Below are 121,896 nucleotides of genomic sequence, written 5' to 3'. Positions count from 1 at the left end.
GTATACGTACAACATATTTCAAGTTAAACCTAAGACACATCGAATAAATTGACAATGCATGTATTATCCATCACTAGGAAGTGTTCACGGTGTTTTGCGTGTTGCTAGGCAGTATATATATATTTCTGCACTAACTTGCAGATGCCCATGGTTATACCCTACCCGTTAAGCCTGGGGGTCGCATTCTTGGAAGATGATTCCTGGAAGAGGGTGAGAAGCATCATTTGCCCGACTTTCAGTGGTGGCAAACTGAGACGGGTGAGTGACTTTCAAAGTCTCCTAACGATAAATGTATCATACCACACTGATCATAGGTATCAATGGCTACCACTGGCTACCACAAGAAAGCAGAGGTAACCAATGGTTGCCAGGAAGTTTTCAACTGACATTGGTAGCAATTGATATGCAAATAATCTCTGCCTCAATATATCCAATTATTATCCTCTGACAGAGGGGAGAAAACAATTACTACATTACAAGTTGTGAAGTCCTCTCTCTCCTTAGAGGTGCCTAAGCAAAGCTTTTAAAACGACTTTATAGTAGACATGTGGAGGAAATTTCCATATTTGACGCATCAGTGACCCTAAAAGATGTGCGATGCAATTCTCTATTTGACTTGTACCATATGTTCACGTCTCTGTTCAAGTGAACACTTGACTTGCATTGGCAAGTGTTTGCGACGGTGCACCGGTGGGGCAGGATATGCTCACCTTTTCGCAAACACCTTGTATTATCCCCATTTGATAGTGATTCATTAGCACATACCTTTGTCAAAGTGGGAATCGTTCTCTTGATGATCATGTACAGGGTTTTATCCCTTTACATTTTTTACAAGTTTTAGACAGAAAATATCAGTTCCTCTTCTGATGTTTAATCGACGGATTTTTGTTAGAAATAGAATATGTCTTCGGTCATTGCTTCAGTACATCCAATTATTATCCTTTGAAAGGAGGAAGACTCACAATAGCTTTTTTGCATCACATTTTGTCGGGACTTTCACTATATCAAGCGAACAGTATTATTTGTTGTAAAACAGTATAATATTTGTTGAGCAGTTTGGAACCAAAAGTAATAAAAACATAATACAAGGTCACATCCCAAACACAAAATGTCAGGACGTTAGTTTATTGTGCACAAACGGTACTATGTTTCCAGATGTGTAACCCTATCAACGACTGTGCTCGGGCGCTTGCAAATAATTTCTCAAAAGCCATCGGAAAAAAAGAAGGGGTGCCTATGAAACAGTATGTGCGTTACACATTACAATCTTTCAAATATAGTCAGAAACTGTTGGACAACCTTTTTTGTGATCACCAGTGTCAGTGTTCCATTGCACGTCGTTGAAAACACTTTGTGATGTTATTCATATATTGTTCAACACTATTGGCCCTTTTTCCCCAATGGAATCAGTCTGGTCAGAAAATCGAGACTAATGATTGTCTGGCGCTGATAGTGTATATTTACATGAATGTAGTTGTTCAAACAAACTAATACGTTAGTCATTCCAAGCCCATCATTACCACGGTGTATTTAGGAATACCATACATGTATATAGTGAAACGCCTTTAATCTGGACGCTATAGTTCCTGCTCTCTCGAAGAGGGCGGTCGGGTAGCCTAGTGGTTAAAGCGTTTGCTCGTCACGCCGAAGACCAGGGTTCGATTCCCGACATGGGTACAATGTGTGAAGCCTATTTCTGGTGTTCCCCGCCGTGATATTGCTGGAATATTGCTAAAAGCGGCGTAAAACCATACTCACTCACTCTCTCGAAGAAGGTGGGGTTTCCGGATTAAAGGGGTCCACAGTTATGAGGTTCAACAGCATACTTTGAGATGTCAGCAGAAGCTGGATTGGAATTAAGTACTGCCCACATAAGTCTTCATCAAATATATCTCTTTCAGATACTTTGGAGCTTACGCCATGGACGCGATTTCACGAACTGTCTTCGGTATAAAATTAGATTCCCAGAATGATTTCAACCACCCCTTTGTTGTTAATGCTAAACAGATGTTTAGCCCCACGAAATTGAGATCCTTTTTGGGATTACTGGGAGGTAAGTTGAATTATAACAGTTTGCTATTGTAGGCTTCAAATCAGCGAAGACCAGGCCTTGTTGGTGTTCAAGGGTTCATTCTGTTTCCTGTAGACACGTACAACCATGGTCCCGTGAAAAGTTTCGGGTTAGAATTGGTCTTCAGCAACCCATGCTTGTAGTAAGAGGCGACTAACCTGATCGGGTGTTCAGGCTCGTTGAAGTGATTGATGCAGGTCATTGTATCTAAATTGTGTAGATCGATGCGTGTGATGTCAATCACTTGATTTGTCTGGTCCAGATTCTATTATTTACAGACCACTGTCATATAGATGCAGGTTGGATTTGGTCACCATTAGGGGCAACTTAACAGAGGCTCAGTACATAGAGGGTGTTTTGAGGCCCTGTGCACCTGTGGGAAGAAATTCAAAGACGGTTGAATGAATGACTAAGGCCCACAACTGCAGCTGAACTGCGTCAGGCGTTCCTCACAGTGTTGGCTCAAGTGCCTATGGCCTTCATCAACCGCCTCATACATTCCATGTATCGACGTTGCACGGCAGTCATCAATGCACATGGCGGACACACGAGATATTGATTTGTGATGCCATTTTCTCAGAGACGTGTTGTGTTTCACTTAAAGAACATTTGACACTTTAACTTCAACCTTGATGATCAGTTTTGGCATGTTTCATCTTTTTAATATGTCTCAAAGTATGTTTACAGTGTTTGGACAAAAAAGGTTTCTCCTATATCTATCCATGGTGACGTTTCTTTAGCGGTTCAGTATATTATACAAGGCACATCCATCCCATGTTATCCTCATTCTGCCATGAATTTGGAAATTACCTGATTCTGATTGGTCAATCATTGGTATCAAATTACAATAACCACCTCTGAAAATCCTTCTTAATCATTGTCGAAAGGCATTTTAATTATCAGTTACGCAGATATGCAGACATGCAGTAAATACAATGATCATAGGATCTGGTAATACATATGAGCAGAAAATACGATATAAGATAGTGTATCTGAAGTCTAAGGGACCATAGAGCGATTAACATTCGGCGCTTTGCAAGAGCCGACTGTGAGGTCATAGTGACAATAGTGACAATGAGTGGTGTCACGTCATAATAGAGCGTGTGGCGCAAAACATCCTCGCAGGGCTTGGTTAAGTTTCGTCAAGGGTGCTCATTTCACATTGGCTCACGTCGTTGCTGTGCGATAAGTAAAGTATGATCATGTGAAGATAAAGCAATGTTTGAGCATGCACACAAACCTCGTTGAATGTCTGTTATATGTTGTTTCTTTAATTGTGACAACTCACTCATAACATTGGACCGCTTCACTCAATGTCTTCTTATGGCAGAATATAGATAAATATACTCTCCTTGCAATGTAATGGCTTTTCCATCAAAGCTTTCCACTGTTCAGTTCAAAATTCTATTTAGTGTGTTAGTTTAATCCACTGGTATCTTACCTTACACGGTATGTTTATCTCCTAATATAAGTGTAATATGAAGCACGGTTATTTAAACAAACCATGTTTGTGTACGTGTTTGTGTCATACATGACCTGTGAAGATTCCGGGATAGAATAGGTCTTCAGCAACCCATGTTTGCCGTAAAAGGCGACTACGCTTGTCGTCAGAGGCGACTAACGGGATCGGGTGGCCATGCTCGCTGACTTGGTTGAAGCATGTCATCGATCCCAATTGCGTGGATCAATGCTCATAATATCAACCACTGGATTGTCTGGTCCAGACTCGATTATTAACAGACCGCCGTCATATAGCTGGAATATTGCTGAGTGCGGCGTTAAACAACAAACCAACCAACCAACCTCATGTACATCGAACACTGCTCAATGTACGAAAACCAGGTCGCAGAAAAATGACATTATTCAGAGCGGCCTCAACCCAGTGCTCCCCTATACATATCTACCTGTCCATCTGTCGTGGGACGCACTGCACACGGTGGCCTACTTGGAGTATGTCGGATATCAATAGGTTTGCAAGAAGAGGTGTGTTGCAATGTTCATACTGGGTCAGAAGGTATCGAGGCGGGTTCAATTTTCGGGACAGTTCAAACTGCGACCTTGTGGGTGTGAATCTGTTACTAAGTATATAATATACAGGGAGAAACAGACCGAGATTGGAAACAAACACGTAAAATAGGAGAAAGGGAGTTATCGCTAGCTAGTGTTTGCGAATCGTGTCACTTGAGGCTTTCACATCATATTCAAACACTGTTTTCGGTATTGGGAACTTATTTCTCCATGTCATAGATAAACCAACTTTAAAATGTTGATAACTCAGAATGACTACTATTGCGGCCTGATTCAATAGTAGATGAGTGTATAATAAAAGCGACTAAAACCTTTTCAATATTCATATACATCTCTGCCAGGTTGTACAACTACGACTATATCATGAGTTTGTGCTGATAATCACTGTCAAACAGTGGTGACACCATAAGGTTGAGCGTACCCTGTGTACCCTGCTCCATCGGTGTCATGCATATCATTTTGGGAGTACACGTATGTAAATTCACTTGTGAAGTTGTTTATGTTTATGTATATTCTGCTTGGCTTATCTTATAACACCGTATAACTGCACCGTGTACATACGGAGTAATTAAGACAGATAGGGTTTCTACCATATATTTGTTCTGGTTCTTTCTACAGTTTATTCTCTGTTCACATCTAATTTTGCCCTTGTAGTCCAGTAAATGTACTAGAAATCATTATTAAGTGCATTCCGACAAGAGAAGCTAGGTTTGTGTAAATGTCTCGATACAAATGGATGGGGTAAATAAAGCTCCAGCATCAGTTATTAAACATTCATCGATTAAAAATGATATAAAATACTGACTTAAGAAGCATCCCTGGCAAACACTAACATCAGAGTCAAGGGTCTTCATAACCCTTACAAATCTTCTATCCTGCTCCACCGGTGGCATCAGTCACAAACACATGCAAAGCCCAGCCAATTGTTGTACAAATCTGTGTGAAAAGATGTACAGAAATCTTTTAAATTGTTTATAACATCCCTTTTCGTATCATTTCACAGCTTCCCAGAAAGAAATATATTAGGTGTTAATGACTTTAATACATTGAAACCTCCAGACGACACCAATTCAAAAAACTTAACAAATTAACAGAAACGTTAGTCCGGATCTATATTGATGCCGATTATTTCACTGTGCAGTTTAGTGTCCAGCTTAACGAGGTTTCACTATATACAGTGGACTTGGAAATGGTTGAGGTATTAGTTCGTTTGACCAACTACATTGACATATAAAACATCAACGCCAGAGAGCAATCAGTCTCGGTTATTAACGAAAACAGATTTTATTTGGCGTAAAAGGCAAAATGAGGATAGAAGTTATATGAATGGATCACTGAAAATCAGTGATTACGCCAGGTGTTCTCGAAAATGGTTAGCATGTACAGCTCTACAGGTAGCACCCGCTGCTTAGATACCTGTAACATGGCATCTTTAATAATCTGTGCCACTATTTTATAAATTTAACTTGTGCATATACACATACCAGAAGCCTACCTTATTGACCACAGACACTGCATTTGAGAAATTCGTCTTAACGTCAACATTCTCCTACGCATATGAATGTACGCTCTCGATGAATTCTAACTGATGAAAACCCAATAGATCAGCCACATGGGTACAACGCATGAATCCAATTTCTGTTGCCCCCTGCTGTGATATTGCAAATGTCCGACACAAAACGTCTTGAAGGCTTTACTTTGCTTGATAAATAACTCACTAGGTACAACTGTAGAGATACATTAAAGGAAACATAGGCATGTACGCACGTACTCTTAGGCACAAACGTAAACTAAAAGAGACACACAGACACTCAGAGGCTATAAGACCCAGTCATACACACAAACAACCACAGACAAAGACACAAGCACATACACAGACACATAAACGCACACACATTGCAACAAACGTTCGCAAGCGCACAGACACACACACATATAGGCTAAATAAACATGCATATGAACACAGCCACACAGAAACATACATACAAAGATACGCAAACACGCATATGCAGACACAAACACACATACACATACACAAACACAACAAAACGCCTACACAGATACACACACAGAGAGACACATGATAAGCGCCAACAAGCACACATGCACAGACACACAAACACATATATACAGACACAAACACACATACACAGACACAAAAAAACGCCTACACAGATACACACACAGAGAAACACATGATAAGCACCAACAAGCACACATGCACAGACACACAAACACAGACACACAAACACAGACACACTAACACAGGCACTCAGATGCACAAACACAGACAACAAACACATATATACAGATACATAAATACAGACTCAAACACAAACAAACATAAGCAATTACATATACACAAAATTCAACCACAACACAAGCAAGCACAACCTAGTTTCATGTAACCTTGAAACATTTACAATCTGAGTGGGCAACGCAGTACAAAAATAACTCGATATTTAGGTCATGAGAGCTATGTGTTTGGTGAGTTTTTAACAGTAACTCGTCACTTCAACATGGAGATCTTGGGGCTCGTTGACGTCCCGCTAAATATCATTCTGGCTCTGACGGCGATTGTGCTGATTTATATGTAAGTAGACAGTTGAAATATGTGAAAACGGCTTATTAAAGACATCTAAAGTACCTTATGTTGTATGATTGCGTAAAAGCTAGAAAATTTGTGGTGATCATTTGTCGAAATTAAGCAGTGTCAGCATGATCTATATTGACAGCTGATGTCAAATCGTGACTGTTTGGCAAAATGTTATAGTGAGTTTGCGCAACGGACGCAGCGTGTTAATATCGGGAGCGTTGACCCCCTTTCACGAGATGTACACTGGAAGCCTTTCCCTACTTGACAAGATGCACCGGGAACGTAATTTCAACGATGATAGAGACACTGAAATCGTAGTTCCCACTTTATAAAACATACACATGAAGGTCGATTAATTACGAGTGTTATTCGCCTTTAAGGCTAGAGACATTGGGATCGTTGTTCTCACCTATGATCATTTCATCGGGAGCGTTGTTCCCACTTGTTGACATACACACAGAATTTGATGGCTTGTGGGTGTTTGCTGGTAGTCGGGGGGGGGGGGGGATCTGATTTGCTCTCTGTTTCGTTTGTTGAAGTCTTATGCTCTTTGACGCGGGTATCTACTTAGACGGGATGGAGTGGCTCTCTTGGTAAGTATGGAGATGATGCCAGACTTAGTCTTAGAAGGGTGGTTAGAGTTCAAGTGAATGTACTGATCAGAATGGGTATGTAGGTTTCCTTTAGACGGTGGTTCTTGTTACTGGGGTCTATATATACACGAACGTCTAAGAAGGGGAAATAAGGACATAGGTAGCGTTGTTCCTTCTCTTAACAATAGAGGCAAATAAAGCGTGTGACGAGGACCAGATTGGCGAACATAGCTTATGCTGTATTTCCTCAGGGATAAATTCCCGAACATCGTCCAACTGGAGTCGCTGTCCAACTGTCATGACAGAAGCTGGTTACGTAACAGTTGGTTTGATCCGATGTCCTTTGATCTATTTAGACTGAACTCGTGGCAACTTTTACCTGTGTAGATTTCATAAACCCTCTATGTATTTAGACCGTGTCATCTGTTTATTAGAACTAGTTTACTATCAGTGTTGCCTGTATATTAGCCTGATAACTTTATTTTATTCTATCTTTCTCAATGCGCCTTAATGCAATCCATGTGTCTTCATATTCATTTGGGGCGGTCGGGTAGCCTAGTGGTTAAAGCGTTCGCTCGTCACGCCGAAGACCCGGGTTCGATTCCCGACATGGGTACAATGTGTGAAGCCCATTTCTGGTGTCCCCCGCCGTGATATTGCTGGAATATTGCTAAAAGCGGCGTAAAACCATACTCACTCACTCACTCACTCATATTCATTTGGGGGCACGGGTGGCCCTGTCGTCGGAGTTGAGTCCCTTGGGCACGCCAGAAACCTATGATTGTGGGTTCGAATCCCGGTTTGCTCCGATTAGGTTTCTAGGTTTGTCAGCACCATAACCGTGCTCGTGGGTTTCACCGGAGTGGTAAACGCCTGAGATCTGCATCACTTCGGTCTTTCCTCCCACATCAAGCTCACATGCCTTGATATAACTGGAATACTGTTAAAAGCAGCGTTACGCACAACTCACTCACTCACTCATATTCATATTTCAACGTGAGTGTTTACGCATGTTCTCTTGTACTACATACCTTTTGATAATTCCTCGTGAGGCATTACTCTAGCTTACACTCGAGCGGCGTAATTGTTATTTTAAAAGCACCGTGACAGTGCACAGTTCCTTCTCTTGACAATATAAAGCTTTCAGAATATCACCCAAACTTGAAGAAACGTATCTATTTTTATCATTGTTATTTTGCAGATTAACTGTAGACATCTTGTGGTTAACTGACAGAAACTGTTTCAAAATTTGTTTATTTTTAAGTACAATAATCATTTATCGTTTTGAGAAATAGTGAGTGAGTGAGTTAATATTTAACGTCACATCAGCAGTATTTCAGCCATATCGTGACGATTTTGAGAAATAATAGCAATATTGAAATGACCTGGAGTTAATAACGTTGGTGTCAAGACTGGTAGAAGGAATAGGATTAGAACCTCCGACTTAGTCCGCTTTGTTGTCGTTATTGCTCCAAAGGGAGCAACTGAAATGAAAGTCGGAAGTACAAAAAAACAATAATGCATTTATTAAATTAATGTTCATATATATTCCTCTTCATTTTTCTTTACATTTTCCTGACAAGGATAATCCATTGGAAAATATAACGTCAACACAAGAGAATAATCAATTTCGATTATCTGCCAATGGGCGTAAAAGCACAATAATGGTAGTCATTATATGACAATATCAATGCATCGTTTTGAACAATTGGGGTTCTAAGTTTATAAATATCAATACAAGGTGGTTACTTTATTTGATACAGTTGCCATAAAGTTACAATTCTGACATTATATGGGCCTTTATACACTAATTCTTCCGTGACTGGGATAAAATGTTTTCAAATATAGTTCTTCAGTTTGTCCACCAGAAGATGTGTACAAGTTCCAAGTGTCTCTTACTCTTCGTACCTGAACATTTCATCATGGTCTTTGTCTTACAGATATGGAACATGGAACTTCAATTACTTCAACAAGCAGGGCATTCCTGGGCCAGCACCATACCCTTTTATTGGGAACAGCGCTGGATTTGTAGGTCCAAATATAATATTTACAACTTTTTGGTATAATCATTCTTCTACAATGGCATGCAAATAGTCCATTCCATAATGTGACCAAGCTTATCAACGGTTTCACAAAAAGACAACATGATAGAAAGTCGTGTAGTGCAACAATATAATCATGCCAAATCGTGTCCATGTGATTTATGCGATCTTTCAGCAATAACTCCAATGGTAAGCTAGGCTTTCTTCTTGCCACAATTTGAAAACAAAATTAGATTGAGATGCGAAGCGTTTCTTTATCGACAAATTGCCAAACAACTATTTGTTTATGATCAACCTCTGTGAATCACGTTCATCTAAAGTGAATGTTAAGACACATTACGCGTTTCGCTGTAAGTAGCTCGAATTACCACGATTACAGAGGCAAGACATAAACCGACAACTGTCTGTTGCCTTGACAGCGATCGAGGTATGTATCTTTTCAGTTATACACAGTTGTAGCTTTTATCAAAACGTCATTGACCAATACCATTGAAGTATTTTACATGGAAATAATTCTGTTCTACCCCATATATATTTGCATCCCTTGTGAGTTGTGAATCAGTGGTGGTGCTCAGATATTTATACTTGCCCACAGCTTCTATTACCTCATTATCATGAACAACTGGAATAGAACTTGAGTCATCTTTCCTATAAGGTATGACCATTCTTGACATTTTAAAACACATAATTATCCTTACACCAAGATATACAATTAGATATTACTTTTCTGTACTCTAGTTCTGAATCCTATATAATACCTGCCAATGCAGCGTCAAATGCAATTTTTACAGAAAACCAGTTAACAAAACGGCTCACAGAGTCAATGGTGTACAGAAATAAAATGGGCGAGACGACACAACGTTGAGCGGCCCCTGTAGAAGTGCAAACAATAGATTAACTGTGACGACCTGTTAAAATGATGTGACCCATTGGCATTGTTTTGAGGTAGCACCAATGTTATTAAGCTTCACATATGTATCAGTAAAACACAGCAGACAGCTTTCCCTAAATTCATACAATAACTTCATACCGGCTTCTACTTCTAAGAGAACGTACATTTGATAATATCATCGTAAGTAATTCGGCTTATTATTCCGTGCTCTGACCTTGCTCTTTAGTCCGTCCGTTATGATGCGTGTCGCCACTGAGCAGCGCCCCCTACCGATTCTAAAATGCACTCTGAAAATCCTGAATCCAATATGGCCGCCACTTGTAAAGCTCCTCTTGAAATGCAAACAAGAGCAAAAAAATGTGAAACATGTGGCGTCAAAACTTGATGCAAAGTTTCAAGATTTTACAAGTAAAATTCATAAGAAAACATCGATCAGAAGTAAAATCTAAAATGGCCGAAACCTAAAATGTCACAGAAATCGGTAACCATAATTTGATTATTAGATATGGAAACAATTCTTAGAAGAAAGAGTGGAAGTATTTCCACCAATAGGTTCAGAGGAGTTGGGTCTTGAAGACAATGTACCAAAAATAAAGTAAATTGCACTCTGAAAATCTTGAATCCAATATAGCTGCCGAACCACTTGACCACTGACTATAAAAAGAACAGAACATGTCACGCATTTGGCGCTGCAGTACATATTAAGTTGACAACTATGGGATGAAAGGTTGCGGCGCAACAGGGTACAATATGCCTAAAAAAATAATTATCGCAGCAAGGTAAGGTCCACGGGCCTGTGTGTCAAGGATGAGGGCACTAAGTCTTAAAGTTTCATGTATGTCTGAAAATATTGTCAGATAGCCGAGAGGCAGGTATGCAATCCTTTTCCCTTTTTCTTACAGGGTATCTTCTATGATTTACCCACCCTGGGACAACGCTACGGACGTACATTTGGGTACGTTCATGCTTAAGATACCTTCTAAATAGTAGGTGTGATGGACAAATACCGTCACAGAGACATGAGTCGGAAGTCGCCACGTGTTCCTTGATATAGTTTATGTACCGACGTGATAAGCAGATATTGCATATGTTATGGTCTTGATATTATTACAATGAAGCCAAAATATAATTGCTATGTTCTAATTATATCATCATCTCAGTTCATATGAGATGTTGTATCAATGTGTGTGTTCTGTGCTAAAGGATCTTCACGGGGAGACGTCCATGCTTTGTTATATCCGATCTGGACATCTTGAAGGAGGTCCTCGTCAAAAGTTTCAACAATTTTCGAAACCGAGCAGTAAGTAAATCTGTGAATTATTTACATTATTCGTGCAACAATTTCCGGTATGTGAATGTATCATAATTACTGTTAAGGTAACAGCTAAAAAAATGACGGATAGGTTGTGATTGATTTCATGGTATTTTCTTTCAATGTAGACTTTGATCGTAAATTGCTCACAAATGTGTGGTGCCATATCCAGGCACCCCAGACGTCTCGCACACCGCTTAACTAGAAACATACAATACCAACTCTCTTTTCTTGGCAAAATATTATCACTAGTGATTAAAGAGTCTGAAAATAAATGTAATATCTTATAAAAAAGAATCCACGTATACGACATATTTCAAGTTCAACCACAGACATTGAATAAACTGACAACGCATGTATTGTCCATTACTAGGAATTTTCACATACAAATTGCAATTTGAAACAGCTTGTCGTGAGGACGTTTTTGTTGATTGACGTGTTCACGGTGTTCTGTGTGTTGCGAGGCAGAATATATAATTGTTTTCACTAACTTCCAGTTCCCCATGGTTATACCCTACCCGTTCAGTTTGGCGTTGGCATTCTTGGAAGATGCCTCCTGGAAGAGGGTGAGAAGCATCCTGAGCCCGACTTTCAGTGGTGGCAAACTGAGACGGGTGAGTGACTTTCAAAGCCTTCCTTCTATAAATGTATGCGCATAATCGGCGTTAGTACCATGGATACCACACTTATCATAGGTACCAATGGCAACCAATGGTTGCCACAAGAAAGTAGAGGTAATCAATTGTGACAGGAAAACATATTCATAGGACATTGGTAACAATTGATATGGGAAATGTGAGAATCATTTTAGACATTGCTACATTATAAGTTATGAAGTCTTCTCTCTGTATAGAGGCCCTAATCAAACTTTCAAAACGTCTTATTATGGCAGACATGTGGAGGAAAGTTCCAAATTTGACGCATCAGTGACCAAAATGATGGCCGATACAATGTCTGTATTATGATCAATATGTTTCTATGTGTGTTCAAGTAAGCACTCTACTTGCCTTGGCAAGTGTTTTTGTGACGGTGCCACCAGTGGGGCAGGATATGCCAATCTTTTTGCGAACACCTGGTATCATCACTAGTTGATAGTGATTCATGTGCACATACTTATTATATGGTCGGAATCGTCCAATAGATGGTTATATATAGGGGTTTGTCCCTTTTATGATGTTTTTATGAGTTCCTGACAAAACATATCAGTTTGACAACTAACCCTAAAGTGAAGGATTTTTGTTCGGTCTCTGCTTCAATACATCCAGTTATTATCCCCTGAAAGGAGGGAGACAAATTATCGCTTTTTCGCAGCACAGTTTGTCAGAACATTCAGGTTACAAAGCGAACTGCATATGTTTTTGTTAAACCCGAATAAAGTATTGTTCAGCATTGCCCGGAACAAACAAAACAATAATTCAAGCCCAGAACCAGTAAGTCAGTACGCTAGCATATCGTGCATATACAATACTCTCTTCCTAGATGTGCATCCCTATCAACGACTGTGCTCGGGCGCTTGCAAATAATTTCTCAAAAGCCATAAGAAAAGATGAAGGGGTGCCAATGAAACAGTAAGTGCGTTACGTTGGAAACGGTTGGATAACCTTTTATGATCACCAGTTTGAGTATTCCATTACAACACTTTATGGTGTTTTAGTGACAATACATATAGTTTTCATGATAATTTTACCTTTAACGCCCAAAAGAATCTGTTTCAGTAGATGATCGAGACAAATGATTATTTGGCGCTGATATTTTATTTTACATAAACAAACAAACTAATACCACAGTCAGTCCAAGCCCATCATTACCACAATGTATTTTGGAATGCCATACCTGTATAAAGTGAAACCCAATTAATCTGGACGCTATAGTTCCCGCATGCTCTCTCCAAGAAGGTGTTGTTTCTGGATTAAAGGGGTTCACAGTTATTAGGTTCAACTGCATACATTGAGTTGTCAGCAGAAGCTGGATTGGAATTATGTACTGCCCACATAAGTTTTCATCAAATATATCTCTTTCAGATACTTTGGAGCTTACACCATGGACGTGATTTCACGAACTGCCTTCGGTATAAAAGTGGATTCCCAGAATGATTTCAACCACCCCTTTGTTGTTAATGCTAAACAGATGTTTAGCCCCACGAAACTGAGATCCTTTTTTGCATTACTCGGAGGTAAGTTGATTCATAACAGATACTTTGCTATTGTAGGCTTCAAAGCAGGGGTGGGTGTGGGGATAAGACTTGTTGGTGTTCAAGTGTTCATTCTGTTTCCTGTGGGCACGTACAACCAGGTAACATGATAACACACTGTGGGGAAACACGGGTGGCATATCGCTTGCATGAAATTTGATCGCCTGATATGCGAACTGTTTAGAAACGTAATCAAGAATGGATACCATATAATGTAGGTCTACTCACTGTAACAGAATTGTGTACGTGATGCATGCACATACACAACTTAACGTATCATCAGTTACATACACGTGTCGTTTGAATATATATGTTCTGGGTCGAGAAAGATGTAAAGTCAAGTACATTAAGGATCGCCTTCTGTCTGATCTCCTGGAGAATAATGGACGAACAGAGGGAATCAACCAATCAGGCCTATGGAAATCCTGGAATCGTCACTAAGTCATGTGAACGAAATTCATCTGGACGAATATTGATCTATTGATCTATGTGTATTCCCTGTAGTCGTAGAATAATTGAGCAGATGTGAGGAGATTTTACAATTTGAAAATGTAACACATTTGTAAATAACAGCTGTATTTAAGGAAACTTGACGATGCTGATAAGGTTGAAATACCTACTGAATAATATGATAGGACTGACTAACCCATTTGAATCTCACGCTTTCAATTGGGCTTGTCGAAGGTTGTTTCTGGTTGATCAACAGCGATGAAGTTCGTTACTGTAATGGCGACTTAAAACCGACGATAATCATCCACGATCATGACTTTGTCTTGAATTTGCTTGTAATACTTAGTTGTCTGACAGCTCCTCGTTATCATGATGAGAATACAATTATATGCTCTATAAACACAATCCTGTGTTGTAAATAAATGTGCCACTTTTTTGTATTTAATAAATTATAAACAAAGCTATTTTCTTTTCCCATGTTTAAAATGGAACATCTTGAAAGCCATGATCCCTTTGACATAATAATTATTATTAGTTGCCAATACATGTACTGTGACCATTTGTGGTCTCTCTGTTGTATTTTCAGTTATGATTCCAGTTCTTGCCCCCTTCCTGCAAAAGCTTGGTATGGGATTCTTTCCACAGACAGTCATTAAGTTCTTCCACAGAAGCATTAGGGAAATGATAAAACAGAGACAGCATGACTCAAAGGAACAGCGAGAGGTTGGATATTGGAGTTGTTGCTTTTAGGCTTAGGGATTTAAATATCACCATTACAACGCCTAACCTGTCTGGGAGATGTTGAGGATGATATTTGTTGACAACCCAAGTCAAATTTAATAGGCAGGAACATACTTGTCAATATCAATAACAAGTAGGTTTTATTTTATTTTAACGTTCATATATCATGCATGCATTAGTAATGCTAAAAGGTAACAAAAGTGGCTGTTTCCTTTAATATTTGTTGGTTCAAAGATTTGAAATGTTACTGTAACAACAACCAATTCTATATTCGTAGCAGAGGAATGACTTCTTGCAACACATGATAGACGCTGAAGGGCAGGATCAACAAGAAGAGAAAGGTGGCGTGGCCAATGGAGGAACTACTGACAATCATTCGGTCAAGCGTGAGTACAACCATATATGAAGCAAAGTAGGGATAGTCACTTTGAAAAGAAGTTGAGGTGTTGATTTAAACGTAAAACACTATGCTCCATGAATCATATCAGTCACAGACATGTTTTGAACCCATGACTAAGTTAACCCTTATTCTACTATGACATTAATGAATCTATTTTGTCTCGTTGGTCTGTCAGTTATATATAATTTACATTAGACTATGGTGTACCTGATGAATATATCAGAAAAAAACAATGATCATTTGAAAACAGTTCTTTTAGGCGTGTGGGAGATTTTGAATACTCAAATTCTCAAAGCATTTTGAAATTCTGTGTTTCCATAGTATAAAAAGCAAGTGTGGCAATACATTTAAGACAGAACACCCTACAAACTACGTCTACGAGAGTGCAATGACAGATTCAGTGACATCAAATACTCAGCTTGGCATTTGGCGCTTCTCACATATCCTGATGCCCTGCCTGTTTTGTGACAGTTCTTGTCTGTTGAACGTTATAACGCTTGTATTATCTCATATATGAGAGTATTGTCGTGAAGGTTGTGTTACAAATGATGGTATTAAAGCAAACGAATACTAGTCGTCCCTGAAATCGACCAATTAACCTGTTGAATATATCAGACAAATTTGAGTTATTAGATTAATGCAACACCCATCTCGCACCAATAAGGTCGAGTACATCATTTACTATGTTAGTTGTGATGAACGAAATGTGTTGCCTAGGCAGAAATTTACCAAAATCTTATATTGATTAATAGCAGTTATATTGTTGATATAATTAAAAAAAATAGAATTCGAAACCACACGCACATCGTTACGTTTAGCACAGCAATGTCTACAGGTAACATAGCTCTTCACTGAAACACATTTTGTTTATGTCTTCATTCTATCAGGACAAAATTTATCGCGAATATTTTGGCATGGGTTGGGTCCAGGTTTTGAGTGTTTTATAGATCTGAATTAAGAAACAGTTACTGCAACACGACAAGGAAGAAAATACAATTTGTTTCCCTTACAGGTCTATCCGCAGATGAAATTGTTGCCCAGGGGATACTGTTCTTTATTGCTGGATACGAAACAACGGCTTCAACACTGCAATTTGTGTCATACTGTCTGGCCACTCACCCGGATATACAGAAAAAGGCATACAACGAAATTAAAGAAAAGTTGGGGGATGTCAGTATAACATACATGTTGTCCTACCGTACACCCCGTCAATATCAGGGTGGGAACTGGTCTTCAGCAACCCATGCTTGTCGTGAGAGACGTCTAACTTATCCCAGTTGTGTTGATTGATACTCAAGTGGCAATCACTGGAACCTGGTCCAGACTCGATTATTACAGACCACCGTCATATAACTGAAATATTGATGACTGCGGCGTTAAACAACACACTAACATGGGTAGATCGCTGTAACAGATGGTTAAACGATGTGAATGCTCTTGTTTCAAAACTGTTATTGTATTGCCAGGAGTAAGTAAGTAACTATTCCAGCCTCATCAGGGAGATACCAATAATGGGACTGCATATGTTCACCGCATTGCACACAGAACACACTTAGTGTGGAAAATGCGTTATATAAGGACCATAATTGTTACTATTATTGTTGATATTATGATAACACCACGGAAGAACTACATCAGAGATAGGGGCGCCGCGATTCGCTGTGCAGAGTTGCGTCCCTTGGGCACGAAAGAAACCTATGATTGTAGGTTCGAATCCCGGTTCGCCCCGATTATGTTTCTAAGTTTGTCAGCACCATACCCGTGCTCGAGGGTTTCACCGAAGTGGTAAACGTCCGAGACCTGCATCACTTCGGGCTTTCCTCCCACAATAAGCTGACACGCCGTGATATAACTAGAATACTGTTAAAAGCGGCGTTAAATCCAACTCACTCACTACATCAGAGATAGCAAGAGTTAATTCATCCTTCTGTACCCCTCTCCCCCTCTGTAAGAAGCAACCCAGGTGATATGATATCAAGGCGCTTACAGTCTGGTTGTTTTGTCTCCAGGAGGATCCTGACTACGACAACATTGGGAAGCTGAAGTATCTGGACAACGTCATCACCGAGACGCTCCGACTCTACCCAGCGGCTGTCATGTGCGTGTACAAGAGATGGCTGGTTACAATGTGTGACCTGACTGATGAACACAATAGTCCTTCCAGTAAATCAAATAGTGGTATCGTCGTGTGACTAAATGATATAATAAACCCAGTGCTATATACAAATCTAATGCCAATAGTTCTGTGCCTTGGCCAGCCATTAAAATGACACCAATGATATCACAGGCAAGGCTGAAGTGAAACCAATAGGAGACAAGTTAAATTGTATAACAGGTTTAGGTAAAATATTCGTGAAAAGTACGTTGGGTGTGTCAGATAAAAGCTTTTAAGAGCAATAACTAGTAAACATGAAGTTTTTTTGAGTTGTTTCAACGTCCGTCAGTATATATTTGCTGCTTCCTTACCACCTGGGAAAGATATTGTATGGGATAACATCACTTGTCATTTATGTTCATACTTGATCCTCGTGTATTAGGCTAAATCGGAACGTTTCTGAGACTATCAAGATCCGGGACATAACAATCTCGGTGGGTCAAACCGTCTTTACTCCTGTGATGGCGATGCAGAGAGACGCTCAGCTCTACAAGGATCCAGATTCCTTCAAGCCAGAGAGGTAATGAGTTAGTGAGTGAGTGTGTGAGTATGGTTGTACGCCGCTGTTAGGAATATAAAAACAATATCACGGCCGGGGGACACCAGGAATCGGCTTCACACATTGTACCCATGTGGGGAATCGAACACGGGCCTTTGGAGTGACGAGCGAACGCTTTAAGCACTAGGCTACCCCGCCGCCCCAGTGAAGCAAGGTTATCCTTGGAGCATGCTTGTAAACATTATTATACATAAAAATCCTTTTCTTTCTTTCTACCCCGCAAACGTATATTACTTTAATTCCTCATCACATCGTCGTGGAAAGTCCTAGAAGAAGACTGAATCCGGGACCCATTCGAAGGATATGTCTAGACGTTGTCCTCAGTGCTTGGCCGGAGACTAGGGCATTGTATAAGTGTAATTAGGCTTATCATTACCTGTCAAAATGATATAATATGCATGATTAGCTTTACGACAACGTTTTTACTTTCATGTAAATATGCTATTGAAATATGAAGTATGATTGATTCTGAGATAACATTTACTTATTTCTTTGTAGACACGATGAAAAGTCCAATCCGCTGTCCTTCCTTGCCTTCGGGTACGGTCCTCGAGCCTGTATTGGGATGCGTCTTGCTCTGGTTGAGGCTAAGATTGCCTTGGTTCATGTTATGAGGATTGTCACGTTTGAGCGTGCGCCAGACACACCGGTAGGAATACGTTATATAATATTTAATATGATGAAACCAATACCATTCTTGCCAGAAGTTGCGCTGGGAGATTGCAAATGGTAGTCAAACAAGTGGTTTTCTCATCCAAAACTAGCTTCCACAGGAGATATGAATGAAGCTCGATTTGCTGTGCAGAGTTGCGTCCCTTGGGCACGAAAGAAACCTATGATTGTAGGTTCGAATCCCGGTTCGCCCCGATTATGTTTCTAGGTTTGTCAGCACCATACCCGTGCTCGTGGGTTTCACCGAAGTTGTAAACGTCTGAGACCTGTATCACTTCGGGCGTTCCTCCAACATTAAGCTGACACGCCGTCATATAACTAGAATAGTGTTAAAAGCGGCGTTAAACCCAACTCTCTCACACTCACACACTTGCAAGAAAGACTCCCACATTTGATTTTCCATGAAAGTGTTTCAGAACATACTGGAAAACGTTGTCGGAGGTGTTACAAAATGTTAACCTGTAAAGATCGCGACATTGGCAAACTTCTGGTGACGCTGATCGTTAGTAGTTGTGTACAGTGTCTGTTTGCCAAAGACTAAGTGTTTGAACATGTTCACCAGCATGTGTAATTGTATGGAATGAATTCCCAAGTCGTTATATACCGCTTTTCGGTGTATGTTTTTGCTATATCTGAGAATCAATGTTCGGGGTAGAACACATTATGCTGTTCCCTGACTTCTAAATAACAGCGACGAAATCATTACCATAATGTGAAGAAGTCTCACACTTGCAGCAAGCATTTGGCACACATTATGTCATTGGTGGGGGCCATTTAATTGTCTGTGCTTACCCCCTACTAAAAGTTCAGGAGAACCATGAAGAAATAGTTTTATTCGGACATGAGGTGAGGTGAAATGGGGTTTAACGTCGCGTCCAAGATTATTGCACTTATATATTATTGCATGTACGTATGTGTGTTTGTGTGTGTGTGTGTGTGTGTGTGGCTGCTTGGACTAGTCCGGACTGATGCCGATTTATAGTGCTAGCTCACTGAGATACCATGCTGCAGTTTAACATGAATACCCCACTCAGACACAGTATACTGACTCCGAGCCGACCAGTCCTTGTTTTAGCCCCTTAATGCCGAGCGCCAGACAGGGTAACAACAAGTACCATCTTTTAACGTCTTTTGGTATGACGCGGTCGGGGATCGAACCCCGGACCTTCCGCTCTCCGGGCGGACGCTCTACCACAAGACCACTGGTATTTCTAGTTCGGTCAATGATTATTATTCGATAATAACCGATTTTCGTCGCGTGATAGTATGTTTAATGAAACCAAATATGAAAAACCGGATGCCACAATGATGGCTGACGGACTATAATGCATTCCCACAATGGTCAATTCTTCATCATTGATGTCAGATGTAAATGGAATACAGTATGATGCATGTAGTGAGTCGAGCTTGGAGCTCGAGCTCGAGCTTGGCTGTAGGGAAATCCAACTTGCATTGATTTGTTGCCGTGTTCACAGGATGTACTGACGTTTAAAAGGAACAGTCAGCTTCTGCAGCCATCAAAAGACATAATACTGAAAGTGTCGCCAAGATGGTGAAGATGGCGACAAAACCAACAGAACACAGATATGGTTGTTCGATCAGGCTATGACATAACATAGTAGTGAAGTGTACTTTGCCACCATCATAATGTACAGTATGATGAGAGCCATTACTAACTCACGGGATTCGCACCCTTTTGGATATGAGGAAAACCCTTACCAATCATTCTGAAAGCCATCAGCTGTGTTGATAAGAAATAGAAATAAGCGTTTTTGATTTCTTCAATTCGTAAAAAATGTTGGTTTATACTAGACAATGACCTTAACAGCTCAATACCATGTTTCAGGGTTTAAGATTTGACATTTCCTGTGGGTAAAACAAGGTTCGCGTCCTTTCAATCTTTCCTACAAGTTTCCTGTGCTTCAAGTTGCTATACCAGAAGGGCCTTGAACTCAAACCAAACTATGATATCTTTCTGTCGGAAGACAGTAGGGATGTTGGCATGTCCAGTCATCTAAGGTGCATGAAACCGACATTGTTTGGTTCGAAAGCCCCAATTTACCGTTATTATGTTTCGTGATTTTTCAGCATCATACACATGCTCGTGGGTTTCACCAAAGTGGTCCCACATCCCAACACTCTTGGGCGTCCTTCGCACATTAATCTGATACGCCCCGATATAACCGAAACACTATCCAACGTGGTTTTAAACCCAACTAACTCACTTACTGACGACGTGGCTGCGTAAATGGGAAAGTAATGAGTAATGGAAACAATACTTTTCCTTCAGATTTGAACAAAACCCCAAAACAAGTTGAGTTAATGCATGTAAACATTATTGGGGAAGTCATTTTGTAGTAGTATTCTAATTTATGTTGATGAAATATATCCACAAATAATTGGGAATTTCCATTATTTTCTGCAGGCCACACATTATGCACGTCTTGTACGATTTGTAGTGGTGGTTGTGACGCTGAGGATAAGGGCGACTTGTATATTTGCGCCCAACACATCAAATGATGTTCACTGTTAAACTGCTAAATGTTGTATCTAAAACCTCATGCAAATCATGTCAGCATCTACGCATGCACTATTTGTTTGAATTAGTAATACAATACTTAATACATGTACAATGATTGTGGTTCATCTGTGACAGTTTTACACTATTAAAACAACTACAAAGTATATATTGCTATGATTTACATTCATATGACACATTCACACAGACAGTTAGGCACAAACACAGACATACACATGCACACAGACACACACGCGCAGACATAGACTGACAGACACACATACATGAATTGCATTTTTGTCTAAGCTTGAGGTTGTATTATGTTAAATTTGCATTGGCTTGAATAAACTTAGTTACCTTGGCGTAATTAGTCTGTGTTGGACATTGAAATGTTGGTGTGGCACATGGTGAGGATTCTTTGATATGCAATATCCTTTACGAATTGCAAATGGTAGACAAACAAGTGGTTTTGTCATCCAAAACTAGCTTCCACAGGAGATATGAATGAACTTGCTTTGCAGCTCTGCTGACCAAGGTAACGTCATCGGTTATCATTACGTAAAAATCAAATTATTGTCTCTCTCTCTAAGCTCTCTTAGCTTTCACATACAAGACACTCGTTATTACTGTTTACACCTTGAACAAGTTGGAAGGGTTGTTCTTGATGATAAATAACATCTCATAATCATGCCTTTTGATGTATAATGGGGGCACGGGTGGCCCAGTCGTCCTAACCGCCGCAATTCGCTGTGCAGAGTTGCGTCCCTTGGACACTCCAGAAACCTATAGTTTGTGAGTTCGAATCCCGGTTCGCCCCGATTTTGTTTCTCGGTTTGTAAGGACCATACCCGTGCTCGTGGGTGTCACCGAAGTGGTAAACGTCGGAGACCTGCATGACTTCGGGCTTTCCTCCCACATTAAGCTGACATGCCATGATATAACTGGAATACTGTTGAAAGCGGCGTTAAACCAACTCACTCTCTCACTTTAATGTCAAATATATCAAAACTCGTCTTTTAAAGTTTATTACTCCTCGGCAAGCGTCGTGTGACGTTGCGATTTTCTATGTGTCTAGCAGCAGAAGTGAGGAGATATTGTAGGTAACATTTTGTCACATGTACAATGTCAGGCAATGGAGAAAAGTGGCAGTCTGACAGGTGGTGGTTTACAGGAGCATGAACTGCAGTAAACAATCTGAACAGGGAGAACATGGGGACTTTGCATCAGGACCATATCAACTACTGAGAATTGGGGATCTTAGGCTTTGAGGTCAGTGTGCTCTTTGTTGATTTCATTTCTTGAGAAATTTTCATGTTGTTCTCAGCGATGGGTTTGGCTACTTGGGGTTGTCAAGAAGGGTCTGAAGATGATCTGCAGTTCTGCCTAGAGAGGGCTTGGGAAGAAGGGCAACATAAGTAGGGAGATGCATCTCTCTGCCAAAGAGGAGATAGAAGGAGGTGTTGCCACTGGAGGAACATGGCCCCCGCGCATCATGAAACATGGAATGAAGTCTGCCCAATTGGACTGATCAGAGTCAAAATAAGCTCTGAGTGTCTGCTCAATGGTTCTATTGTGTCTTTCACACATGCCATTGGTTACAGTCGCGTATCGCGAGAATATCGATTCAAAATTGACCCAAACAGATTACGAAAACGCAGATATATATGAGATTAAAAAAGTCTCTAATGTTCCTATTTGTTCGAGGAATCTACAATTGATCTTAATTTTTTAAAATACACATATATGAAGTATGTAATATCAATATAAAAACAAATATACTCTGACGTTCCATACATATTTATTGTGAGGAAGTAAAGGTAGAGTGTATGTAACCTGTCCTTGGTATATGTTCAAACATCGTCCATGTATAGATCGCTTAACTAACACACCAGCAATCCACATGCTTATTTATCATGATCGTTTTTTTGTTTGTTTGATGTGGTGATAGGTTAACAGCACACAAAACTTGTGTCATATTGAGTGTCGAAATGAGACAGCAAGGTCACCTTGACTGCGGAAAGTTCTTTAGTTGTCACGGCGGCGATTGTTCATGCAGCCGTTGTTTGTTCAGACTTGTGTAGCGTGTAGTGTGTGAGCGGTCTCTGTGGGCAAGCAGTGCATATTTATACATCGTATTAGTGGACAAGCCTGTCTCTGTTTGTGGAGTGCCATTTTAACTTTATGAAAAAGAGAGTGATGTATGTGCCATGAGGAGGTTTTGTGCGTGTCTGTGTCATTAGAGATTGATGTGTGTGCCATGAGGAGGTTTTGTGCGTGTCTGTGTCATTAGAGATTGATGTGTGTGCCATTAGGTGAGTGTGTGAGTGTCTGTGTCATTAGAGATTGATTTGTGTGCCATGAGGAGGTTTTGTGCGTGTCTGTGTCATTAGAGATTGATGTGTGTGCCATTAGGTGAGTGTGTGAGTGTCTGTGTCATTAGAGATTGATGTGTGTGCCATGAGGAGGTTTTGTGCGTGTCTGTGTCATTAGAGATTGATGTGTGTGCCATTAGGTGAGTGTGTGAGTGTCTGTGTCATTAGAGATTGATGTGTGTGCCATTAGGTGAGTGTGTGAGTGTCTGTGTCATTAGAGATTGATGTGTGTGCCATGAGGAGGCCTTGTGCGTGTCTGTGTCATTAGAGATTGATGTGTGTGCCATTAGGTGAGTGTGTGAGTGTCTGTGTCATTAGAGATTGATGTGTGTGCCATTAGGTGAGTGTGTGAGTGTCTGTGTCATTAGAGATTGATGTGTGTGCCATTAGGTGAGTGTGTGAGTGTCTGTGTCATTAGAGATTGATGTGTGTGCCATTAGGTGAGTGTGTGAGTGTCTGTGTCATTAGAGATTGATGTGTGTGCCATTAGGTGAGTGTGTGAGTGTCTGTGTCATTAGAGATTGATGTGTGTGCCATTAGGTGAGTGTGTGAGTGTCTGTGTCATTAGAGATTGATGTGTGTGCCATTAGGTGAGTGTGTGAGTGAGTGAGTTACATTTTAAAGAATCAGAACGACCTTACCACTGACCTTGACTTTCGATGAAGGTACTCTAAAAGGTTACCACCTCAAACTTACACCCTAAGGATGAGTGGCACGAAACTTAATGTTACTGAAGTAGACACTTCTTATGTTATCATGACCATAATGCGTTTTAAGTGTATGACTTTGAGACGGAATTTTACCTTCACTATCAGTAGTAAGTATTTCAATAATCAGTGTAAGTATTTCATTATCAGTTGTAAGTATTTCATTAATCAGTGTAAGTATTTCACTATCAGTAGTAAGTATTTCATTAATCAGTGTAAGTATTTCATTATCAGTTGTAAGTATTTCATTTATCAGTGTAAGTATTTCATTATCAGTTGTAAGTATTTCATTATCAGTTGTAAGTATTTCATTATCAGTTGTAAGTATTTCATTATCAGTGTAAGTATTTCATTATTTCATATACAGTAGAAAGCACTATCTATACATGCATAACACTTAACCCATATTTGCCGGGGAAGGCTTTATAGCGAAAATGGCAACAAACTTTATAAATGACTTTCACATTGACCATGACCTTAAGAGTACATTCACGACGTATTCTAATTTTAGAGTGAGTGAGTTGGCCTTAACGCCGCGTATTTCAGTCATATCACGGCATGTCAGATTAATGTGGAAGGAAAGCCCGAAGTGATGCAGGCCCCAGACGCTTACCTCTTCGGTTAAACCCACGAGCACGGGTATGGTGCTGACAAACCTAGAAACATAATCGGGGCGAACCAAGATTCGAACCAACAATCATAGGTTTCTGGTGTGCCCAAGGGACGCAGCTCTGCAAAGCGAATCGCAGCGCCTTAGATGACTGAGCCACCATGCCCCCTTTAATCTCAGAAGGACATGTTCCAAGTATCACTAGGCTACAATAATTCCTTCTCGAGTTAGACAGTGAACAGGCTATGACATGGAGGATGTCCTTGACCCTTGACCCTTGACTTTGCTGAACGGTGGGTCAAACATAGATCCCAGGGCTTGGAAGGAGAAATATTCAAGAGGCGAGCTAGTTTCAAAAACCAAATTCTGACGAAACCTGAAAGCATTCCCGTTGTTGGGACTGTTGTGTGCCATCTTGGGATACCAAACAGAGATGTCAAACTACGTGCCTTCGTTTCAGGCTGATCAGACCACAGCTAACCCAGGCATGCTATGATGCTGACACACGTATAACTACATTGTAACATGGAACACCATGCGGAGTATACAAGGGCAAGGCTCGCTCGTAAGATCAAAATGACATCTAATTACAGTCCTTGCGTACCGATTTTATTGTGTCCTTGTTGTGTGCTTGGTTCTGCTAAGAAGGCTGATCTCATCCGCATTTCACATGACACACAACTCGCAGGTTTCTCGCTTGAGGCACAACATGAACACCTCGCTGGGGATCATGGACTCAGCTTCCTGCACGATGCGGGGGCGGTCGGGTAGCCCAGTGGTTAAAGCGTTCGCTCGTCACGCCGAAGACCCGGGTTCGATTCCCTACATGGGTACAATGTGTGAAGTTCATTTCTGGTGTCCCCCGCCTTGATATTGCTGGAATATTGCTAATAGCGGCGTAAAACCATACTCACTCACTCCTGCACGATGCTGAACATTATAGGGAATAGATCCCTGAACAAGGATACATGCAATGTAGGTTTCTCATGTCATTGGGATTCTTCTCAAATATGTCAGTTCAGATCAGAAAAAAATGGAGATAATACGGTTATTTCTGAAATAGTTATCACATGTTCAAATATTCATTACAGTAGTGAGTGAGTAAGTTTGGTTTTATGCCGCTTTTTGCAATATTCCCGCTATATCACAGCGGGGGACACCAGATATGGGCTTCACTCATTGCACCCATGTCGGGAATCGGACCCGGGTCTTCGGCGTGACGAGCGAACGCTTTCATCTCATTGCGACACACTGATCTGCGCATGCTTCTGCCCTCTCATGCTGTGTGAACATGTTTCTGTTCCGCCCAAATTTAGTGAGGTGAGGTGAGGTGAGGTGAGGTGAGGTGAAATTGTGTTTAACGTCGCGTCCAAGATTATTGCACTTATATAGCGACGTGCATGTACGTATGTGTGTTTGTGTGGCTGCTTGTACTAGTCCGGACTGACGCCGATTTATAGTGCTAGCCCACTGAGATACCATGCCGCAGTTTAACACGAATACCCCACTCAGACACAGTATACTGACTCCGAGCCGACCAGTCCTTGTTTTAGCCCCTTAATGCCGAGCGCCAGACAGGGTAACAACAAGTACCATCTTTTAACGTCTTTTGGTATGACGCGGCCGGGGATCGAACCCCGGACCTTCCGCTCTCCGGGCGGACGCTCTACCACTAGACCACGGAGGCGGTTCAGACCCGGATAAAACATCAGGAATAGCATACATTTGCAGTGGAAATGTTCCGACCCTGTAGGGAAAACTTCCGGTTGACATGAAACAAAAGTTTAGATATTTTTTATGAGCGATGTTCCTGTATATTGTTAATGAGCAACATAAAAAAACAGGGAAAATAAGACATACAATTGCAATAAAAATAAACATAACCTAAAAGAAAAGAATCTAAAATTCATGACTCCTCACTACCCCACACCCACCCACCCGACATAAAAAAACCAACAACGGCAACAAAATATCCAAGCCCCATTTTTTTAATATGGCCCGTCGAAAATCCCTCTTTTAGACACTTGACAGTTTCACGAGGTAACGTGAAAGTTCCTGAATGACAGGAACAGATTTCAGTGTGATAGGAACCAAGACTTGACTAGACATGCACCTCCAAAGGAACAAATGTTCGTTGTAAAAGTTCTTCACAGCAGTGCTGGGGGTTACAAAATGCGTTCACAGGTGAGCTGCGTTAACAACCCAGTTTCAGACCTTTGCGCGACACCTGTGACGTAAGACACGCTCTCGCCTAAAGTAGGGCACCCTTTGCATCGAACACTGTCTTGAACCTGGCCTGCTCACGTGATGTGCTAGAAGGGATGTGTTCTGGTAGTTTGAGGATAAAGAAAAAGCTCGCAGGGTATTGCTCGTCACATCAACATGGAGATCTTGGGGCTAGTGGACGTCCCGCTGTATCTGCTTCTGGCAGTGGCGGCGGCTGTGCTGCTCTATATGTAAGTAGACAGCTGGTTTACATGTATTACGCTTTAGGTGGACCACTTATCTCGTGGTCAATCTGACAGGCTGCATGGTGAGGTCGTCATGTATGCTCCATGTTGCTCAGTCTAGTCAACGTCGCATCAGTAAAGATCCCATGTTCGTGATTCGAGTTCTTAACACATTTTAGTTAAGAAATGAATTGACTAGTGTTTGTCTGTTTCTTGTTTAACGCCGCACTAAGCAATATTCCGGGGATATGACGGCGGTCTGTAAATAACTGAATCTGGACCTCACAATTCATTGATTGCCATCAATCTACGCATCAACAACTCAGCGAGCTTGACAATCCGATCCCGTTAGTCGCCTCTGACGACAAGCACAGGTTGTTGAATACCTATTCTAACCTGGATGTTTCACGGACCTGACAAATGTTCGCGTTATTGGAGGTATTAAAGCAAACACCGGTGTGCACACTGTGTAAACCATCGTAGATTGGGGATGTTTCACCACATTGAACAGCATTTCAGTTATATCACGGCGTATCACCTATGACGCGGGAAAACGACCAAAAACACTTTGAGCACCTTGATGAAATGCAGGAGCACGGTGTTGTGCTGACGGGCTTAAAAACGCAACAGAGGGTACCCTGGTGAGCTCCATATGACCTGGCTACAGAAACAACATCGGGCAAAACAAAGGCTCCCTGGTGAGCCCCATATGACCAAGCTACAGAAACAACATGGGGCAAGAACAAAGGCTCCCTCGTGAGCTTCATATGACCTAGCTACAGACACACAATATCGGGCGAGGACAAAGGCTCCCTCCCTGGTGAGCTCCATATGACCTGGCTACAGAAACAACATGGGGCGAGGACAAAGGCTCCCTAGTGAGCTGCATATGACCAAGCTACAGAAACAACATGGGGCGAGAACAAAGGCTCCCTAGTGAGCTCCATATGACCTGGCTACAGACACACAACATCGGGCGAGAACAATGGCTCCCTCGTGAGCTCCATATGACCTAGCTACAAAAACAACATCGGGCAAAACAAAGGCTCCCTGGTGAGCCCCATATGACCAAGCTACAGAAACAACATGGGGCGAGAACAAAGGCTCCCTCGTGAGCTCCATATGACCTGGCTACAGAAACAACATGGGGCGAGAACAAAGGCTCCCTGGTGAGCTCCATATGACCTGGCTACAGAAACAACATCGGGCGAGGACAAAGGGTCCCTAGTGAGCTCCATATGGCCAAGCTACAGACACATAACATCGTGCGAGGACAAAGGCTCCCTAGTGAGCTCCATATGACCTGGCTACAGACACACAACATCGGGCGAGGACAAAGGCACCCTTGTGAGCTCCATATGACCTGGCTACAGACACACAACATCGGGCGAGGACAAAGGCTCCCTAGTGAGCTCCATATGACCTGGCTACAGAAACAACATCGGGCAAAACAGAGGCTCCCTAGTGAGCCCCATATGACCAAGCTACAGAAACAACATCGGGTGAGGACAAAGGCTCCCTAGAGAGCTCCATATGACCTGGCTACAGAAACAACATCGGGCAAAACAGAGGCTCCCTAGTGAGCCCCATATGACCTAGCTACAGAAACAACATGGGGCGAGAACAAAGGCTCACTAGTGAGCTCCATATGACCTGGCTACAGAAACAACATCGGGCGAGGACAAAGGCTCCCTAGAGAGCTCCATATGACCTGGCTACAGAAACAACATCGGGCGAGGACAAAGGCACCCTAGTGGGCCCAATATGACCTAGCTACAGAAACAAAATGGGACGAGGACAAAGGCTCCCTACTGAGCTCCATATGACCTGGCTACAGAAACCAAATGGGTCGAGAACAAAGGCTCCCTAGTGAGCGCCATATGACCTGGCTACAGAAACAACATGGGTCGAGAACAAAGGCTCCCTAGTGAGCTCCATATGACCTAGCTACAGACACACAATATCGGGCGAGGACAAAGGCTCCCTAGTGAGCCCCATATGACCTGGCTACAGAAACAACATGGGGCGAGGACAAAGGCTCCCTAGTGAGCTCCATATGACCTAGGTACAGAAACAACATCGGGCGAGGACAAAGGCTCCCTAGTGAGCTCCATATGACCTAGCTACAGACACACAACATCGGGCGAGGACAAAGGCTCCCTAGTGAGCCCCATATGACCTAGCAACAGAAACAAAATGGGGCGAGGACAAAGGCTCCCTAGTGAGCTCCATATGACCTGGCTACAGAAACAAAATGGGTCGAGAACAAAGGCTCCCTAGTGAGCCCCATATGACCTGGCTACAGAAACAACATGGGGCGAGAACAAAGGCTCCCTAGTGAGCTCCATATGACCTAGCTACAGACACACAACATCGGGCGAAGACAAAGGCTCCCTAGTGTTTGATGGGGTGATAGGTAAACAGCACACAAAACTTAGTGTCGAAATGAGACGGCAAGGTCACCTTGACTGCGCAAAGTTCTTTAGTTGTCACGGTGGCGATTGGTCATGCAGCTGTTGTTTGTTCAGACTTGTGTAGCGTGTAGTGTGTGAGCGGTCTCTGTGGGCAAGCAGTGTATATTTATACATCGTATTAGTGGACAAACCTGTCTCTGTTTGTGGAGTGCCATTTTAACTTTATGAAAAAGAGAGTGATGTATGTGCCATGAGGAGGTTTTGTGCGTGTCTGTGTCATTAGAGATTGATGTGTGTGCCATTAGGTGAGTGTGTGAGTGTCTGTGTCATTAGAGATTGATGTGTGTGCCATGAGGAGGTTTTGTGCGTGTCTGTGTCATTAGAGATTGATGTGTGTGCCATTAGGTGAGTGTGTGAGTGTCTGTGTCATTAGAGATTGATGTGTGTGCCATTAGGTGAGTGTGTGAGTGTCTGTGTCATTAGAGATTGATGTGTGTGCCATTAGGTGAGTGTGTGAGTGTCTGTGTCATTAGAGATTGATGTGTGTGCCATTAGGTGAGTGTGTGAGTGTCTGTGTCATTAGAGATTGATGTGTGTGCCATTAGGTGAGTGTGTGAGTGTCTGTGTCATTAGAGATTGATGTGTGTGCCATTAGGTGAGTGTGTGAGTGTCTGTGTCATTAGAGATTGATGTGTGTGCCATTAGGTGAGTGTGTGCGTGTCTGTGTCATTAGAGATTGATGTGTGTGCCATTAGGTGAGTGTGTGCGTGTCTGTGTCATTAGAGATTGATGTGTGTGCCATTAGGTGAGTGTGTGAGTGTCTGTGTCATTAGAGATTGATGTGTGTGCCATTAGGTGAGTGTGTGAGTGTCTGTGTCATTAGAGATTGATGTGTGTGCCATTAGGTGAGTGTGTGAGTGTCTGTGTCATTAGAGATTGATGTGTGTGCCATTAGGTGAGTGTGTGAGTGTCTGTGTCATTAGAGATTGATGTGTGTGCCATTAGGTGAGTGTGTGAGTGTCTGTGTCATTAGAGATTGATGTGTGTGCCATTAGGTGAGTGTGTGCGTGTCTGTGTCATTAGAGATTGATGTGTGTGCCATTAGGTGAGTGTGTGAGTGTGTGTGTCATTAGAGATTGATGTGTGTGCCATTAGGTGAGTGTGTGAGTGTCTGTGTCATTAGAGATTGATGTGTGTGCCATTAGGTGAGTGTGTGCGTGTCTGTGTCATTAGAGATTGATGTGTGTGCCATTAGGTGAGTGTGTGCGTGTCTGTGTCATAAGAGATTGATGTATGTGCCATTAGGTGAGTGTGTGAGTGTCTGTGTCATTAGAGATTGATGTGTGTGCCATTAGGTGAGTGTGTGCGTGTCTGTGTCATTAGAGATTGATGTGTGTGCCATTAGGTGAGTGTGTGAGTGTCTGTGTCATTAGAGATTGATGTGTGTGCCATTAGGTGAGTGTGTGAGTGTCTGTGTCATTAGAGATTGATGTGTGTGCCATTAGGTGAGTGTGTGAGTGTCTGTGTCATTAGAGATTGATGTGTGTGCCATGAGGAGGTTTTGTGCGTGTCTGTGTCATTAGAGATTGATGTGTGTGCCATTAGGTGAGTGTGTGAGTGTCTGTGTCATTAGAGATTGATGTGTGTGCCATTAGGTGAGTGTGTGCGTGTCTGTGTCATTAGAGATTGATGTGTGTGCCATTAGGTGAGTGTGTGCGTGTCTGTGTCATAAGAGATTGATGTATGTGCCATTAGGTGAGCGTGTGAGTGTCTGTGTCATTAGAGATTGATGTGTGTGCCATTAGGTGAGTGTGTGAGTGTCTGTGTCATTAGAGATTGATGTGTGTGCCATTAGGTGAGTGTGTGAGTGTCTGTGTCATTAGAGATTGATGTGTGTGCCATTAGGTGAGTGTGTGAGTGTCTGTGTCATTAGAGATTGATGTGTGTGCCATTAGGTGAGTGTGTGAGTGTCTGTGTCATTAGAGATTGATGTGTGTGCCATTAGGTGAGTGTGTGAGTGTCTGTGTCATTAGAGATTGATGTGTGTGCCATTAGGTGAGTGTGTGAGTGTCTGTGTCATTAGAGATTGATGTGTGTGCCATTAGGTGAGTGGGTGAGTGTCTGTGTCATTAGAGATTGATGTGTGTGCCATTAGGTGAGTGTGTGCGTGTCTGTGTCATTAGAGATTGATGTGTGTGCCATTAGGTGAGTGTGTGAGTGTCTGTGTCATTAGAGATTGATGTGTGTGCCATTAGGTGAGTGTGTGCGTGTCTGTGTCATTAGAGATCGATGTGTGTGCCATTAGGTGAGTGTGTGAGTGTCTGTGTCATTAGAGATTGATGTGTGTGCCATTAGGTGAGTGTGTGAGTGTCTGTGTCATTAGAGATTGATGTGTGTGCCATTAGGTGAGTGTGTGAGTGTCTGTGTCATTAGAGATTGATGTGTGTGCCATTAGGTGAGTGTGTGAGTGTCTGTGTCATTAGAGATTGATGTGTGTGCCATTAGATGAGTGTGTGAGTGTCTGTGTCATTAGAGATTGATGTGTGTGCCATTAGGTGAGTGTGTGAGTGTCTGTGTCATTAGAGATTGATGTGTGTGCCATTAGGTGAGTGTGTGAGTGTCTGTGTCATTAGAGATTGATGTGTGTGCCATTAGGTGAGTGTGTGAGTGTCTGTGTCATTAGAGATTGATGTGTGTGCCATTAGGTGAGTGTGTGAGTGTCTGTGTCATTAGAGATTGATGTGTGTGCCATTAGGTGAGTGTGTGAGTGTCTGTGTCATTAGAGATTGATGTGTGTGCCATTAGGTGAGTGTGTGCGTGTCTGTGTCATTAGAGATTGATGTGTGTGCCATTAGGTGAGTGTGTGCGTGTCTGTGTCATTAGAGATTGATGTGTGTGCCATTAGGTGAGTGTGTGAGTGTCTGTGTCATTAGAGATTGATGTGTGTGCCATTAGGTGAGTGTGTGCGTGTCTGTGTCATTAGAGATTGATGTGTGTGCCATTAGGTGAGTGTGTGAGTGTCTGTGTCATTAGAGATTGATGTGTGTGCCATTAGGTGAGTGTGTGCGTGTCTGTGTCATTAGAGATTGATGTGTGTGCCATTAGGTGAGTGTGTGAGTGTCTGTGTCATTAGAGATTGATGTGTGTGCCATTAGGTGAGTGTGTGAGTGTCTGTGTCATAAGAGATTGATGTGTGTGCCATTAGGTGAGTGTGTGAGTGTCTGTGTCATTAGAGATTGATGTGTGTGCCATTAGGTGAGTGTGTGAGTGTCTGTGTCATTAGAGATTGATGTGTGTGCCATTAGGTGAGTGTGTGAGTGTCTGTGTCATTAGAGATTGATGTGTGTGCCATTAGGTGAGTGTGTGCGTGTCAGTGTCATTAGAGATTGATGTGTGTGCCATTAGGTGAGTGTGTGAGTGTCTGTGTCATTAGAGATTGATGTGTGTGCCATTAGGTGAGTGTGTGCGTGTCTGTGTCATTAGAGATTGATGTGTGTGCCATTAGGTGAGTGTGTGCGTGTCTGTGTCATTAGAGATTGATGTGTGTGCCATTAGGTGAGTGTGTGAGTGTGTGTGTCATTAGAGATTGATGTGTGTGCCATTAGGTGAGTGTGTGAGTGTGTGTGTCATTAGAGATTGATGTGTGTGCCATTAGGTGAGTGTGTGAGTGTCTGTGTCATTAGAGATTGATGTGTGTGCCATTAGGTGAGTGTGTGAGTGTCTGTGTCATTAGAGATTGATGTGTGTGCCATTAGGTGAGTGTGTGAGTGTCTGTGTCATTAGAGATTGATGTGTGTGCCATTAGGTGAGTGTGTGAGTGAGTGAGTTACATTTTAAAGAATCAGAACGACCTTACCACTGACCTTGACTTTCGATGAAGGTACTCTAAAAGGTTACCACCTCAAACTTACACCCTAAGGATGAGTCGCACGAAACCTAATGTTACTGCAGTAGACTCTTCTTATGTTATCATGACCATGATGCAATTTAAGTGTATGACTTTGAGACGGAATTTGACCTTCACTATCAGTTGTAAGTATTTCATTATCAGTGTAAGTATTTCATTATCAGTTGTAAGTATTTCATTATCAGTGTAAGTATTTCATAATCAGTTGTAAGTATTTCATTATCAGTGTAAGTATTTCATAATCAGTTGTAAGTATTTCATTATCAGTTGTAAGTATTTCATTATCAGTGTAAGTATTTCATTATCAGTTGTAAGTATTACATTATCAGTGTAAGTATTTAATTATCAGTTGTGAGAATTTCATTATCAGCTGTAAGTATTTCAAGAACATTCAAATTGATATTCAAAATGTTAATCAAATATCATGTCTCCAGGTTAAATTAAATGTAAACAAAAAATATAGCATCTTGACCTAGTACCATAGGATTGTCTCATACAGTTGTAAGCACTATATATACATGCATAACACTTAACCCATATTTGCCGGGGAAGGCTTTATAGCGAAAATGGCAACAAATTTTATAAATGACTTTCACATTGACCATGACCTTAAGAGTACATTCACGACGTATTCTAATTTTAGAGTGAGTGAGTTGGCCTTGACGCCGCTTTTAAACGTATTCCATTTATATCACGGCGTGTCAGCTTAATGTGGAAGGAAAGCCCGGAGTGATGCAGGTCTCAGACGTTTACCACTTCGGTTAAACCAACGAGCACGGGTATGGCGCTGACAGACCTAGAAACATAATCGGGACGGACCGAGATTTGAACCAACAATCATAGGTTTCTGGTGTGCCCAAGAGACGCAACTCTGCAAAGCGAATCGCAGCGCCTTAGATGACGGAGCCACCCATGCCCTCTTTAATCTCAGAAGGACATGTTCCAAGTATCACTAGCCTACAATAATTCCTTCTCGAGTTAGACAGTGAACAGGCTATGACATGGAGGATGTCCTTGACCCTTGACCCTTGACTTTGCTGAACGGTGGGTCAAACATAGATCCCAGGGCTTTGAAGGAGAAATATTCAAGAGGCAAGCTAGTTTCAAAAACCAAATTCTGACGAAACCTGAGAGCATTCCCGTTGTTGGGACTGTTGTGTGCCATCTTGGGATACCAAAAAGAGATGTCAAACTACGTGCCTATGTTTCAGGCTGATCAGACCTCAGCTAACCCAGGCATGCTAGGATGCTGACACACGTATAACTACATTGTAACATGGAACACCATGGGGAGTATACAAGGGCAAGGCTCGCTCGTAAGATCAAAATGACATCCAATAACAGTCCTTGCGTACCGATGTTATTGTGTCCTTATTGTGTGCTTGGTTCTGCTAAGAAGGCTGATCTCATCCGCATTTCACATGACACACAACTCGCAGGTTTCTGGCTTGAGGCACAACATGAAGCACCTCGCTGGGGATCATGGACTCAGCTTCCTGCACGATGCGAGGGCGGTCGGGTAGCCTAGTGGTTAAAGCGTTCGCTCGTCACGCCGAAGACCCGGGTTCGATTCCCGACATGGGTACAATGTGTGAAGCTCATTTCTGGTGTCCCCCGCCGTGATATTGCTGGAATATTGCTAAAAGCGGCGTAAAACCATATTCACTCACACCTACACGATGCTGAACATTATAGGGAATAGATCCCTGAACAAGGATACATGCAATGTAGGTTTCTCATGTCACTGAGATTCTTCTCAAATATGTCAGTTCAGATCCCCCCAAAATGGAGATAATACGGTTATTTCTGAAATAGTTATCACATGTTCAAATATTCATTACAGTAGTGAGTGAGTAAGTTTGGTTTTATGCCGCTTTTTGCAATATTCCCGCTATATCACCGCGGGGACACCAGATGTGGGCTTCACTCATTGCACCCATGTCGGGAATCGGACCCGGGTCTTCGGCGTGACGAGCGAACGCTTTCACCTCATTGCGACACACTGATCTGCGCATGCTTCTGCCCTCTCATGCTGTGTGAACATGTTTCTGTTCCGCCCCAATTTAGTTCCGAACCGGATAAGTGAGGTGAGGTGAGGTGTAATTGGGTTTAACGTCGCATCCAAGATTATTGCACTTATATAGCGACGTGCATGTACGTGTATGTGTTTGGGTGGCTGCTTGAACTAGTCCGGACTGATGCCGATTTATAGTGCTAGCCCACTGAGATACCATGCCGCAGTTTAACACGAATACCCGACTCAGACACAGTATACTGACTCCGAGCCGACCAGTCCTTGTTTTAGCTCCTTAATGCCGAGCGTCAGACAGGGTAACAACAAGTACCATCTTTTAACGTCTTTTGGTATGACGCGGCCTGGGATCGAACCCCGGACCTTCCGCTCTCCGGGCGGACGCTCTACCACTAGACCACGGAGGCGGTTCAGACCCGGATAAAACATCAGGAATAGATGCATACATTTGCAGCGGAAATGTTCCGACCCTGCAGGGAAAACTTCCGGTTGACATGAACAAAGGTTGGGTATGTTTATGAGCGATGTTCCTGTATATTGTTAATAAGCAACATAAAAAAACAATGAAAATAAGACATGCAATTGCAATAAAAATAAACATAACCTAAAAGAAAAGAATCTACAATTCATGACTCCTCACTACCCCACACCCACCCACCCACCCGACATAAAAAAACCAACAACGGCAACAAAATATCCAAGCCCCATTTTTTAATAAATCCCTCTTTTAGACACTTGAAAGTTTCACGAGGTAACATGAAAGTTCCTGAATGACAGGAACAGATTTCAGTGTGATAGGAACCAAGACTTGACTAGACATGCACCTCCAAAGGAACAAATGTTCGTTGTAAAAGTTCTTCACAGCAGTGCTGGGGGTTACAAAATGCGTTCACAGGTGAGCTGCGTTAACAACCCAGTTTCAGACCTTTGCGCGACCCCTGTGACGTAAGACACGCTCTCGGCTAAAGTAGGGCACCCTTTGCATCGAACACTGTCTTGAACCTGGCCTGCTCACGTGATGTGCTAGAAGGGGTGTGTTCTGGTAGTTTGATAATAAAGAAAAAGCTCGCAGGGTATTGCTCGTCACATCAACATGGAGATCTTGGGGCTAGTGGACGTCCCGCTGTATCTGCTTCTGGCAGTGGCGGCGGCTGTGCTGCTCTATATGTAAGTAGACAGCTGGTTTACATGTATTACGCTTTAGGTGGACCACTTATCTCGTGGTCAATCTGACAGGCTGCATGGTGAGGTCGTCATGTATGCTCCATGTTGCTCAGTCTAGTCAACGTCGCGTCAGTAAAGATCCCATGTTCGTGATTAGACACATTTTAGTTAAGAAATGAATTGACTAGTGTTTGTCTGTTTCTTGTTTAACGCCGCACTAAGCAATATTCCGGGGATATGACGGCGGTCTGTAAATAATTGAATCTGGACCTCACAATTCATTGATTGCCATCGATCTACGCATCAACAACTCAGCGAGCTTGACCATCCGATCCCGTTAGTCGCCTCTGACGACAAGCACAGGTTGTTGAATACCTATTCTAACCTGGATGTTTCACGGACCTGACAAATGTTCGCGTTATTGGAGGTATTAAAGTAAACACCGGTGTGCACACTGTGTAAACCATCGTAGATTGGGGATGTTTCACCACATTGAACAGCATTTCAGTTATATCACGGCGTATCACCTATGACGCGGGAAAACGACCAAAAACACTTTGAGCACCTTATTGAAATGCAGGAGCACGGTGTTGTGCTGACGGGCTTAAAACACAACATAGGGTACCCCGGTGAGCTCCATATGACCTGGCTACAGAAACAACATCGGGCAAAACAGAGGCTCCCTAGTGAGCCCCATATGACCTAGCTACAGGCACACAACATCGGGCGAGGACAAAGGCTCCCTAGTGAGCTCCATATGACCTAGCTACAGAAACAACATGGGGCGAGAACAAAGGCTCCCTAGTGAGCTCCATATGACCTAGCTACAGACACACAACATCGGGCGAGGACAAAGGCTCCCTAGTGAGCTACATATGACCTAGCAACAGAAACAACATGGGGCGAGAACAAAGGCTCCCTAGTGAGCTCCATATGACCTAGCTACAGACACACAACATCGGGCGAGGACAAAGGCTCCCTAGTGAGCCCCATATGACCTGGCTACAGAAACAACATGGGGCGAGAACAAAGGCTCCCTAGTGAGCCCCATATGACCTAGCTACAGACACACAACATCGGGCGAGGACAAAGGCTCCCTAGTGAGCTACATATGACCTAGCTACAGAAACAACAAGGGTCGAGGACAAAGGCACCCTAGTGAGCTCCATATGACCTGGCTACAGACACACAACATCGGGCGAGGACAAAGGCTACCTAGTGAGCTACATATGACCTAGCTACAGAAACAACATGGGTCGAGGACAAAGGCTCCCTAGTGAGCTCCATATGACCTAGCTACAGACACACAACATCAGGCGAGGACAAAGGCTCCCTAGTGAGCTCCATATGACCTAGCAACAGACACACAACATGGGGCGAGGACAAAGGCTCCCTAGTGAGCCCCATATGACCTGGCTACAGAAACAACATCGGGCGAGGACAAAGGCTCCCTAGTGAGCCCCATATGACCTGTCTACAGAAACAACATCAGGCGAGGACAAAGGCTCCCTAGTGAGCCCCATATGACCTGGCTACAGAAACAACATCGGGCGAGGACAAAGGCTTCCTAGTGAGCTCCATATGACCTAGCTACAGACACACAACATCGGGCGAGAACAAAGGCTCCCTAGTGAGCTCCATATGACCTGGCTACAGAAACAAAATGGGTCGAGAACAAAGTCTCCCTCGTGAGCCCCATATGACCTGGCTACAGAAACAACATGGGGCGAGAACAAAGGCTCCCTCGTGAGCCCCATATGACCTGGCTACAGAAACAACATCAGGCGAGGACAAAGGCTCCCTAGTGAGCCCCATATGACCTGTCTACAGAAACAACATGGGGCGAGAACAAAGGCTCCCTAGTGAGCTCTATATGACCTAGCAACAGACACACAACATCGGGCGAGGACAAAGGCTCCCACGTGAGCTCCATATGACCTAGCTACAGAAAGAACATCAGGCGAGAACAAAGGCTCCCTCGTGAGCCCCATATGACCTGGCTACAGAAACAACAAGGGTCGAGGACAAAGGCTCCCTAGTGAGCTCCATATGACCTGGCTACAGAGACACAACATGGGGCGAGGACAAAGGCTCCCTAGTGAGCTCCATATGACCTGGCTACAGAAACAACATCGGGCGAGAACAAAGGCTCCCTAGTGAGCCCCATATGACCTGGCTACAGAAACAACATGGGGCGAGAACAAAGGCTCCCTAGTGAGCTCTATATGACCTAGCAACAGACACACAACATCGGGCGAGGACAAAGGCTCCCTCGTGAGCCCCATATGACCTGGCTACAGAAACAACATCAGGCGAGGACAAAGGCTCCCTAGTGAGCTCCATATTACCTAGCTACAAAAACAACATGGGGCGAGAACAAAGGCTCCCTAGTGAGCCCCATATGACCTAGCTACAAAAACAATATGGGTCGAGAACAAAGGCTCCCTAGTGAGCTCCATATGCCCTGGCTACAGACACACAACATCGGGCGAGGACAAAGGCTCCCTAGTGAGCCCCATATGACCTGGCTACAGAAACAATATGGGTCGAGAACAAAGGCTCCCTAGTGAGCTCCATATGACCTAGCTACAGAAACAACATGGGGCGAGAACAAAGGCTTCCTATTGAGCCCCATATGACCTGGCTACAGAAACAACATCGGGCGAGGACAAAGGCACCCTAGTGAGCCCAATATGACCTAGCTACAGAAACAAAATGGGGCGAGGACAAAGGCTCCCTAGTGAGCCCCATATGACCTAGCTACAGAAACAACATCAGGCGAGGACAAAGGCTCCCTAGTGAGCTCCATATGACCTAGCTACAAAAACAACATGGGGCGAGAATAAAGGCTCCCTAGTGAGCCCCATATGACCTAGGTACAAAAACAATATGGGTCGAGAACAAAGGCTCCCTAGTGAGCTCCATATGCCCTGGCTACAGACACACAACATCGGGCGAGGACAAAGGCTCCCTAGTGAGCCCCATATGACCTGGCTACAGAAACAACATGGGGCGAGAACAAAGGCTCCCTAGTGAGCACCATATGACCTAGCTACAGAAACAACATGGGGCGAGAACAAAGGCTTCCTAGTGAGCCCCATATGACCTGGCTACAGAAACAACATCGGGCGAGGACAAAGGCACCCTAGTGAGCCCAATATGACCTAGCTACAGAAACAAAATGGGGCGAGGACAAAGGCTCCCTAGTGAGCTCCATATGACCTGGCTACAGTAACAAAATGGGTCGAGAACAAAGGCTCCCTAGTGAGCCCCATATGACCTGGCTACAAAAACAACATGGGGCGAGAACAAAGGCTCCCTAGTGAGCCCAATATGACCTAGCTACAGAAACAACATGGGTCGAGAACAAAGGCTCCCTAGTGAGCTCCATATGACCTGGCTACAGAAACAACATGGGGCGAGAACAAAGGCTCCCTAGTGAGCTCCATATGACCTGCCTACAGACACACAACATGGGGCGAGAACAAAGGCTCCCTAGTAAGCTCTATATGACCTAGCAACAGACACACAATATCGGGCGAGGACAAAGGCTCCCTAGTGAGCCCCATATGACCTAGCTACAGAAACAACATCAGGCGAGGACAAAGGCTCCCTAGTGAGCTCCATATGACCTAGCTACAAAAACAACATGGGGCGAGAACAAAGGCTCCCTAGTGAGCTCCATATGCCCTGGCTACAGACACACAACATCGGGCGAGGACAAAGGCTCCCTAGTGAGCCCCATATGACCTGGCTACAGAAACAACATGGGGCGAGAACAAAGGCTCCCTCGTGAGCTCCATATGACCTAGCTACAGAAACAACATGGGGCGAGAACAAAGGCTTCCTAGTGAGCCCCATATGACCTGGCTACAGAAACAACATCGGGCGAGGACAAAGGCACCCTAGTGAGCCCAATATGACCTAGCTACAGAAACAAAATGGGGCGAGGACAAAGGCTCCCTAGTGAGCTCCATATGACCTGGCTACAGTAACAAAATGGGTCGAGAACAAAGGCTCCCTAGTGAGCCCCATATGACCTGGCTACAGTAACAAAATGGGGCGAGGACAAAGGCTCCCTCGTGAGCCCCATATGACCTGGCTACAGAAACAACATCAGGCGAGGACAAAGGCTCCCTAGTGAGCTCCATATTACCTAGCTACAAAAACAACATGGGGCGAGAACAAAGGCTCCCTAGTGAGCCCCATATGACCTAGCTACAAAAACAATATGGGTCGAGAACAAAGGCTCCCTAGTGAGCTCCATATGCCCTGGCTACAGACACACAACATCGGGCGAGAACAAAGGCTCCCTAGTGAGCCCCATATGACCTGGCTACAGAAACAATATGGGTCGAGAACAAAGGCTCCCTAGTGAGCTCCATATGACCTAGCTACAGAAACAACATGGGGCGAGAACAAAGGCTTCCTATTGAGCCCCATATGACCTGGCTACAGAAACAACATCGGGCGAGGACAAAGGCACCCTAGTGAGCCCAATATGACCTAGCTACAGAAACAAAATGGGGCGAGGACAAAGGCTCCCTAGTGAGCCCCATATGACCTAGCTACAGAAACAACATGGGGCGAGAACAAAGGCTTCCTAGTGAGGCCCATATGACCTGGCTACAGAAACAACATCGGGCGAGGACAAAGGCACCCTAGTGAGCCCAATATGACCTAGCTACAGAAACAAAATGGGGCGAGGACAAAGGCTCCCTAGTGAGCTCCATATGACCTGGCTACAGAAACAACATGGGTCGAGAACAAAGGCTCCCTAGTGAGCCCCATATGACCTGGCTACAGAAACAACATCGGGCGAGAACAAAGGCTCCCTAGTGAGCTCCATATGACCTGGCTACAGTAACAAAATGGGTCGAGAACAAAGGCTCCCTAGTGAGCTCTATATGACCTGGCTACAGAAACAACATGGGTCGAGAACAAAGGCTCCCTAGTGAGCTCCATATGACCAAGCTACAGAAACAACATGGGGCGAGAACAAAGGCTCCCTAGTGAGCTCTATATGACCTAGCAACAGACACACAACATCGGGCGAGGACAAAGGCTCCCTCGTGAGCTCCATATGACCTAGCTACAGAAACAACGTGGGGCGGAGAACAAAGGCTCCCTAGTAAGCTCTATATGACCTAGCAACAGACACACAATATCGGGCGAGGACAAAGGCTCCCTCGTGAGCCCCATATGACCTAGCTACAGAAACAACATCAGGCGAGGACAAAGGCTCCCTAGTGAGCTCCATATGACCTAGCTACAAAAACAACATGGGGCGAGAATAAAGGCTCCCTAGTGAGCCCCATATGACCTAGGTACAAAAACAATATGGGTCGAGAACAAAGGCTCCCTAGTGAGCTCCATATGCCCTGGCTACAGACACACAACATCGGGCGAGGACAAAGGCTCCCTAGTGAGCCCCATATGACCTGGCTACAGAAACAACATGGGGCGAGAACAAAGGCTCCCTAGTGAGCTCCATATGACCTAGCTACAGAAACAACATGGGGCGAGAACAAAGGCTTCCTAGTGAGCCCCATATGACCTGGCTACAGAAACAACATCGGGCGAGGACAAAGGCACCCTAGTGAGCCCAATATGACCTAGCTACAGAAACAAAATGGGGCGAGGACAAAGGCTCCCTAGTGAGCTCCATATGACCTGGCTACAGTAACAAAATGGGTCGAGAACAAAGGCTCCCTAGTGAGCCCCATATGACCTGGCTACAGAAACAACATGGGGCGAGAACAAAGGCTCCCTAGTGAGCCCAATATGACCTAGCTACAGAAACAACATGGGTCGAGAACAAAGGCTCCCTAGTGAGCTCCATATGACCTGGCTACAGAAACAACATGGGGCGAGAACAAAGGCTCCCTAGTGAGCTCCATATGACCTGCCTACAGACACACAACATGGGGCGAGAACAAAGGCTCCCTAGTGAGCTCTATATGACCTAGCAACAGACACACAACATCGGGCGAGGACAAAGGCTCCCTCGTGAGCCCCATATGACCTGGCTACAGAAACAACATCAGGCGAGGACAAAGGCTCCCTAGTGAGCTCCATATGACCTAGCTACAAAAACAACATGGGGCGAGAACAAAGGCTCCCTAGTGAGCCCCATATGACCTAGCTACAAAAACAATATGGGTCGAGAACAAAGGCTCCCTAGTGAGCTCCATATGCCCTGGCTACAGACAGACAACATCGGGCGAGGACAAAGGCTCCCTAGTGAGCCCCATATGACCTGGCTACAGAAACAATATGGGGCGAGAACAAAGGCTCCCTAGTGAGCTCCATATGACCTAGCTACAGAAACAACATGGGGCGAGAACAAAGGCTTCCTATTGAGCCCCATATGACCTGGCTACAGAAACAACATCGGGCGAGGACAAAGGCACCCTAGTTAGCCCAATATGACCTAGCTACAGAAACAAAATGGGGCGAGGACAAAGGCTCCCTAGTGAGCCCCATATGACCTAGCTACAGAAACAACATGGGGCGAGAACAAAGGCTTCCTAGTGAGGCCCATATGACCTGGCTACAGAAACAACATCGGGCGAGGACAAAGGCACCCTAGTGAGCCCAATATGACCTAGCTACAGAAACAAAATGGGGCGAGGACAAAGGCTCCCTAGTGAGCTCCATATGACCTGGCTACAGTAACAAAATGGGTCGAGAACAAAGGCTCCCTAGTGAGCCCCATATGACCTGGCTACAGAAACAACATCGGGCGAGAACAAAGGCTCCCTTGTGAGCTCCATATGACCTGGGTACAGTAACAAAATGGGTCGAGAACAAAGGCTCCCTAGTGAGCTCTATATGACCTAGCTACAGAAACAACATGGGGCGAGAACAAAGGCTCCCTAGTGAGCTCCATATGACCTGGCTACAGAAACAACATGGGGCGAGAACAAAGGCTCCCTAGTGAGCTCCATATGATCTGGCTACAGAAACAACATCAGGCGAGAACAAAGGCTCCCTAGTGAGCTCCATATGACCTAGCTACAATTTCAATCCTTTTGAATCCCGTTTTGATTATCACGAAAATTCTATTTCATTGTACATGATTCTGATAAACGCATGTACAACAGACAGGCAAACAAAAGAGCAATTACTTCATACAGTGTGTAACTTTCACCTGTGCCCATGATTGTGACAAAAGTGTTGCTGGTTGGTCGCCTTAGTTTTTGATATACATTTCATGCCTATATGTTCTTTAACCCATATTTGCAATAATGTACACTTGGAGTTGACTCGGGAAATCCGAATAGCCAGCGGTCCTGGAACCACAACCTGTGATTTGAAGATCGATCTCTATAACAGCGACACATTGAGGACTACAATAAACTCTGTTGATCCCTCTTTTGTCCTGTTCTTGTAACTGTCGGTTCGTGTTTGTGTGTTGTTTGACGGCGCCCTTTAAATAATCGAGCACGGAACAGACAAATCAGTTATTGAAATACATCAGCTAAGTCAGCAAGTCTGACCACCTGATCCCGTCAGTCGCCCCTCAAGACAAGCACACAGCGTTGAAGACCAAATCTAACCTGGATTTTCACGGGGTTTTCGGCTCAAGAAGGACTAGCACCGCCCCAGTAATGCTCAGCGATTCTTGCTCACAAACCGACGGTCACTCGTATGTTCCCCTCCATCGAATATCCCAGAAAATATCCTCAGTATTTATAGAGACATGTATAAAGTGATTTATTACAGTCACTACATGCATAGTATCTACATTTTCTGCATTAATTCCAGTGAAGGAAAACCTCTGGTCAACTTGATTAGGTAAACTGGTCATATTGATTGTCCAGAAAATGACACTAAAAGTCAATTTGACTTGAAGATTAGTCAAAACGATGAGCCCCCAGTATTCAAACGGACTAGTTGCATTAGTCAGTCTGACTAGCTATATGAATCAATTTGACTAGTTGAATTAGTTAGTCTGACTAGCTATATGAATCAATTTGACTTGCTATATGAATGAAATTGACTCATCAAAATTGTCATGACTAGCGACAAATAGTCAAATTGTCTATTCACATCAGTCCAATTGTCAGGTCTCTTTTGTCAACGCATCTCGTTCCTTTAGTCAAATTGACAAGTCCAGGGGATGTCAACTGAAAAAAAACAAAAGTGTCTGTCGTAGTAATAAGAGATAATCTCATTGTCAGCCTCCTGTATGAGAGGAATACTGTCAGTCCTACAGCAACAACACATTAAGGAACACAGAGATTTGTAAATTCGGCGGAATACGAACCTGCAACCCCCAGTCGTCTAAAGCGCCGCGATTCGCTGTGCAGAGTTGCGTCCCTTGGGCACGCCAGAAACCTATGATTGTGGGTTCGAATCCCGGTTCGCCTCGATTATGTTTCTAGGTTTGTCAGCACCATACCCGTGCTCGTGGGTTTCACCGAAGTGGTAAACGTCTGAGACCTGCATCACTTCGGGCTTCCCTCCCACATTAAGCTGACACGCTGTGATATAACTGGAATACTGTTAAAAGCGGCGTTAAACCCAAACTCACTCACTCACTCAAGCTAACACCTGTGCTACTAGACTGTCAAAGTCTCAATTTCCCTAGCTACCATTAGTATTTACTTTGCTGTATTTGTACATGTTTATGTCAATATTGTGCCAAGTCCGTTGTAGGCCTGGCGGTGTTCAGGTGGAGTTTAGGCTGTGAGACGATAGCTAATTTCTTGTGTGTAGATAGAACACACCAAGTGTGTATTCCCTTTAGGATTGAAATCAAATTAGAAAACCCTTTCCACATTCATAAGGAATATCTGCCAAGAACAAAGTATATTATACGATTCCGACTATATCACGAGCCAAAGTCAAATTTCATCATAATAAGAAAGCACACACCCGTGAAGATCCGGGGTAGAATAGGTCTTCAGCAACCCATACTTGCCGTAAAGGGCGACTATGCTTGTCGTAAAAGGCGACTAACGGGATCGGGTGGATCGATGCTCATGATGTCAGTCACTGGATTGTCTAGTCCAGACCCGTCATATAGCTGCACTATTGCTGAGTGTGGCGTTAAACAACAAAGAAAGAAACAAAGCACATGGATGACAGAAAATTTGAGAGTGCCCAATGAAACCACAACTTCGGCTGAAAGACTTTTGACCTTTACATCCCCAATGTGTCCAAGAACTTTAGATCTTTGACATTAGAGCTTCGTGTATTACAATGGTTGGTTTGTTACAGATATGGATCCTGGAACTTCAATTACTTCAAGAATCTCGGCATCTCTGGACCAGCACCATATCCCCTTGTTGGGAACACCTCCTCGTTGGTAGGTTCACATATAATCATTTAACTACTTGATCAGTGTTATGTATTACAGTCGGTTGGAAAATGTTTATCACTTTTTCGTGTTTCTTTTTGTATTCTGATAAGCAATTCTGCCAAGAAGGATACGTAAGATATATGTGTAAATTGATTAACCACACATATGTTAGGTCATTCAGGAAATGACGATCAGGCATTTCATGAAATTACAGAATGTACTTTCCATATTTGTCCCTTCATGATGTATGTGTGTAGAATATGAAAAGCAATTGCCGAAGCTCTCATTCACATGAGGAAAATGCTATTCGCAGGTCCCATCTACTCTGATGTATAAGTATCTCATGTCTGGCGTTAGAAAGATGAACATTCGCTTTGCAGCATAATGGCTTTATAATTAGGTTGAAATTTTATTAGATGTCTAAAATAAATGTTACTTATATATTTTCTTGCCAATTGAGAACCAATGTGGAATTATGCAGAAAATGTATGGACATAATTGCTGATAGCAACTTCTGCGGAGTGACTCTCCCGGTTGACATCTTAAAACAGTTGATTTCATATCCAGTTGGGGTTTAGTGCCATGGTACCTTTATTTAAAAAAGAATCACCATTAGAGGCGAAATGTCCCAGAAACCTTTTTCTCTTTCTACTTTTAAAGGATTTCTTCTACAAATTCAAAGAATGGAACCGACAATATGGAAACGTATATGGGTAGGTGCATCTCATACACTTCATGATTTGACTTGGCACATGTTTTTCGGATGTTCTGGAACGTGATAGTGACATGCGTCCTTGATACTCGTATGCGTCATAATTATTTATGTATTTCGTATGTACACATATCATTTTACATATGTGAGACAAAAGTTTCTTTACATCTTTCCAACTATTAAACATCCCAATCTAACTTTCTCAAACCAAAAACAAATTTAGCACCTATCATGGCGCCGTGCAATAACAGTTTTATATGCCGTGGTCTATCTAATTCGACTAAAATCAATTGGTGGTCAGGTTTTGTAACGGTGTCGTTGCAGGTTTGCCTGGCTCATACACAATTATTACCAACAGGCCGCCATGATAGCTGAAATATCGTTGCCCGTCACAGCGCATTCACACGTGGCACGTGACAACATTGACTCACTCTATCCAGTTGTTACTTTCCGGGTTTTCGTGATGCCCCCGAACACACTTATCACAAGTAGTCCACATGCTTCTAAAATTGTGCTAAATGAATTGTTTTGAATTATTTGTTTAAAAGCAAAGCATCCGTATCCGAACATGTAATGTTGCGTGCAACTTTCTGTTTTCTTATTCAATGTTTAAGCATGATTTTATGTTGTTTCTTGACTATAGGATATTCATGGGAAGAAAGCCAGCTTTAGTTATATCTGATCTGGACATTCTGAAGGAGGTTTTTGTCAAGAGCTTCAACACTTTCAGGAACCGGATGGTAAACAAAATGTTCAAGTAGCTTATCCATGATATTGTTTCAAGGGTAAACACGTTTGTAGCGTAAAGGATATACGAGGAAGAATATCTCATCCTCTGGTGGCACGTCATGAGTAACAGAAATTGTGTTAAACGCGATATTCAAACCAAACTCACTCACTCTGATAGTGAGCATATTATAGTTTAGTGTTACATGTCCATTGTAACATGTCCGGGGCGGTCGGGTAGCCTAGTGGTTAAAGCGTTCGCTCGTCACGCCGAAGACCCGGGTTCGATTCCCGACATGGGTACAATGTGTGAAGCCCATTTCTGGTGTCTCCCGCCGTAATATTGCTCACTCACTCACTCACTGTAATATGTCCTTTATATATTTCCAGAAATTCCCACTTGTGACCTTCCCATTAAATTTGAGTGTGTTTTTCTTGGACGATTCCGACTGGAAGAGAGTGAGAGGTATAATCACCCCTAGCTTCAGCGGCGGCAAACTCAGAAAGGTGAGTCACTCGAGTTGGATTCCTAGGTTAGAATAGTTCCCCAGTAACCTTCTCGTCGTGCGAGGATACGTAATGGATCGGGTGGTTATGCTCGGCAAGTTGGCTGATAACGTGTTAATGACTGGATTGTCCGGTACAGACCAGATCATGTACAGGCCGTCGTCATTCAGTGGTAGTTTTGAGTGTAGCGTTACAACAACAACAAACAAGTGTACATCTGACCCGGACCGGTCCTTTAGCCTTTATAGGTGACCCGTGACGATCCGGGGTAGAATAGGTCCTCAGCAACCCATGCTTGCCGTAAAAGGCGACTATGCTTGTCCTTAGACACGGGATTGGGTGGTCAGGCTCGCTGACTTGGTTGATGCATGTCATCGATCACAATTCTGTGGATCGATGCGCGTGATAATCACTGGATTGTCTGGTCCAGACTCGATTATTTACAGACCGCCGTCATATAGCTGGAATATTGCTGAGTGCGGCGTTGAACAACAAACCAACCAACCAAAAAAACTTTATTGGTGTGTACCGTGTTCGTGCATGTTGTTAGCTCGATGTTCTGTCCCATTTCATGAATGGTATACTTTTACACACAAAAAACCAGTGTATAGGATGTGTGTTGTCTCTTTTGTTTCTAGATGGCTGCTGCCATCAACGACTGTGCAACGACTCTGTCAAGTAACTTCTATAAAGCCCTCACGAAAAAGGAAGGGGTGATAATGAAAGAGTGAGTATTGTGTTTACATGGCAAACTGCTGGGTCGAGCAACCAAACCACCAATTCCCTGTCTCACAGATCGACCGTAATCCTTAATACAACCAAGGAACGGCCTTCATTATAGTCACAGAAAGTAGTGTTTGAGACAAGTGGAAATAATACCATGTTGATTTTCAAAAACTCAATGGATTTGCTTGATGTTTTGCAGTCTGAGAAAAGAACCAAGTTAAATTCTGTCAAAGCAGTTGATTTTCAAACTTTGTACACCATACAACAATGTTAAGGGAAAACTTCATTCATTGATTGATGGGGCAGAGTAAATGAGTTGGGTTTAACACCGCTTTTAACAGTATTCCAGTTATATCACGGCATATCAGCTTCATGTGGAAGGAAAGCCCCAAGTGATGCAAGTCTCAGACGTGTACCACTACGGTTAAACCCACGAGCACGGGTATGGTGCTGACAAACCTAGAAACATAATCGGGGCGAACCGGGATTCGAACCAACAATCATAGGTTTCTGGCGTGCCCAAGGGACGCAACTCTACACAGCGAATCGCAGCACCTGAGACGAGTCGGCCACCCGTGCCCCTGATGTCCCTAGATATAGTTAGATATCTATCTTCGTAGGTTCCGGGCACTTTGTCAAAAATGAAAGTAAATACCATCTCAAATTTACAGAGAAAACAATATTTGAATTGCTGGTCTTCCTCATTGAAAACATCCATGTACAATTTTGGTGTAAGTCAGGCAACTCGTAAGCATCCCCACGGGTAGATCCATGATCCGTTCTGTATTTCAATCGGAATTTCTGCTCGCATTTTCAGTCAGAAAAGGTAATTTGGCCAAGATGTCAAACTTTAGTTTCAAGAGGCATCAAATAGCCAATTCTCATCCCCCGATTTACGACCCGTGACGATCCGGGTTAGAATAGGTCTTCAGCAACCAATGAACCCGTTTTTGCCGTTAAAGGCGAATTTGCTTGTCGTAGGAGGCGACCAACGGGATCGGATTGTCAGGCTGACTTGGTTGATGCATGTCATCGTATCCCAATTGTGTGTCGATGCCCATGATGTCACTGGATTGGCTGATCCAGACGCGATTATTTACAAAAATCGACCAACCAAAAAACCAATTGCGTAGATCGATGCTCATGATTTCAATCACTGGATTGTCTGGTCCAGACTCGATTATTTACAAACTGTCATCAAAAAGCTGGAATATTGCTGAGTGCGGCGTTAAACAACAAGCAAGCAAACAAACCACTGATTTACCAACCTGAACTAGAGATTATAGGAGACCAATGAGAGCGCCTCATCTGTTTCATAATTAGTTCTATGCATAAAGATTCAGAGTGACTAAACACACTCCACAAGACTGTATGACAAGAGGGATAACTTCAAATTTCCAATAGTCATCTGGATCGAGCAATATCCTGGCAGCTTCAGCCTTTGGAGTATACATGTCACAAGCTACAATCGAGCATGCTCTTTCTACCAAGTTTCCAAAGAGTGCCACATGACTCTTGCTCAAAAGTTGGTTGATTAAGGTTCCAACATTCAAGGCCTCAGTAAAACTTTCATGGTATACATGAGGAGGACATTTCCAAATTTGACGCTTCAGTTCCCCAAATGTCAAATCCAATTCTATATTTCTTATGAATATAGAAATGGTTTTGTTGCTCTTATGAATATTCTATTCCCAACCTGAACACGTGTAGACTACTACCACATTCGAGGGTATTGACAACCAAGTATCATCAAACATTGAACATCATCAAAGACCAGTTATTCCAGATTTTCGCTGGACATCCCGAAACATGTTGATATTGCAGGTATTGTTTGTTTCGAAGCAGTGAATGAAAGCAAATTCTTCTGCCGCTAACAAAAGTCAAAAGTCTCGAAGAAACCATACCGAATGTCCCTTTCTGTAACACAGCATTTATATGAAAAAGAACATGGTAATCTTTTTCAGTTATTTCGGAGCTTACACCATGGACGTCATTACACGGACTGCCTTTGGTATCAAGGTTGATTCTCAAAACGATTTCAACAACCCGTTTGTGGCTAATGCGAAGGTGATACTGTCACGATCAAATGCAAGAGGTCTACTACCAATAGTAGCAGGTACGTTGCACACTTCTTAAAGAAAAAACCCTTTTCATTCAACAGCCAACACAGGCCATGTGTGTTAACTGAGGAAAGAATCTGTCAAAACAACGCGTTATTAGTATCAATCTTTGGCTTGACTTCAAACCCTTCATACCCTTACAGGGTCAAGCAATTGTACCACAAAATTCTCTGTCACAAAGATTAACCATAATCCTTAATACAATTAAGGCAGGACTTTCTTTAAATTCACAGACAATATTTGAGACAAATGGAATCATAACCATGTGGATTCTCAAAAACTCAATGAATTTGTTAGAACATTTTGGTAAATTTGAGAAAAGAACAAAGTTAAATTGTCAAACATTTGATTTGTTCACGTTATACATCACTATCACACACGACGAACAGACGGAAACAGATCATCCCTTTACCCATGGGACATTTGTCCATAGATATACCCATATCCCTATCTTCAAAAGTCTTCAAAAATCAACTTGTCAAAAGTGAAGACAGTTGTGAAGTTATAAATCTGAGTCATATTTCGGTATAGGACATTTATGCAAGAAGTAGGCATTCCCATGGAGACAATTGTGATCTTCTTGCTCATCCTTTTCATTATGCAAATAAATACGAACTTCTGCTGGGATTGGCAAAATCGAAACACTGGAATAAGGCCAAACTTATAAGGCTTATTGGTGATCTGATAATGCTCAGTTATGGGCATATTGACAATTCCCTTCCACTGATATACCCGTGAGCTTAAAATAGAGAGGCGACCCGTGACACCGACTCATCTGTTGTATATACATGTATATACTCAACAACAAAAGTTCCTGTGACACCAATATTTTAGTGTATTTTTCAAACAAGTAAAATTTGTTTTTCAATATTGTGGTACATGTATGGAATCAAGTCACAAAAACGCAACTGCTACAGAAAAGCATGCATTCCATGCAAAAGTTGACTTTTATGCAAGCCCCTTGCATTTCACTACCCAAGAATGGGAATAAAGCATGTGCGTTAACGGGATTCCATATGCATTGTTTAGCATCGTGCTGACAACAACCACTCAAAATAACAAAAAACCACAAAATTACGCAATTATTCAACATTACGTAATGCCACGCCTGTCCGAAAATGAGCATTTGCGAGCCATTGGTATGCTTGAAGCAGGATCGAGTCAACGTGATGTTGCAAGACAATTTAACACCATTTGGTGTTAATGGCAACGTCGGCAACAGACGAATACAGACGAATGCAGTCAGAGACCATCCTCGGAATGGCATGCCACGCGTAACCAATACTCGACAAGACAACTGGATTCGAACAACACACCTACGAAATCGATTCCAGCCAGCAACAGTGAATGTAAGAAGCATCCCTGGCCTTCGACGAATATCTTCACAAACCGCCTCAGATGTGCATGGATTGTCAACAGAAGACCCGCCAGACGTCCCATTTTGACAGGAAACCACCGTCAAGCACGTCTACAGTGGTGCAGACAGCGTCTACGCTGGACGGCCATGCAGTGGAGACAAGTTCTATTCACTGACGAGTCTCGTTTTGACCTCAGCCACAGCGATGGATGGATTCGAGTGTACCGACGTCGAGTTGAACGTTACGTCAATCATTGTGTCATTGAAGAAGATCGGCTCGGGGCGGCAGCGTTATGGTATGAGGTGGGATTACACCAAGACAGAGGACCCGTTTGATAGTGGTAGAAGGAAATCTCAATGGACAGCGCTACCGCGACGAGATCATCGGCCCTGTTGTTCTACCGTTTTTGCATCGTCATGGCCCAGGCATTACATTTCAGCATGACAACGCCCGTCTTCAAATTGCTCGACTTGTCCTTGTCATCCCCTGGCCGGCTCGCTCCCCTGATCTCTCCAATCGAGCACATGTGGGATGAGATGGATCGGCGCCTTCGACGTCAACCACAGACATTCCAGGAACTTCGAAACATGCTCCAGCAGATATGGACAGATATCCCACAGGACTTTGTGCGACGCCTGGTCCATTCCATGAGACGAAGATGTCTTGCATCGCAACCAGAGGTGGACACACACGCCTTTGCTTTTTAAATTGTAAATTGATATTTTGGCATGTTCATTCTTTTTTATGAAATCACGCATTTTCTGAAGTCAATAGGGCAAATTAAACCATTTGAACACCTACAGGAGTCTTTTATCCGTTGCATCGCAACCAGAGGTGGACACACACGCCTTTGATTTGTAATTTGATATTTTGGCATGTTCATTCTTTTTTATGAAATCACGCATTTTCTGAAGTCAATAGGGCAAATTAAACCATTTGAACACCTACAGGAGTCTTTTATCTGTTGCAAACCGAAATTGTTTCAGATTTGTTGCATTAAATCTTATTCAATGGCACAGGAACTTTTGTTGTTCGGTATAGATATATGCATACAGGTTCAATGAAACATACCAAAATATATTCTAGGACGTCAATAGCTTCCTATGGTCAACCTTAATGTGGTATATTGCGTCATAATGATTAATAAACACATGCTTAAGATACAGTCAGAATAATTCAATGAACTCTATTTTTAGCAGAGTCATTTGTTGCTCATACTTTCGTCATAGTGGTAGATATCTAAAACGTGTATATCTTCGGGCTTTCCTCATTCATAAAGCTGTCACGTCGGGATAAATATTGTTCAAACCCACGTTCATAACAAAAGTAAGCAAAGCCTTTCCACATTCATAAGAAATATCTGTAAAGAGCAGAGTCGATTGTACGATTCCGACTATATCATGAGCATGTGTTTATGAATCACTATCAAATGGTGATGATACCAGGTGCTCGCAAATAGGTGAGCGTATCCTGCACCACCAGTTACACCCGTCACTAACACATGCAAAAGCAAGTCAAGTGTTCACCTAAAAGAAACCACGGAAACATGTGGCACAAGTCAAAGTAGGGAATTGCATCGGACATCATTTTTGTCACTAAAGCCTCGAATTTGGAAATGTCCTTCACATGTCGACTCGTGAAGATCCGGGGTAGAATAGGTCTTCAGCAACCCATGCTTGCCATAAAAGGCGACTATGCTTGTCGTAAAAGGCGACTAACGGGATCGGGTGGTCAGGCTCGCTGACTTGGTTGATACATGTCATCGATCCCAATTGCGTGGATCGATGCACATGTTGTCAATCACTGGATTGTCTGGTCCAGACTCGATTATTAACAGACCGTCATATAGCTGGAATATTGCTGAGTGTGGCGTTAAACAACAACCAGCCAACCAACCAACCAACCTTCACATGTCTGCCTTAAAAAGAAATTCGCTCGATTTCCTCTTGTACAGGAATCTTTCCTCCAATTGGGTGGTTCATCTCCAAACTGGGGTTGGGAGTCTTTAGAAAAAGAGCCATTACCTTTTTTCAAACGACTGTCTCGGATATGATCAAACAACGACAAAACGACACAAAGGAACATCGAGAGGTAAGATATCACTTTTTGTAAATGATCATTTTTGTCATGTACCATGCCCTGAGATGCATACTAAACTCATTCTTTGGTCATATACTTGTAGGATAATTTGTAATTGACCGGATTGTGTACAATCAAAGTGACTGGTCGTTAGAAGGCATTGTAAAGATATGAGTTCAAAATATTTATTGGTAAGGAATAGATGGCAGTGTTGACCACATAGAAGCAGCAATGTTTGCTAAGATAAGTTCCATGACTATTTGTAGATCATTTTTATCCCGTAATACTATTCCACAGGCTGCTAATAATGATTGTCGCTTCAATGCAGCAGCCAGGTGGCAAATTGGTATGACTTAAATTATCCATTGATTTATCCTATATTGGATTTATGAACATTAATACCACCAATAAGATTCTAAGAGAACAATGAAAATAGCCTTCCTTTAATGATTTTATGACATCTTGAATCAAATTAAGTATTGTTCTTCTCGTATTTATAGCAAAGAGTCGACTTCCTGCAACTTATGGTGGACGCTGAGGTAGAGGCAGATAGAGACGAAAACGGTCAGATCTCTGCGAAACATACAGTCAAACGTGAGTACAGACACATCCTGCACTGAGTTGTGTGATAACGTGGCCTTAAAGAGTTCACAAGGCGGGTGATTGATGACTTAGTTGATTGCTTAACATCGTTACACCAACGGCGTGGGACGTTGCTCATTTTATCAGTCAGTGGTTTGGTTGACACGACACGATTATTCACTGTCTACCAGCAAATTATCTCCGGAATCTTACTGTGTGTGGCGTTAACCAACAAACATAATTAACATAACCTCGTTTGTGTATTCTATTGTGAAAAACGACTTTTGCAGGTCTATCAACAGATGAAATAGTTGGCCAAGGGATAATTTTCTTCATTGCTGGATACGACACAACTGCTTCGACACTGACTTTTGCGTCGCACAGTCTCGCCATGAACCCGAATGTACAGGAGAAGGCGTATAATGAAATCAAAGAAATGCTTGGAAATGTCAGTTTCAACACCTCGGTGCATAGCTATGATCCCTTTTAGCCATATGATATAATATGAGAACACGTGCGTTCCTTAAAGATTCGCTTCAAGCAATTTATTATCATTGTATAATAAGAACAAGAATGTATGAAGTTACAGTCCAGTGTTTAGAGCCTTGGGGCAGGATAATAGTTATACCTGTTCAGGAACAGATGTCCGATTGTTGAAAGAAGTTTTCTTTTCCCCAGGAGGAACCCAACTACGACAACATAGGGAAACTGAAGTATCTGGACAACGTCATCACCGAGACGCTCCGACTCTACCCACCAGCTACTGCGTACGTGTACAACAGTTACAAGACCCGTGAAGATCCGGTGTAGAATAGGTCTCCACAATCCATGCTTGGCGTAAATGGCGACTAACGGGATCTGATGGTTAGGCTCGTTGACTTGGTTGATGCAGTCATCGTATCCCATTTGTGTAAACTGATGCCCATGATATCAGTCACTGGATTGTCTGGTTCAGACTGGATTATTTACAGATCGCTGTCATGTAGCTGGAATATTGCTGAGTGCGGCGTTAGGCAACAAACGAACGAACACGTGCTTCAGTGTGGGGCAGGGCGGAAGCCCTAGAAACCCTCAAAAGTTAAGCTGACCAACTACACGTAATCTTTGCGACCAACGTTGCTTAACTTCACCTGATTTTTAACTTGTGCGGTAGGCACAGGTCCGCGTTCCCGTACGTACAAGTTGTTGCATCTGAAGGAGTAAGGTTAAGGTCACTACCAAGTTCATAGCAAGGGTTACGCCATTAACACATTTGTCTTTGTCTTTTGAATGCAATTGTTATATGATACGGACATATTTCACCAATATAGTACCACAAATGCAGCTGTAGATATATGCCAAAGCTGAAGGTGACATCGCGAGACTTGAAGTACATATCAATATCTCATCAGATGAGGTAGAGGCACAGGTGTTTGATAAGTTATCGGACATTTTTGGAAAGGCGATGATTTGGCGAAGTTCGTTTTAAAGCAACCAATGATGGTCAGCATTCAGCGTTTGTCAAACTGATCTGTACCACTGCTGGATAAGCTTAATAAACACGTGTCCGACGAAACATTACTGGAGCACTGGAATACAATATTGAGAACATATCTCTCCCCATTACAACATCAGAAGTCCAAATGCGTATTCATAATTCGTCTATTTCAGATTACATCGCAGAGCTTCTGAGAATATTCAGATCAAAGGCTTGAAAATCACTGAGGGTCAAACTGTCTTTATACCTGCATTCGCCATGCAAAGAGACCCTCAGCTCTTCAAGGATCCAGAGTCCTTCAAACCAGAAAGGTAATGCTATCCATCAGATGTATCTGATGATATTGCCGTAGTGACTCTCCTCCAGGCAGCTGCTCACCCACCCTAAAACTAGCAGTGGGACATGGCACACACGTCTGTCTGTCTGTCTGTCTACACATACATGCACCTTGATACACACACATGGACACTATTAACAGTTTGTGTCAGCATCCATCATTATGAAAACAGACCCCCCTTTCTGAGCTCAGTTTGCTTTGTTTGTAGTCAGACTGGGTCTGCAAACAAGGAATACCAAAGTTCATAATCATATTGTGTTAACAAAGATTAAGATAAAGATATTTAAATTTTAGATTGAATATAAATTGAGATTATCAAGCGAGTGTGTTTGGGGATGGTAAATATACTGCATTAGGCATAAACGTTGTATTTTGCGAGCCTCGGCGAGCTAAATACATAGTGTTTATTCCTAATACAGAATATATGCCATCCTCAAACACACAAGCGTGATAACCTCTTTATCATGTAATGTCATTTTTTAATCCTGTAATTCTTTAATTTCCCTCTCTCACAAACATTACAGAAACATTGCGAGTTTTCCTGGAAAACGCGCATTAATATTTATAACGTCACAGGGTAAGTGATGTGTCAGTCGGACAGTGACAGTAGCCAATATAGTTCCAACTGGAATCTGTTTCTTATACAGTGGCGAACCAACAAATACGCAAAACTACAATTGTTTTTAATTGCCTTTCGCCGCAATTCATCGGTCTGTCCGCTAGAGTAACTGCCCTTTGTCAAAGGGAAGCTACTCTAACCCTAGTCTATAAGGCGTCACGGCCACGGTCAGACGTTGATGACAGTCGGTCTGTCCTGTCATAACGTTAAGAAGTGTAGTTAGATGTACACACAGCGACAAAACGAAACAAGGAAACAATTCAAACATATTTCGGCCAAATCCAACTATTTTAATTTGTGGAGAAGGTTTCTAGCCGCAGAGGTCTACAAGCACAGATATGGCTACTGATCCCGCTTGGCTAGGCCTCGTGCCCTCACAAAATTGTTTCGAAATTTATATCTCCAAAGTTGTAAGAACTTATAAAATGCCTTAGCTACGTCACGGTTAGACTCTGATTTTCAGTATATTAGACTGTTCTTTTGATAATGATAGCAATTATCCCTGTAGTTTATCCAGATTCCCGATGGTTAATTCTGAATGGATCGCCGAATGACGAGGGCGACGCCATGTTTGTTTATAAACAGTGAAAGTAGTCCCTTCTTGACCTTTGATAATTGCATCTCTATCCGCATATGACCCCAGCGAATATCGTTTTTATCCGTTGGCTTTATCCTGCCGAGAAACCTACCCATTATATGATAATGAAAGATATGTGACTAAAATATAATATCTGTCCGACACAGCCCGCAGTCTGACATTATTTCATTTACTGCAATTTTCAGACATGATGAAAAGTCCAATCCGCTGTCCTTCCTGGCTTTCGGATATGGTCCAAGAATCTGTATTGGGATGCGGCTTGCTCTGGTGGAGGTTAAAATAGCCCTTGTTCATGTTCTGAGAACTGTGAAGTTTGAACGTATGCCAGACACACAGGTACAATTCAGTCCTGTATTCATTATTATCATATTTTTCGTCGTCTTTATCATCTTAACATTCATCATATTCATCATCATCATAAGCATTAGGAATCAAAACACCGAAACCAGAAATATTTCAATGTTCATCTCACATGAAACAAAGATGAGAAGGTTACATTAGAGGTAAAGGAGGTGAGGTCAGGTAACATTGGGTCCAACGTCGCGTCCAAGATTGTTGCACTTGTATAGCGACGTGTAAGAACGTGTGTGTGTGTGTGTGTGTGTGTGTGTGTGTGTGTGTGTGTGTGTGTGTGTGTGTTTGTACTAGCCCGGACTAATGCTGGCTTGATAATACTAGCTCACTGAGATACAATGATGCAGTGTAACATGAATACCCCACTTAGACACAGTATTCTGACTCCGAACCAACCAGTCCTTGCTTTAGCTCCTTAATGAATGGCAAGGTAACAACAAGTACCATCTTTGTACGTCTTTTGGATAATTTTGCGTATCTTAATTATCTCAATTTATTGTTCATCAAGATGGCCATACCTGCACCAGCATGATATTGTGCTGTTCATATCACCATGTTCGTAAAAACTCAGTCATAATATTTAGGTTTTTGTCAACGTATAGAACGCTCACTACTTTTCATACATTTGTTTGTTCACAGGAAGTATTGACGTTTACGACAGGCAACCTTCTTCAGACAGAAAAGGACATCAGACTGAAATTATCTCCCAGGTGCTGAGCAAGGCAGACCGTCACCAGCAGGTCATGCATTGTCAATAATATGGAGAGAACCCATTGTATCATTTATAAAACTGTATCACGAAGAGGGGTCAATTGTGGCCCACTGTATAGTGCACTGCAATTCGCCGTGTAGAGAACCCATTGTATCATTTATAAAACTGTATCACGAAGAGGGGTCACTTGTGGCCCAGTCGTATAGTGCACTGCAATTCGCCGTGTAGAGAACCGTGTAATGAAGAATATTTTCCAAAAGATCAAGGCATAATAACAATTGATTTGATATAAGGTAAATGTGTGACAGTGAATTGTGATGTGATATAATACAACCATGTTTCAAACAGGAACATGATAATGCATATTCTAGTGTCGGTGCATTGAATTGCACAGTGTATGCCAGATAGTTATACTTACTTAATGTCAATACTACATTAAGATATATGTGACGTGTTTATCTTACAAATAATATATGTCCAAAATTTTTAATAAAATCAATTATCTTTGCCTAATCCGTTTTGCCCACTCTGTGATAGGCCATAGCATCTCATAACACATTTCACTTTGCTCCCGAGTAGATATGTTCATTATTTGAGTGTAGTGAGTGTGGCCCAGCAGAACCGTCTTGCCAATTCCAAACCGAGGCGCCGCTGTCCGTCTCGCCCGACCCAAGCCGAGCCGGCCGAACTGGCGCGCCCCTCTCGCCCGACCCAAGCCGAGGCAGTTCGCCCGTCTTACCTGCCTTTGGCCGAGCTGGCGTGCCCCTCTCGCCCCTATTATCAACTCGAAAGGCCTGTCAGATCATATTACAGGGTATTACTTCGGTAGAGGCGGGGCCTTTCATGTTGGTCTTCCAGGGTAAGTAATCCAATATTTTGGATGTTGGATAGGCGATGCATACATGGGATATCACAATATAACAAGGCTTCAGGTTATGAGAATGTATGTTAAATTGGTAACCCCCTACCGTCTTTTACCATGTTTCAATCCTCATGCATGGTTTCACCTTTTATTATCTGGGCTGGGAGATATCTTATTATCCTGTAACATCCAAACATGGAGTTCAATGTGCCGACTTAAGGCTAGTCAGAACTAACATTAAAGCGGCTCCCGGACCCTAATGCCTAGTTGGTTGTTTATTGTTCAAGTTGGATTATAAACGAATTAAACTAAATAAACATGATGAAACCAAAACAGTTGTCTGTTCATTGTGCTGACTGAAAACCGTCGTCATGAATATTTGTGTTATAAGAGTGAAGAACGGAGTGTGTATTAGACATTATTGATATTGATAATATTTGTAAAATACAGTGAAGTGTATTCATTTTGTTCCAGTGCACATCTAAAATATGGTATACATTAGGCCGTGTTGATTAGGCAAGAGAAAATAATATTCAGCATTGTAATGTTGAATTTGAATAATAACATTTTCTCGAAAAAAGAGTTGCAGATCATTATTCTTTTGTTATCTGCCAGTGTAATTTATTATTGAACAATGGTTGTGACCGTGTTACATTGTTCCTGTTTAGATTCAGTAGAAGTTCAATGCATTGTATTTGGACAATGATTAGTTATGGAATGTAGTACTATTTAATGTAAGCGGTGGTGAGGAAGTTATTATATTTAGATGCTAAATTCTCTGTAAACTCCCGGAAGAACAACGATGGATGTCAAACGTTATAGAAACATGTCGAATATTCTGTGATGTTCTAGTGACACTGGACTGGTCAAGCACTGTGTAGAAAGTGCTGGAAGCTAGTTTGACTATATAAGTGGAGAGAGCACGTGTCTATCATCTCACATGTCATCTGACATTACATCAAGACCAGCTATCTCTGAAGTTTGACCACTTCTCTTTGATAGTGATTGATAAACACATGCGTATGATATAGTCGGAATCGCACAAGATACTTTAAATGGAAGAATTTTCTTCTGATTAGGATTATGCTTTTGTCGCTTTTATTTACAAATGAAATCTTTTCTTATAAGCATTTAAAGAAGTGCTTACAATATACTGACATTGTGTTGAAAATTGTCAGCAGTTTAGCTTAGACGTGGTAAGGATTATTTGCTGATTCGTCAATATTCATATTCAATGAAATGCTATATATACAAAGTATTGTATATCAGGAATAAACACTATGTATTTAGCTCGCAAATACATTGTGGATATTCATAAAACATGATATTTACCATCCCAAAACGCAATCGCCTAACGTCTTCTATATTTGTTTGTAATTTAAAGTAGCAATATTCCAGCTCGTGGTCGTTGCTTATTGCAGACTGGGAGAAGACAACTCAGAGCCCCGCCAATCATGGTCTATTCTCCCAGCAGTGTATTTTGTACGATAAAAACACTCTTACTCGTCGTTTATTTCATAAACACACACATACGCACGCATGCACGCGCACACCACACACAAACATACAACATACACGCACACGCCCACACACACCACAAGCAGTCACGCAATCACGCGCACACACACACACACACACACACACACACACACACACACACACACACACACACACTGCAGGACATGTATCAAAGACAGTCAGCTAGGTAGTGTTCACCTAAGCGAGGTCACCCGCAAAAGTCAATATTGTAGAATACGTCACAGTATAGCATTCAAATGTCTGAGGAACTTTGACAGTTTTCTTAAGTACTTACTTTGCCATTAATTGTGAACAGTTTACGATATTTAACTATGTTTGGCCAGTGTGTCTAGTATTCATTAACACATTCAGTACGTAAGGGTAAAGGTGTATTACAGCTGAATTAATAGTGGAACTCGTCACCAATTACTTGTTAGTCACACAATATACATATCCTTTGTTCTCGTGGTATAGTTTCTCATCGGCCTGTTTCTATTGGTAGGTGTGGTTACCAGTTCCAAAAACAGTAAAGGTTTAGAAATATGATCAGAGAGAAGTAACTATTAGCCAGGGATAAATATGACCAAGCTTGTTGCGTTTCAACGTAAATGATGTAATCTTATTCTTTGGATTAGGTAATACTTACTTACACCAGTATGGTATGGCTCGTTTAGCAATTTTAATGCTTAGTGGTACTCTACCCAATTCGCCAATTCTACATTGAGGCTTTTTTGTCTGAGTGTGTGTGTGTGTGTGTGTGTATTTGTATGTATGAATATATACACAAATAACTAGCAGGCATTCAAAAGCCACTACATTTCCACGTGTGCACAGTCTAGCCTTAAGGCTACAATAAAAACAATTTTTGGCTAGCGTAGCAAGTTTCTTTTACGAGTACAGGAAGTTAAACACACCAACCCCAGTCCCGCGCCAAAAGTCACCTGCTCGAAAACATTGCCATGGTCACAATCAGGATTAGTTATCCTGTTCAAAAGGACAACACTAAATATTTGAAAAAAAACTTGGTCTGTTTTAATTTACTCAATGTATGTTCATTTGAAAACATCAACAAATTTCACACAAGATCATCCAATCACAGCTACCAGATCTCTCAATCAACATTCAATATTTCTCAACGAAAGCTGCTGGCCGATCGACTGATTCAGATTTGGTGTGATTTTGATGGAGCTTTGGAATCCAGTACAAAAGAGGAATAGGAATGGACATGTCTTTAGGTACAGAATTATATATGGTACAGTAGGTGTAGGATTAACAGTAACACAGTGTACTTACATGGGAGAGATTAACAAGCTTGGGTTAAGAATAACAACAGAAGTATTGTACCTGCATGATGGGCAGAGAAGCCAACAAGAAGGCATTAAGTGTATGTAAGAGGGATAATAGGAGACGGAGCGTGTGCTTAATGGGCTCATAGAAGGCGCATGGAATGAAATAGTCTTGGTCTAGCCTTTCAACTTCACACAAATGCCTATCAAACAATTCATTTTCGTATCATCACTATTTGATAGTAATTCATTAAACACATGGTTGTGATGTAGTTGGAATCGTAACATGGTCTCAGTTTTAAACAGAAATGTCTTATGATCATGGAAAGGGTTCATTGGCGTTGCTCTTGGTTTAGGGTCTGGTACTGTATAGGGGTTTTGCCATGGTGTCGGTCTTAAAGCCCAACCCTGACTATAAATAGCCCGCAAGGTGGCGGTGTTTCAGTTTCGAACAAAGACTGACAATGTAAACACAAACGAAAGTAATAAAAGAAAAACCCAGTGCAATGAAAAAGTATTTTATTTATTAAAGATATTTTTTAATAATAATATTCACGAAAAAAATCTTTTCTAAAAATGCAAAATAATTTATCAATTTATCCCAAGGTCGTAACCCTGATCACGTGGTGGGTATTTGGAAGGAATCTTTGCGATGACGCCGTGAATGAGGCTGTGTGTATTACATTGTTGAACTGCCAAGGAAGATTGTTGAGGCATTGACATTATGACAGATGTTCGTCATGGATGGAGAGAAAAATGTATCTGAGAGAAACATTGTTGCTTTGAGCTTCGAGACAAGACACTACTGCTGAAGTAGCCAGCGACCTGAATGTAAGCTTGATGAAAGTAATGTTGAAACCCATTTTCACGCACATGACAGAATTAACGTGATCTACAATTGCACCGTCATAAAAGAACCAGGTCAACTTTATCTTTGTTCCCATGTTTATTAAAAATTCGTTTCCGAAAAAAGGCGAATCTATCTACATCATAGATTAATTCATAGACTAGATTCTAGTACCAAGTGTTGAACCTTTTTTAAAATGTCATTAAATAAATTACACAATTATTGAAAGACATTTTTTGATAAGTCATATATTTTATTTCGACCCCCCACTCTCTGATTAGTTGAGGCTTGAATATGGATGGCCTTATGCAAATGACACTTGGCATGCCAATCAACAGGGATCTGGGTCACTGGGACCCGCCAAGTTTCACGGATCGAGTTACTTCGGCATGAGGAGCTTCATCGGACAAGTGAGACTTTGCCAAAATACATTGCTACGGGGCAATGAAAAAACGACAAGAAACCACTTTGATCACTTGAAAATATTTTTGACCATTACCAGGGTTTTTTACACGATCGTTGTCATCCAGATTCCAGATGAGGCAAGACGAACACAACGAAGAAAAACATTGTTGAAATCACCGATTGCTGTATATATTGTGAGAAATGCTATTTATAAACTGCAGACATACCGCACACCACAGGATAACGATTGGTGCCCGAACACATATTATGTTTCTTGTTCATTTACACTGCTCATATGCATCACGACAAACGTATTTCGTTCTCGTCCAGAGATTTAGAACTATAATTTGTGTGTTGGACTGTGTTGGATAAATCGTGGACATTCCACGGTATCATTTTATGAAGATGTGAAGAATCTGTATTGGGATGCGGCTTGCTCTGGTGGAGGTTAAAATAGCCCTTGTTCATGTTCTGAGAACTGTGAAGTTTGAACGTATGCCAGACACACAGGTACAATTCAGTCCTGTATTCATTATTATCATATTTTTCGTCGTCTTTATCATCTTAACATTCATCATATTCATCATCATCATAAGCATTAGGAATCAAAACACCGAAACCAGAAATATTTCAATGTTCATCTCACATGAAACAAAGATGAGAAGGTTACATTAGAGGTAAAGGAGGTGAGGTCAGGTAACATTGGGTCCAACGTCGCGTCCAAGATTGTTGCACTTGTATAGCGACGTGTAAGAACGTGTGTGTGTGTGTGTGTGTGTGTGTGTGTGTGTGTGTGTGTGTGTTTGTACTAGCCCGGACTAATGCTGGCTTGATAATACTAGCTCACTGAGATACAATGATGCAGTGTAACATGAATACCCCACTTAGACACAGTATTCTGACTCCGAACCAACCAGTCCTTGCTTTAGCTCCTTAATGAATGGCAAGGTAACAACAAGTACCATCTTTGTACGTCTTTTGGATAATTTTGCGTATCTTAATTATCTCAATTTATTGTTCATCAAGATGGCCATACCTGCACCAGCATGATATTGTGCTGTTCATATCACCATGTTCGTAAAAACTCAGTCATAATATTTAGGTTTTTGTCAACGTATAGAACGCTCACTACTTTTCATACATTTGTTTGTTCACAGGAAGTATTGACGTTTACGACAGGCAACCTTCTTCAGACAGAAAAGGACATCAGACTGAAATTATCTCCCAGGTGCTGAGCAAGGCAGACCGTCACCAGCAGGTCATGCATTGTCAATAATATGGAGAGAACCCATTGTATCATTTATAAAACTGTATCACGAAGAGGGGTCAATTGTGGCCCACTGTATAGTGCACTGCAATTCGCCGTGTAGAGAACCCATTGTATCATTTATAAAACTGTATCACGAAGAGGGGTCACTTGTGGCCCAGTCGTATAGTGCACTGCAATTCGCCGTGTAGAGAACCGTGTAATGAAGAATATTTTCCAAAAGATCAAGGCATAATAACAATTGATTTGATATAAGGTAAATGTGTGACAGTGAATTGTGATGTGATATAATACAACCATGTTTCAAACAGGAACATGATAATGCATATTCTAGTGTCGGTGCATTGAATTGCACAGTGTATGCCAGATAGTTATACTTACTTAATGTCAATACTACATTAAGATATATGTGACGTGTTTATCTTACAAATAATATATGTCCAAAATTTTTAATAAAATCAATTATCTTTGCCTAATCCGTTTTGCCCACTCTGTGATAGGCCATAGCATCTCATAACACATTTCACTTTGCTCCCGAGTAGATATGTTCATTATTTGAGTGTAGTGAGTGTGGCCCAGCAGAACCGTCTTGCCAATTCCAAACCGAGGCGCCGCTGTCCGTCTCGCCCGACCCAAGCCGAGCCGGCCGAACTGGCGCGCCCCTCTCGCCCGACCCAAGCCGAGGCAGTTCGCCCGTCTTACCTGCCTTTGGCCGAGCTGGCGTGCCCCTCTCGCCCCTATTATCAACTCGAAAGGCCTGTCAGATCATATTACAGGGTATTACTTCGGTAGAGGCGGGGCCTTTCATGTTGGTCTTCCAGGGTAAGTAATCCAATATTTTGGATGTTGGATAGGCGATGCATACATGGGATATCACAATATAACAAGGCTTCAGGTTATGAGAATGTATGTTAAATTGGTAACCCCCTACCGTCTTTTACCATGTTTCAATCCTCATGCATGGTTTCACCTTTTATTATCTGGGCTGGGAGATATCTTATTATCCTGTAACATCCAAACATGGAGTTCAATGTGCCGACTTAAGGCTAGTCAGAACTAACATTAAAGCGGCTCCCGGACCCTAATGCCTAGTTGGTTGTTTATTGTTCAAGTTGGATTATAAACGAATTAAACTAAATAAACATGATGAAACCAAAACAGTTGTCTGTTCATTGTGCTGACTGAAAACCGTCGTCATGAATATTTGTGTTATAAGAGTGAAGAACGGAGTGTGTATTAGACATTATTGATATTGATAATATTTGTAAAATACAGTGAAGTGTATTCATTTTGTTCCAGTGCACATCTAAAATATGGTATACATTAGGCCGTGTTGATTAGGCAAGAGAAAATAATATTCAGCATTGTAATGTTGAATTTGATTAATAACATTTTCTCGAAAAAAGAGTTGCAGATCATTATTCTTTTGTTATCTGCCAGTGTAATTTATTATTGAACAATGGTTGTGACCGTGTTACATTGTTCCTGTTTAGATTCAGTAGAAGTTCAATGCATTGTATTTGGACAATGATTAGTTATGGAATGTAGTACTATTTAATGTAAGCGGTGGTGAGGAAGTTATTATATTTAGATGCTAAATTCTCTGTAAACTCCCGGAAGAACAACGATGGATGTCAAACGTTATAGAAACATGTCGAATATTCTGTGATGTTCTAGTGACACTGGACTGGTCAAGCACTGTGTAGAAAGTGCTGGAAGCTAGTTTGACTATATAAGTGGAGAGAGCACGTGTCTATCATCTCACATGTCATCTGACATTACATCAAGACCAGCTATCTCTGAAGTTTGACCACTTCTCTTTGATAGTGATTGATAAACACATGCGTATGATATAGTCGGAATCGCACAAGATACTTTAAATGGAAGAATTTTCTTCTGATTAGGATTATGCTTTTGTCGCTTTTATTTACAAATGAAATCTTTTCTTATAAGCATTTAAAGAAGTGCTTACAATATACTGACATTGTGTTGAAAATTGTCAGCAGTTTAGCTTAGACGTGGTAAGGATTATTTGCTGATTCGTCAATATTCATATTCAATGAAATGCTATATATACAAAGTATTGTATATCAGGAATAAACACTATGTATTTAGCTCGCAAATACATTGTGGATATTCATAAAACATGATATTTACCATCCCAAAACGCAATCGCCTAACGTCTTCTATATTTGTTTGTAATTTAAAGTAGCAATATTCCAGCTCGTGGTCGTTGCTTATTGCAGACTGGGAGAAGACAACTCAGAGCCCCGCCAATCATGGTCTATTCTCCCAGCAGTGTATTTTGTACGATAAAAACACTCTTACTCGTCGTTTATTTCATAAACACACACATACGCACGCATGCACGCGCACACCACACACAAACATACAACATACACGCACACGCCCACACACACCACAAGCAGTCACGCAATCACGCGCACACACACACACACACACACACACACACACACACACACACACACACACACACACACACTGCAGGACATGTATCAAAGACAGTCAGCTAGGTAGTGTTCACCTAAGCGAGGTCACCCGCAAAAGTCAATATTGTAGAATACGTCACAGTATAGCATTCAAATGTCTGAGGAACTTTGACAGTTTTCTTAAGTACTTACTTTGCCATTAATTGTGAACAGTTTACGATATTTAACTATGTTTGGCCAGTGTGTCTAGTATTCATTAACACATTCAGTACGTAAGGGTAAAGGTGTATTACAGCTGAATTAATAGTGGAACTCGTCACCAATTACTTGTTAGTCACACAATATACATATCCTTTGTTCTCGTGGTATAGTTTCTCATCGGCCTGTTTCTATTGGTAGGTGTGGTTACCAGTTCCAAAAACAGTAAAGGTTTAGAAATATGATCAGAGAGAAGTAACTATTAGCCAGGGATAAATATGACCAAGCTTGTTGCGTTTCAACGTAAATGATGTAATCTTATTCTTTGGATTAGGTAATACTTACTTACACCAGTATGGTATGGCTCGTTTAGCAATTTTAATGCTTAGTGGTACTCTACCCAATTCGCCAATTCTACATTGAGGCTTTTTTGTCTGAGTGTGTGTGTGTGTGTGTGTGTATTTGTATGTATGAATATATACACAAATAACTAGCAGGCATTCAAAAGCCACTACATTTCCACGTGTGCACAGTCTGGCCTTAAGGCTACAATAAAAACAATTTTTGGCTAGCGTAGCAAGTTTCTTTTACGAGTACAGGAAGTTAAACACACCAACCCCAGTCCCGCGCCAAAAGTCACCTGCTCGAAAACATTGCCATGGTCACAATCAGGATTAGTTATCCTGTTCAAAAGGACAACACTAAATATTTGAAAAAAAACTTGGTCTGTTTTAATTTACTCAATGTATGTTCATTTGAAAACATCAACAAATTTCACACAAGATCATCCAATCACAGCTACCAGATCTCTCAATCAACATTCAATATTTCTCAACGAAAGCTGCTGGCCGATCGACTGATTCAGATTTGGTGTGATTTTGATGGAGCTTTGGAATCCAGTACAAAAGAGGAATAGGAATGGACATGTCTTTAGGTACAGAATTATATATGGTACAGTAGGTGTAGGATTAACAGTAACACAGTGTACTTACATGGGAGAGATTAACAAGCTTGGGTTAAGAATAACAACAGAAGTATTGTACCTGCATGATGGGCAGAGAAGCCAACAAGAAGGCATTAAGTGTATGTAAGAGGGATAATAGGAGACGGAGCGTGTGCTTAATGGGCTCATAGAAGGCGCATGGAATGAAATAGTCTTGGTCTAGCCTTTCAACTTCACACAAATGCCTATCAAACAATTCATTTTCGTATCATCACTATTTGATAGTAATTCATTAAACACATGGTTGTGATGTAGTTGGAATCGTAACATGGTCTCAGTTTTAAACAGAAATGTCTTATGATCATGGAAAGGGTTCATTGGCGTTGCTCTTGGTTTAGGGTCTGGTACTGTATAGGGGTTTTGCCATGGTGTCGGTCTTAAAGCCCAACCCTGACTATAAATAGCCCGCAAGGTGGCGGTGTTTCAGTTTCGAACAAAGACTGACAATGTAAACACAAACGAAAGTAATAAAAGAAAAACCCAGTGCAATGAAAAAGTATTTTATTTATTAAAGATATTTTTTAATAATAATATTCACGAAAAAAATCTTTTCTAAAAATGCAAAATAATTTATCAATTTATCCCAAGGTCGTAACCCTGATCACGTGGTGGGTATTTGGAAGGAATCTTTGCGATGACGCCGTGAATGAGGCTGTGTGTATTACATTGTTGAACTGCCAAGGAAGATTGTTGAGGCATTGACATTATGACAGATGTTCGTCATGGATGGAGAGAAAAATGTATCTGAGAGAAACATTGTTGCTTTGAGCTTCGAGACAAGACACTACTGCTGAAGTAGCCAGCGACCTGAATGTAAGCTTGATGAAAGTAATGTTGAAACCCATTTTCACGCACATGACAGAATTAACGTGATCTACAATTGCACCGTCATAAAAGAACCAGGTCAACTTTATCTTTGTTCCCATGTTTATTAAAAATTCGTTTCCGAAAAAAGGCGAATCTATCTACATCATAGATTAATTCATAGACTAGATTCTAGTACCAAGTGTTGAACCTTTTTTAAAATGTCATTAAATAAATTACACAATTATTGAAAGACATTTTTTGATAAGTCATATATTTTATTTCGACCCCCCGCTCTCTGATTAGTTGAGGCTTGAATATGGATGGCCTTATGCAAATGACACTTGGCATGCCAATCAACAGGGATCTGGGTCACTGGGACCCGCCAAGTTTCACGGATCGAGTTACTTCGGCATGAGGAGCTTCATCGGACAAGTGAGACTTTGCCAAAATACATTGCTACGGGGCAATGAAAAAACGACAAGAAACCACTTTGATCACTTGAAAATATTTTTGACCATTACCAGGTTTTTTTACACGATCGTTGTCATCCAGATTCCAGATGAGGCAAGACGAACACAACGAAGAAAAACATTGTTGAAATCACCGATTGCTGTATATATTGTGAGAAATGCTATTTATAAACTGCAGACATACCGCACACCACAGGATAACGATTGGTGCCCAAACACATATTATGTTTCTTGTTCATTTACACTGCTCATATGCATCACGACAAACGTATTTCGTTCTCGTCCAGAGATTTAGAACTATAATTTGTGTGTTGGACTGTGTTGGATAAATCGTGGACATTCCACGGTATCATTTTATGAAGATGTGAAGACGACATGGCAGGTAGGTTTTGAAACCAAAGATGTACGCGTTTGTTGAAAAGTCTTGGAATCGTTTGGTAGATATTTATATTACCATTAAAACTTACGTCCTTGTTGTCAAACGGCCCACGTGGGTGGCACGTGGGTGGCACGTGGGTGGGTGTTTACATGACGTCACCCGTTTACGCATTAACCAATGAAATGAATATTGACCTGTCAAATCACTTGTATAAGCTCCGCCAACTAGAGTGTGGTAGTTACTACCGCAGATGGGGCTTTAACTGAATTGCTCTGTTAATCGTGCCACGTGAGGGGGGGGGGGGGGGGTGGTGGAAGGAGGAACGTGACTGAGTCTGGTCCATGGAATGTAATTGTCCCAATATTATCTAGTATCTAAACATATTGCTGCTTGTTTTTAGGGGCAAGGGTTGGTTTCGGTGCTTCAGGAGATGCACATTGTCCCGAAATATATAGAGATACTGTAAAGGGATTTTATGATTCCAATAAAATATTTTACACATTACTCTGACTGGTAAATCATTACTTGAGGACTAGATATTCATTACAGGAATGGCCTAAACAATGGCAGTTGTTTGCCTGGATTAATTTGTCACATTTCTTAGATAATTTGCTATTCAAATTGTATTTCCTCCTCTGCGAGCCATTGTTTTATATGCAGGGGTTAATATTAAAAGGATTTTCTCGTAAACTAAACCGGACATAGCAATCAGCACACTTTCTTTATATCTCCCAATGTATACCAAATCCCCTTAGTGGTGGTGCTGCGATCGGTATGTAAAACAAACCCAGTTGTGTTTGTACAAAACAGACTGATTGTATGCTGGCTATAGTTCGATAAAGTTTCAGTTGACAGCAAAAAGAACACGTTTATAGGTGAAAGAACATATTCAATGTTTTTACCAAATTCAGATAAGACCAGTGGGTTTATCTCCATTCTACCATGACGGCAACTTTGAAAACGGCGCTCTCTTGCAATGCGTAACAACACAGACACACATTTCAGCAATCTTAGAACATTCTGAAAAGTGGTCCACGGTACAATAGTTATATATGTAACAATTATTACTTAGCTTCAAGATTAAAAACTCCATAGTCGTTAGTAGTTCAAAATAAGTGTTCAAAACACATACTTTTTCAAAAGAATTTGACAAATAACGCTACAAACTTAGTCCAAAAACAGATGTTTTTTTAATTTCTACCAACTTGGTGTACACTGTTGCACACTGTGGATTGACTGTCAATCCTTGGAATTTAGTGAGAGCGGTCATTTCTTGGAAATCGAACATGCCATCATTTCTATTATAGGGGTGACAGGTTGTAGAAAAAGGTTTTAAAATGCTAAACTAATACATTTCTACAAAAAAAACTTTTGAATTACCATTCTACTGTACATTTAACATGTGTAAGTGTTCTGAGGTAGTTAGCAATCACCCCCAGTAAATAATGATAACATCAAAATAATGCCTCTCCACCCCGAACTTGGATGTGGCAGGACTTGACCTACATCACGGTTACTCACACCTTGCAGCTGTCAATGGCTGTGGCTGACAATCTTGTGTTTACATTCTCCGTTGCAAGTTAAACCAAGCAAGATGGCAACCCCAAGCTATGATGTGGTTCAACATTAACCTGTGATTTACTGGGAATGATCGAGCCTGGTGGCACCAATGGTACTGAGTGTGACTGATACTGAGTTACCAATGGAACTGAGTGTGACTGAACAGACGCTTTTTAGCCGGCCTATGAGTCGGACATTTTGTCACGAGGTAGGGCCTATCTCAGTATCTGCATGATGTGACCTGTCAGTTTCAAGATTTCATGGATTCCAAGCCAGAGTGTGAATGGAATCAGACATTCATGGCCCAGAAATATTGGGTCGTGTATGATTTTCTTAATTGTGCATGTTCTGAAATACATTTCATCAAGTTTGTCTTCAATTTATGTCGGGACATTGTTTTCGTGGATTTTCGAATGGACAAGTGTTTTCTGAGTTATGGACTTTCAAATCCTTACGATGGTAGTTGACGGAGATGGCAACGAATATCTATTACAAAAAGGTTTTGAAACAACATGAATAAAGTTTTTTCATACAATTTTTAAACTGTTATATTTTGCTTTCATTGTCGGTTGTTTCAATGTGGAAATAGCTTAAATTGTTCTGATTCTGGTCAACAGAGAACCTTTGCCTAACAGTTTCATAAACATTTCATCTGTATGCAAAATATATCCCTGCGTTAAATCGTTTAATGTCATCATCGAAGCAGTCAGGGTTGCGGCCTAACCAACGCCAAAAATATCCAATATCAATACCTTATTTCCTCTATTTGACGCTATGCCATCTTTTAATTTCATGAGAGCCCTTGAGTCAGCATGTATTAGAGACCTGGCTGGTATTAGAGACCCAGCGTGTATACGGGGAAATATAAATACGTTTTACAGTTCATATGGTGTGATCGATCGGCAGCCATTTTCTATGAATCGATATGTCAGCTGTCTATGTATTCATACGAACATTTATTTGGTGAAAAGGCTTAATATATTTGAAAGGGTTTCCGTAGCAAAAAGGAAACCTCATTTTAACCAGTCAGAATCAAGCATTCCTCAATGTCATTGTAGAATCCCATATAATTATCATATCATGTCATATCATTAAATCATCTCTCTGCTTCAGTGTCGTAATTGTGGATCGATGAACACTCATGCTAATATCACAGGTGGCAGAGTAACACGTTTATTCTTACAAAAGGTATGGCAGCCCTATCCATGTTCGCTGTTGTCACGTTGTTCCTTCATTACAAAGCTAGTGCTGAAGATCATACAGCATTATCTGCAAACCATATTCTGAGTGTACTTAGTTTACTCTCCCATGAATGAGTCTGTTGTTGAAGACAAACATAGCGTTGCCTCATGTGCTGTACAGTGTGCCACAGACACCAGATGTGTGGCTTTCAGTGTGTCTTCAACTGATGACATGTGTATGCTTCACCATGAGATGTTTCTGACAGGAATCTGCAACAGTGGGAAGTGGCGCCACTACAATGTAAGTCAAAACTATATTATGTTTTATTATACAAATATATATTTGATGTTTAATTTACATGATATACGGATTTGTTGCTGATCATTTAGATATTTTAGTCTTGAGTTTTTTCAGCAAACACTGGAATAAGTCAGAATGCTTGACAGCATCCCCGTGATCGAATATTCTCATTACGACCCACCATAGTCAATAAAATAAAGAAATAATTTGAAACTCTGGACTAGATCCGTGCCAAGACCCTCACTGTGACTAGAGATATTACATAGCAGACTTGTATCATATAAAGATGATATTCTTTAAATCGATTTGTAACCTAACAACAAACGATGTCACTGTCGATCAGTAATGGCCATAGTTTTAAACATGGCTGCTGTGGAGTCGAAACCATTGAATATTTTGTTCCCATCATTGGTGGGAACAAGTATGTAAAGTTTCAGCTTCATTGGTCCAGGTGGCGACGGATGTCCAATATGCAGGAATGATGCGTCGGGGGGGGGGGGACCATGATTTGAACAATAATTATTCACACGTGGGTGGGGTTCTTTTAATCGAAATTTTCTATACAATGACCGATTATAAGTGGTAATATACTGTTACTTTTTTGTGGTAACGTTTCTTATAAATTGGGAAATAAGCTAAAAGTATATGGTTTCAACTTTCCAAAGGGCACTTTCAGGGTTTTTATAGGTCATTCTTCTATATTATAAAAAAATCTGAATTATGTCTTCAGGAACCGATGTGGTTATTAAAATCGATAACTGTGTGGGAACTTTGTAGATACACATAAACAAAAATATACTAGAATTTATTGTCCTGAGCCAAAGCAGATGCTCACCACGGACATGACAGATACTGAGTTTTGCAATGACTAAGGTTAAGAATTGCGGAGTTATGAACCTTCATCACTGAAGAACAAAACATGTCGAATACTAGTGTCATGAAGATCTCTCCACCCCAGTATTTCAGACAGTGAGTGTCTTTCGAACATTTAACACAATCGTACAGAACGTTGATGACGAATAAAAGTAAGAAAAAGTGTGAAAATACTAAAACAACGAAAACAAAGTGCGCGAAATCTCCGACACCTGCCATTGAAAATGTAAACAAAGACGTAGAAGTGAGTGATGTGTGTAGAGTCATATCAGAGAGTCTGAATTTGTTACAAAATATTGACCTACCGCAACCACAGCCAGTGCAATCGGTCCCCAGCCATGACGGGATGTGGACCCCACCCCAACACTACCTACCCTACATGTCGACACATAGTCAAGTGGCCCCCCAAGGGTTTGGTCATCTAACACCCCAGGCAAATCAACTGCTTGAGTTGATAAGTAAAATGAACTTGGTTCTCTCTAAACTTGACAAACTAGATCTGGTGGAAAGTGCAGTGCATGACATTAACACTAAAATTTCACAAATGGGACAGAAAATAGAGAATACTGATAACAAGCTTCAACGTCTCCAAGAACGTGTAGATTTTATGAGCGCACAGTATGATGAGGTAAAAGAACAACAGCAGACAAAAGACCTGACAAAAGCAATAGAAAAGAAACAAGCATTAGAAACAGCGGATCTTAAAGAGGAAATAGGAAACTCCATAGAGATGTGTTGCAAAAGAAGATAGATAACCTGCAACAACATGACACTAAATCTTTCTGGAAATTGTTAAAACGTGGAACAAGAAATGATAAATCACCACCTATTGATGAGCTTTTTGAATATTTTAGGGCACAGAATGAAAATAGTGAGATTGAAACAGATACGAACATTGACTTTAATACAGACTCACATGATATATATATATATATATACCTGCTGTGCGATCTGGGGCACGTGGTGTTATAAATGATGTACGATATGGAGAACGTGTTATACCTGCTGTACAATATGGAGAACGTGTTATAACTGATGTACGATCTGGAGAACGTGTTATACGTGCTGTTCGATATGGAGAACGTGTTATACCTGCTGTTCAATATGGAGAACGTGTTATAACTGATGTACGATCTGGAGAACGTGTTATACGTGCTGTACGATATGGAGAACGTGTTATACCTGCTGTACAATATGGAGAACGTGTTATAACTGATGTACGATCTGGAGAACGTGTTATACCTGCTGTACGATATGGAGAACGTGTTATACGTGCTGTGCGATATGGAGAACGTGTTATACCTGCTGTACGATATGGAGAACGTATTAAACCTGCTGTACGATATGAAGAACGTGTTCTACCTGCTATACAATATTGAGAACGTGTTATAACTGATGTGCGATCTGGAGGACGTGTTATGCGTGCTGTACGATATGGAGAACGTGTTATACCTGCTGTGCGATATGGAGAACGTGTAATACCTGCTGTACGATATGGAGAACGTGTTATACCTGCTGTACGATATGGAGAACGTGTTATACGTGCTGTACGATATGGAGAACGTGTTATACCTGCTGTACGATCTGGAGAACGTGTTATACGTGCTGTACGATATGGAGAACGTGTTATACCTACTGTACGATATGGAGAACCTGTTATACGTGCTGTACGATATGGAGAACGTGTTATACCTGCTGTACGATATGGAGAACGTGTTATAACTGATGTACGATATGGAGAACGTGTTATACCTGCTGTACGATCTGGAGAACGTGTTATACGTGGTGTACGATATGGAGAACGTGTTATACCTGCTGTGCGATCTGGGGCACATGGTGTTATAACTGATGTACGATCCGGGGCACATGTTGTTGAGAACACGTTGTTACAACTGTTGGACGATCTGGGAACATGTTATTATAACAGCGGAACGTGCAATATGACACACACTCAGCCAGTGACGTCAAGGTACAATATCACACACAATCAGACAGTGACGTCAACATGACGCACAGTCAACCAGTGACGTCGTCAAGGCACAGTATGACACACAATCAGCCAGTGACGTCAACATGACACACAATGTGCCAGTGACGCCAAGGCACAACATGTCAGATAATCAGCCAGGTGATACATTGTAATTAGCCAATTCCCAATTCAGACAGCTCTTACTTCAAGTCAACGTCGCTATATAAGTGCAATAATCTTGGACGCGACGTTAAACCCAATTTCACCTCACCTTACTTCAAGTCATGGGTCGGACCCGGAATCCCTGGAGTTACAGGAATTACTGAAACTTTCAAACTATTGACAAAATGAACATGGGCTGTATTTAATAACAAACACATTCATAGAGCAGGGGCAACATTTGGAAGGTCCGTGGATCGAAAAGGCGAAAACATTATTGCTGTATCTGTGGACAGGTGAACGCCGGTATTGTTTGATGGCTTTGTCAGTAATGCTGGTCCCCGTCACTCCACGCCAGCTTACACTGAGCGGACACTGCATGGTGCAATGCCATCTCATGAAGAAAATTAAAACAAGCGTATTCAATGTTAGAGATTCGATAAACGGAGAGCCTCACGAAGCGATAACCAGCATTAGAGACATTTGGTGCATGTTTATCTTAACCTTTTTGTTATTCGATTTTAACAAGCACAAATGTGTGAAATGACTTCAAACACTTTAACGTCACCTTCACTTGACACATATCATTTAACGCACATGTCCCTGTCTCTCCAGAACACAGTTGCCTCCCCTGTTGGAATTTTGCTATCGACCACACATACCTGTGTAAAAAAGACAAGATGTCGATTTTCACGAATTACGTATGAATGATACCGTATGTTATCAATCTCAAATCAAACGGTATTAGCACCACGCGAAGTGGCCCTACCTTTGCCCCCCCCCCTTCTTAGCAGGGCCCCTCCCCAGGCCCAATGATGGCCCGTCACGAGCGCCACTTCGCCTCTCATCCTGCCTGCCTGCTGTGTAGGTCGTCTTGTCTAACCACTGTCTATGTGTTTAAATATCACTGTTTACAATAGAAGTACCACGGTCATGCATCAGTCAGATCCCACCACGATAGATAATCGAGACTAGATTGTGTGAGATTAATTCAGGCCGATTATTTTGATCTCAACACACCACATACAACCGCGCCCTGTTGAAGAGTTCAAATTACAAAATTGCCGTGTCAAGGTATTCTTGACATGTACTCCAAACTAGGTCATTTCTTATACGGGCAATGTGAGGTGAAAACGACCCCTGTTTGTATTTTAACACACCATGGTGGATACATTTGCGTCATACCTTGATTTGTTACTCTCCTATGTACCAATGGATGGATTACTGAGAGGCTTAACGTTCACATCAGGTTCCTGGTGAGGCAGTTTGACAGAGAAGGAAGGATACTAGACAGTGAACATCAGAGTAAAGAGGTAAGTTATTCATAATTTCAAAATTTGTAAAGAGTTGCAAAAAACTGTGGTGATGTAATACCATAATAAACTTCTTTTTCTATACAAGTTGCCTTGCCAATATTTCTGGCTTCGCCAAAACGGACATTGCAGATTCATAGGTATATTTCCTTGGCAAAGTTCAGTGGGTTTAACATCACAGTTCTTCATCTATCCATGTCTTGTATGCTTCTGTCTTGTCGCAAGCATTGTTAATCTAATTCTAATTCAGGTTAAAATTCGGTACAAAGTTAATTCAAATCCATATGTAATTCATCAATAATGTATGTTCACTAAATGTACACAAATTACATATGTTAAGTAAGGATAAGAATTTATGGATGAACAACTTCTTGATTACAATTAAGAGCGACGTTTCGGTGTAGGCTGTAACAGCGTTATCAAGCAAGTGATCACTTATCCTTACTTATATATTAGTACTCCAACTTCTAAATGCCAATCAAAGAAGTTATCACATATGTTCTTTATTCGTGCATTAAAATGAAATATTAATGTCCCAACTGTGTTTATCGATGAGGAACAGGCTGCCAGTTAGCCCTATCCGAGGATATTTAATTTACGGCCCGCTTCCTGCAGAGTTGATCAAAAACACATCTCCATTAAAACACAACGTTAGTCTTAAATTCGGCATCTTAGACAGCTTCGAATGCTTGGTCCACCACCATGTGTAATGTAATCAAGTACAGTGTTGATCTGAACAATTTAAACGTTGAAACACAGACGCAAGCGTATTATTTTGTGCTTAAGTATGAGAGTTCAGGGCAAAAAGGGGTAGAAAAAGTTATTATGTAACAATACATTTATTTGAGTTCGGATTCCGGGAATTCCCAGGGCACCTGCTTCCGCACACCACCTAGTTAAATATCCATATTAGGCATTGTCGATCACTGCTGTTTCTGAGAACCACGTCAGTGTACAAGCATTATTTCGTCATATTGCCCAGAGAGCAGTGACGGGAGGTTGTGAAAAGCGCCCGTCTTGTGTGTGAGATCAAGATACGACCTGGTTACATCATGCAGCCCCGGAGTCTCATCGTCTTCGTTGCAGGTAACATTTTATATTTCTATTTCAATTTTCCGTAGCATAACGTCAACTGACGAACATACAGCAGAACCTTTCTCCCGAAGCGCGCATTTGGCATATTAATTATCGCTAACCAAAGCTTCACACATCTGACATATGAATAATTAGGTACAGAGTATCGGTAAGACTCGCTGATGCATTGTTTATTTCTAATACAGGGTATTTACACTTGCAAACGACCCGTGAAGATCCGGGTTAGAATTCAGCAACCCATTCGTGCTTTGAACAACAAACAAACCATTGCAAACTCGCGTGATAACCTCTTTTGACGGCCCCATAATCCTGCAAAATAAACACGATATTTAGTTTTTGTTTTTATCTAACATCCACGTATCTGATACACAGCAGTGTTTCCATATGATATAATGTTGGTGAAGAGCTGTTTCCAGGTGTAAGTCACGCGATATATCGCACTGTGAACAGACAGGTGGTTAGGCAGAAGAGGTCTGTCGTGCCCCAGGCAGACTTTTGTATACGCTAGAGAAAGGGGGCCATAGACTACATACCCCGACCCGGTACACTATCAGACGGGACACTTAAGGCAATCCCCCGTTGTCGTCATCGATCGATTCTGTAGCCGTATTTCGTAGAAAAGAAACACAGCATCGAGACGTCATTTTGGACTGCATTTCCACATCATGACACAATCGAAGATCAGCAAAATTATTTTCAGCAATCGTCAATAAGCAGTGTGATTTTTGGTTCAGTCTGATCGGATAATTGACGGCAATTGTTCAGTTGGTTACATTCGCACATATATATTCTCAACAGCAAAAGTTCCTGTGACACCAATATTTAAGTGTAATTTTCAAGTAAAGTTTGGTTTTCAATATTGTTGTACATGTGTGGAATCAAGTCACCAAAACGCAACTGCTACAGAAAAGCATGCATTCCATGCAAAAGTTGACATTTATGCAAGCCCCTTGCATTTCACTACCCAAGAATGGGTATAAAAACATGTGCGTTAATGGGATTTCATATGCATTGTTTAGCATCGTGTTACAACAACAATCGTGTAGTTATTGACAGAACCCTGGTATCCATGAAATGGGTAATGGGTAATGCGTGCGCCTCCAAGGTGGCGGCACTTCCGGTTGCGGGAGGCGTGGGGGGCATCTCCCCATCCAAGATGGCGGCGGCGGGAGGGAGGGAGGAGGGAGGAGGAGGAGGGTTCTTTGTTTTGGTGTGATGGATGTGGAGGGTAGTCAAAGCAAGGATGGAAGCGATCTTTCGGGAGAGATGGGTGGCCCTGAAAAGGGCCGTTTGGAGGAAGATGATGAAAACACGGGAACCGGAAAACGGGTAACGGAATCAGGAACTGGAAGCGTCATCCTAGCTACTTTGGCTGTTGGACTTAGTGGTAGCTGCATGGTGGCCAACGACCAAAGTAGCTACAGTTGTAGCATGGCGTTTTGTGGTGTTCTGGCTTTGGCTTGAACTCTTCGGCACGAGTCAATTATTCTATCCACTCTGATGGTGCACAAGTCAACCATTTGACCCACTCCTCCAATGGTGACATCGTCCCTGATTCCACTATATGTATCTTAACACCTTAAGATGGATCGTCCCGAGGTCCCGAGCATGAATGAAGCGGATCGTGCCTTGCCTGAAAAAGGAGTGGCCCTGCATTGGCTTGTCATCCATGATTTGCTGGGCAACAAGTGCTGCGATGGTTCACCAAGAAAAGTCATCACCGAAACACATCCGTGCTGTATCTCATGAAGCCTATGAAGACGCCACCCAAGAACCATGCACTCACCTGTTCTTTTACTTGAGTCGTGGCCAATGCAGAAGGCCCAGATCGCTGAAGACATGGCCCATGCGGGATTCGTGTACACGCAAAGCACCGACAGCGTGTTCTGCTTTCCCCCTCTTACACCTGGAGTCATCCTTTTCATCCTGGCTTTGATTCATTTCAAGAACGTCTGAGGTCTTTTCAAACGTGGCCTAAACAGATGACCCAGACCCCTTATGACAGGGCCATGGCTGGCTATTTCTATCCAGGACGAGGTGATCGTGTTATCTGTTATTGCTGGGGTGTGACACTCTGCCAATGGGAAGCCACAGACAAACGCTGGAAAGAACATCTGAAGCACGAATAATTAGGTACAGAGTATCGGTAAGACTCGCTGATGCATTGTTTATTTCTAATACAGGGTATTTACACTTGCAAACGACCCGTGAAGATCCGGGTTAGAATTCAGCAACCCATTCGTGCTTTGAACAACAAACAAACCATTGCAAACTCGCGTGATAACCTCTTTTGACGGCCCCATAATCCTGCAAAATAAACAAGATATTTAGTTTTTGTTTTTATCTAACATCCACGTATCTGATACACAGCAGTGTTTCCATATGATATAATGTTGGTGAAGAGCTGTTTCCAGGTGTAAGTCACGCGATATATCGCACTGTGAACAGACAGGTGGTTAGGCAGAAGAGGTCTGTCGTGCCCCAGGCAGACTTTTGTATACGCTAGAGAAAGGGGGCCATAGACTACATACCCCGACCCGGTACACTATCAGACGGGACACTTAAGGCAATCCCCCGTTGTCGTCATCGATCGATTCTGTAGCCGTATTTCGTAGAAAAGAAACACAGCATCGAGACGTCATTTTGGACTGCATTTCCACATCATGACACAATCGAAGATCAGCAAAATTATTTTCAGCAATCGTCAATAAGCAGTGTGATTTTTGGTTCAGTCTGATCGGATAATTGACGGCAATTGTTCAGTTGGTTACATTCGCACATATATATTCTCAACAGCAAAAGTTCCTGTGACACCAATATTTAAGTGTAATTTTCAAGTAAAGTTTGGTTTTCAATATTGTTGTACATGTGTGGAATCAAGTCACCAAAACGCAACTGCTACAGAAAAGCATGCATTCCATGCAAAAGTTGACATTTATGCAAGCCCCTTGCATTTCACTACCCAAGAATGGGTATAAAAACATGTGCGTTAATGGGATTTCATATGCATTGTTTAGCATCGTGTTACAACAACAATCGTGTAGTTATTGACAGAACCCTGGTATCCATGAAATGGGTAATGGGTAATGCGTGCGCCTCCAAGGTGGCGGCACTTCCGGTTGCGGGAGGCGTGGGGGGCATCTCCCCATCCAAGATGGCGGCGGCGGGAGGGAGGGAGGAGGGAGGAGGAGGAGGGTTCTTTGTTTTGGTGTGATGGATGTGGAGGGTAGTCAAAGCAAGGATGGAAGCGATCTTTCGGGAGAGATGGGTGGCCCTGAAAAGGGCCGTTTGGAGGAAGATGATGAAAACACGGGAACCGGAAAACGGGTAACGGAATCAGGAACTGGAAGCGTCATCCTAGCTACTTTGGCTGTTGGACTTAGTGGTAGCTGCATGGTGGCCAACGACCAAAGTAGCTACAGTTGTAGCATGGCGTTTTGTGGTGTTCTGGCTTTGGCTTGAACTCTTCGGCACGAGTCAATTATTCTATCCACTCTGATGGTGCACAAGTCAACCATTTGACCCACTCCTCCAATGGTGACATCGTCCCTGATTCCACTATATGTATCTTAACACCTTAAGATGGATCGTCCCGAGGTCCCGAGCATGAATGAAGCGGATCGTGCCTTGCCTGAAAAAGGAGTGGCCCTGCATTGGCTTGTCATCCATGATTTGCTGGGCAACAAGTGCTGCGATGGTTCACCAAGAAAAGTCATCACCGAAACACATCCGTGCTGTATCTCATGAAGCCTATGAAGACGCCACCCAAGAACCATGCACTCACCTGTTCTTTTACTTGAGTCGTGGCAAATGCAGAAGGCCCAGATCGCTGAAGACATGGCCCATGCGGGATTCGTGTACACGCAAAGCACCGACAGCGTGTTCTGCTTTCCCCCTCTAACACCTGGAGTCATCCTTTTCATCCTGGCTTTGATTCATTTCAAGAACGTCTGAGGTCTTTTCAAACGTGGCCTAAACAGATGACCCAGACCCCTTATGACAGGGCCATGGCTGGCTATTTCTATCCAGGACGAGGTGATCGTGTTATCTGTTATTGCTGGGGTGTGACACTCTGCCAATGGGAAGCCACAGACAAACGCTGGAAAGAACATCTGAAGCACGCCAAAGTCCCCTGAGAATACTTGTGTGTGTTTTGTCCATATGGAGAAGTGAACGAAAAATACAGACGTCTGTTGTCCGAAGAAGCATAGAAGAGAAGAGCAGAGTGTCTTGTTCACTCCTAGTGACAAAGTTACCTGTTCACCAAAATCACAGGGACGCCCCCTCATCCTGTGGTTTTTGTTTTATTGGTTCATGTGAGTGGGGATTAAAAAAAAATTGAACAAAAAAATAGGTGTTGTGTTGTTATTAGGATGGGGATCGGCGGGCACACCCGAGGGAAAAAACAGGATCGACATGCACACCCTAGAAAAAACAGGATCAAAATCTAACCAATCAGAAGCTTGGGTTGTCGACCTATCAGAGGTCTCCCATGGTAAAATCCATTTCCATGGAAAACAAACACAAGGGTCGGGCCGGTTTTGAAAACCAGGGCTCGGGCCGGGCGGCAGAATGGACCAATCAGCGCGCTGCGTGTTTCACCAATCAGCATGCAGCAATGTTCGATCCGGTCCTTCTCCTATAAAGAGTGAAGCCACTCGAGTGGAGTCAGCGTCACTTGTGAAATAAAAAATCGCGTCGAGAATGGCAGAGAGGAAGGGCAGTACGAATACGAGTGAGGGATCCATGGTGACTGAGCTGACGGATGCTTATGGATCCAAGATTCATCTGTGGAGTACGAATGGCTGTGATGATAGGTCGTCGCCGACACCACCGCCGTCGCCGTCCAGCAACCCGACGTCGCCATGTCATCAATCTTTTGAAAGCATGCAGGGTCACTTCGTTTGAGTCGTGGTCAATGCAGATGGCCCAGACCGCTGAAGACATGGCCCATGCGGGCTTCGTGTACACGCAAAGCACCGACAGCGTGTTCTGCTTTCATTGCGGCGTGCGAGTGAGAGCATGGGAGAATCAGATCTACCAGGAGCCTGCGAATGAGAGCAACGTGTAGCATGGCCGCGTTCCTAGGAGGACTTTTCCGCTTACCGTTCCTGTTCAAGTTCCTGTTTCCCGTTTCCCGTTTACACATATATATATATAAACGTCTGTTGAAGACATGCGTGACACCACGTTTGCATGGAGACACGAATGGCAGCACGCATGTAGGCATACACGAGTGCCAACACCTAGGCGTGGATGAGCGAGTGACAACGTTACGTATGTCTATCGATCTATACCTCTATAAACGTCTGTTTGTAGTCACGTGTGGCACCACGTTTGCATCGAGACACGAGTAAAAAAAATGCCACGCAGGCATACCCGAGTGCCAACACCTGCATGGAAACACAAAAATACAACACGTAGGCATTCCTACATCACGTCCACGTCTGGCCATGTTGGTCCACCTTTAGAATTCAGATCACCGTTCCACGACATGATCGTGGTGGCGGTGGACATGTCTACCCAAAAGAACAGGGTCGAAATCTGGCCCATCAGACGTTTGGGTTGTCGACAAATCAGAGGGCGCGCTCGCCCTGTTCGGGTCTCTGATTGGTCGAACCGGGGGTTGGGCTTTCTCTCCCATGATAAAATCCATTTCCTATGGAAAAGAAACACAAGGGTCCGGTCGATTTGGAAAACCGAGGCTCAGGCCGGGCGCCAATCAGCGCGCTGCGTGTCGCACCAATCAGCGTGCAGCGATGTTCGATCCGGTCCCTCTCCTTTAAAAAAGGATCCTTGTAATACCCTCTACGCTTGTTTTTTTAATACAATCAAATAAGTGCATAAATTAAATCAACATGCTTAATGGACAAGAAGTAGCCCCCAAACGTCGTTACAGACAATGAAGATAGATGCCTCTCAAAGACTCAAATAACAGCAGAAAAGATGGACAGCTGATTTTTGCTTTTATTTGCAACAGGGGGGTCCAACAGTTTCTAAATTTGATAACATGAAGTGCAAATGGCCCCATCAACATTCCTCATGTATACTCCATATCTTCGGTTTAATATCAAAACAGAGGTTACAACTAGGGTCTATAGTGCAAGCACCCCACGAGCACGGTTACTGACAAACTAAGAATGATTATCAGGAAGCAGCTGCAGGTGCGTCATAACGATTCTCATTCTCATCCTGCCGTTGTTTCAGTGTTAGCGCTACCCGCCATCAGAAGCCAGGGCATCTCAGAATGTCCAAACCTTACACAGGACATCCTCGGGTGTTCAACGCAGTTCCTGAAAGAAACATCCATCAAAGGATTCTTCACAGATTTCACTAAAGTTTTTAATTTTACATCTCTTCTGTCAAGTTCGTCATCGATCTTGTGTCAGGCATCGTACGTGTGTTTTTCATTTATTTTTATTTATGTAACAGTAGCCGTTCTCAATGTGTAGAGAATCACTGTGTACAATAGCCGGTTTCACTGTGTATAGTAGCTGGTCTCATTGTGATCAGTAGCAGGTCTCACTGGGTATAAAAGCCTGTCTCACTGTGTACAGTAGGTGGTATCACTGTGTACAGTACATGGTATCACTGTGTACAGTAGGTGGTATCACTGTGTACAGTAGCTGGTATCACTGTGTACAATAGCTGGTATCACTGTGTACAGTAGCTGGTATCACTTTGTACAGAACCTGGTATCACTGTGTACAATAACTGGTCTCACTGTGTACAATAGCTGGTATCAATGTGTACAATACCTGGTATCACTGTGTACAATTGACGGTATCACTGTGTACAGTACCTGGTATCACTGTGTAGAGTAGCTGGTATCACTGTGTACAGTAGCTGGTATCACTGTGTACAATACCTGGTATCACTGTGTAGAGTAGCAGGTATCACTGTGTACAATTGCTGGTATCAAGGTGTACAGTTGCTGGTACCACTGTGTAAAGAACCTAGTATCACTGTGTACAGTAGCTGGTATCACTGTGTACAACACCTGGTATCACTGTGTACAATTGCCGGTATCACTGTGTACAGTAGTTGGTATCACTGTGTACAGTAGCTGGTATCACTGTGTACGGTAGCTGGTATCACTGCGTACAATAGCTGGAATCATTGTGTACAGTAGCTTGTATCACTGTGTACAGTAGCTTGTATCACTGTGTTCAGTAGCTTGTATCACTGTGTTCAGTAGCTGGAATCATTGTGTACAATAGCTGGAATCATTGCGTACAGTAGCTGATATCACTGTGTACAGTAGCTGGTATCAATGTGTACAATACCTGGTATTACTGTGTACAGTAGCTGGTATCAATGTGTACAATACCTGGTATCACTGTGTACAGTAGCTGGTATCACTGTGTACAATGTCTGGTATCACTGTGTACAATAACTGGTATCACTGCTTACAGTACCTGGTATCACTGTGTACAATAGCTGGTATCACTGTGTACAATAGTTGGTCTCACTGTTTACAGTACCTTGTATCACTGTGTACAGTACCTTGTATCACTGTGTACAGTACCTTGTATCACTGTGTACAGTAGCTGGTATCACTGTGTACAATAGTGGGTACCACTTTGTACAGAACCTTGTATCACTGTGTACAGTATCTAGTATCACTGTGTACAATAGCTGGTATCACTGTGTACAGCAGCTGGTATCACTGTGGACAGTACCTGGTATCACTGTGTACAGTAGCTAGTATCACTGTGTACAGTAGTTGGTCTAACTGTGTACAGTAGCTAGTTTCACTGTGTACAATAGCCGGTACCAAAGTGTACAGTAGCTGGTATCACTGTGTACAATGTCTGGTATCACTGTGTACAATAACTGGTATCACAGCGTACAGTACCTGGTATCACTGTGTACAATAGCTGGTATCACTGTGTACAATAGTTGGTCTCACTGTGTACAGTACCTTGTAGCAAGGTGTACAATAGCTGGTATCACTTTGTACAGAACCTGGTATCACTGTGTACAATAACTGGTCTCACTGTGTACAATAGCTGGTATCACTGTGTACAATACCTGGTATCACTGTGTACAATTGACGGTTTCACTGTATACAGTACCTGGTATCACTGTGTAGAGTAGCTGGTATCACTGTGTACAGTAGCTGGTATCACTGTGTACTTTACATGGTATCACTGTGTACAATATCTGGTATCACTGTGTAGAGTAGCAGGTATCACTGTGTACAATTGCTGGTATCAAGGTGTACAGTAGCTGGTGTCACTGTGTACAGTAGCTGGTATCACTGTGTACAATAGCTGGTATCACTGTGTACAATAGTTGGTCTCACTGTTTACAGTACCTTGTATCACTGTGTACAGTACCTTGTATCACTGTGTACAGTACCTTGTATCACTGTGTACAGTAGCTGGTATCACTGTGTACAATAGCTGGTATCACTGTGTACAGTAGCTGGTATCACTGTTTACAATAGCTGGTATCAAGGTGTACACTAGCTGGTATCACTGTGTACAATAGTGGGTACCACTTTGTACAGAACCTTGTATCACTGTGTACAGTATCTAGTATCACTGTGTACAATAGCTGGTATCACTGTGTACAGTAGCTGGTATCACTGTTTACAATAGCTGGTATCAAGGTGTACACTAGCTGGTATCACTGTGTACAATAGCTGGTATCAATGTGTACAGTAGCTGGTATCACTGTGTACAGTACCTGGTATCACTGTGTAGAGTAGCTGGTTTCACTGTGTACAATAGCCGGTACCAAGGTGTACAGTAGCTGGTATCACTGTGTACAATGTCTGGTATCACTGTGTACAATAACTGGTATCACTGCGTACAGTACCTGGTATCACTGTGTACAATAGCTGATATCACTGTGTACAATAGTTGGTCTCACTGTGTACAGTACCTTGTAGCAAGGTATACAATAGCTGGTATCACTTTGTACAGAACCTGGTATCACTGTGTACAATAACTGGTCTCACTGTGTACAATAGCTGGTATCACTGTGTACTATACCTGGTATCACTGTGTACAATTGACGGTATCACTGTGTACAGTACCTGGTATCACTGTGTAGAGTAGCTGGTATCACTGTGTACAGTAGCTGGTATCACTGTGTACTTTACATGGTATCACTGTGTACAATATCTGGTATCACTGTGTAGAGTAGCAGGTATCACTGTTTACAATTGCTGGTATCAAGGTGTACAGTTGCTGGTACCACTGTGTAAAGAACCTAGTATCACTGTGTACAGTAGCTGGTATCACTGTGTACAATACCTGGTATCACTGTGTACAATTGCCGGTATCACTGTGTACAGTAGTTGGTATCACTGTGTACAGTAGCTGGTATCACTGTGTACGGTAGCTGGTATCACTGTGTACAGTAGCTGGAATTATTGTGTACAATAGCTGGTATCACTGTGTACAGTAGCTGGTATCACTGTGTACAATAGCTGCAATCATTGTGTACAATAGCTGGAATCATTGTGTACAGAAGCTGGTATCACTGTGTTCAGTAGCTTGTATCACTGTGTTCAGTAGCTTGTATCACTGTGTTCAGTAGCTTGTATCACTGTGTTCAGTAGCTTGTATCACTGTGTACAGTAGCTGGAATCATTGTGTACAATAGCTGGAATCATTGTGTACAGTAGCTGGTATCACTGTGTACAGTAGCTGGTATCACTGTGTAAAGTAGCTGGAATCATTGTGTACAATAGCTGGAATGATTGTGTACAATAGCTGATATCACTGTGTACAGTAGCTGGTATCACCCTGTACAGTACATGGTATCACTGTGTACAATTGCTGGTATCATTGTGTACAGTAGCTGGTATCACTGTGTACAGTAGCTGGTATCACTGTGTACAGTAGCTGGTATCACTGTGTACAATAGCTGGTATCACTGTGTACAATAGTTGGTCTCACTGTTTACAGTACCTTGTATCACTGTGTACAGTAGCTGGTATCACTGTGTACAATACCTGGTATCACTGTGTACAATAGTGGGTACCACTTTGTACAGAACCTTGTATCACTGTGTACAGTACCTAGTATCACTGTGTACAATAGCTGGTATCACTGTGTACAGCAGCTGGTATCACTGTGGACAGTACCTGGTATCACTGTGTACAGTAGCTAGTATCACTGTGTACAGTAGTTGGTCTAACTGTGTACAGTAGCTGGTATCACTGTTTACAATAGCTGGTATCAAGGTGTACACTAGCTGGTATCACTGTGTACAATAGCTGGTATCAATGTGTACAGTAGCTGGTATCACTGTGTACAGTACCTGGTATCACTGTGTAGAGTAGCTGGTTTCACTGTGTACAATAGCCGGTACCAAGGTGTACAGTAGCTGGTATCACTGTGTACAATGTCTGGTATCACTGTGTACAATAACTGGTATCACTGCGTACATTACCTGGTATCACTGTGTACAATAGCTGGAATCACTGTGTACAATAGTTGGTCTCACTGTGTACAGTACCTTGTAGGAAGGTGTACAATAGCTGGTATCAATTTGTACAGAACCTGGTATCACTGTGTACAATAACTGGTCTCACTGTGTACAATAGCTGGTATCACTGTGTACAATACCTGGTATCACTGTGTACAATTGACGGTATCACTGTATACAGTACCTGGTATCACTGTGTAGAGTAGCTGGTATCACTGTGTACAGTAGCTGGTATCACTGTGTACTTTACATGGTATCACTGTGTACAATATCTGGTATCACTGTGTAGAGTAGCAGGTATCACTGTGTACAATTGCTGGTATCAAGGTGTACAGTAGCTGGTATCACTGTGTACAGTAGCTGGTATCACTGTGTACAATAGCTGGTATCACTGTGTACAATAGTTGGTCTCACTGTTTACAGTACCTTGTATCACTGTGTACAGTACCTTGTATCACTGTGTACAGTACCTTGTATCACTGTGTACAGTAGCTGGTATCACTGTGTACAATAGCTGGTATCACTGTGTACAATAGTGGGTACCACTTTGTACAGAACCTTGTATCACTGTGTACAGTACCTAGTATCACTGTGTACAATAGCTGGTATCACTGTGTACAGTAGCTGGTATCACTGTGGACAGTACCTGGTATCACTGTGTACAGTAGCTAGTATCACTGTGTACAGTAGTTGGTCTAACTGTGTACAGTAGCTGGTATCACTGTTTACAATAGCTGGTATCACGGTGTACACTAGCTGGTATCACTGTGTACAATAGCTGGTATCAATGTGTACAGTAGCTGGTATCACTGTGTACAGTACCTGGTATCACTGTGTACAGTAGCTGGTATCACTGTGTACAATGTCTGGTATCACTGTGTACAATAACTGGTATCACTGCGTACAGTACCTGGTATCACTGTGTACAATAGCTGATATCACTGTGTACAATAGTTGGTCTCACTGTGTACAGTACCTTGTAGCAAGGTATACAATAGCTGGTATCACTTTGTACAGAACCTGGTATCACTGTGTACAATAACTGGTCTCACTGTGTACATTAGCTGGTATCACTGTGTACAATACCTGGTATCACTGTGTACAATTGACGGTATCACTGTATACAGTACCTGGTATCACTGTGTAGAGTAGCTGGTATCACTGTGTACAGTAGCTGGTATCAAGGTGTACAGTAGCTGGTATGACTGTGTACAATACCTGGTATCACTGTGTACAATTGCCGGTATCACTGTGTACAGTAGTTGGTATCACTGTGTACAGTAGCTGGTATCACTGTGTACGGTAGCTGGTATCACTGTGTACAGTAGCTGGAATTATTGTGTACAATAGCTGGAATCATTGTATACAGTAGCTGGTATCACTGTGTACAGTAGCTGGTATGACTGTGGACAATAGCTGCAATCATTGTGTACAACAGCTGGAATCATTGTGTACAATAGCAGGAATCGTTGTGTACAGTAGCTGGTATCACTGTGTACAGTAGCTGGTATCACTGTGTACAATAGCTGGAATCATTGTGTACAATAGCTGGAATCATTGTGTACAGAAGCTGGTATCACTGGTTACAGTAGCTTGTATCACTGTGTAAAGTAGCTTGTATCACTGTGTACAGTAGCTGGAATCATTGTGTACAATAGCTGGAATCATTGTGTACAGTAGCTGGTATCACTGTGTACAGTAGCTTGTATCACTGTGTAAAGTAGCTGGAATCATTGTGTACAATAGCTGGAATGATTGTGTATAATAGCTGATATCACTGTGTACAGTAGCTGGTATCACCCTGTACAGTACATGGTATCACTGTGTACAATTGCTGGTATCACTGTGTACAGTAGCTGGTATCTCTGTGTACAGTAGCTGGTATCACTGTGTACAGTAGCTGGTATCACTGTGTACAATAGCTGGTATGAAGGTGTACAGAACCTGGTATCACTGTGTACAGTACCTGGTATCACTGTGTACAATAGCTGGTATCACTGTGTACAGTACCTTGTATCACTGTGTACAGAACCTGGTATCACTTTGTACAATTGCTGGTATCACTGTGTACACTTGATGGCATCAAGGTGTACAGAACCTGGTATCACTGTGTACAATAGCTGGTATCACTGTGTACAGTAGCTGGTATCACTGTGTACAGTAGCTGGTATCACTTTGTACAGAACCTGGTATCACTGTGTACAATAACTGGTCTCACTGTGTACAATAGCTTGTATCACTGTGTACACTAACTGGTATCACTGTGTACAGTAGCTGGTATCACTGTGTACAGTAGCTGGTATCACTTTGTACAATTGCTGGTATCACTGTGTAGAATTGCTGGTATGAAGGTGTACATTAGCTGGTATCACTGTGTACAATAGCTGGTATCACTGTGTACAGTAGCTGGTATCATTGTGTACAGTAGGTAGTATCACTGTGTACAGTAGCTGGTATCAATTTGTACAGAACCTGGTATCACTGTGTACAATAACTGGTCTCACTATGAACAATAGCTGGTATCACTGTGTACACTAACTGGTATCACTGTGTACAGTAGCTGGTATCAAGATGTACGGTATCTGGTATCACTGTGTACAGTAGCTGGTATCACTGTATACAATACCTGGTATCACTGTGTACAATTGACGGTATCACTGTGTACAGTACCTGGTATCACTGTGTAGAGTAGCTGGTATCACTGTGTGCAGTAGCTGGTCTCACTGTGTACTTTACATGGTATCACTGTGTACAGTAGCTGGTATCACTGTGTAGAGTAGCAGGTATCACTGTGTACAATTGGTGGGATCAAGGTGTACAGTTGCTGGTACCACTGTTTACAATAGCTGGTATCAAGGTGTACACTAGCTGGTATCACTGTGTACAATAGCCGGTATGAATGTGTACAGTAGCTGGTATCACTGTGTACAGTACCTGGTATCACTGTGTAGAGTAGCTGGTTTCACTGTGTACAATAGCCGGTACCAAGGTGTACAGTAGCTGGTATCACTGTGTACAATGTGTGGTATCACTGTGTACAATAACTGGTATCACTGCTTACAGTACCTGGTATCACTTTGTACGGAAGCTGGTATCACTGTGTACAATAGTTGGTTTCACTGTGTACAGTACCTGGTATCATTGTGTACAGTACCTGTATCACTGTGTACAATAGCTGGTATCACTGTGTACATTTGCTGGTATCACTGTGTACAGTCCCTGGTATCACTGTGTACAATAGCTGGTGTCACTGTGTACAATAGCTGCTATCACTGTGTACAGTACCTGGTATCACTGTGTACAGTACCTGGTGTCACTGTGTACAATAGCTGGTATCACTGTGTACAATTGCTGGTATCACTGTGTACAGTAGCTGGTATCAAGGTGTACAGAACCTGGTATCACTGTGTACAGTAGCTGGTATCACTGTGTACAATAGCTGGTATCACTGTGTACAGTTCCTGGTATCACTGTGTACAATAGCTGGTATCACTGTGTAGAATAGCTGGTATCACTGTGTACGGTAGCTGGTATCACTGTGTACAGTTGCTGGTATCACTGTGTACAATAACTGGTATCACTGTGTATAGTATCTGGTATTACTGTGTACAGTTGCTGGTATCACTGTGTACAATAACTGGTATCACTGTGTACAGTATCTGATATCACTGTTTACAGTTGCTTGTATCACTGTGTACAATAACTGGTATCACTGTGTACAGTATCAGGTATTACTGTGTACAATACCTGGTATCACTGTGTACAATAGCTGGTATCACTGTGTACAATAGCTGGTATTACTGTGTACAATAGCTGGTGTCACTGTGTACAATAGCTGGTATCAAGGTGTATAGAACCTGTTATCATTGCGTACAGTACCTGGTATCACTGTGTACAATAGCTGGTATCACTGTGTACAGTTGCTGGTATCACTGTGTACAGTACCTGGTATCACTGTGTACAATAGCTGGTATCACTGTGTACAATAGCTGGTATCACTGTGTACAGTTGCTAGTATCACTGTGTACAATAACTGGTATCAGTGTGTACAGTATCTGGTATTACTGTGTACAGTAGCTGGTATCACTGTGTACAGTAGCTGGTATCACTGTGTATAGTAGCTGGTATCAAGGTTTACAGTAGCTGGTATTACTGTGTACAGTAGCTGGTATCACTGTGTACAGTAGCTGGTATCACTTTGTACAGAACCTGGTATCACTGTGTACATTAACTGGTATCACTGTCTACAGTAGCTGGTATCACTGTGTACAGTAGCTGGTATCACTGTGTACAGTAGCTGGTATCACTGTGTACAATAGCTGGTATCACTGTGTACAATAGTTGGTCTCACTGTTTACAGTACCTTGTATCACTGTGTACAGTACCTTGTATCACTCTGTACAGTACCTTGTATCACTGTGTACAGTAGCTGGTATCACTTTGTAAAGTAGCTGGTATCACTGTGTACAATAGCTGCTATCACTGTGTACAATAGCTGCTATCACTGTGTACAATAGTTGGTCTCACTGTTTACAGTACCTTGTATCACTGTGTACAGTACCTTGTATCACTCTGTACAGTACCTTGTATCACTGTGTACAGTAGCTGGTATCACTTTGTAAAGTAGCTGGTATCACTGTGTACAGTAGCTGGTATCAATGTGTACAATACCTGGTATCACTGTGTACAATTGCTGGTATCACTGTGTACAGTAGCTGGAAATAATGTGTACAGTAGTTGGTATCACTGTACAGTAGCTGGTATCACTGTGTACAGTACCTGGTATCACTGTGTACAGTACCTGGTATCACTGTGTACAATAGCTGGTATCACTGTGTACAGTAGCTGGTATCACTGTGTACAACAACTGGTATCACTGTGTACACTAGGTGGTATCACTGTGTACAACAGCTGGTATCACTGTGTACAGTAGCTGCTATCACTGTGTACAGTACCTGGTATCACTGTGTACAGTATCTGGTATTACTGTGTACAGTAGCTGGTATCACTGTGTACAGTAGCTGGTATCACTTTGTACATAACCTGGTATCAATGTGTATAGTAGCTGGTATCACTGTGTACAGTAGCTGGTATCACTGTGTACAGTAGCTGGTATCACTGTGTAGAGTAACTGGTATCACTGTGTACAGTTGCTAGTATCACTGTGTACAGTTGCTAGTATCACTGTGTACAATAACTGGTATCACTGTGTACAGTATCTGGTATTACTGTGTACAGTAGCTGGTATCACTGTGTACAGTAGCAGGTATCACTTTGTACAGAACCTGGTATCACTGTGTACAGTAGCTGGTATCACTGTGTACAGTAGCTGGTATCACTGTGTATAGTAGCTGGTATCAAGGTGTACAGTAGCTGGTATTACTGTGTACAGTAGCTGGTATCACTGTGTACAGTAGCTGGTATCACTTTGTACAGAACCTGGTATCATTGTGTACATTAACTGGTATCACTGTCTACAGTAGCTGGTATCACTGTGTACAGTAGCTGGTATCACTGTGTACAATAGCTGGTATCACTGTGTACAACAGCTGGTATCACTGTGTACAGTAGCTGCTATCACTGTGTACAGTACCTGGTATCACTGTGTACAATAGCTGGTATCACTGTGTACAATAAGTGGTATCACTGTGTGCAGTAGGTTGTATCATTGTGTACAGTAGCTGCTATCACTGTGTACAATAGCTGGTATCACTGTGTACAATAAGTGGTATCAATGTGTACAGTAGGTTGTATCATTGTGTACAATACCTGGTATCACTGTGTACAGTAGCTGGTATCACTGTGTACAATACCTGGCATCACTGTGTATAATTGCTGGTATCACTGTGTACAGTAGCTGGTATCACTGTGTACAATACCTGGCATCACTGTGTATAATTGCTGGTATCACTCTGTACAGTAGCTGGTATCACTGTGTACAATAGCTGGTATCACTGTGTACAGTACCTGGTATCAATGTGTACAATAGCTGGTATCACTGTGTACAATAAGTGGTATCACTGTGTACAGTAGATTGTATCATTGTGTACAGTAGCTGCTATCACTGTGTACAGTAGCTGGTATCAATGTGTACAATACCTGGTATCACTGTGTACAGTAGCTGGTATCAATGTGTACAATACCTGGTATCACTGTGTACAGTAGCTGGTATCACTGTGTACAATGTCTGGTATCACTGTGTACAATAACTGGTATCACTGCTTACACTACCTGGTATCACTGTGTACAATAGCTGGTATCACTGTGTACAATAGTTGGTCTCACTGTGTACAGTACCTTGTAGCAAGGTGTACAATAGATTGTATCACTTTGTACAGAAGCTGGTATCACTGTGTACAATAGTTGGTTTCACTGTGTACAGTACCTGGTATCATTGTGTACAGTACCTGTATCACTATGTACAATAGCTGGTATCACTGTGTACAATAAGTGGTATCACTGTGTACAGTAGGTTGTATCATTGTGTACAGTAGCTGCTATCACTGTGTACAGTAGCTGGTATCAATGTGTACAATACCTGGTATCACAGTGTACAGTAGCTGGTATCAATGTGTACAATACCTGGTATCACTGTGTACAGTAGCTGGTATCACTGTGTACAATGTCTGGTATCACTGTGTACAATAACTGGTATCACTGCTTACAGTACCTGGTATCACTGTGTACAATAGCTGGTATCACTGTGTACAATAGTTGGTCTCACTGTGTACAGTACCTTGTAGGAAGGTGTACAATAGATTGTATCACTTTGTACAGAAGCTGGTATCACTGTGTACAATAGTTGGTTTCACTGTGTACAGTACCTGGTATCATTGTGTACAGTACCTGGTATCACTGTGTACAGTAGCTGGTATCAAGGTGTACAGAACCTGGTATCACTGTGTACAGTACGTTGTATCACTGTGTAGAATAGCCGGTATCACTGTGAACAGTTGGTAGTATCACTGTGTATAGTTCCTGGTATCACTGTGTACAATAGCTGGTATCACTGTGTAGAATAGCTGGTATCACTGTGTACGGTAGCTGGTATCACTGTGTACAGTTGCTGGTATCACTGTGTAGAATAACTGGTATCACTGTGTATAGTATCTGGTATTACTGTGTACAGTTGCTGGTATCACTGTGTACAATAACTGGTATCACTGTGTACAGTATCTGGTATCACTGTTTACAGTTGCTTGTATCACTGTGTACAATAACTGGTATCACTGTGTACAGTATCAGGTATTACTGTGTACAGTACCTGGTATCACTGTGTACAATAGCTGGTATCACTGTGTACAATAGCTGGTATTACTGTGTACAATAGCTGGTATCACTGTGTACAGTAGCTGGTATCAAGGTGTACAGAACCTGTTATCATTGCGTACAGTACCTGGTATCACTGTGTACAATAGCTGGTATCACTGTGTACAGTTGCTGGTATCACTGTGTACAGTACCTGGTATCACTGTGTACAATAGCTGGTATCACTGTGTACAATAGCTGATATCACTGTGTACAGTTGCTAGTATCACTGTGTACAATAACTGGTATCACTGTGTACAGTATCTGGTATTACTGTGTACAGTAGCTGGTATCACTGTGTACAGTAGCTGGTATCACTTTGTACATAACCTGGTATCAATGTGTATAGTAGCTGGTATCACTGTGTACAGTAGCTGGTATCACTGTGTACAGTAGCTGGTATCACTGTGTAGAGTAACTGGTATCACTGTGTACAGTTGCTAGTATCACTGTGTACAGTTGCTAGTATCACTGTGTACAATAACTGGTATCACTGTGTACAGTATCTGGTATTACTGTGTACAGTAGCTGGTATCACTGTGTACAGTAGCTGGTATCACTTTGTACAGAACCTGGTATCACTGTGTACAGTAGCTGGTATCACTGTGTACAGTAGCTGGTATCACTGTGTATAGTAGCTGGTATCAAGGTGTACAGTAGCTGGTATTACTGTGTACAGTAGCTGGTATCACTGTGTACAGTAGCTGGTATCACTTTGTACAGAACCTGGTATCATTGTGTACATTAACTGGTATCACTGTCTACAGTAGCTGGTATCACTGTGTACAGTAGCTGGTATCACTGTGTACAATAGCTGGTATCACTGTGTACAATAGTTGGTCTCACTGTTTACAGTACCTTGTATCACTGTGTACATTACCTTGTATCACTCTGTACAGTACCTTGTATCACTGTGTACAGTAACTGGTATCACTTTGTAAAGTAGCTGGTATCACTGTGTACAGTAGCTGGTATCAATGTGTGCAATACCTGGTATCACTGTGTACAATTGCTGGTATCACTGTGTACAGTAGCTGGAAAGAATGTGTACAGTAGCTAGTATCAACATGTACAGAATCTGGTATCACTGTGTACAGTAGTTGGTATCACTGTACAGTACCTGGTATCACTGTGTACAGTACCTGGTATCACTGTGTACAGAACCTGGTATCACTGTGTACAATAGCTGGTATCACTGTGTACAATAGCTGGTATCACTGTGTACAGTACCTGGTATCACTGTGTACAATAGCTGGTATCACTGTGTACAATAAGTGGTATCACTGTGTACAGTAGGTTGTATCATTGTGTACAGTAGCTGGTATCACTGTGTACAATAGCTGCTATCACTGTGTACAGTAGCTGGTATGAATGTGTACAATACCTGGTATCACTGTGTACAGTAGCTGGTATCACTGTGTACAATACCTGGCATCACTGTGTATAATTGCTGGTATCACTGTGTACAGTAGCTGGTATCACTGTGTACAATACCTGGCATCACTGTGTATAATTGCTGGTACCACTGTGTACAGTAGCTGGTATCACTGTGTACAATACCTGGCATCACTGTGTACAGTACCTGGTATCACTGTGTACAATAGCTGGTATCACTGTGTACAATAGCTGGTATCAATGTGTACAGTAGCTGCTATCACTGTGTACAATAGCTGCTATCACTGTGTACAGTAGCTGGTATCAATGTGTACAATACCTGGTATCACTGTGTATAATTGCTGGTATCACTGTGTACAGTAGCTGGTATCACTGTGTACAATAGCTGGTATCACTGTGTACAGTAGCTGGAATCACTGTGTACAATACCTGGTATCACTGTGTACAATTGCTGGTATCACTGTGTACAATAGCTGGTATCACTGTGTACAGTAGCTGGAATCACTGTGTACAATACCTGGTATCACTGTGTACAATTGCTGGTATCAAGGTGTACAATAGCTGGTATCACTGTGTACAGTAGCTGGTATCACTGTGTACAATACCTGGTATCACTGTGTACAGTAGCTGGTATCACTGTGTACAATACCTGGTATCACTGTGTACAATTGCTGGTATCAAGGTGTACAATAGCTGGTATCACTTTGTGCAGAAACTGGTATCACTCTGTACAATTGCTTGTATCACTGTGTACAGTAGCTGGTATCACTGTGTACAATAGCTGGTATCACTTCGTACAGAACCTGGTATCACTGTGTAGAATTGCTGATATCACTGTGTACAGTAGCTGGTATCACTGTGTACAATAGCTGCTATCACTTTGTACAGAACCTGGTATCTCTGTGTACAGTACCTGGTATCCTTGTGCACAGTACCTGGTATCACTGTGTACAATAACTGGTATCACTGTGTACAGTAGCTGGTATTAAGCTGTACAGTAGCTGGTATCACGGTGTACAATAACTGGTATCACTGTGTACAGTAGCTGGTATCAATTTGTACAATAGCTGGTATCACTGTGTACAGTAGCTGGTATCACTGTGTACAATACCTGGTATCACTGTGTACAATTGCTGGTATCAAGGTGTACAATAGCTTGTATCACTGTGTACAGTAGCTGGTATCACTGTGTACAATACCTTGTATCACTGTGTACAGTAGCTGGTATCACTGTGTTCAATACCTGGTATCACTGTGTACAATTGCTGGTATCAAGGTGTACAATAGCTGGTATCACTTTGTGCAGAACCTGGTATCACTCTGTACAATTGCTTGTATCACTGTGTACAGTATCTGGTATCACTGTGTACAATAGCTGGTATCACTTCGTACAGAACCTGGTATCACTGTGTAGAATTGCTGATATCACTGTGTACAGTAGCTGGTATCACTGTGTAGAATAGTTGGTATAACTTTGTACAGAACCTGGTATCTCTGTGTATAGTACCTGGTATCCTTGTGCACAGTACCTGGTATCACTGTGTAAAATACCTGGTATCACTGTGTACAATTGCTGGTATGAATGTTAAAAATTGCTGGTATCACTTTGCACAGAACCTGGTTTCACTATGTACAATTGCTGGTATCAAGGTGTACAATAGTTGGTCTCACTGTGTACAGAACCTGGTATCACTGTGTAGAATAGCTGGTATCACTGTGTACAGTAGCTGGTATCAGAATGTACAGTAGCTGGTATCACTGTTTACAATAGCTGGTATCTCTGTTTACAGTAGCTGGTATCACAATGTACAGTAGCTGGTATCACTGTGTACAATAGTTGGTTTCACTGTGTACAGTACCTTGTATCAAGGTGTACAGTAGCTGGTATCACTTTGTACAGAACCTGGTATCACTGTGTACAGTACCTGGTATCACTCTGTACAATTGCTGGTTTCAAGGTGTACAATAGTTGGTATCACTGTGTACAATAACTGGTATCACTGTGTACAGTATCTGGTATTACTGTGTACAGTAGCTGGTATCACTGTGTACAGTAGCTGGTATCACTGTGTACAATAGGTGGTATCACTTTGTACAGAACCTGGTATCTCTGTGTACAGTACCTGGTATCCTTGTGTAGAGTACCTGGTATCACTGTGTACAATACTTGGTATCACTGTGTACAATTGCTGGTATCAAGGTGTACAATAGCTGGTATCACTTTGTACAGAACCTGGTTTCACTGTGTACAATTGCTGGTATCAAGGTGTACAATAGTTGGTCTCACTGTGTACAGTAGCTGGTATCACTGTGTACAATAGCTGGTATCAAGGTGTACAGAACCTGGTATCACTGTGTACAGTACCTGGTATCACTGTGTACAATAGCTGGTATCACTGTGTACAGTAGCTGGTATCACAGTGTACAGTAGCTGGTATCACTGTGTACAATAGCTGGTATCACTGTGTACAGTAGCTGGTATCACAATGTACAGTAGCTGGTATCACTGTGTACAATAGTTGGTTTCACTGTGTACAGTACCTTGTATCAAGGTGTACAGTAGCTGGTATCACTTTGTACAGAACCTGGTATCACTGTGTACAGTACCTGGTATCACTGTGTACAATTGCTGGTTTGAAGGTGTACAATAGCTGGTATCACTGTGTACAATAACTGGTATCACTGTGTCCAGTATCTGGTATTACTGTGTACAGTAGCTGGTATCACTGTGTACAGTAGCTGGTATCACTGTGTAGAGTAGCTGGTATGACTGTGTACAGAACCTGGTATCTCTGTGTACAGTACCTGGTATCCTTGTGTACAGTACCTGGTATCAATGTGTACAATACCTGGTATCACTGTATAGAGTAGCTGGTATCACTGTGTACAATTGCTGGTATGAAGGTGTACAGTTGCTGGTACCACTGTGTATAGAACCTTGTATCACTGTGTACAGTAGCTGGTATCACTGTGTACAGTAGCTGGTATCACTGTGTACAATAGCTGGTATCACTGTGTACAGTAGCTGGTATCACTGTGTACAGTAGCTGGTATCACTGTGTACAATAGCTGCTATCACTGTGTACAGTAGCTGGTATCAATGTGTACAGTAGCTGCTATCACTGTGTACAATAGCTGCTATCACTGTGTACAGTAGCTGGTATCAATGTGTACAATACCTGGTATCACTGTGTACAATACCTGGCATCACTGTGTATAATTGCTGGTATCACTGTGTACAGTAGCTGGTATCACTGTGTACAATAGCTGGTATCAACGTGTACAGTAGCTTGTATCACTGTGTACAATAGCTGGCAACAATGTGTATAATTGCTGGTATTACTGTGTACAGTAGCTGGTATCACTGTGTACAATAGCTGGTATCACTGTATAGAGTAGCAGGTATCACTGTGTACAATTGCTGGTATCAAGGTGTACAGTTGCTGGTACCACTGTGTAAAGAACCTTGTATCACTGTGTACAGTACCTGGTATCACTGTGTACAGTAGCTGGTATCACTGTGTACAATACATGGTATCACTGTGTACAATTGCTGGTATCACTGTGTACAGTACCTGGTATCACTGTGTACAGTAGCTGGTATCAAGGTGTAGAGAAGCTGGTATCAATGTGTACAGTAGCTGGTATCACTGTACAATAGCTGGTATCACTGTGTACATAAGCTGGTATCACTGTGTACAGTAGCTGGTATCACTGTGTACAATAGCTGGTATCACTGTGTACAGTAGCTGGTATCACTGTGTACAATAACTGGTATTACTGTGTACACTAGGTGGTATCACTTTGTACAACAGCTGGTATCACTGTGTAGAGTAGGTTGTATCATTGTGTACAGTAGCTGCTATCACTGTGTACAATAGCTGGTATCAATGTGTACAATACCTGGTATCACTGTGTACAGTAGCTGGTATCACAGTGTACAATACCTGGCATCACTGTGTATAATTGCTGGTATCACTGTGTACAGTAGCTGGTATCACTGTGTACAGTACCTGGTATCAATGTGTATAATTGCTGGTATCACTGTGTACAGTAGCTGGTATCACTGTGTACAGTAGCTGGTATCACTGTGTACAGTAGCTTGTATCACTGTGTACAATACCTGGCATCAATGTGTATAATTGCTGGTATTACTGTGTACAGTAGCTGGTATCACTGTGTACAATAGGTGGTATCACTGTGTACATTAGCTGGTATCACTGTGTACAATAGCTGGTATCACTGTGTACAGTAGCTGGTATCACTGTGTACAATACCTGGTATCACTGTGTACAGTAGCTGGTATCCCTGTGTACAATACCTGGTATCACTGTGTATAATTGCTGGTATCAAGGTGTACAATAGCTGGTATCACTTTGTGCAAAACATGGTATCACTCTGTACATTTGCTGGTATCACTGTGTACAGTAGCTGGTATCACTTTGTACAAAACCTGGTATCTCTGTGTACAGTAGCTGGTATCACTGTGTACAATTGCTGATATCAAGTCGTACAGTAGCTGGCATCACTATGTACAATAGTTGGTATCACTGTGTACAGTAGCTGGTATCAAGGTGTACAGTAGCTGGTATCACTGTGTACAGTAGCTGGTATCACTGTGTACAGTATCTGGTATCACTTTGTACAGAACCTTGAATCACTGTGTACAATAACTGGTATCACTGTCTACAGTAGCTGGTATTAAGCTGTACAGTAGCTGGTATCACGGTGTACAATAGCTGGTATCACTTTGTACAGAACCTGGTTTCACTGTGTACAATTGCTGGTATCAAGGTGTACAATAGTTGGTCTCACTGTGTACAGTAGTTTGTATCACTTCGTACAGAACCTGGTATCACTGTGTACAATTGCTGGTATCACTGTGTACAGTAGCTGGTATCTCTGTGTACAATAGCTGGTATCACTTTGTACAGAACCTGGTATCACTGTGTACAGTACCTGGTATCACTGTGTAGAATAGCTGGTATCACTGTGTACAGTAGCTGGTATCACAATGTACAGTAGCTGGTATCACTGTGTACAATAGTTGGTTTCACTGTGTACATTACCTTGTATCAAGGTGTACAATAGCTGGTATCACTTTGGACAGAACCTGGTATCACTGTGTACAGTACCTGGTATCACTGTGTACAATTGCTGGTTTCAAGGTGTACAATAGCTGGTATCACTGTGTACAATAACTGGTATCACTGTGTACAGTATCTGGTATTACTGTGTACAGTAGCTGGTATCACTGTGTACAGTAGCTGGTATCACTATGTACAATAGCTGGTATCACTTTGTACAGAACCTGGTATCTCTGTGTACAGTACCTGCTATCCGTGTGTACAGTACCTGGTATCACTGTGTATAATTGCTGGTATCAAGGTGTACAATAGCTGGTATCACTTTGTACAGAACCTGCTTTCACTGTGTACAATTGCTGGTATCAAGGTGTACAATAGTTGGTCTCACTGTGTACTGTAGCTGGTATCACTGTGTACAATAGGTGGTATCAAGGTGTACAGAACCTGGTATCACTGTGTACAGTACCTGGTATCACTGTGTACAATAGCTGGTATCACTGTGTACAGTAGCTGGTATCAAAGTGTACAGTAGCTGGTATCACTGTGTACAATAGTTGGTAGCACTCTGTACAGTACCTGGTATCATTGTGTACAGTACCTGGTATCAATGTGTACAATAGCTGGTATCACTGTGTACATTTGCTGGTATCACTGTGTACAGTACCTGGTATCACTGTGTAGAATAACTGGTATCACTCTGTACAATAGCTGGTATCACTGTGTACAGAACCTGGTATCACTGTGTACAATAGCTGGTATCACTGTGTACAGAACCTGGTATCACTGTGTACAATAGCTGGTATCACTTTGTACAGTTGCTGGTATCACAGTGTACAATAATTGGTATCACTGTGTATAATAGCTGGTATCACTGTGTACAATAGCTGGTATCAAGGTGTACAGAACCTGGTATCACTGTGTACAATAGCTGGTATCACTGTGTACAATAGCTGTTTTCACTGTGTACAGTAGCGGGTATCACTGTGTACAGTTGCTGGCATCACTGTGTACAATAACTGGTATCACTGTGTACAGTATCTGGTATTACTGTGTACAGTTGCTGGTATCACTGTGTACAATAGCTGGTATCACTTTGTACAGAACCTGGTATCTCTGTGTATAGTACCTGCTATCCTTGTGTACAGTACCTGGTATCACTGTGTACAATTGCTGGTATCAAGGTGTACAATAGCTGGTATCACTTTGTACAGAACCTGCTTTCACTGTGTACAATTGCTGGTATCAAGGTGTACAACAGTTGGTCTCACTGTGTACAGTAGCTGGTATCACTGTGTACAATAGGTGGTATCAAGGTGTACAGAACCTGGTATCACTGTGTACAGTACCTGGTATCACTGTGTACAATAGCTGGTATCACTGTGTACAGTAGCTGGTATCAAAGTGTACAGTAGCTGGTATCACTGTGTACAATAGTTGGTAGCACTCTGTACAGTACCTGGTATCATTGTGTACAGTACCTGGTATCAATGTGTACAATAGCTGGTATCACTGTGTACATTTGCTGGTATCACTGTGTACAGTACCTGGTATCACTGTGTACAATAACTGGTATCACTCTGTACAATAGCTGGTATCACTGTGTACAGAACCTGGTATCACTGTGTACAATAGCTGGTATCACTTTGTACAGTTGCTGGTATCACTGTGTACAATAATTGGTATCACTGTGTATAATAGCTGGTATCACTGTGTACAATAGCTGGTATCAAGGTGTACAGAACCTGGTATCACTGTGTACAATAGCTGGTATCACTGTGTACAATAGCTGTTATCACTGTGTACAGTAGCGGGTATCACTGTGTACAGTTGCTGGCATCACTGTGTACAATAACTGGTATCACTGTGTACAGTATCTGGTATTACTGTGTACAGTTGCTGGTATCACTGTGTACAATAGCTGGTATCACTTTGTACAGAACCTGGTATCTCTGTGTACAGTAGCTGGTATCACTGTGTACAGTAGGTGGTATCACTTTGTACAGTAGCTGGAATCATTGTGTACAGTATCTGGTATCACTGTGTACAGAACCTGGTATCACTGTGTACAGTACCTGGTATCACTGTGTACACTAGCTGGTATCACTGTGTACAGTAGCTGCTATCACTGTGGACAGTAGATGTTATCAAGGAGTACAGTAGCTGGTATCACTGTGTACAGTACCTGGTATCACTGTGTACACTAGCTGGTATCACTGTGTACAGAAGCTGGTATCAATGTGTACAATAGCTGGAATCACTGTGTACAATAGCTGGTATCACTGTTTACAGTAGCTGGTTTCACTTTGTACAGAACCTGGTATCAATGTGTACAGTAGCTGGTATCACTGTGTACAATTGCTGATATCAAGTCGTACAGTAGCTGGCATCACTATGTACAATAGCTGGTATCACTGTGTACAGTAGCTGGTATCAAGGTGTACAGTAGCTGGTATCACTGTGTACAGTAGCTGGTATCACTGTGTACAGTATCTGGTATCACTTTGTACAGAACCTTGAATCAATGTGTACAATAACTGGTATCACTGTCTACAGTAGCTGGTATTAAGCTGTACAGTAGCTGGTATCACGGTGTACAATAACTGGTATCACTGTGTACAGTTACTGGTATCACTTTGTACAATAGCTGGTATCACTGTGTACAGTAGCTGGTATCACTGTGTACAATAGCTGGTATCACTGTGTACAGTAGCTGGTATCACTTTGTACAATAGCTGGTATCAATGTGTACAGTAGCTGGTATCACTGTGTACAGTAGCTGGTATCACTGTGTACAGTAGCTGGTATCACTGTGTACAGTACCTGGTATCACTTTGTACAGAACCTGTAATCACTGTGTACAATAACTGGTATCACTGTGTATAGTAGCTGGTATCACTGTGTACAGTAGCTGGTATCACTGTGTACAGTAACTGGTATCACTGTCTACAGTAGCTGGTATCACTGTGTACAGTAGCTGGTATCACTGTGTACAATAGCTGGTATCACTGTATAGAGTAGCAGGTATCACTGTGTACAATTGCTGGTATCAAGGTGTACAGTTGCTGGTACCACTGTGTAAAGAACCTGGGATCACTGTGTACAGTAGCTGGTATCACTGTGTACAGTACTTGGTATCAATGTGTACAGTAGCTGGTATCACTGTGTACAATACCTGGTATCACTGTGTACAATTGCTGGTATCACTGTGTACAGGACATGGTATCACTGTGTACAGTAGCTGGTATCAAGGTGTACAGAAGCTGGTATCACTGTGTACAGTAGCTGGTATCATTGTGTACAGTATCTGGTATCACTGTGTACAATACCTGGTATCACTGTGTACAATTGCTGGTATCACTGTGTACAGTAGCTGGTATCAATGTGTACAGTAACTAGTATCAAGGTGTACAGAAGCTGGTTTCACTGTGTACAGTAGCTGGTATCACTGTACAGTAGCTGGTATCACAGTACAGTAGCTGGTATCACTGTGTACAATAGCAGATATCACTGTGTACAGTAGCTGATATCACTGTGTACAATAACTGGTATCACTGTGTACACTAGGTGGTATAACTGTGTACAACAGATGGTATCACTGTGTACAATAGCTGGTATCACTGTGTACAGTACCTGGTATCACTGTGTACAATAGCTGGTATCTCTGTGTACAATAACTGGTATCACTGTGTACAGTAGGTTGTATCATTGTGTACAGTAGCTGCTATCACTGTGTACAATAGCTGGTATCAATGTGTACAATACCTGGTATCACTGTGTACAACAGCTGGTATCACTGTGTACAATAGCTGGTATCACTGTGTACAGTAGCTTGTATCACTGTGTACAATAGCTGCTATCACTGTGTACAGTAGCTGGTATCAATGTGTACAATACCTGGTATCACTGTGTACAGTAGCTGGTATCACTGTGTACAATACCTGGTATCACTGTGTACAGTAGCTGGTATCACTGTGTACAATACCTGGAATCACTGTGTACAATTGCTGGTATCAAGGTGTACAATAGCTGGTATCACTTTGTGCAGAACCTGGTATCACTCTGTACAATTGCTGGTATCACTGTGTACAGTACCTGGTATCACTTTGTACAATAGCTGGTATCACTTCGTAGAGAACCTGGTATCACTGTGTAGAATTGCTGATATCACTGTACAGTAGCTGGTATCACTGTGTACAATAGCTGGTATCACTTTGTACAGAACCTGGTATCTCTGTGTACAGCAGCTGGTATCCTTGTGTACAGTACCTGGTATCACTGTGTACAATACCTGGTATCACTGTGTACAATTGCTGGTATCAAGGTTTGCAATAGCTGGTATCACTTTGTACAGAACCTGGTTTCACTGTGTACAATTGCTGGTATCAAGGTGTACAATAGTTGGTCTCATTGTGTACAGTAGCTGGTATCACTTCGTACAAAACCTGGTATCACTGTGTACAGTACCTGGTATTACTGTGTACAATAGCTGGTATCACTGTGTACAGTAGCTGATATCACAATGTACAGTAGCTGGTATCACTGTGTACAATTGCTTGTATCACTTTGTACAGAACCTGGTATCACTGTGTACAGTACCTGGTATTACTGTGTACAATATCTGGTATCACTGTGTACAGTAGCTGGTATCACTTTGTACAGTAGCTGGTATCACTGTGTACAATTGCTGGTATCACTTTGTACAGAACCTGGTATCACTGTGTACAGTACCTGGTATTACTGTGTACAATAGCTGGTATCACTGTGTACAGTAGCTGGTATCACAATGTACAGTAGCTGGTATCACTGTGTACAATAGCTGGTATCACTGTGTACAGTAGCTTGTATCACTGTGTACAATAGCTGCTATCACTGTGTACAGTAGCTGGTATCAATGTGTACAATACCTGGTATCACTGTGTACAGTAGCTGGTATCACTGTGTACAATACCTGGTATCACTGTGTACAGTAGCTGGTATCACTGTGTACAATACCTGGAATCACTGTGTACAATTGCTGGTATCAAGGTGTACAATAGCTGGTATCACTTTGTGCAGAACCTGGTATCACTCTGTACAATTGCTGGTATCACTGTGTACAGTACCTGGTATCACTTTGTACAATAGCTGGTATCACTTCGTAGAGAACCTGGTATCACTGTGTAGAATTGCTGATATCACTGTACAGTAGCTGGTATCACTGTGTACAATAGCTGGTATCACTTTGTACAGAACCTGGTATCTCTGTGTACAGCAGCTGGTATCCTTGTGTACAGTACCTGGTATCACTGTGTACAATACCTGGTATCACTGTGTACAATTGCTGGTATCAAGGTTTGCAATAGCTGGTATCACTTTGTACAGAACCTGGTTTCACTGTGTACAATTGCTGGTATCAAGGTGTACAATAGTTGGTCTCATTGTGTACAGTAGCTGGTATCACTTCGTACAAAACCTGGTATCACTGTGTACAGTACCTGGTATTACTGTGTACAATAGCTGGTATCACTGTGTACAGTAGCTGATATCACAATGTACAGTAGCTGGTATCACTGTGTACAATTGCTTGTATCACTTTGTACAGAACCTGGTATCACTGTGTACAGTACCTGGTATTACTGTGTACAATATCTGGTATCACTGTGTACAGTAGCTGGTATCACTTTGTACAGTAGCTGGTATCACTGTGTACAATTGCTGGTATCACTTTGTACAGAACCTGGTATCACTGTGTACAGTACCTGGTATTACTGTGTACAATAGCTGGTATCACTGTGTACAGTAGCTGGTATCACAATGTACAGTAGCTGGTGTCACTGTGTACAATAGCTGGTTTCACTGTGTACAGTACCTGGTATCACTTTGTACAGAACCTGTAATCACTGTGTACAATAACTGGTATCACTGTGTATAGTAGCTGGTATCACTGTGTACAGTAGCTGGTATCACTGTGTACAGTAACTGGTATCACTGTCTACAGTAGCTGGTATCACTGTGTACAGTAGCTGGTATCACTGTGTACAATAGCTGGTATCACTGTATAGAGTAGCAGGTATCACTGTGTACAATTGCTGGTATCAAGGTGTACAGTTGCTGGTACCACTGTGTAAAGAACCTGGGATCACTGTGTACAGTAGCTGGTATCACTGTGTACAGTACTTGGTATCAATGTGTACAGTAGCTGGTATCACTGTGTACAATAGCTGGTATCACTGTGTACAATTGCTGGTATCACTGTGTACAGGACATGGTATCACTGTGTACAGTAGCTGGTATCAAGGTGTACAGAAGCTGGTATCACTGTGTACAGTAGCTGGTATCATTGTGTACAGTATCTGGTATCACTGTGTACAATACCTGGTATCACTGTGTACAATTGCTGGTATCACTGTGTACAGTAGCTGGTATCAATGTGTACAGTAACTAGTATCAAGGTGTACAGAAGCTGGTTTCACTGTGTACAGTAGCTGGTATCACTATACAGTAGCTGGTATCACAGTACAGTAGCTGGTATCACTGTGTACAATAGCAGATATCACTGTGTACAGTAGCTGATATCACTGTGTACAATAACTGGTATCACTGTGTACACTAGGTGGTATAACTGTGTACAACAGATGGTATCACTGTGTACAATAGCTGGTATCACTGTGTACAGTACCTGGTATCACTGTGTACAATAGCTGGTATCTCTGTGTACAATAACTGGTATCACTGTGTACAGTAGGTTGTATCATTGTGTACAGTAGCTGCTATCACTGTGTACAATAGCTGGTATCACTGTGTACACTACCTGGTATCAACGTGTAGAGTAGCTGGTATCACTGTATACAGTACCTGGTATCAATGTATACAGTATCTGGTATCAATGTGTACAGTAGCTGGTATCAAGGTGTACAGTAGCTGGTATCACTGTGTACAGTAGATGGTATCAAGGATTACAGTAGCTGGTATCACTGTGTACAGTAGCTGGTATCACTGTGTAGAGTAGCTGGTATGACTGTGTACGGTACATGATATCATGGAGTACAGTAGGTGGTATCACTGTGTACATTAGCTGGTATCAATGTGTACAGTAGCTGGTATCACTGTGTACAGTAGCTGGTATCAAGGTGTACAGAAGCTGGTATCACTGTGTACAGTACCTGGTACCACTGTACAGTACCTGGTATCAAGGTGTACAATAGCTGGTATCACTGTGTACAGTAGCTGGTATCACTTTGTACACTAGCTGGTATGACTGTGTACAGTACCTGGTATCACTGTGTACAGTAGCTGGTATCACTGTGTACCGTAGCTGGTATCACTTTGTACAGTAGCTGGTATCACTGTGTACAGTACCTGGTATCACTGTGTACAGTAGCTGGTATCACTGTGTACCGTAGCTGGTATCACTGTGTACAGTAGCTGATATCACTTTGTACAGTAGCTGGTATCACTGTGTACAGTAGCTGGTATCACTTTGTACAGTAGCTGGTATCACTTTGTACAGTAGCTGGTATCACTTTGTACAGAACATGGTATCACTGTGTACAATAACTGGTATCACTGTGTACAGTAGCTGTTATCAAGGTGTACAATAGCTGGTATCAAGGTGTACAGTAGCTGGTATCACTGTGTACAGTAGCTGGTATCACTGTGTACAGTAGCTGGTATCACTGTGTACAATAACTGGTATCACTGTGTACAATTGCTGGTATCACTGTGTACAAGAGCTGGTATCACTGTGTACAGTAGCTGGTATCACTGTGTACAGTAACTGGTATCACTGTGTACAGTAACTGGTATCACTGGTATGTCTTACTCTGTACAGTAGCCAGTCTTACTATGTACTGTATCCAGTCTTACTCTGCACAGAAACCAGTCTTTCTCTGTACAGAAACCAGTCTTACTCTGTACAGAAGCCGGTCTTACTTTGTACAGTAGCCAGTCTTACACTGTACAATAGTCAATCTCTCTGTGTACAATAGCAGAACAGAATACAGAACCCGGTCTTACTCTGTATAGAAGCCAGCCTTACTCTGTACAGTAGCCAGTCTTACTCTGTACAGAAAGCAGCCTTTCCCTGTACAGATGCCGGTCTTTCTCTGTACAGTAGCCAGTCTTACTCTGTACAGAAGCCGGTCGTACTCTGTACAGTAGCCAGTGTTACTCTGTACAGAAAGCAGTCTTTCTCTGTACAGAAGCCGGTCTTTCTCTGTACAGTAGCCAGTCTTACTCTGTACAGAAGCCGGTCTTACTCTGTAAAGTAGCTGTTTTTACTCTTCATAGTAACCGGTCTCACAATGTACAGTAAATGTATCACTTTGTACAGAAGCAAGCCGCACTCTGTAAAGTAGCCGTTCTCTCTCTGTACGGAAGCCAGTCTTACTCTGTACAGAAGTCAGTCTTACTCTGTACAGTAGCTGTTCTTACTCTTCATAGTAACCGGTCTCACAATGTACAGTAGATGTATCACTGTGTACAGAAGCAAGCCTCACTCTGTAAAGTAGCCGTTCTCTCTCTGTACAGAAGCCGGTCTCACTCTGTACAGTAGCCAGTATTTCTCTGTACAAAAGCAAGTCTCACTCTGTACAGTAGCCGGTCTCACTCTGTACAGTAGCCGGTCTCACTCTGTACAGAAGCCAGTCTCACTCTGCACAGTAGCCAGTCTTACTCGGTACAGTAGCCGGTCTCACTCTATACAGAAGCCGGTCTTACTCTGTACAGAAGCCAGTCTTTCTCTGTACAGAAGCCAGTCTTACTCTGTACAGAAGCTGGTCCTACTCTGTACAGAAGCCAGTCTTACTCTGTACAGAAGCCAGTCTTACTCTGTACAAAAGCCAGTCTCACTCTGTACAGAAGCCGGTCTTACTCTGTACAGAAGCCAAACTTACTCTGCACAGAAGCCAGTCTTACTCTGTACAAAAGCCAGTCTCACTCTGTACAGTAGCCAGTCTTACTCTGTACAATAGCCATTCTCAATGTGTACAATAGCCAGTCTTACTCTGTACAGTAGCTGTTCTTACTCTTCATAGTAACCGGTCTCACAATGTACAGTAGATGTATCACTGTATACAGAAGCAAGTCTCACTCTGTAAAGCAGCCGTTCTCACTCTGTATAGAAGCCAGTCTTACTCTGTACAGAAGCCGGCCTTACTCTGTACAGAAGCCAGTCTTACTCTGTAAAGAAGCTAGTCTTACTCTGTACAGTAGCCAGTCTTACTCTGTACAGAAGCCGGTCTCACTCTGTACAGAAGCCGGTCTCACTGTGTACAAAAGCCGGTCTTCTTACTCTGTACAGTAGCCAGTCTTACTCTGTACAGTAGCCGGTCTCACTCTGTACAGCAGCCGGTCTCACTTTGTACAGTATCCGGTCTTACTCTGTATAGTAGCCGGTCTCACTCTGTACAGAAGCCAGTCTTACTCTGTACAGTAGCCGGTCTCACTGTGTACAGTAGCCGGTCTTACTCTGTACAGTATCCGGTCTTACTCTGTACAGTCGCCGGTCTCACTCTGTACAGAAGCCAGTCTTACTCTGTACAGTAGCCGGTCTCACTCTGTACAGAAGCCAGTCTCACTCTGTACAGAAGCTGGTCCTACTCTGTACAGAAGCCAGTCTCACTCTGTACAGAAGCCAGTCTTACTCTGTACAAAAGCTAGTCTCACTCTGTACAGTAGCCGGTCTTACTCTGTACAGAAGCCAATCTTACTCTGTACAGAAGCCAGTCTTACTCTGTAGAAAAGCCAGTCTCACGCTGTACAGAAGCCGGTCTAACTCTGTACAGAAGCTAGTCCCACTCTGTACAGTAGCCGGTCTTACTCTGTACAGAAGCCGGTCTTACTCTGTACAGAAGCCGGTCTTACTCTGTACAAAAGCCGGTCTCACTCTGTACAGAAGCCAGTCTCACTGTACAGTAGCCGGTCTCACTCTGTACAGAAGTCAGTCTCACTCTGTACAGAAGTCGGTCTCACTCTGTACATAAGCCGGTCTAACTCTGTACAGAAGCTAGTCCCACTCTGTACAGTAGCCCGTCTTACTCTGTACAGAAGCCGGTCTTACTCTGTACAGAAGCCAGTCTTACTCTGTACAGAAGCCAGTCTCACTCTGTACAGAAGCCAGTCTCACTCTGTACAGTAGCCGTTCTCACTCTGTACAGAAGTCAGTCTCACTCTGTACAGAAGTCGGTCTCACTCTGTACAGAAGCCGGTCTCACTGTGTAGAGAAGTCGGTCTTACTCTGTACAGAAGCCGGTCTTACTCTGTAGAGAAGCCGGTCTTACTCTGTACAGAAGCCGGTCTTACTCTGTACAGTAGCCAGTCTCACTCTGTACAGTAGCCGGTCTTACTCTGTACAGTAGTTGGTCTCACTCTGTATAGTTGTCAGTCTCACTGTTTACTGTAGCTGTCTCACTCTGTACAGTAGCCAGTGACGGTCGTGTCCATGGTGATTGAGTGTGTTGTCAGGTGTTCCATTGAATGGCAGTTGGATGTTGTATTTTCATTTTCCATCCGCGGCATTGTTGAGTAATACATGCGTACACTTTTCCAGGACCAAGACACTTGTTTTCGACTTCTATGGATGTTTATATGACAAGATCCTGCCTTGCATTCCATCTGCCTGGCAAAGAGCATTCCCATCCCTTGACCAGACAAAAAAGGCACTCGACTACTTGTGTAACAACATAAACGGTAACTGTGCTTGAAAGACTGGCCTTTACGTTGCAGCATCATGTTAGTGGGCTAGGGTTAGGGTTAGGGTTAGGGTTAGGGTTAGGGTTGGGGTAAGTTAGGGTTAGGGTTAGGTTCTATTATTTATTGTTACGAAATAAGTATTTACAAAATGTAAACAAGCACTTGTAAAAATATCACAGTCTTAGCAAAATCACAGATGTTGCTATTTACTTGTACATATAAAACTTGTGACATTGAAGTTACGTTGCGTTATGCCCCCTGTAAGACCTTTTATGTACGCTTCAGTCAGTCAGACCGTCAGTGTTGATCTGAACCTCTGAGTGTGTATTTTTTCAGATGTGGACTATACATGTCTGGCAGAAACTGGTAGGTCAACCACCCTGCTGAACTGTGTGCTGGCTGGCTACAAAGGAGGTTCTGACTCTTCCACGCCTGATGGATACCTCGCAACCATCTGCAGGTATACCCAAAACGTATTTCAAAATGTGCTATAGAATATTGAAAGAATGCATAAAAAGGCACTCGAATATCACTCTGTTCTGTGTCAGTTGAATACATGTGTGACTGCATCACTGTTTATCTCTGGATTTAGTAGACAAAAATTATAACACAAATTCATAAAGCACCGCTTGATTAATGTATGATAGTAATTTCGAAATGTAAGAAAAATGAGGACGTGAGAATTTGGCCATCCTGATCTTCAGATATTTCGAAAATACATCCTCACTGAGCCTGTCCCATTTAATCTTGGCATTTTCAGTCTATCGCAGCTGTCTGTGAGCTGCATTAAGACAGCCTATGGTTCCTGTCCGAAGAGAACTGGAGATGTCCTGGCAGAAGTGGAGAAGCTCGGGAAACCTGCTGCCTGTGACGCCTGTACCTCCCCGCCTTCACTTCTCCTCGTGCTGTTCTCAGTGCTGTCCTTCATGCTGGCCTTGCTCAAGTAGATACCCTAATGGCACTGATATACACAACTGATCAAGAATTTGAACTTGTGTTATTTTTGTTGTAAATATTTCGAAACAGGGAAACTGAAATAATTTAACGAAAAGAGTTGGCCCAACTTCGTTACTTATTCACATATGGTTATCTGTTTTAAAAAAACCACCGATATGATTTATATATTATTATCTCCCGACTGCCATGCTACCGTCCAATGGTTTTTCGGGACAAAAATGTATAAACCTTCACTGTTCCGTCATCTCTCTGTGGTGAAACACATACATCTTCACTTGTGTTTAATTTTGATGGATGCAGTTGGGTCTATCGTGTATCGTGTCGGAGCAAATCACAAAATACGTTCACAAATTCACGAACATCGCATACATATGACCCAGATTGTGCGTGGTACAGCTTGCAGGGCAGTAGAAAGCATCACGGTGCTGAGACAGATATCAATAGATGACAATGACACATTCACAACAGTCCACCAGGCGGTAATCTAAAGCATACACCATGTTCAGATGTAAAACATCAATATTCTTTCCGTTGCCATGGAAACGTGTAAGCAAGTTTGTATTAGGCAGATGGTGATTTGCCTGAGGGCAGCCATATTGTTCCAGAAGTATTACGGCTGCTGGTTGTGATGTTGCAAAATGTTTTCTTTATATACAGTACAACAAAACAAAACGGAAACTAGGATCATGTACTGCACCTGTGTTCACAGGATTACATGGGATTAGTCTGATTTATATGTACCCAAAAACAAAGTAATTGTGGTCACTTAATTAATTAATTCTTCTTGCTTAATGCATTGAAGACATTGTAGTGTACTGTTATTTAATTCCGATGAAACTGACTACATGTGCTTAAGGAAGTGGTTTTCTTTTCATTCTACCCAGCAATAAATACAGGAAATGTACATAGATTATGTATAAATATGTGGTTATTTTCATGTCACACCAGAAATAGACTTTAGGAAATGAATAAGGGAACACATAGTTTTAGACACAGTACAATGATATGCTATCATGGGTTCAAGCCTTGTCTGCCAAATACACGTGGGAAACATTGCACACAAACACATCTCAACATTTGATTCTGACAGTTGTTGAACTTGTATGCGCCCTTATCGAAATCTACTAACAGTAAAGCTTATTATTATTGACCATTGTTCATTGTTACTTTATTCATTTCCATCAGTATTTATATACTAGCATTTTGATTTTCTTGTCTCCCTAATACCCTACTGTTTCAAAGTGACCCTGGTGTGTGTTGATAGTTCCTTTGTTGTGTACACGCGTACACAGTGATCAACCACGAAAGTCATAAATATCATGTCACAATAGGTAATCATTTTAAGTAATTAATACGATCTCAGTTACTTTTGTTTGTCAGTGTATACATGTTTAAATAACAACAAAGTTGGCGGGGGATATAGAAACGGGCTCCGTCCGTCCGTCCGTCCGTCCATCCGTCACGTTTTGTTTCCGGAGCATAACTCAGAAACCGTTCAATATTTTTTCATGAAACTTTGCAGGTCTGTCAAGTACATGCTGAACTGGTGCCTTTGGGCTATTTAGAAATTTTAGAAATTTTTATTTTTTACGTTTCAATGGCAACAAGATGGACTTAGGTTATGTGAGGGTAGGGTTCGTTTCCGGAGCATAACTCATAAACCGTTCAATGTTTTTTTCATTAAACTTTGCAGGACTGTCAGGTACATTCTGAACTGGTGCCTTTTGCTATTTAGAAATTTTAGAAATCTTTATTTTTTACGTTTCCATAGCAAGAAGGATGGACTTAGGTTCCAAACTCTTCTTTTTTTAATACAATTTCCATGACAAGTTCCACCTCGGTTAAAAAAGGTTAAGGGTTTGTTAAGATTTATTTATGTCATAAATTCTGCAACAGGGGCGGGGGGATATAGCCACGTTAGTGGCAAACTCTTGTTTTGATTACATTCATCAAATAATCTGGGCTTGTACCATACACTGAAGCATCGTGCAGGTCATGTATCGATTGACAACTATACATCGACACATAAGGGAGGACGTGCTGTATGGAAAGAAGTTTAATTGTAAGATACTATTTTGGGCCATTGGTTTGGCTTGATCCCGACTCCATTATGTACGGTTGTTGGTTGGTTTGTTGTTTCCCCCAACGCATAAAACCAGCTTTGCTAAAGAATTATTCAGACAACTAATATCCATTTTGAAGTGCAACCGCTAGTATAAAGTGCTTATATATATATACTTACGTTATTGTGAAGAATTTGCCATGTACATTATTATTTAGAAGATAATAAAACAAACTTCTGTCAACCATATGGAACGCTTTTATAAAATCAATAAAGTTACCATAAAATCTCTATTTACTTCTTCTTGTGTATGAGTTTTATAAAATACCCTTTATATTCGCCAATAATCTGTTACGTTTACACAAATGTATTTATTCAGGATGGATCAAAAGATGTTACTCATTGTATTCAACAGTGAGAAACTTCTGTAATTATTGCGATGTTATGTATTATCGTTTGTTGATAAAGGAACAATAATGGATTTTGGGTAGTAACCTTTATAGTAGATTTTCTTTGAAAAATGTCGTTCAATATTGTGTTGTAACATTTATATTGTGTATATGTTCTGGCGGTAATCCATCATTTACAGGATATTTGAAAGTCTTAACAATTTGGCCGTAGGGCTTGAACGCGAAATACATGAATCATGCAAAATCTCGCGAATATGGATTGGAAATTGACTGTCGCCTTCGTCATCCCCTGTAGGATTTGGAAATTGTTTCAAGCACTCTTGCCACTTAATAGTTGTAATATTATTTTTAACTGTTTTTTTCACTTCATTTTCTTCAATTTAATTTCCAAAACTCTTTGTAATCATTTTTTATTGGTGCCATGTTTTTTTAAAATATGTTCAAAAAAAATTAATTATTTTTAAAAAAATTATTATTTAAACAAGGCAGATACAGCGCACATATAATCAAGGGTTGTAAAACCGTCTGATCCGAAAGAAGTAAATTCACCCGACTCATCCGACAATCTTCCATCAACAATATTGACATTAAAATATCTTTCCTTATTTAATCGACAGGGTAGATGACTGACACGGATATCATATATAACTTCACTCACTGGAATATTTATCAACTGTGTCATCAACAGTGCAACCTTCTTCTGAACTAGCTCTCGTGAACTCTAATATAGCCTGGATCATCACTTTTATTTCCTATGGCACTGACTCCAGATAATTTATTTTACAAGTGAACAATTTACCACCAGTGAAGCATGATATTCACACCTTTACGGTAATAATAGTGAAACATTAAAGTCATGCTCATGATATATTCGGACTCGTACAGTCGACTCTAGCAGAGATTTCGTAACAACATGGAAAGGGTTTGCCTCTTTTATTGGTCCACATGTCTTTTTTATAAGATTAACTGAGGCCTTGAGTGTTGTAACCCTGGTCAAACAACTTTATATACTTCTCAAAAGGAGTAAGGGAACACTGATATGTTTGCACTTAAAATAAAAAAGGAACAGAAGACGTCGACGTGTAGTAAATTCAATAATGACCGAGTATACAGTAAGAAAGAATCATGATAAATCCACTACATTTCATAACGTGAACAAGAGTTGATGTCAATAATGTCACTGGGGTCAAAATTGGAAATCCAGGCCATGAGAGAAAAGTCATTAACGAGTGTGTCCGCCCCTAGCAGCCACACATGCAACACAACGACGCCTCATGAATGTCACTAATGTATGTAGTGTGTTCTGTGGGATAGCATGCCACTCCAAACTCAGCCATTGAGCAAGCTGGCGCAGATCTTGAGGTGGAGGGTGGTTCTCCCTAACACGTCTCGTTAACAGATCACATACGTGTTCAATGGGTGCCATATCAGGAGAATATGCTGGCCAATCCATGCGAGTAACATTGTTTTGTCCCAGAAAGTCAGTGACTATGCGTGCACGATGAGGTCTAGCATTGTCATCCTGGAAAACCGTCTGTGGGCCTATTTGATGAAGACAAGGAATCACCATTGGTCTTAGAATCTCATCCCTGTAGCGAACAGCATTCAAATTCCCGTTAATGACGTACAGATTGGTTCTGTGAAATGAGAAGGCTGCCCACACCATGACACTACCACCCCCAAAAACGATTGTGCTCACGGACGTTGACGTCAGCAAAACGTTGCCCACGGCGTCTGTAGACAAGAACACGACCGTCATTATGCTGCAGTGAGAACCGAGATTCGTTAGGAAAAAGAACTGCTGACCACTGTTGTCTTGTCCACTGTCGGTGTTGCCGTGCCCATGTGTCATTGGCTGCTCTGTGACGCGGAAGAAGAAGCGGTTTTAACGGCTTGACGTCGGGGCCTGATGTTTCTTTCCTTCATACGGTTTCTTATGGTTTGGTCACTGACATTTGTTCCTGTAGCAGCCCTCAGTTGCCTTCGAAGAGGGTTTGCTGTGACTGTTCTCCTCCTCAATGCTTCAATAACGACGTACCGGTCTTGTCTTCCTGTTGTCACACGAGCGCGTCCTGACCTTGGTCTATCATGTACTGTCTGTGTTTGTTGGAATCGCTGATGTAATCTGCAAATGACGGATGGACTAACATTTAACCTTCAAGCAGCTTCCCGCTGTGAAACATTCTCATTTAGCCACACAATGGCTCTGGCTCGTTCTTCAATCGTGAGGTGTCGACGTTGTGGCATGTTGAACACAGTGATACAGTTTCACAGCGACCTGCCTTTATCAACCCAAATTTCCCATAAAAATAACTTGTGGCTCGTGCTTCATAGGAATAAGTGAGAAAATGCATGATCTCCATTTTTACGGCAGCTGTGAGGAGGAGATTACTATAAAAATTTCCATGAAAACGAGTGCTGGTCAAAATGAACGTTGACGAGTCCAGTATGATTTCAAATTCTTTTTTCTGGTCATGAAGTCACTTGAGTAATTGTACTCTTTAATATCAGTACGTTAGCCGCCGATTAGGAGGCCATTTACCAAATTTAAAAGGAATCGAATGAACAGTGCTACAAAATATCAGTGTTCCCTAAATTGTTTTGACGAGCATATATAGTTTTATCCTGAGTGGTGTGCTGGCATTTACCGTCGTCCTAAAGCCAACCTTGTCAGTAGATTTCCGTTTATCGTCAGATGAACAAAATGCCAGCAGACCATGTTGACTTTTCTCAAATATTGCCATGAGAAACGGCTAGATTTGGTGGTTTTTTTCATTTCTTCCTGCACTGTTGTTGGCAATTGTGTTAGTTAATTTATTCTCAACCATGTTGCGCTGTACCCCCAGCTGTTGGATTCACCCGGAAGTAAAACAATCTAAATCTGAGCATGTGCAGAAGAAATAAGTCTTTGAACAAAATGGCTGTGGTTTATGAATTCAGATCGCACTGCATGCAGATATCGTGGTCGTTGTTAATTGTAAAATATAACACTGCAAGGAGAATAAACCATGAGAGGCACAGTAATGTTATATTGTACGAAAAACAACGACCACGAGTCGTTTATTTCTTAAATGATATATTTTTTGTTATTTAACGCCGCACCCAGCACTTAATACTGTATTATATTTACTATGACGGTAAATGATATATCAACATTGTGTATAGTCTCCATGAACGACATTGTAGATCCTGTTTAAGGATGTTTGTAAAGATTACACCCTTTAAACATAATTGCCCGTATTGAAATAATGATGACTCCCTGAATACGATCCGTCTTCGTCAAAGGTAGGCTTGGTTAGGTATTTAACGGATATTCTTACAATTTTGACGGCGGTAAAAGAAACATTCCCCCCTTATACAGATATCGCCCACTTTCGGATGCGATCGTTCGGCCATGGCGTTTTTCTACTATGCCCAGCTACATCTTTTGGGAAGAACCCACTAGGCACTTCCCTTTCAAAAATATCGTAGTCCGGTCTACGACGTCAAATTGCGAGCGCAAGTTCGAATCTCCAGAAATGATTTCCCGAAAAGAACAATGTTTTATCATGAATTATAAACCTCCAGTGACGTCATCCTATTGTTCTCCAGTCAGGTTAAATCTCATACACAGGGATGTTGTAATATCCCCTGGATTTTATACAATATCTCAGTGAATGTATTGATACAACTTCCGTTTATATTGTAACATATAGATGTTTCTCGCTAGAAATCTATTTTTCATTTGAACGCAATGTAATGAAATGTGAAATGAAATGACAAACCACTAGGCTACAAAGGCGCTGATAAATCACAATGCTTTTAAGAATGTCTTTTTCAAGTGAGGTGAGGTGAAATGGGGTTTAACGTCGCGTCCAAGATTATTGCACTTATATTGCGACGTGCATGCATGTGTATGTGTGTGTTTGTGTCTGCTTGTACTAGTCCGGACTGATGCCGATTTATAGTGCTAGCACACTGAGATACCATGCCGCAGTTTAACATGAATACCCCACTCAGACACAGTATACTGACTCCGAGCCGACCAGTCCTTGTTTAAGCCCCTAAATGCCGAGCGCCAGACAGGGTAACAACAAGTACCATCTTTTAACGAACCCCGAACCCCGGACCTTTCGCTCTCCGGGCGGACGCTCTACCACTAGACCACGGAGGCGGTCCCTTTTTCAAGTAACCGTACGCCAGCAACAGATGTTTCAAAAATAAAAATGTTGATGAGTGTTGTTTTAAGTTTCATTTTGCGGTTTATAAGGATCTGCACTCCTTCATGTAGTATGTTGTCTTCTGTTCCTTCACCTGAACCTGCACTCCTTCATGTAGTATGTTGTCTTCTGTTCCTTCACCTGAACCTGCACTCCTTCATGTAGTATGTTGTCTTCTGTTCCATCACCTGAACCTGCACTCCTTCATGTAGTATGTTGTCTTCTGTTCCTTCACCTTGGCCTGCACTCCTTCATGTAGTATGTTGTCTTCTGTTCCTTCACCTTGACCTGCACTCCTTCATGTAGTATGTTGTCTTCTGTTCCT

General features: G+C 42.0%; 3 protein-coding genes across 4 annotated transcripts; all 3 read left to right on the top strand.

Moving 5' to 3' along the window:
- The first annotated feature begins 6,578 nt into the window (after nt 1-6,578).
- On the top strand, nt 6,579-21,582 carry LOC124142993 (cytochrome P450 3A29-like). The gene is made up of 14 exons (XM_048381968.1): nt 6,579-6,692; nt 9,229-9,316; nt 11,125-11,177; nt 11,426-11,522; nt 12,032-12,148; nt 13,014-13,102; nt 13,556-13,707; nt 14,762-14,898; nt 15,194-15,302; nt 16,329-16,486; nt 17,326-17,414; nt 17,854-17,991; nt 18,529-18,679; nt 20,178-21,582. Exons 1-14 carry the CDS (start codon nt 6,619-6,621, stop codon nt 20,256-20,258), a joined length of 1,533 nt encoding a protein of 510 aa, XP_048237925.1. The 5' UTR covers nt 6,579-6,618; the 3' UTR covers nt 20,259-21,582.
- Nucleotides 21,583-36,689: 15,107 nt separating this feature from the next.
- Nucleotides 36,690-66,436, top strand: LOC124142992 (cytochrome P450 3A29-like). Of its 2 annotated transcripts, XM_048381969.1 has the most exons (15): nt 36,690-36,879; nt 46,105-46,192; nt 46,847-46,899; nt 47,542-47,638; nt 48,015-48,131; nt 48,770-48,858; nt 50,822-50,973; nt 54,290-54,426; nt 54,915-55,008; nt 55,287-55,444; nt 55,675-55,763; nt 56,647-56,784; nt 58,213-58,294; nt 64,453-64,521; nt 65,169-66,436. In XM_048381969.1, the coding sequence occupies exons 1-15, from the start codon at nt 36,806-36,808 to the stop codon at nt 65,244-65,246; spliced, it is 1,515 nt and encodes a 504-aa protein (XP_048237926.1). In that variant the 5' UTR covers nt 36,690-36,805; the 3' UTR covers nt 65,247-66,436. The 2 variants fall into 2 exon arrangements, with proteins under 2 accessions (XP_048237926.1, XP_046367722.1); XM_046511766.2 differs by lacking the exons at nt 64,453-64,521; nt 65,169-66,436 and adding an exon at nt 59,021-60,288 and having other exon boundaries at nt 36,691-36,879; nt 58,213-58,363.
- Nucleotides 66,437-78,803: 12,367 nt separating this feature from the next.
- LOC124142991 lies at nt 78,804-115,392 on the top strand. The gene is made up of 5 exons (XM_048381748.1): nt 78,804-79,027; nt 85,244-85,430; nt 113,801-113,940; nt 114,280-114,403; nt 114,704-115,392. The coding sequence occupies exons 1-5, from the start codon at nt 78,994-78,996 to the stop codon at nt 114,888-114,890; spliced, it is 672 nt and encodes a 223-aa protein (XP_048237705.1). The 5' UTR covers nt 78,804-78,993; the 3' UTR covers nt 114,891-115,392.
- The last annotated feature ends 6,504 nt before the right edge of the window (nt 115,393-121,896 follow it).

This window comes from Haliotis rufescens, unplaced genomic scaffold (genome assembly GCF_023055435.1).
Source record: "Haliotis rufescens isolate VD_foot unplaced genomic scaffold, xgHalRufe1.0.p SCAF_4, whole genome shotgun sequence".
In the NCBI taxonomy this organism is placed as follows: domain Eukaryota; kingdom Metazoa; phylum Mollusca; class Gastropoda; order Lepetellida; family Haliotidae; genus Haliotis; species Haliotis rufescens.
This window is presented reverse-complemented; position numbering and strand designations above follow the sequence as displayed.

Coding starts and splice junctions, on each gene's coding strand:
- LOC124142993 (XM_048381968.1), top strand. CDS start 6,619: ATGGAGATCTTGGGGCTCGTTGACGTCCCGCTAAATATCATTCTGGCT. Junction 13,103..13,555: donor GAAGGGGTGCCAATGAAACA/GTAAGTGCGTTA, acceptor TATCTCTTTCAG/ATACTTTGGAGCTTACACCA. Junction 13,708..14,761: donor CTTTTTTGCATTACTCGGAG/GTAAGTTGATTC, acceptor TTGTATTTTCAG/TTATGATTCCAGTTCTTGCC.
- LOC124142992 (XM_048381969.1), top strand. CDS start 36,806: ATGGAGATCTTGGGGCTAGTGGACGTCCCGCTGTATCTGCTTCTGGCA. Junction 55,445..55,674: donor TCAAAGAAATGCTTGGAAAT/GTCAGTTTCAAC, acceptor TCTTTTCCCCAG/GAGGAACCCAACTACGACAA. Junction 55,764..56,646: donor CTCTACCCACCAGCTACTGC/GTACGTGTACAA, acceptor CGTCTATTTCAG/ATTACATCGCAGAGCTTCTG.
- LOC124142991 (XM_048381748.1), top strand. CDS start 78,994: ATGCAGCCCCGGAGTCTCATCGTCTTCGTTGCAG. Junction 79,028..85,243: donor TCTCATCGTCTTCGTTGCAG/GTAACATTTTAT, acceptor CCGTTGTTTCAG/TGTTAGCGCTACCCGCCATC. Junction 85,431..113,800: donor TCGATCTTGTGTCAGGCATC/GTACGTGTGTTT, acceptor ACACTTTTCCAG/GACCAAGACACTTGTTTTCG.